At 37.9% G+C, this 144,179-nt stretch overlaps 1 protein-coding gene across 1 annotated transcript; it reads right to left on the bottom strand.

Annotated features, from left to right (window-relative positions):
* Positions 1 to 39,941: 39,941 nt before the first annotated feature.
* On the bottom strand, positions 39,942 to 128,709 carry LOC101868936 (contactin-6). The gene is given in 24 exon segments (XM_034066202.1): positions 39,942 to 39,976; positions 39,979 to 40,074; positions 40,755 to 40,928; positions 42,576 to 42,692; positions 46,165 to 46,351; positions 47,293 to 47,408; positions 48,142 to 48,227; positions 48,229 to 48,371; positions 51,064 to 51,134; positions 54,680 to 54,829; positions 54,939 to 55,094; positions 55,945 to 56,062; positions 56,404 to 56,579; positions 63,793 to 63,920; positions 80,222 to 80,340; positions 80,343 to 80,377; positions 81,413 to 81,534; positions 84,765 to 84,906; positions 87,431 to 87,615; positions 95,346 to 95,448; positions 97,235 to 97,438; positions 105,271 to 105,366; positions 122,338 to 122,513; positions 128,585 to 128,709. Coding segments are annotated over 23 exon segments (2,901 nt in total). The 5' UTR covers positions 122,480 to 122,513; positions 128,585 to 128,709.
* Positions 128,710 to 144,179: the final 15,470 nt, after the last annotated feature.

Genomic DNA, 144,179 nt, shown 5'->3' with positions numbered 1-144,179 from the left:
CAGGATTGGTTGCTTGCTGGGAGTGTCAGGTTGAAACTTCAGCAGTAATGCTGAAGTATCCATGGCGGTATGAGTAGTCATCTTGGTATGACCAAAACCCAAGCAGGCAGTAACCCTGCTAGTGACTGAACATGGCTTTGAGAACTAATATTCCCCTATTTAATCTTGCTGGCAATTAACATTGCAAACCTTCATTGATACATCAGATCTTAAGGAATCACCTTATTTGGTGAGATGAGAAGTTGTTGGCAGCCATTGTGGGATGCTAAAATTAATAAGGAAAATGGAGGGAATGCCATAAACCATGTTTTCTTCACTGCTGACAATTGTTAGGGCAGTAGTATTGTGCAGAGCTTGTGGGACTACTTGCTTCTCTGCTGTTGCGTGGTTTTAGGCATATAATCATGCTTCCACACGTCTTAGTTTCCCCTCCTTTCTCTCTCTTATAACCCTTTCGGTGTAAGATTGGTGGGTAAGTCAAAATTAGAGGCCCAGGATCTTGTATGGAGTGTTACCTTGCTGGTGAGGTGCCTCTGAAGGCTCCCAGGCAGCTGGTAGAAAGCCCTAAATACAGGGCTTGAGGTAGAGCTTAAACCATCTGTACATGCTACTAAGTATTTGTGTAATCTGCAAGCAGAACTGTAAACCTGCTAATACCTGCTTAGGAAAATTAATGTTATGACAGCAGTTATTGCAGGGAGATGTATTGCACTTTTAATGACAACAGCTGTAACTTTCCAAAGGGATGGCAGCAATAAAAGCCAATAGCGCCCTGTTTGTCATTACACAGTGTAAAATGACTTCAGATGGAAGGAAAGAAAAACAAAAATCCCAGTGTGACGTGTGGGATTAGAATCTCGTATGAAAGTATATTGCAATGCAACTGCTTTAATCAGTTAAATTATCATTTTGTACAAAAAAAAGGAAAGAGACAGATTTGCTTAATAACCTCAATACTCCAGGGAAGTAAGAAGAAATTGTCAGTAAAAGCAATTACAAGTTAAATTATAGAAGTGAGCACTGTACAGGGTGGGTCTTGCCTTTTAAAAACATTTTTTACTTGTAATTGCAAATAATTGTCCTCATACACAGCAACTTACCCTGTGTCATACAACACATCAATACTGGTGGATCCCCATTCACATAGATATTTCTTTTCTACCTAGCTGGTCCTGAACAGGACTCTTCCTTTATGCTACTAGGTAAGGTTTTATTTGGCAGAGATTGCCTGAATTGGCATAAAAAGTGATCTTTTTGATCACAGAGTTAAACATCTGTTTGCTCATCTGCCCCTCAGAATGAATATTCAAAAACAAGCTTTAAAAAAAAACTAGAGGCAAAAGTCTTGCAATATTTCAGGCCCTAATATGTACACAGACCCTAAAGAGCCCACTGTCATGTGGCCTGTAACCACACTTTGCCCTGTGAAGTTGTTTCTTCAGCAGGCTCCATCCTTCCACTGCTATGCAGGACTTCACAGGAGAGGCTAGGGGCTCCCTTCAGCCATGCATTTGGTCTGATTTACAGGACATCTGTAACTTGAGATATCATAGTGGAAAGCAGAACTACAAGAAACAGTCTAATCAATTATTGGTATTGTGTAATAGTATTTGGTGAGGAAGCAGTTCTGCTACAGCCTGTATGGAAGCTAAAATCTGTATGCTTGTATGAAAGCTGGGCTTCAGGATGATGGGATTCTTTTCCTTTTTCCTGAAATCTTCAGTTAGAGCTTATTTTGCTGACGAAATAACATGAGCTGCTAAGGAATACTGGGTTTCATTGATGGTTTGGGTGTGATTTTTTTTAATAAAGCTCCCATGCGGGAAAGTCACATCTCAATTGAGTAGCTTTTAAGGTAGTAAACTAACAATCCACACTCAAAATCACAACAGCAACTTATTTCTTTAGGAGAGGACTAAATCTTTCCCCTATTAACAAGTCACTGGGTTCAGGGTGAGAGTTTCTCTTCAGTTTCAAAAGCTCAGACTTACAAGTGAGCATTTGACACGAGTGTCTCAAAGTGCTGAGGAGTTTATATGCATAATGCACTGAAATGCAAATAATTGAGAATTGCACTGATCATAGGGCTCTAATGTAGCTTCAAAATTCAGGATGAAGCTTCACAGACACTTCTCTCCATCAGCAGAGCTGCTTTAAGCTTTTCTCGTTGGCTCCTTCCCTGTCTACATTTCTGTTGCAGCTTGCAGTCTCCATAGTGAAGATTGTACTTGTTTTGGGGGCTGTGCCGTAAGCAGGACAGATGTAATTATCCAGATTAAGACACTGAAAGCACAACAAACCTTCAGGTTATATTTTTTTAACTCAGATCATTTGCTGATCCGATTTACAGCACAGCCCTGGTAATATGATGAGAGTGAGGAACCAAGTGAAGGGAAGGGAGGAGGAAGGGCTAAAACATGTGATGCTTCAGCCTGAGAAAATGTTCTTCTACCTTCAGTTGCTGTGTATTGCCTCTCTAGATGTTACCCAAAACCTTTCTTTAACTTTAAGACACAGATATTAGACATAATAGTCTTTTTTTGTGCATGTAGGTTTAGACAACCTTGATAAAAGTAAAACTCAACATCCAGATTTCTGTTAAATGCAATGTGGGTCTTTTTGTTTCTAGCTTTGCCTTTCAGCACACCCGTGTCCCATGATGCTTAGTCAAACTTCTGCTACTGTGAATATAGTAGACTCTGGCAGGATGAGGGATTGAGTTGTGAGTGGGCTGGAGCAACCTTTCCCATTGCTACAGCAGCTAGAGAACTTGCAATGGCAAGCTGTGGCCACCGTTGCTGAGCCTCACAGCCTACATTAACCAGAATTGCACCTATGAAAATGTCCCTCTTTTCAGGCTATTCCTGTCATGCGGATCAGAGGAGATGAAAAGCAACTTTGGATATCTCAGATTCATCTGTTTCCAGTGCATTTAAAACCATTGGAGGATTGTTTCAAATAGCTCTGAATGAATAAATTACATTCCAGGTGTCTCTTATTGTTTTGATTACAGATGAGTCTGCAGTCCATCTGAAACAGATCAAACATTACTACTGGGAACTGTCAGCTGGATTTGGGCACTTCTGGAAATGCTACTGCTGTGTATATTATGAGAGCAAGGTAGCAGAACTGACCTGTGCACTGCAAATTCTGATTGACGTTGTTGAACAGAGAAGGGAAAAATAATTTTTTTTTAATAAAATTGGAACTGAAAGCTGAAATAATGTTGTATGTCTTTAGGACAGATGAAGAAAATACCCATTATGACAAAGTATTGAAAGTCCAGAATATTTGTTCTCAAAACTAGACATGAGCTGGCTCAAAGACCTGCCTGATCTGGGCACCCTGTTGATGGATTTGTCTGTCTCACTGCTTTATTTTCCTTTTAACATTTATTATCCCTTCCAATATTAGGAAGAGGAGATTCTTTTTCATTATCCTTTTTTAAATTGAAGCTTCAAAGTAAGTAGAATGATTGTACAGTTTTGAATCTACAGCTATAGAAGAACAAACATGCTTTTTCTCTGCTGTGGGATATGAAGATGGAGGAGTTAGGCAAAGAGAAGTGAATTTTCATCACCTCAGTTCCCAGCCAAAGCGATCTTCTCTTTTCAGCTTCCAGGGCTGCTGGGAGCCTCCCAAGTCCCAGTACTCAGACTATGTGTTGTGACACCAGCTTAACCAGGGAAGAGCTTGCCCTTGCTCCCCATCATCCCAAATGTCCATCACTGCCACTTCAGCAGAAGTTTCTGCCCCTCCAGATCTTCCATGCTGCAGCTGTAGTCATTCCTCAACCCAATTCTGTCAAAAAGATCCAGTTAATTTGAGCACTTTTAATAGTAGAGGGTTTTGGTTTCCTTTTTCAACCTGGATGATTTTGACAGACTGTGGAACTGAGTGGGCAGGGGAATGAATTACTCTTGGACAGATGGTCCTTTAATTCAAGGTGCTATTACTACTTCTATGGTGCTGTTGTGATACTGTAATAAAGCCGGCAGTGATTATAGTTCTATTGTAGGTGCTATACGAAGAGATGGAAATAAATCCTGTCCTGGAAAAACTTACGTTCCTTTAAGACAAAATATCAAAGTGTGTGTGTGTGTGTGAGGGAAACTGAGGCTACATAGGTGAAATTATGCAACCCCTCAGCACCACAGGCAAGAACAGGGTCAAGAATCTGTATGGAAACCCCAATAAGAGCAGGAGCTCATAGCTTTTCAGATGGGATCAAGGGGTTTATGACCATGCTGGCTTCTCTGAAAAGATAATTGCAAATTAGGACTCCAGCCATGCTTCTCTCCCAGGAGTAATCAATGCAAACTCATCTTTAGAGGTAAAATCAGACCAGTCCCTGCCACCACTCATCTTCCCTTTTTGTGCATTGCCAAAACCATATATATCTCCACAGGACTGGGTTCAGTTTCACAGCTTTGGCATAAGTGACAGGAGTGGGAACATGGGTTTCACCCACAAACTGGTGGGGGTTTGTGAGGATGTAGTGGTATCCTACTGATACAGAGTACAGAGCATCATTTGGCTGCAGTGGAGGTGTCCCCCCACGTTTGTCTCCAAGGGAAGAGCTTACCATTACTCACTGCAGAGTCTTCAGAGTCCAGCAGAGACCCAGTCCTTTGTTCTGTGTGCTGTACAAGCACACAGCATGATGAATTACATGGCATGAAGCGTGTGCAATCCAAACAAACAACACAGGGTTGGAGGAAACATTGTTTTCCCACTTTTACAAAGAGGACAAAAACCACAGGGCAATAACAAGTTAGATTCTCTGAGGTGAGTGGAAGAGTTTGCCAGTTTTTCTTATCTAATAATTAGGCCACTGCTGCTGTATGAGAAATATTTGACAGAATATTAAATTGACAGAATAAATGCTTTGCAATGCAGTATGCATGACATTTCCCTGAAAACTCTTGAGGTCATGTTAGTTTTCCTATTATTGTGAAGTATGACAAGGTGCTTTCCAGGTAATGCCAGGTGACAAGTCTTTTATAGGCTCTTTACATGATGAACCCAGAAAATGCTGAAGTTTAGCAGAGAACCGTCTATCAGCATGGGGATATGTTAGAAGAGAGGTGCTGGGCAATAAAAGTAGTAGACTGCAGCCTCTGGGTTTTGGAGCCTGCCTCACCCAAAGGCCTGGATTTCCCACAAATTGCCCACAGATTTATCAGACTACAGAGATTGCTGTAACGAATCATTAGCAATAATAGCACATTTGGAAAGAGGTAGAAACCAAGCACAGGATTCAGGTAACTTTATGGACCAGCAACATTAAATTGTAGCCTGTCTACTTTTTATAGTAAGAACATGGGGAGCCATGGAAAGAAGGTTGTTTTGGAATAATTCCTTCTGCTTCTCCTCATGGCAGCTGCGTGGTAGTCAAAGATGATGGGATCTAGCATGAAGAGATTAGTCCAGGCTCACAAAGTGACCCTCTAACAAGGCAAACAACTGGACTCATTCCTATATCTGCTGACTTGATCACAAAGCCATCACTTCCTACAGCCAGCAAAACTCTTCCAAACCCATCTAAGTTAATCTGATGGTATTAAATGGATGCAAAAATACTAATACCATAGATAATAATCTAATTATCTTCACTGTACCACAGTTTGTTGGTTGGCTTATTTGTTTGGTTTTTAACTTTTCATTTTCATTATGCTATGTTTTCCACTATATAGAATCACCAGAATGTCTAATTTTGCCCTAATTGCTGATTGACCATTTCTTTATTCACAAATTGTCTGACCTGAGGAAAAGACTGCTACCAGAGGCAAGGCTGAAACCTTGTTAGATTGACAAGTACGTGTACCTGGAATACCAATCCAGACACATCAATGACTAAAAGGGGAATGGGAATAATCACAACAAAAAAATCATATCCCAACAGCTTCCTCTCTGTGGTTTCAGCTGTGTTTTTCCCCTTGCATTTATGTTTAATTAAACTAATACTATATGATGCTGTTAGCAGGGTTTCTTATTCTTCCTTTGATCGTCTCAAAGCCAGTAAAATAGGCTGTGGGTGTTGAACAATTATGCAATTAATGGCTCAATGTGGTTGGCAAGTGTGTTGCTAGGGAGATAGTCAAAATGATATTTTTAATAGTGCTGTAATTCAAGGTGGGTCCCAAAGAGTATTGTAGTTTCTGCCTTGTTTGCTGTCATCTCGCTCTAGATGTCAAAGTTGGAGAAGCTTGTTCGTGTTTTTTTAAGAGCGTAAAGGAAGTGGAACGAAGACATTTTAGTCTATTGATTTTTCACTTGTTTTTTCCATCTTCCTAAAGCATTTTCTGGCCTTTTAAATCTTCTCTATCAATCATGTTATTTTTCTTATTGTTGGAATAGTAATAAGATGTTCTATATAAACATCTTTTCATTATTATATAATGCCCTTAGTCAAGCTGTAGTCTATAATTATTTCTTGCCCTTGCTTTTGTCTGTAAACACCAGCATGAGATTTTTTTCTTAACTGTTTCTCAGTAACACGACCGTAGTTCTGTTTCCAAGGGGTATCATCTGGCAGATTTAAACACTCCTGCCTAGTATGACATAACACGTCTGTCCGTGACTTGGGAGTTGCTGACTATAACTATGCCTAGCCTAGGAGAGGGTTAAACTCTTGGTGGTTCATGCTTCAGTGCCTAGTAAAACCAGCAATACCCAGGACAGCTTTGCTGGTCATTATCTCTGGGGTTACAATGTCTCTGGGCCAAAAAGGCAAATAGACATGCCCTGTCTATGGAGATCTCTGTACCACAGCCATGGCCAAATGCCTCTGCTTTAGGCAAAAGTTCCACTGACCTTTTACACGTTTGAACTGAACAAGTTCAGAGTGTGAATGAAATAAGGTAGGCAAAGATGTGTCTAGGGGAATACAGGTGATGCAATACTTAAAGGTATTTTTAAACATGTTCCTACAGTATTGTCCAGTCCCATCTTTGTCCAAATGTATATTGAGGAAGCCATATCACAATGCATCTTAAAGATTAAGATGTATGCGATTTGCATGCCTTTTTCTAGTGACTGCTTGTATAATAAAAATAGCTAATCCCAATGGATATAAGGAAAGGTAATAGATATCCTACAACAGTAAGTAATGCTTCTTACATGCCACCCCATCCCAATTAGCATACCATACTTCACAGCATGCAGCCTCATAAAAATAACCTTCCATATCACTATTAATAAGCCATTTTCATCTGCAGTGAAATGAAGAAAACAGACCTGTGGTCCCATGAAAAGATGCCTGCTTGCTTGGGTGTCCAGGAAATCTCTGAAAACTTTGGAGGAATCAGCTTCCAAGCAAACTCCCTTTCTGCTGACCTGCACCACATTTGCAATTCCAGCCTGTCAATTAGCAGCGAGCCTCCAGGTGAATGGCACTTAGCATACAGGCTTAGAGGGACTTGTTTGCTAGATGCTGAGGCTACTGTGCAAGGCATGCTGTGATTCTGTGTTTTAATGACATGTCAGAGCGATAGCCTCGAGCAACAGAAATTCATGGACATGAGGATTCTGTGCATTTAATGTTTTTGCCGGTTTTAGGTTATTCACAAAGATTTTCTGAAAAAATATGTCATATTTTCCAGCATATAACTTCTCACCTTTGGGAAATGAAATTTTTGTTCTCCCTCTAGTCCTGGGAGACAGACTAGAAAGTGAAAATGGATGTGTTTGGACCCAATGACTTGGCAGTATTGAAAAACCAGGCTCATTCGTCGGGAACAATAAAGAAAAATAATAAAAATCAAGCCAAAATAACTACTGTTGATGTGACCCTGTGGTTTTGTCTCATTCTCAATTCCACAGGTATGGAGGACAACTAGAATAGTTTTGCCAAGACGCCATATGAAATCTGTGGCTTCACTGCCATGCATCCCAACAAATGAATTTGTTCTGATTTCAGAGATTGTACGGGTGCTAGAAAAGCAGCCTGATTCTGCTCTTGCTTTTAGTCTGCTTCATTAGTAGAAGTTTAAATCTCATCTTTTGGCAAAATCTGTGTGGATGCTGCTGGCTGAAGCACCTCGAGTCCCAAATTTAGGGCAGTGCCTGTGTCACAGATCAGATGCTTGAGCAGATCTCATGTGAGTAAATAAATATTCAGATGATGAGTAAACCCCTTGTGTGGATGAACGTCTCTGCAGGGTTGTGATAACGTCATGATTTAACCCCAGTTGGCAAGTAAGCCCCACGCAGCAGCTCGCTCACCGTGCCCCTGGTGGGATGGGGAAGAGAACGAGAAGGTTAAAAGCGAGAAAACTTGTGGGTTGAGATAAAGACAGTTTAATAAGTACAGCAAAAGCAAAGCAAAACAAGGAATTCACTTACCACTTCCCATCGGCAGGTAGGTGTTCAGCCATCTCCAGGGCTATGTCCCCTCCCAAAAACTTGTGCCTCCTAGCCTGCTCATTGGTGGGGTGAGGTGGGGTGAGGAGCAGAAAAGGCCTTGACTCTGTGCAGGCACTGCTTAGCAATAAGGAGAACATCCCTTTATTATCAGCACTGTTTCCAGCACAAGTCCAAAATACATCATTATATTAGCTTCTGTGAAGAAAATTAACTCTATCCTAGCCAACACCAGCATACAGTTTGTATCATTCAAGACTAACTGATCATGCCTTGTGTATCTGTTTATTAACCTAAACAGATTGCTTCTGCTCGTATTCTGTGCTGAAATGAAGTTACAGGAGCCAAAGTAACCTAGCTCAGTGGAAGAGTACTGTGGGATAACTCTAAAGGACAAGTCTGGAGGAGGTGGACTGCACTGTGGTTATGGGAGCAGTAATATTGTCTTTAGGCATTATGGCACCTGCTTTTTCTGCATGTATTAGAAAGACAATCTGAAGAGAGATTTTGCTAATTGACATAGATTAATTAGACCAGACTGTACTGGATCATAACATTGAGGATGCAGTTTAGTTTAATGCAGTTTAGTTTAGACACTTGAATATCCACTGTTGTTCACCCTTCACTTCAGGTTTTTTGTTTTCGTTGCTTTTCTTCTTCTAAAGGTATCAGAGAGATCAGAAAGAGAACACTAGAGGATAATCTGGTGTTTCACTCACAGGGATCTGTACAATGTGAAGATGACTAATGCAGCTATTTCAGATATAAGAAAACCCATCCAGCAGACAGTGAGCAAGCGTGCTCTTGATTCTTTCTAACAGGGCTTAGCGGATGCATAGATCATTGAGTTGTTTGATTTTAAACATATCTTTTCAAGAGCTGTGAGAGAACAAGGCCGAATCCTTGGATGATGAACAGAACTCACATGGATGAGTTTCTCTGCAGTGCTCTGTAAATGACAAATGAGTCACATCATTTTGACTAATTGATCTTGTCTTGTGTATTTGTTTATTAACATGAAACCACTTACTGCTGTTCCCATTTTGCGTATTTATATAGAAATGCAGGTTGCAAGTAGTGAGCAGGTAGGTTTCTGTTACGCTGTAATGGTAGGGGCTAACCAGGCATTTTCAGGTGGTTTTGTACTCATGTGATAAAAGCAGAGATCTTTATTTTTTTTTTTTTATGAAAAGCTGTATTGTGACTTGTTCCTAGCAGTCACTGCTTGGGGTTACCAGAGAAAGTAAAGCTGCGGACATGTTAGTGTTTCCAAGTTTTTGGACTAGGCTTAGTGCCACTTCCTTCAGGCATCATAAGTACAGCACAGCACCTAACTTATGAGCTGGTTGTTGTAAACTCTTTTTTCAATTTCTAACTTCTGACACCTAGGAATACAATTTTTTCTGAATTAAAATTGGTGTATCTATCTCCACTGGCCAAGGTTAGGCATGGTGATTCTGTTTTTTTTGTCTCTATCCGGAGACTTGTCAATAGTGCACAAGTATCTATTGCCAAGCAAAGACACAAGATAGGAAGACATGCTAAGTTGGAAAAGAAATTGAAATCCTCTTTCCTTGCATGCCATTTGGTGGGACTGTGTTGTGCTTGACAAGCACCATAATGACCTGCCAAAGAGGTTCATAGAAAAGCAATGAGTATTAAATCATAATTTTGCAGTTTTGAATGTTTTCCTCCCTCCCCCATTAAAGAGGAAAAATGAACCAAAGCACTGTGAAGAATTTATCATCCAATTCCAAAATCAAGACACAGCAAACAAAACTTTGTGGAATAAAAAGGAACCATGTCAATCCTCTCTGTATCTTCTTTCAATTCTTCCTTTTAAGTGGCTGATATACTTCAAAGCTTCCACAACTATTTTTGTTTTGTTTCATTTCCTGGGTGGCTCCAGAGTAGAACTAAATCTTTTAGAAAATATAATTGCTTTTCATGATGGGACATCTGTGACTAAAGAGGTTTTAACACCTTCACAACATGTATCTTTCCCAGTATATGATATGTTTTAAAAAATGTCCTCTAGACAAAAGTAAAATGAAAACTGAGGTGTTCAGAGATAACTGTACTCCTGTGTGGAGCTCAAGAAGCAGACATAAGCAATTATATTTAACCGCAGAAGAAGAATTAATCTCAGTATATTCAAGCATATGTTGACAGCTGAATTAGCTATCTGGAAAAGAAGTTGAGATCAGGTTTTTCCCATGAATTTGTTGACTTTTCTCACCAATTAATAAGTCTAGAGACTTAAAGCATTCCTGTAGTTTTTGAAGCTCACTGCATTAAAAGGAGGTGAACAGTTTGCAAAGAATAAGCAGTACATACTTGTTTTCAAATTCTTTTTTCTTCCACAGATTATGGAAAAATGAAGAAGTATAATGGACTGTGATGCCAGGTTTATAATAGGGCCAGAGAAAAACCAGTTGGGCTGGTTTGTAAGTAGAAAAGGCCTAAAAAGAATTCAAAGTAGGTACATGTTGACTGCCATGGTATTGCTGTAGCATTTGGATGGGATCATGCTGCATAAACCAGTATCCAACATGAAAGGAAGTAGCACAAAAATATGAAAGAGAAGTCAGAAAGACTCAGTTTGAGCAGTTAAAAATTTTAAACAAGATCAACATTGAAGAGAACTAGTAGGAACAGAATGTGTCGTGTTGCTGATGTAGGCTGTAAGAAATGTTTTCCCATTGCTGCTCCTACCTGAATGCAGCTGTGTTCATTGCCAAGAACCAAATCAGTTTAAACGTGGGCTCTTGAACACTAATCTTGATTCCTCTATCGTGAAAATGGCTGAAGATATTTAACTGGAAAAGTCCAGAGGAATTATTTACATCTCGGTACATGGGACCACAGGGAACCTTCAACACTAAATGCATTTAAACAGCCTGAGGGGAGGAGTACAACAGGAGGCAACTGTACTCCACAGCTGATGGTGCTCTGAGTGACACGCACTAATAACTGAAAGATGCAGAAAGCTTTTGGTGAAAAACCAAAGTGACACACAGCATTTTTGTACCTTGATGGCCTACATTGTAACTGGATGGACTGCTTACATGAATCTTCTTTCACCAGTTTTCAGTAGTTTGATGGAGAATCCTGACGAGTAGTTTCCATCCTGACTCAATATTGGGTTTAGCAACAGGAGTAACTTTACTGTCTAAAATATTAAACAAGTCCTCAAATATTAAACAGCTAACCTTTTTGTGGTTAAATTTGCCTTGGAAGCACCTAGAAGCCATGGTGCAGGCTGTATGTCTGGAACGGGTATCACCACTGTGACTGTGCTCTATGGAACACGCTCAGGAGCAGAGCACGCCTCCTCCCCACCCCTTGCCTCTTACAGCCTCCAGATCTGCACAAAGCGAAGAGCTTTCTGAAAAGAAAGAATAGGTGACTTTGCTATTGATCTTCTAGGAGACAAATCTATGTGAATGAGCCTAAAGGGCCAGGCTGATCAAAAGAATAATAGGTTGATGTTGAGGGTTTCATTTTCCCCCTTTCTGTTTTGTTTCTTTTTTTTTCCCTGAAGTTTTAACTAATGTGATTCATTAAAACTGAAAGGTAGATAAGTGACAAAATCTAGTTTCAGTAATAACTTTTATGGGACAAATGCTATCCCAGTTTGTCCCCTGTGCTGAAAACAAAGGAACAAAGAAAACAACATTATGAAAGTATTGTTAAAAAGATCTAAGGGTGTTCAGAGGTGAGGTGTCCTCACCCTCCCCCTGTCCCCTTAGCATTGCCTGTGCAGATGTGCAACTGCAATCATTATCACCAGTGAACTGCATAAGCAGCTGGTCATCTTCCTTCCAGCAAGTGATGGAAATGAATGTGTGATGTGTGCTTGCAAAGGTAGCTATGGAAATCACATGGTTTTTCTGAGCCCAGCTGCAGACCCCAGTTTCTTTGCTGCAGTGCAGTGGTGGTACAGTATGGAAAAGCCCCAAAGCTTTGTTTTCCGAAGGCTACTGGGCCACTGAGTACTTCTGCTCAGTTCTGCTGTACTTGGTGTCAAATCCATCCTCTGAAATGGGATAAGAAAGTAAACATTCAGCTCCAAGTCTCTGTATTTCTAAGGGGAAACGACATTTCATAAATACCCAACTATGCTATTCTCAGCATCCAGTTTTCTATATTTGATTCATTTCTCAAATCTACTTACTCAGTTCAGAAGACTGAAATGTTAATCTAACAAGTTCTGCAGTTTTATAAGCAGCATGTAGCTGTTCATTTAATCTGACAGTTGCATTTAAATGACCCTACAGCTTTAGGGCATTGAGGCAACTATTATTTCATTACAACACTTCTATACAATAATAAATAATTCTATGTGTGATAACTCTTGAAAGGAAATAACGTGCATATGGTATGGCTAGTATCAACTACTGAAAGAATGTGTGCTGTAATGAAAATTTGCCTATGAGCACCACAGGAAACCTCTACATCCAGAGGCCAGATATCAACTGTGCAGTAAAGCTGAGCTGTTCCTAACAACAGTTTACTATTTCCCTCTTCTGCAGAGAGCAGACTTTTGACCTCTGCACTGGGACTGCCAGCAAAAAATTCTAGTTAATAATATCGGTAGATTTTAGCATTTGCAATTTTGGAGCCAGCTAAGATATTCAGTGCACCACTGAGCAGTTGTGCAGTTGTTAATCAGCCAAAGTCAATTAGTGTTCTTGCTATAGATTTGTTCAGTGTATGACAACACTGGATGGCTCAGTGGGACTAGAAAGGAGCTGAAAAATGGGAAAGAAACATTTATAGAAATTCTCTGGTTCTGTGCTTCAAATTCAAGACTTTTCTGCAAATTTTCACCACAGTTTGTAAACTGAAAGTTTCAACCAGTCCCAATCAGCCATTTTATGGAGTCTTACAAAACTACTGGCCAAAAGTACAGGGCAGTTCATACTCAGACCACTAAAGGTGTCACCTTTAATTTTGCACTTAGGGTAACCTGTTGGGTAAGGAATTGCCCAATAGATGAGCAGGAAACCACCATGGCGCTTGCTAAACACATTTGACTCAGCATGCTTTTGATTTGGTCATCTGTTGTCACGGCATGGACTAGTCCTGGGTGCTACTGGGGAACATGAAGGGACTCCAGTATATGAATAATGGGCAATAAGGGAAAAATGCCTTCTCTTTGGGGAAAAAAAAAAGTGCTGTGCAGGGAAGTTGTGGGGTAACCTTGTCTGAGCTCTTAGCTGGCCTTCCTGGAGCCCAAGGTTGGACTAGAGACCTTCTGCGATCCCATTCAGCTCAGCTATTGTATGCTACTAAGAAGGCAGGAGGAGAAAGATGAGCTGAGACACGTGACGAGACCCAAGACTTTTCACCTTGATCCAAGACTTTCAACTTTGAAATGCAATGAAAGTCTACTGTTAATGGACTTTGGAATAATGAAGATGGCAAAACAGGTCAGCATGGAGGCAAGGTATTTACATGGCATCATGTCTCTTGGTGTTCCCTGCCTACAAAACACATTTAGTCATGGCTCATCAGAGAAACCCAGCTTGAGTCTGGTGCAGACCAACACTATCTCATTTTCTGTATGTGCTCCCCATCTGCACCTGTCCGATCTGGTCTAGTGCTTGACTTGTTGAAACTCTAAGAAGAAACATTGTTTTGAAGCTTAAACAAGATACAAGTAGTTGTGTTTCTTCATCTCAACTCTCCCCTTCCAGAGCAGCACACTACTCAAATCAATTAACTTAATCCCTTCATATTTCTAAGAAATGCGCTTTCATGTTTATAAAAGTTGAAATTTTGGTTTAAAAAGTTTAATCTTCTTTTAAAGTTCATTCATTTATCTCAGGAGATGTATTCCACAGAGCACTGAATATATGCATGTACACAGACAATGGCGATTCATTAACTGGATGAAGCATGGGGATTTTTGTTTGTTGTGTTGACACTTCCTTTCATATGGAAAATCCAGTGCCAAGTTTTCATCTATTCATGTTGTGTCACCTCTTGTAAAAGTCAGTATGTCACTATTTTCTGTATGTCAGCTGAGACTGATGGGAGTGCTGACTTTAAAGACAGGTCAGAAAGGCATTGGGAAAAAAAAGCAACAACCTTTGCTAAAGCAGAGTGATGCTAAATGTCACAGAACAAAGATTTAGATGCAATTTAGAGAACTGACATGCAAAAAGTGTACACTGTGGAGTTCAAAGACTTGGTTAAAATGTAACAGTCTGTGATATTATACCCAAATACCTTATCATTTCCTTATTCTCTCCTCCAAAGCTCCAATATACCTTTTAAGGGACTGAGATCTCTTATAGCAGTACTGCAGGTCTGCATCATCTGGTGCAATATGCAGTGGAATTTTGTTCAGCCTTCCCCATCAGATGGAAGTGTATCTACTCATATCCATCTCAGGATATTCCCCTTATATTAGCCCATTACCCCTGAACAGATTCAGACTAAAAGTTTGGCTTAAAGCTTCTTTAGGCTACCCAGACCATCTCTAGAGTAGGCTAAGGAGGGAGCAGAAGCACTGACTGGTAGTGCTTCAGATCTGGGAATTCTGTGCTGGCATTGATTCCATTTTCATTCACTGTCTCCTATTTTTTCAAATTCATGTATCATTATAACGGTGCAAAGCACTACAGAAATCTATACTGTGGCTTGCCTTAACATGCAAAGTTTAGCCTGAGAGCTGAGCTGAAAGAGTCTTATTCATACAAGTAATTGGCATCACAAAGACCTATACTCCCTGCAGTGAATGGGATGGTGGAATTAGGATGCAGATATCTCTGCCTGACACTCTCTGGAGGTCACTGTTTTGGGTTGATGAATTCTGAACCAAGGTATCTGCCTGTGTACAGTTTAAGACCTGATTTTTGTCTGTTCTTTCCTGTGACCTCAATTGTTATGCTCATATTGTTACTTCAGTGCTGGAAATCAAAGGCAAGCATGCGCTAAAAATACTGTGAGGAAAAAAAAAAGGAAAAAAGAGCTTTAATAATCTTTGCATTTCAAAGAATCTGTCACATCATTCGAAGAGCCACACATTTTTAAAGATAATGCCACCTATACCACAGACACTATTTTATTCATACCAGAAATTATTGATTTTTTAACTGAATTTGAGTGAAAATACAAGTAGACTAGCGATACTCTCCAGTCCAGTAAAGTGCTGTTGAATTCTTCGGTTCTAGGTCACCTGATTTTATTTATATATGTACATATGAGCATATGCATAAAATGTATACAGCCAAGCCTGGAAGTGACAGAGAAGCATTGCCACCTTGGTGTTCAGTGCCCAATGTGAAATAAGTTGTCTGCTTTCCTCTGTGCTTGATAGAGACCTGTTCCCATCACAAGTATCATGAACTGACACATCTCTGCAGAGAGGCTTGCAGGTCAAGGACATGCTGGAGCCTCTTGCTTCTCTCAGATGCTTCTCCTCTGGTTTGACTCACATGGAGGTGACAAAGCTAGACTTCCTCCTGGAAACACACAAGTGGAAGTCTTTATTGCAGGCCCCAAGGGAGCTGGAACAGCTTTCTGGTCAGATATGTCCACATTTCTCATGTTGAGATATCTGACAGATTTCCTTCAGTAACCAATATCTAGGGCATCTGTTTCTTTGAGTACTCACAACTTTTCTCAGATTTACACACAGGTCTTTGTGTTCATAGAAAAATGTCATTATTTCAGAAAGGTTTACTGGGTATTAATGTATGATTTTATGTGATCTTATTTATAGGAGGATGAAATGAAATGAAAGCAATATTCTGTCATTTCTAGTTCCATGCTGCACCTCTTTTGGAAAGTATGAAAATCAAGTAAACCTGCCAAGACCATTTTAAACTAAAAGATTCTACTTTTAGCTGTTTCTGATATTCTGAACTACTCCTGGGGAATTTTGAGGGTCTTATATGCAAGATTTAAGAACTTTGATCAGTACAACAGTTTGAATAATTGTGAGTGACAGACAATTATATAAACTATTGCACTGTGTAGCCCCACCTTCCCTTTGATGGTTCAGGAAAGAATATATGTATCATATTAACATAAATTTAATTTACTGCCTCATATAAAATGCAAATCAATAAGGCTAAACTTCAAGTAGCATTCATTTAGTTTTTCATGGAGGGCAAGGATTCTTACCAAGGGTGAGGGATAAACAAATCAACATAAATCTACAAGTAATTTGAGCTCATCTATGAAGATGACAGAGAACAATCCTTTTAATCATCCCCTTTAGAGGTCTGGCCAATGCTAGTTTGGGAATTCTAAATTGCTTACTTGCTATGCACTAGTTTTCTCATATGTGATGTGATGCGGCCCCCTCAAATTCTTTGCTAGAAACCCTTATTTGAACAAGTTGGAAGTTCAGCTTTTCAGCAATGCTAGTGAACACTAACCAAGGGTGTGAATTTCCAAAATATTTTCAAACTAAGATCAACTCCTAGCTTCTGCTTTAAGGCTGACTGTTAACTCATCAGCGGATGAGCAATTTACTTCCTTGGGATAGTTAACTCAACAGCGATTACCATGGCTATGGGTGTCAACAGTCAGAACCATATCAACATCTCAGAAGTTTGCAGCCTTCACCACTCAAACCATCCCTGTAAAATGCTGCTCACCTGTACACAAAAGCTCCTCTCAGAACCTTGTTTTCTGGCAAGTCTGGGAAAATAAACAGGCTTTGAAGTATGCCCTGAAAGTCTTTCCAAACTCTTAAGTCAAGTGTGACTTTCTACAGCATGACAAGAGTTTAACATGATTCTATGTTTATATATATAGATATATTTTAAGTCAGAGTTCTTTATTTATCATAGGATTTGAGAAACAAAAGTCTCTTGCCTTTGATTGCCTGGGATAAAGCATTTTACAGATGCCTCTAAAGAGTTCTAAGGGTTGTTTAAAGTAATCTGCTTTTGTAAAGATGGAAGTTGAAGGGAAATGATTTCAAAGAACCTTAGACGAGAGAAACTGAAGTTGGCATATCTTCTCATTTGTATATTTTTTAGCTTTTATTTGAAAGAAGAAAAAGTCATCTTGTTTTGTATAGACAGAAGAACTGAGATGGAAATTGCCAAAAAATTAAATAAACTCTGAAAGAATGAAGACTTATTCTATTGCATGCTGAAATAAAGGCAATATTGCCTTTGTTTCATTTCAGGACTGAACCAGGATGTAGATAACACAAATGGAATTGTAAGCAGGGGTTAAAGGCAGAGGTTAATGGTTAAACCTTTTCAACCTCATAAATTCTTTATTGAGGATGATATTCAAGGCAAGGCATTTGAATAAAATCTCATGGGGAGACTTCAGCAAGAGTGAAATGTTAATAAAAAATGGTGGAAAAGTGTTCTTTCACTCATTTTCTTACCAGTTTTAACTATATATTACCATATACCATTACCGTATCCTGGGCTGCATCAAAAGGAGCGTGACCAGCAGGTCGAAGGAGGTGATCCTGCCCCTCTACTCTGCTCTTGTGAGACCTCACCTGGAGTATTGTGTGCAGTTCTGGTGTCCTCAACATAAAAAAGGACATGGAACTGTTGGAACAAGTCCAGAGGAGGCCACGAGGATGATCAGGGGACTGGAGCACCTCCGGTATAAAGACAGACTGAGAGTTGGGGCTGTTCAGCCTGGAGAAGAGAAGGCTGCGTGGAGACCTCGTAGCAGCCTTCTAAGTGACTGAAGGGGGCTTACAAGGATGCTGGGGAGGGACTATTCATTAGGGACTGTAGTGACAGGACAAGGGGTAATGGGTTAAAACTTAAGCAGGGGAGGTTTAGATTGGATATAAGGAAGAAATTCTTTACTATAAGGGTGGTGAGGCACTGGAATGGGTTGCCCAGGGAGGCTGTGAATGCTCCATCCCTGGCGATGTTCCAGACCAGGTTGGATGAAGCCTTGAATGGCATGGTTTAGTGTGAGGTGTCTCTGGCTATGGCAGGGGGGTTGGAACTAGATGATCTTAAGATCTTTTCTAACCCTAACTATTCTATGATTCTATGATTCTGTATGTATTCAAAGTACTGTTCTGTCACTATTTGCCTTTTTTTGAAGGTGATGGAAATGCCTAATGACATCTAGGAGATTTTCTAGAATTGGAGGATAATTTCTAGTTGCAACTTGCTTTCCTAATGTACAAATAACATTTCTGCAACACAAAAAGTCAGAAAGAGCATTTTGCAATCCCCTTCACCAGGAATCACTCAGCCTTTGAAACAGACACTTTGGGAGTGTGCTGCTTCTCTTCAGACCTCAATTTAGAAATATACACTGCTAAAAAGGCTACACTTCTATTGAAAATTGCTTATTTATTCATCCACTGAAAAACATAACCTGCAACAGCCACAAGAGACTTTGTGAACAGTAGGCAAGAGGTCTCTCTGGTCATTTCTGCTTAGAACTTCGTCTTAGCTTTTTGTATCATATTCGATACACAAAAATAGAAAAAGGATTAATTAATTAAAATAAATAGATTGATAACCTTTGATTTTCTTCGGGCATGCTTATGCTTCCCTGGTCTGTGCCATCTCCTGAACTGTGCACAGCAATAGGACACAATAATTTCAAACAGGTTGAAATGATTATGTAATCTAATTTAGAATACAGTTGCATCATGGGAAAGCAGATTATCAGCCAAAATGGTGTGTCAGCTTTATTCAGGAGAAAGGGGAACCATCTAGATTATTTTTCCTTCAGATCTAATATCTGCTGTTCACAGTAAGTGACTGTATTTTCTGCTTAGTCATAGCTAATTTTCTTTCTGTTTTTGACACATTTTTCTGATTCTCATAAAAATATCCTATTTTGTAATATCATCTGTAAAGACAAGCTCTATTTTAAGGCAGTCTCTCAATTTCATTTGTCTTCATTTTTTTCCCACTGTATTTAAGGTGCAATGACTTAAAAATCCTCTCCAGAATGCTTAAATGAAAGCATTTGACAGCTCATTTTAGTCCTTTTTAACCTAATCTTCTCCAGCCTGCATGTAAGATCTATGCCTTTATGTTCCTCTTCTCTTAACAGCCTGGATCAAGCCAGACCTTCTTCTGGATTTAAGTGGTTGAAAGGTAACAGTGGTATGAATGCCTTTGACAAACATGAAATAATTTCTTATTGTGATCAAAATGGAAATTTAAGAATGTTTCCAAAGATCATTAATTAGTTCACTGAGTTGTATCACCAGGGCAATATCCAAAGAGCCTGTTTCTGCTTAGTGTCCTCACTGCTTACTGTCTTTCTGACTCCGATACTTAACATCTTGCTCTCTTGCATTTGATGTTCGATCAATATTATCAGAAACCTGATCTGGTTGCCATTGAAATGACTGCAAAACATTCTTTGTTTTGACTAGAAGCATGACCAGGCTCAGATTTTTGTCTTTTAATTAACCAGAGGTTTTAAAGATGAGTTTTGTTATATCTGGCTTCATTTGATCTGCATACTGACCTTTTCTGGTGCACTCAAGACTGCATTTCAGAGCCTTGCTGATGCAGAGGGCAGCCCTTACCATGGAGGCAAAGGGAGCAAAGCAGCAAAAGAATAAAACAGCCAGCTCTGAAGATGTCCCAAGAAGAGCAAAGGATACAACTAATTAGATTACCTTATTGCAGTGTTTAATCTTTTCAAATGAATTAAGATCTGTTTTCCATCTCCTTTCCCTGGTGGTTTCTCTGAGCTATATAACATCAGTGTATTCTTTGTAGATGTTGTTCCCAAGAATGAACAAAACCCTTGTGAAAGCGTCTAACCATCTGACTTTGTTAATCCACTTTTGCAGATTAATGTCTAAACTGAACTGTAGTATCTGTTCACCACACGTACCTAGCATTCTCTCCACTGTTTTTCATATACTTTCATATAATCACTGGTCCCAAAGAAAGGATTAGTCTGTCATTTTGTAACATTAATTCATTTTTTTTAAATCCCTTTTAAATAAATCTTTGAACTTAAGACAAATGTTATAAATAAAAAATTTCATTAACAATGTAGTTTTAGTGTTCATTTTCTTTTAGGCTGGGTTTGGTCTCTATGCTTTCTAAAGTCTGTGGAGATTATTCAGTTTCTCTTGCAATCTTCCCATCTCATCTATATGAAATATTTAAACTTTCAACATTCAATAACAATGAATAAGATCAAGGTTGGAGCTTACAGCAACTTAAGGAAAATTCATTAATTTCAGCTGGTGATGGCCTGAGAACATTGAAATTACAAAATCAACATTCTCCTGTTTCCTTTAAGGTGATATTGTTGCTGCTCCTTTTTATTGAAACTTATCCTTTTTATATGTTACCATATTACAGACTTGCTGACTAAAAGATCCAAATTTTGCCTGGTCCATTTGCCTATAAAACATTGGTCTTTAAGATGGGGTTTTTTCTTCCTGTGATCTGAGTTTACAAGTGACCTCAGGTCTTCTGGTTTCTTAGGTGACTCAGGGATAACAGCTGTGTCCTGTTTGTGAGCACCATGCAGGCTTCAGCAATGAAATCATTAAAAAGACTACTTACTGTATGAAAGGAAGGGTTCAACAGCACTGCTCAGAGGAAGAACAGAAATATCTACCATAAGTGCTTCTCAAGTCCTAACCTTTTAAACATATTTTAACGTGCCAAAATCCGAAAGATTTCTACTGTCACTACTATTAATTTTACTTTCACCCTTTTCTCTTTGAGACCATGGACTTCCATGAGACATATATTTATGAAACTGTAAGAACTGGTAATTCTCCCCTTGTGATTCTTGCATTCAGATGTATTGTGGATGTTAATAATATATCTTTTAGTTATGAAAGGCTAATTCAAGGTACATACTTTTCCAAATTAGGTATGCAACTTGAGGAATTCATGTTTGCTTTCTCCAATACTCCATACTGAGAATAATATACCACATCACCACCAGATGTTTCTGCCTCTTAAGTATTAACTCATTATCATTTTAATTTTTTGTGTTTCTTTGGCTAAGTACATATTTTTGTATGGGTTTATAAGTTAATGATTTCTCTTTATTCAAAAATTTGTTCAAGGTACTGACAAAAATCCTTTTCCCTTTCTTGCTTTGAGTTAATTTCTCAACTCAATTACCCTTTATACATGTGTTTATTTACGCTCTTCATTTTTTTTTGGGTTTCATTAATAAAACATCATTGTTAAAACTGCTATATAAACAAAGCTGGAACAAAAATGTTCAGTGATTTGAGAAAGATGGTCTCCTCTTTCCTCATCTCCCACACACTCCCATTTCTAATTCCCATGTTGCTCTATTCTTCACTTATCCTCAGGGGAATGAAGACATTTTGGAGGTGGAATCCCAACCCTTTCAATGGTCAGACATTGTTCCTCCTGCCCATCAGGGAGTGAAACTGGCACAGGGCTTGGAAGAAAGTGGTGGAATAAGGTGGTATTTCTTATGGTCCCAACAGTACTCTCAGCCTATGGTGCTGTTGTGCCTGGGCCAATGTAGACAGCAGCATGAAACCTGCATTTCTGAAAACCCAAGTCTAAATGGATTGTCAAAAAGCACAGTTAATTCTGTTGCAGATCTGAAAATATAATTGAGTTTGACAAAATCCCAGTGCACCCCTCAAGGCAGGCCATGGACATGGGAGTGTTAGGTCAATGGTTGGACTTGGTGATTTTAAGAGTCTTCTTCAACCTAAATGATTCCGTAATTTTATGTCTCTAATTTGAAATGGACTAATGGTTGTGCTTAACATGAATGAGTTTAATCTCTTTTCTTGCTTCTTTTTCCCCTCTTCCTTTCTCCTTTTGTCCTGTTTCAGTTGTTCTAGTTCTTCATAAAATCCCTGAAAGTAGATCATTATGCCAAGATAAGGCTCCTCTGATTCTCCTTTTTATCACCTCAAAACTTTTTAATGATAAAACATATGTAGGTACTGATGGTTGTTCCTTTAGAAGAAGCTTTCATTATTACAGCTCTAAGGCAGAAACACATCATAGACTTTACATATAGTTTTAGTTTCTTGTTTGTTCTGCTTTACCTTCATCTGAAATTGGGAATGTAAAAATAGCAAATGTCTTCATTTTGTTTATGCTAATTTCATCATTATGTAGGGCAAACTTTTCCTGGTTTCATGGTTTCATTTTATAATTTATTTAACATTTTTCTGTTTGACCTTTTTTGGTCAATAACAAAAGCAGCATTGGTCACAACCTATCTGTTCTTACTGTATGCTGTTTAATAATTGTCATTATGTAGCTTTACTGCAGTTGTTTCAGAAAATGTGTGATTGCCAGCGTACGTGTCAGAACACCATTGCTAAAATGATGCAATGGTAAACTCCTGTAAGACATTCCCTGTTCTGGTGTGGTCTCTTCTTTCTCTCCACTCAAAGGATCACAGGCAGAAAAAAAAATAAATGTCTAAAAGTTTCTTTTTTTCTATTTTTTTTTTGGTAAACTTTGTTTCTCCCTGCCTGGCAGGAGGGAGAAGTGGCTAATGTCTCCCCGCTGAAAGCATTAACTGATTGCATTGTTGCTTGAGCACAGCAGCTGTCCTTATACATTTAGACTCCCAGTGACAACCAAATTAAGGCAGCCTCCCCTTCTGTCAGGCAATAAAATGATTTTCTCAACTTCTTTATTTCTTCTGAGAACTTCTTAGTGCCTGCCTTTCTTTGACTGCAGTGAGATGCTACATTTGAACTGATCATAATGAAGGGAACCTCTTACGCAGTGTTTTCTGGAAAGGCAAAAGAAAAAAACAAAAATAACCCAGATTCCAGTGTGCCCTGAGGACTGATTTCCCTCACTTTTCTATTTGCTTTACATTTGTTGATGTGAGTGGGTGTTTAATGTCATTTATGCCACCAGTGCTATGCTCAGTAATTGCCAATTGCTTTCTGGTATCTGATTAAAAAGATCTTGCTATGACACCCATGGCAAAGCACAACACGCTGGCAAGCAGGAAGAAGGGTGCTCCTACATGGTCTTAACTCTTTACCTTTTGAGTCTGGAAGGATCCCAAAGCTTTCTGCTAGATGGTGAAAGTAAATCCATGCATTTCTGTCAAGCTTTCTGTGTGCCAGAGTCTTCAGTGTATGTTGGCAGACTAAGGCCCCAGCTGAGAGTTGGAGCCAAATGCCATCTGCTCTTGCAGTCCTACAGGGCTGTGTAACATGAAGCAGGTAACCAGGCCCTTGGGTGTCCTACAATGACTATGTGGGTCTTCTAATACTGCTCTGGCTCTGTCAAATTCGAGCTAATCAGGAAATTCAGGGTTTTCTGTTCAGACCTAGAGAAGGCACTCCCTGACGGCTGCAGTGATGGTGGTCTCAGGGTGGTAAACCAGGACAATGCACATGAGGAACAGCAGCAGTGTGGGCTTGGACTCATAAGGAAGCTCAACCAGCTCCATGTTGCTTTTCAATAAATTTATAACTGTGATTTTCAGGCCAAGGCTTACTCTGACTCACCCAAAGATTTGGGGAATTATTTTGTTTTTTGCTTTGTACCTGACAGCAATGTGACAATGAGGTCATCTTTGACAGATGTAACAGAAGTCCCACATAATATCCCTGACAGGATGCTGGGGTAACATAGAAGCAAGCATAACTTACTAATAAAATACTTTTAAACTCGATCCTTTCCTTTTCCAGTGACCTATTTTGTATAATTCTATTTAAGTAGGCACCCTACCTGCAATTAAAGAGCAATGAGATTTGAAGTTGTATCACTGCTGCTGAACATCTGAAGTGTATTTCCATTGTGAATTTATATCTATATTCTCAGCTTTTGATTTTATATATATCTTTAAACATGCATTGTTTTTAACAGGAAAATAACCCTTCAATATTTTAATAACTGTTTTGTCCAGTTCTAATTTTGTCTCTACGTGCAGTTGCTAGTTCCAGCTTCAAACTCTAAAAGCACCAACTCTACTATAACTTACAGATTACAGGGAAAAAAACAACAGCACTAGGCTAAATCACCCAAATTTGCCACAGCAGGATTCTTCACCTATTTTCTGAAACATTTAGTTTCATTTTTTCCTCTCGATCTGACCCTTGCAGCTCAGTATTGGTAATTAGCCCCCTGCTTCTTCTGTAGCTATGAAAAGCTGGAGAAAACTAAATGTTTCCATTTTAAACCATTATTACAAAGGCAGAGCCATGGAACACTGGAGACTCAGTCATGATATAAGGGCAATTTTCATAAAATGACACTCTGGCATTTGGGTTCTGGCCTTCAGAATTAAGAACAGTATTTTTTTTGTTTTGTTAAATTAAAGCTTGAGGCAGTGCTACTTCTGAGTATGAAGTCAGCTGTTGAAATCTCAGCTTGAGATGTTATCATCCTAAAATCCCTTCTAGAAACCCCTTCAATTTGAGATAATAAAAATTAGTATTAGTGTAAGCAAAGTAAAAGCCTTTGGGAACATGATGTCTTCTTCAGTAATACCCCAAAGGAAATAATGTCTAGATGGACGTGGTCAGGCAATGACCTTTTTCAAAAAAATTGTTATTGCAGGAGATCTGCAAAATTATTTACTACCACACATAGTCCTACCAGTACTTGAGAGCTTTCGGTAGCAGCTCCCTTGACAAAATATCCTTCCAATTACTGCATCTATGCCACTCAAATAAAAATTAAAGAATCCATCAAAAGGTTACATCACCTGCTACATGGTTGTTCAGCTTTCAGCTTTCTATAGATGGATACAATTAAGGAGGTATTTTACTAAACCATAAATATCAAAATCAGGCAAGAATTCACAAAACCCTCGAAGGAAATATTGCATTTTGCCAGCTATGAATCTGTTGCTCTGTTTCTTGTTCAATCTGTGGATTTAAATTTAAATCCTATTTTCTTCTTTCAACAAGGGACGTCTTAGAACAGATGTTATCGACTGAGAACCTAATCCTACAATGACACCATGTCCAGCTCACCCAATTTCCTTATGAAATTCGGTGGTTTTCTTTAAGCTTCAGCTGCTTGTATCAACTAGTTGTATAAGGAGCTTAGCCTTTCATTCGGTTCAAGAAGTGTATTTCTGACAGGCAGGACTGAAGGCTTGGGTACATACTGAAAGCTCAAAAAGTCCCATACTTATATACGTTAAAATTATTCCCCACTTTGGGTAGAAATTGTGATAACTGGGGGCATTGGGCAAAGACATCAATTGCATGGAGATGCAGAGGAAGACAGTAGAGGCGAGGAAGTGCAGCACATGCCACCCCACAGCTGGAGGTATGGAGTGACTGTGAGAGGAGATTGGAATAAATACCAGAGAGTCAGGAAGGATCTTAAGGTGTCCCCTGGCTTAGGTGACGACTTCAGCTCTGGTTCCCTCTTCTCTTTTTTTTGTCCTATTCATGATTCTTAGAGATTAATATGGAAATAACATTGCCTTTTTGTGTGGTTTATTGAGTTCCTCTTTTTCTATAAACGTTTTATCTACTCCACTGTTGACTTGATGCCATTCTGCTTCAGAAATCCTACTCCAACTTTTCTTATAGCACAAAGGCAACCTCAGAGCCCTTACAGACATTATTAAAAATTCTATTTCTATGCATTTCAAAGCCCATGGAAATACATATTGTATTACATGCCACTGTTGTAAATAGCATTTCTTCTAATGCAGTGCTCCCAGTCTAATCTTCCAGTGGTATGAATATGCTAAAAGGAAGGCTTAAGAGATAGATGCTAAATAAATTAAAATGGGCTAAGGGAAGATGCTTTATAACCCTAGAAATATTGCAAGCATTATTTAAAGTAGTTAATATTTTTACAGCCTCGTGAATGCTAATCTCTGGGAAATCTCAGGTACCATATATAGTTTTAATTCTCAGTTTTAGTTATCACAAACTGGAATTGTAAATTAATTTCAACACTATAAAAAGTAATAGAGACGTTTATTTTCTTAAGTAATCTGGCTTATTCAGATGCAGACAAAATCTGAATTAATGATCCTGGTATGCTGAATATGAAATTAGCAATAATGTGAAATGCATGTAATGATAATATCTGCTGGAAGAATTATAATGCTGGGGTCCAAATTTTTCTCATTAACATACTCCACTGCTATTAAAAAAATGATACTGAGCTTTCTATCTGGCACTTGAGTGCTCTTCTAGTACTTCTCTATAAAACATTGCACCTTGTGCAGTATCGGTATAGCCTAAGTGTACTTCAGTCTCTTGGGGATGCATTAAATGTAGAATTATGGTGCCTGTTTTATTTCTATTATCAAAAATCAGACTAAGGTAAAACCATAGAAAAGTCACTGCATATGACATACAGTCTTCAGTCTGGATAAATGAAAGGAGCTTCTAAGTCCTTCTTTTGTCCATAAAAAAAATGGAAGCAATAGGGAGCAGTGATGAAACCCCAATGCTGTTCAGTGAAATCCTGCTGTTCCAGAGCCACTGGCATTGCCCTGTTGCAGAGGAAAAGTTTCTTTGATTACAGATTGAGGGCTTGTGTGGATATGCATATATGTTTGCAGAAGTGCCCAGACAAGAGACAAAAAGCAGTCCAGAAAAGTGCATGAGAAGACTGAAAATATCAGGAAAGAAAGTGAAGAGAATTAAAGGTTATTGGAGGTACATACACAGCTGTGAGAAAAAGTAGTTTCTGATGTTCGATCTTGTGCATCAGAAACCAGCCAGAAACCTTTTTACTTTCCCCGTAAGTGATAGCGTACTGCCAAAGAGATATATTTCTTGGTTCCTCTCCCTAACAGAAGCATCCTACAGGATTTTGACTGTCCCTTGACTCAAACTAAGGTTATTAATGAAAGAGTTTTCCCACAATAGCCAGGCAATAATGATGTTCTTCTAAACATAGCTACGTGTCCACGTGCAGTGAAGCTGTGTTGGACCTTTGCAATCCTGGCAAAGGAGGCAGGATCGACAGCCCAGTTCCCCACACCAAGCCTCACAGCAAGCTCAGCCCACCCATACCTCCACTGGGCCCTTTGTTCTCAAAGGTTATTCAAAAGCCCTTTCAAGCTGGACACAAATCACTCTGTACTTGTGGCATTAAACAGAAGTCAAAGCAAATAGCAAAGCAAGAATGAACTTATTCTTCAGCATTAAAGAAGAACATCTTTAACGTGACAGCTTGCAGTGAAATCTTTCCCATCTGGATGGATGTTCAAGGACTGTTGTCCTTCCTGAGGCAGACCCCTAATGGAGGGCCATGTGCATTTGCTCTGGGAGCAGCTGATGCTCCAGAGCAGAGCCAGGGTGCTACAGGAGGCTGGTGGGAAGGATGGCTTCTTCTGCAGAGAACACAGCCGCCTCCAAACAGTGTTGTACCTCAGGGTGTTTCTGTGGTTACAGTAAAAGGTTTCATGCTCACCAGCATTTATTTTGTTTTCTTTACTCTGGGCTAATGAGCCTGAGTTAGGAAACCACGCAGGGAAAAATCAGTGTGCTTTCCAAATAGTGTGAGTATCAATTTAACTCTGCAAAGTTGCAGTGGGCTATACAAAAAATTATTAATCAAAACATTTGCAAAATATTGACTGCGTGAGTACGCTGTTAGGCCTGAGAGATCATCTGCGAAGTAAAGCCTGAGTTAATCACTTCTCATACATTAATCTTTGCAGAAGAGAAAATATGTAGGAGATATTTGTGCGTATTTTTCTAACTGTGTTTTGGTAATTTCATTCTCTAATTTAAAATTATTTCCACTCAACAGTTGTCATGTAGAGGACAGAAAAAAAACCTCAGAGTAAGAAGCCGAAGTGTGGCTCACAGAACAAATGTTGTTTTTAGGGGGCTTGCTGCCACCTCCTTCTGATCCCCTGAGAGGGTGAACCCGTAGCCCAGAGATTCCACAGGGGCCAAGCACAAGAACAGAATAACATTGATGACATTTTGATGCCTCTTTTGGCTTTAACAGCTCTGGTGAATGAAAATCTAGGAAAATCTAGTTAGGAGGATTTGCCAGTGCCTGTTCTCAGCAAAAATAGAGTTGTATCACAATAAACCAGGAGAAAATGTGTTACTGATGGGAAAAAAAACCCCAAAACCAACTAAACCCAAACATATTTTAGTATCCAATCAAAGAATGTTGCCATTTTAATTTTTAAAAACATGTTTTGTTTAAAATGTGTTTTGCATTATCTAAATGCAAAATATTATGCCAAAGTGTTAAGTAAATGTTAAAACATGAAAGCACTCTTTGATAGTAAAATAGAAATTTTTAGGTTTTATTCCCAACCAGAAACAAAATAAGCAAACAAAAAATCCCCCCTGGGAAGCACTAAATCTCCATTTCTTTTCAGTCCCAATGGGCACTTACATTTTTGACAGCTCTTTAAAAACATGAAGTCATCCACATTACTGTGTGAGTGCCTCTGTAAACTACTTGCAGTATTCAGTTACCAGCACATTACTTTAATGAAGACTTTGCCTGGAATAATATGTAGGTGGCTCAGTGTACTTAGACCTCAAAAGAAATGCCATAAAAATCAAGTATCTCTGATAAAGCAGGATATGGTATGTTTCTCAAACTGAAATTTCCCATACACAGAGGGCAGATATCTTTCTGTCAGCTCCTGCATGGCTGGGAGAAGCCCATGGATACATGGGCAGCATCCTGGCCACCTCGAATGATGATAAAAGCCTTATTAAACACTGGATATTGCACTGATTAAAAAGCGATGGCATAATTTAGCCTGGGATATTTAATTTTATTAAATGCCAAGGTATGTACCAGCATAGCCTGGAGTGCTTATGAATCAATAAGTGCTGGCAGGCTTATTATACTTAAAGTTGTGAACTGCCACAAAGTGGCTGTACTGTAGATGATGCCTTTAATCTTAAAAAAAGAATCAATTTGTAGAGCTGGCATGATGGTAAGCAATGGCCGTGATTTTATTTCATATGTGCCTTTTAGTAGTTTTATGAAGATGTTCTATAAACAAAGTTTTAAAGTGCAAGGCATGTTATCATTTTATTTCCTCAGAACAACTAACAAATGAGACAGCCAGCGATTTATTTATAGCAGGATGTATTTATAAAAGAAATCTTTCAGTGACTGGGAGTGTAATGAGGAAGGAACACATATCTCCTAATGCAGAGAAATGATTGGGAGCTCATACTTATGAATGTAGTGCCATAGCTAAATTAGACAAATTATTATAGGCTGTAGATACCAATGTTCACTGCTGTACACTGCCTACTATCGCAGAATCACTCTTACGATTTTCCTTCTAGGAGAGAGAGGGAAAGTAAAAAATGTATTAGTCTTTTCACTGCACAGCACTCTATTTTCTCTTTCATATATACACACACATGTATGTTTGTATAAAGCTCATTTAGCTTCTAACTTTTATTTTTAGTTTTATTTTTGCTAACTGCACTCAACTCCTCTGTGGGTGCCAGGGTGGGTACATGTAGCTGTGGGGAAAGGCTTGTGCCCCACATGCTGCAGCCACCACCTGGTACCACTGGGGCAGCCCCAGGGAACTGTCTAGTTTGGAGCTGTCTATTCATTCTTTGGAGACCAAAATTCATTCTGAGGGAAAGAATGAAACCTGATGTAAATCCATAAAGCCAAGCTATTCTCTGCATTAAGTCAATTACCTAATAGAATAAACTTCATCTTTTGCCAACTGATACAATAGGCACAGAAGACAGTATCTCTCTTCTAGGAGATAATGGTGATACTTGGATATGGAGAGAGAGGTGTGTGTATGCTAAACAGGAGCAAAGGATTATTTTCTGATTTAGACTTTAAGAGAGATTTTCTAAAGCCTTGTGAAACTCAGTAGCCTGGGAGGATTTCTCTGTTAGCAATATCTTTGAACTGGAACAGTATGGGTGTTCATAGACATTCTCCAAATGAACTATTTCCTGTCTATAATAATTTTGCTTTAAATACATACTATATATTGTATATATAGAAATACATAAATATACATGTATAAAAAGATAAATACAGCAATGCTGACTTGTAGACTCATAGAATCATAGCAGTTAGGGTTGGAAAGGACCTTAAGATCATATAAGTCCAACCCGCCTGCCATGGGCAGGGACACCTCACACTAAACCATGACACCCAAGGCTATGTCCAACCCAGCCTCGAACACTGCCAGGGATGGAGCATTCACAGCTTCCCTGGGCAACCCATTCCAGTGCCTCACCACCCTAACAGTAAAGAACTTCTTCCTTATATCCAGTCTAAACTTCCTCTGTTTAAGTCTGAACCTGCTACCCCTTGTCCTACCACTACAGTCCTCACTGAAGAGTCTCTCTCCAGCATGCTTCAGATACTGGAAGGCTGCTATGAGGTCTCCATGCAGCCTTCTCTTCATGCTGAACAGCCCCAACTTTCTCAGCCTGTCTTCATACGGGAGGTGCTCCAGTCCCCTGATCATCCTCGTGGCCTCCTCTGGACTTGTTCCCACAGTTCCATGTCCTTTTTTATGTTGATGGCACCAGAACTGTACACAATACTCCCAGTGCCAGCGTCCCGCAGCTCAGCCCCTGCTTGCAGGGGGCCCCCCACCAGGGCACACCGACTGCAGCCCTGCCCGTCCTGCACCCTCCCCTCACCAGACCAGTGCAGACACTCTCTGCACTCCGAGCTCTGCGCTGCAGCCTCCCCTCTCATCGGCTCTGTCTGGTGCCGCCGCTGCCACCGCGGGGGCAGCCAGAGCAGAGCCCCCAGAGCGTGCCCTGGTCCTGAGGCGAGTGCTCGCCATCCCTCTGGCTGCCGGCCCCGGCTGCCGCTCTGACTGACGTACCGCGCCATGTTCGCCCGCCCTGTTCGCCGCCGTCCGAGTCTGTCGCGCTGCCTGAGGCGGGCTTTTACCCAGTCAGTGCACGCTGAAGAGAGGATATGAAATAAGAGTAAAAATAGTTAATTTTCAAGACAACTCTGCAATTCCTTACTGCTGTAAATGGGAATGTAAACTGGAATGGTTCTGAAATTTAGTCTGAACTATTATTCCTGAGAGCATTAGAATGTCCTCTTCCAGTCATGTTGGAGAAATGCTGTTTTCTAACGTAACATAAAACTGGAGCACGCTGGAGTGGGAGGGGTGTAGTAAACAAGAGACATCACTCATCGTAAACCTAACAAAACTACTAAGGGAAATGTTTATATGAAGCAAAACAGTGCATGCATCATAAGAAAAAAAGAATCAGTGACATTGAAAAAAAAATAGTGAAATTCTGAGTCAGTGGAAAATGCATCTCCTGAAAACATCAAAAATCATCATGTTCCTGTTAAATGTTTTGCTCTGAAGAAGCAGTGTTTTCTAACGGGAAACTGTTTTACAAAGCATTTTCCAACCAGCTTTAACACAAATACTGCCAATTGTCATTGTGTAGGGAAGTGAAAAATATGTTTTATTTTAGCTTCGATTCTAGCAGCATGTGGGGAAATGGCTTCTTTAATAGAAGTCTTTGAGTTAGAGATGTGGCTGCGAGGAGCATCCTGTTACTGGGACAATAGCCCTAACGTTCCTCTGCCCCTCTCCTGACCTTGAGTAAGCAAAAGCACTGTCATGAATCCCGCTCAGTACAATGGTGTTTCTTCTGACAAACTCATAAAATCAAATAATAATCAAACTGCCAAATTCCTGGATGCTCAGAGCTGATCCTTGCTTCCCCGTTTTATTCTACTCCTTTTTTAAAACAGGCAGGAAAGTCTGCCAGCTAGAGCAGAACTTTTCTGCAGCTTCCCACCTTACTCTTTTTCTCTTTTCCTAGGGCTTTAACAATTGATCTGTCCTACTGATGTTACTGTATATTTGCTGTATTTTAGCTATATCCTTATCTGAAGCAGCTTTTGGCTTTTAGGGCTCATTTAAAATCAGAGGAACTGCCTTCAGCACTCAGAGTGGCTGCAATGGGGGGAGAAGGGCTGACAAAGTTCATGCTGTGTCTTTCACTGCAGAATTTGAAACAATATATTCTTTCTTTTTTTCTTCTTTGTTTCCATGTATCTTCACCTGGCCTTTTGTGGTCCTTCCCCTCCCCCCACCCCCAGGTTCTCCAGGAGTGTTAATTCTATTTGAAATTTATCATGGTAAGAGAAGCCTTGAATCCTCAGGTTGTGGGGGAAAGAGTTTCAGTATCCGATGTACAGCTTTGCTTGCTTTCTTTTTTGCTTTTAAGTGTTTAGAAACTGTGCAGGATAGATTTGAAGCCTGGGTTGACTGAGAGCCTCAAAATGGAGAGAATTTACCCCTGAGAATATCTGCCTTTGAAGTGAATTCAGTTTTCCAAGCTCCTAATCAAATGGAGAAGTTGCAGGAAGTCAAGATATTCTGCATAGGCGGTGGCGTGGGCCTGGTATCATGACACGGGTACTCATTTGAAGGTGGACTTTGCTTGGCCATGAGAGAACAGCTCCAGTGGGAGAACAGCTGAAAGCTGATGTCATGTAAACAGCCACATGTTTCATGGGAACAGGATCCTTTCCTCAAGTGGGAAAACTTCAGACCACTCATTATAATTGCCAGTTATATCCACTTTATGGCACTCTAAAGCAACATCTGTGTGCCACAGCCTGCTGGCACAGGTATTTGGAATAGCTCTAACTTTGCTCCAGATAGTGCATTTCCTAATACAGCAGGAAAAAGAACAGCATTTGATCCTTTGGGATAAATGACCTTGATCAATTTAACCTTGGGGTGCTTTGAGCCCTTCCCCAACGGAAGCCCACCCAAAGCTCCCAGTCTTTTCCTGGATGAAGTGGACAGAAATATAGGCATTACAAACAGCAACAAGCTCTGAAAAACATGTTCACCAGCTGAAGTTGGCAGAATGAACCAGCAATTTAATTTAAGGTCTTCAAAATTCAAATGGCTGCCTGTCTTTTTACCGTCCAAGCCTTCCGGCTTAATACCTCAGTAAGATCGTGGGCTGGATTTAACCCAGCCAGGGAAATATCGTAGAGTTTCAGCCTTGTAACTTCTTTCCTCTGCACTGCATCAGAGTTTGTTTCCTACTTTTCTCTGCTAAAAGCACGAATACAAAAAAAGTACTTCTAGCTCAGCCAGTGGATGATTTTTATCAGCTCATTTTAGTCAATAAAGAAAGAAGTCAATCACTCCTGGAAAATAGCACTTTCCACTACTGTATATACCCAGCCAGTACAATTGCAGAGTAAATCAATAACTGCATTAATCAATACGATGTAAACTGCTGATCTCTGTGGATAAATTGTACCAGTGTAAGAAGGCTTTCAAATAAATTCTAAACCCACTCAAACTGCATAGGCTTTAAATCTACTAAGGGCAGTGGGACACTTGAAAGATTTGTGGCTTCTCTTTAAAATCTCTGGGATAGCAGGGCTGCCAAATAATGTAATTAAATCATGTTAGCAGTGCTCACACACAAAGTCCACTTCAATGAGGGCCACAGAAAATATCCCTCAACTGAAATCTGCCAGCAACAGGGGATTTCTGGCACTGTGCAGTACCTCAAGAGGAAAGGCCAGGCTAAATAGGAAAGGAAGGCTGAGCTGCAATCTGGTTATTTTACAGCCCCAACAGCAGTAGGTTTTTTTCCTTTAAGCAACCTCATTTTTTTTACAGAACCATGCACCTAAGTGTCTCTTTTCTTTGTTTTACCTGTTGCCATAGCAGTCCCATTCAAGACCTCTGGCAGAGCCTACAGATACATTGCTTGTAAGGAAAAACAAAAGGTTATGCCTAAGGAGACTAGGCTCATGGCAGCAGCATGGCTTGAAGCACCCTGTCCCTCTACTCCAGCTGCATTGTGTTCCTTGTGTGGCTGGCAAAGAAGCAGGAGTCAAACACGAATATAATTTGTGAACATTTGTGTTGAGCTTTTCACCATGGGTCTGAATGTGTCATGGAAAAAGTTGCTAGGAGATGATGATAACCATGAAGTTGTTCATAGCATTAGTAGGAATACAGTAGGAATGTGCACAGGTGGTGGGTATGGACTGAAGGGAGATTGCAGACTTTGGCATAACCATTAATAGAGCTACACTGAGCAGGTTAGGGTCGTACAACCCATTTCTTGCAGACCAGGAACCAGAGCCATGCACAGCAGTGTCCAAGCCAGGCCCTTAATTAAACTGGCCCTTCTCTCATGCCCTTTATGAAATATTCTATAGATTTAGATTTATCTTGTGAAAAACTTCCATGTTGTAAGGGGTCTTCTTGTATCCTTTTGTGTTTCAGAATTTTTCCAGTTCATTCTCTAGGGTTGGAAAATATTTGTAGCCTTTTTTTCAGTACTGAAATATATTGGGGTATAAAGAATAGGTTAAGTAAAGAAATACATAACAGTATTATTAATATGACATTTTAATTGCTACATCAGACATATTTTCAAGTACTAAGTGCTAGCAACTGATAAAAAGAGGTTCACATTAAAAAAACCCTGAATGATTGAAGCTATTTAGAGACCTTTATTGTATCATGCTGTCAAAATGCCCAGCTGACCTTTTCTACATGGTAAATTTCTCCAAGAAAGATTTTATACAAATTATTTTAATAGCTCTTATCCTCCTCCAATGCCCCCCCCCCCCCCCCCATTTTTAGTTTTTAGATTAGATAATGGTCAGAGCAAGAGAAATGCCAAATCCTTGCAAACACTCAAGATGGCCAGTTGATCAGGGACATTATATATGAAATCCCTGCAACCTTATTTAAATTTTTCACACAGGCAGGTGATTCTGAATATACCATTTACCATTCTTTTACACTTTCAGTCCATAATAATCATGTAAGTGGCAGCTCTCTGCTAATTCACACTCAGTAGCAGAAGATAGCATATAGACATGATCTCTGAGTTAGGCTGGACCACTTCTTGGCATAAATAATGCACAGACTGTGAGGCGGTATGCATTCCTGCATATGCTTTGAAGAGCTCATCGTCCTTGTAGCAATAGCTCAATAGTCTGCTGTTAGGATTACCATACTTCAGTCCATGTTCACCCAAAGGCAATATTGTGGCTGCATCTACATAGCACTTGAAACCTAATATTCAGGAGCACCAAGATGCAGGAACTCTCTGGCACTTTGAGGGAAATTAGAAGTGACAGTGCCTTGGAAATACCACTGCCGGAGGGGACCAAAGTCATTGGTTTATTCAGAGTAGGACAAGTTTCTACCCTAGGTTTTGCCCAGGGAAAGGCAAAGAGTTGAACATGTGCTCCCTGAAAAGACAAAAAATCAGTGGAGGTGTGGAGAGTGGGAGGCAGCCCAGTGTATCCCAAAACCACTCTTAGCAGAGTAATTGTCTCTTCCACACAGGCTCTGAAAGTCATTGGGGGAAATTCCCTGTGACTGCAGTACAGTCAGATATTAATAAAATCTTTTTCTGCTTTTACAACAAATTTATACATAAGTATGATTTAGAGTTCTGTGTCAAGTCGTCACCAGGGCTGCAATCCAACGACCTGCAGAAACACAAAGTGTTTCTGCACTTCAGGATAATGTTGATTTAAGGGCTGGTACAATAGCACACATGGGCTATTTTATTTAGTTTCTTGGCATTTGTATTCAAAAATTGCCCTATAAAGAAGGGAGAAGGCATTAAATAAAGTCTAAATGCTCTTAAATCACAAAGAAACATTGTGTTTAAAGTGAACTGAAACATTTGGGTAGGCCCAAAATTGCTTTTTTCATGGAGAAATATTTTGTTGATGTGTTAAATTTAAACTGAAAATCTCTGACTGTGACTTTTTCATTTTTTGGTACTTTTCTTAGGTTATCAAAATAAAATAGGTATTATTCTGCCAGCTCTTTGAAAACTTAGGCTGTTCTGTGATTTGATCTCATGCATCTAAAATCTGTTAGGACTGGGCCCAAGGTTCCCTGCATTGGGACACCTTTAAGTGAGTTTTTCAATTCAGTTTCCTAGTTGCAAAAAAAAAAAAAAAAAAAAAAAAAAAATCAGGAGCATTTAATTGGTTTTAGTTTTACTTTTTCCCTAGTTTTCATTCTGACTTCTGGTTTTAGAGGATTTGCAGTGTTCCTTTTTTCAAAGTTTTTTCTGCAACCATGAGTGACAAAGCTATTTTTTGACAATTTTTTCTTGTAATGAAAGCTGCCATCCATCTGAAATCTTTCTGTTTCAGCATCAGGTGCTTTAATAACACTTTCACGTAAAAAGGAGATCTGGACTTTCACTGCTTTGGGCAGCTCAAGCATCAGCTCATCTTAAGGAAATACCAATAAAGTATTGGGGAGGCAAAAAGAAGAAAATGAACCTGCAGAAGTTAGAGGGCTTTGCTGCTTTAGGGAGGATGGGGGAGCTAGCCTGACATCTATATTTAAAGGTGTCCTCCTTGAGACTGCTTAGAAGTTCTTCTCCAAAGGTGTAATAGTCACTTGGCAACCCGCTTGTGCTCCAGCTCTGAGGGAGGTCAGCAAGGGAGTAGATGTATCCAGGTTAGTTGTCCTCCTAGGTTGTTCCTCTACTTTTAAAAGGGTTACTCCCATGGGACTTTCAAAACAGGACTAATGCAGAAATTATGAGGTTAAGCACTGGAGACATTAAGAGCTCAATTTTGAAAAGCATCTTGTACAGTGAGAAAAGTACCTTGCAGAGAACATCAGTAATGCATGCAGAAATGAAAACACATCTGAAAAAGTGATTCATTGTTTATCTTGCCTGCAAAGAAAAATGTTTTTACTTCATTAGGGTATTATCAAGGTTTTTAATACCATATCCACTTCTTTCTAACTTCTCTTCTTTTGATATCTATGTTAAATCTCTTCCTTACAACTCCTGTGATTAGCATCTTTGTAGCAATCCCAGATGACAGGCTTCTAAAAGTGGCATTATATTTCTAGAGCCTCCCTGTAATTAAGTATCTATCAGGCCTTCTATTCAGTTGTATATAACTGCTCTGCAGAAAATCTCTCTTTGCTTGAATAAAAAGCCATGTTTTGTTTAACCTTATCAGAAGGATTGCATTTATGTCATGAAATATAAGAATCTTTGATTCAGTCTTTATTAAATGCAATGAGCTGATAAAAAATCGTCCACTGAAGAAAAAAAAAGGTACCCATTTCTTAATGGCCGCAAGATGGTCTGCAAGCAAGGCAGAGGGCAGTTCCAGTTCCTACTGGAGACCTGTTGGGAAAGGATTATGCTGTCATGGTTTAAGCCCAGACAGCAACTAAGTACTGTGCAGCTTGTTCACCTGGTGGGAGCAAGGAGGAGAATCTGAAAAAGTAAAACCTGCAGGCTGAGATATGTTTAATAATTGAAGTAAAGTAAAACATAAAATAATAATAACAGTAACATCAATGCTAATAATGATAATGAGAAGGAAGATAACAAAAACAAGAGAAAAATAAAACCCCAGAAACATAAGTGATGCACAATACAATCGCTCACCACTGCTGACCAATACCAGCCTGACCCAAGCAGTGATCAGCTGCTTCCAGGCAACTCACCCCAGTTTCTGTACTGAGCATGATGTTCTGTGGTATGGAATGTCCCTTTGGCTAGTTCAAATCAGGTGTCCTGTCCCTGCTTCCTCCTGGCTTCTTTTGCCCCTTCTCACAGACAGCATGAGAGACTGAGAAGTCCTTGATAAGGGTAAGTGCTACTTAGGAACAACTTAAACACTGATGTGTTATCAGCACTGCTCTCAGACTAAAGCCAAAACACAGCACTGCACCAGCTACTGGGAAGAAAATTGACCCTATCCCAGCCAAAATAGGACAGATACAAAGAGCTCCACCAAACAACCAATTCTGTGAAAAGTTTTATTGAATTTGGTATGGGGATTGTTAAACATCATGAGGTGTAAGTGATATTTCCTTATCCACAGTAAAGAAAAACTCCCAAAGTTTCACAGTCACTTCAGTGAGACTGCAGCTGCCCAGCCATGAGAACATGAAACATGCTTTTTTGGCTTCCATAGTGTCAACACAAGATGCAAATGTTTAATGGTGAGTGCAACTCCAAGTGTAACACCTTGTGCTAGGCACTTAATGATGTTTTCACCCTGTAGAGTCTAGATCAAAATTGGACTTTGTTCTGTAGCATGTGCTTTTGCAGTGTTGTCATTATTTTGTGTGGAGTTGTCCCTGAAGTCCAGCTCATGGGCTCTGGGAGTAATCATAGTTACAAAAGTTTTGGTAGCTTTCTATATGAATTCAGATTTTAGACTCTTTTGCTTCCAATTTGGCCTCTTACATCCATGGATAAGAATGGATAAGATGTTGTTTGAAGGATTATCATGCACAGATGAACCTCTAGCCTTTTGCCCAATCATGTGCTTAGATACCACCATCCCCATTTGAACATTTTTCTTTTAAAAAATATTGGGGGATATTTGATTCACTTGTAGTTATAAATGGTTACAAAGATGAAACAACATATATTTGACAGTGGTGAAAAGAAAATATACTTCAGAGTAAAATGGGAAGGAAGACAGATAGGAGACAAAAAAGTGCCTTTTATCAGATGTTAAAGCTGACATGAGTGTGACTTCATGTTTTGAGCTGTATCTACTGACATGAAAGCCATGCTCACTCTGATGTTTAATTTGTCATTCTAGTAACTCAATAGGCTGAAATGCTTAATTTGATGCTTTTATTTATATTTCAAGATGATGAGAATCAATGTTCTCATTTAGCTTCATACGCAGCCCAAAGATGAATATACACTTTCAAACTCACATAACAGGATTATGTGAGCAAGCAACTTAACCTGCTTGAAGACAGATATATTTCAATCTCCCTTCAGAAAAGGTATTCAGCATCTCTGCTAGTGTTGTTGGTCAGAATAGTCTGTGTATGAAAAAAACCTTTAAATTATATTTGAGAATATGTAAGGTATCTCATATTGTAAAAAGTATGGTTTCATTCAGACCTAGCTCAAGGCTTGCTAGTGCCGTTGAAAGGCCTTCTATGGAATTCAAAGGCCTTTGGGCTAGCACGTATAATTTCTTTTATTTAAGTTTTCATTTTCAGAAGAAAATGGTACAGTACACTTTATATAAAGTATTGTATGGCACTCTCTGTAATAAAACAAGTGCAAAAAGAAACAAATAGCTTTAATTTAATTTAAAATGGTTTGGTTTGGTTTGTTTCTTTTTACAGGTTACATTGAAGAAAGTAAGATAAATAATATCCACATCACAAGCAATTGCAAATCTCTTCTCAGTTACAACTGCTGGGCAAATGTCTTTCATTGCCTAGGGAGGTTGTGAATGCTCCATCCCTGGCAGTGTTCAAGACCAGGTTGGATGAAGCCTCGGGTGATATGATTTAGTGTGAGGTGTCCCTGCCCATGGCAGGGGGGTTGGAACTAGATGATCTTAAGGTCCTTTCCAACCCTAACCTATGATTCTATGATTCTATATGTTTGACATACCATTATACTGGAGTTTCAATTAGAAATACTGCTTGTAAAATATTTGAGATCACTCTCCTTACAATCCTAAGTTACTTTTGGCATCACTCCATTAAATTAATGCATATACATTTATCCATTAATTTCAAAGCTTATTTTAAAAAATTAATATAATATTGATACATAATGTTTTCTTAATAACAGACCACTTCTTTCTCCCTCTACCATCCCCACTGTTTTTCTTTATCAGGAATGTTGGTCACAGTTAAGTATTAAGATAAAATCTACACCTGGTTTATTTTTAAAAGTCCATGGCTGAGCATTTTTTAATCATCAAGGAAACAACTATATAAGAATAGAACTCAATAGCAGGATCCCAGATGTCAATATATGGTTTACCCTTTGGGACAGTTTTATTGCTTCAGAGATTAAACCTGTAAAAATATAAGCACACAAAATTTTCTGACAAAAGTAAATTTGTCTCAAATAAAGGTTATTTTTATGCATCCTAGCATAATAGTAATCTTAGTTCTATTTCCAAAATCAAACATTATCCACAAATGTTACTTCTGTTTATCTTTTAAATCGTAGCAGCAGTTCTATGGAGTCTGGTTTTGAATCATCCTCCTACCCTCCCTGGAATATTGCTTTTAGGGAGGTTTTGGCTAGTCAGTTGCAAAACTGTGCCTTGTTTTGCAGAAAAATTAAGGTACTTATGAGAGCAGGGGCTGGACCCTGGGATACCCACCCCAGCATGGAGCAGGACTGAGGTTCTCTGTCTCAGGATCTTCAACAGCTCCAGAGCAGATTAAGAGCTGCATTATATATGAGAGCTGCAGCCTTATCAAGAAAGCGTATTTCTCTGTTCTTCCCTGAGTGTTACAGGCCACTACTCTAAAACTAAGGTTACATCTAGGTGTTGTGCTAAATTTCTCTGGTAATGAATCTGAGAGTACCAGAGATTAACTAATGGTGATGTACCCAGCATCACAATGCAAAAGAAAGGAGGCCAGCTATGGTAATGGAAAATCTGTTAATCTATTGTATTTAGAGGAACATAGATTTCTTATTACACAATAACATTCAGAGGAGAGAAAAAAAACTTCTCACGTACTTGATATTTTTGGAATCCTAATTTCTTCACTGCTGCTGCCATCTCCACTGTCACTGACTGTTCTTATTTCTATGAGGTAATCTTCTTCAAATGGTACCAGAAGTTCAGCTGAAGTGTTGTTTGTCTCCAGTATATGTGTTTTGCTATGTCTGTTTTGTTTATACAAAATTTAAGCTAAAAGGGATTAGAAAGCAGGAGTTATTTAGTATATTTTGCGGTTTTTATGGATTTTTGGAAAGTTAAGAGTATCTTCTGTCATGTCCCAGACTTTTCAGAGCACTATCAGCCTCCTGCATATAGAAATATATTCTGCAGATTTTTCTGATGGAGACCACAGTGGGCATTTACTCCAACTTTCAGGAGAGCCTCTATTTGCTAGAATAAGATTATGAATCCCTATCCAAAACATTTATACTGTTCTATAAATATGCACCTTTAAACAAGACTTCAACCTGTAAGAATTTTTATACCCAGAACTCATCAGACGCTTTAGGAACTAAGGGTTTAGTGGTTTCAGTTTGTTTTTTGTTTGTTTTGCTTTGTTTGTTTGTTTGTTTTATTTTCCCTGGTTATAGTGAGCATTTGTAGTTAAACAGAAATACATTGATTTTTGTGTAAAATTACCACCTGTTAATGAAAACCTGGGATGTTGCATAGCAGTATGTTTTTAAAAGCTTCAAGAAAGGACAGAAATTTGGCTAGTAGCATCTAGGAAACACATTTGTACAACTAAACATAATGGATGCAGAGCCTGCTTGCATGTAGATCTTTTTGCTAATGAATCACTGGACCAAGGTGCAGAGCAGCAGAGCAGCTTGGGCTGTCTAGACAAGGATCCTACAGACTATGAACAGCTTTTTTCCTCCAAGAAGTCTTTCTTCCTTGCTAGCACATCAATGACAGTGTTTGACTCCTTTCCTTTGGCAATCTTTTGACATATTTATGCTAAGAAGAGCAACTGACGAGCAAAGCAGAAGGAGATACAAGGATCATACAATAAATACCATACCAAGTACATAAGAACTCTTTCCACACCAAAATGTTTTAAGTAAGTGTAGCCTAGAAGCAGGTAGATTAGACACAAAGGAAAAAAGCTTAATTGCCTAGTTTTAACTTTCTTCCCAGTGTGTGGAGCTACTCAAACACATTCACTAGAGTGCAAAAGAATATGCAAGAAAGATTGCAAGCTGGAAGGCTTTGTGTCCTTTTCCACCCTAGATATAAATAACTCTGTGTAGACACTAAAATCCCTAGCAACATGAGGATTTTGATCTTGAGGACCTTTTCTCCTCTAAGCACTCTCCACTTCCATTTGTATAGTCCTTCAGGAGTAAAAAAGTCTTGGCACGAGTCTTTTGGGGTCAGAGCCATTGCAAACAAACTTTTAACTATTTTTTTCCCCCATTTAAATATAGATTTGTGGGAGTGCTTTTACTTCATTCATGTTGAACTTTACATATCTTCCTTCTCATTTTTAAAGGTACATTTGTGAATTTCCAGAGAGTGGGGACTTTTAAATGTGTCCTGTGCCTGTTCTTATCTTAGATAAGTAAGATTATAAGGGAAAAAGGTACAAGAGAGATGTAGTTTTGGGACAAGAGAGATCTAGTGTCAGAAACAGAAACATTCTGTGTCAGAATAAATAGGTCTTACTCTGAACAAACACAGCCATTCTTCCAGTTTTATAAATTTCAGCAAACCTTTACAATATATCCATGAAAGTCAGTTTTCTAGGTAATATACAGTCACCTTTCAACAAGTGACTGCTTGTACCTCTATTACAGAAACCATGTCTGATGAATGAGATAAAGAAATAATTACTTACTTTGTAGCCTAGCACCTCTGATTCGTTCTCCATTGTTTTTACACGTTCCCAGTTCAAACAGATTTTGGAATTTGTCAGTTTCCAGGCGATGTTTGCTGGAGGTTGACTTGGTGCTTTAAAAAAGGATGATGATAATCAGAAGATACAACTGAATATTAATTTGCATCATGTAATTGAATGAGCTGCTGACACAGAAGCAGCAAACGCATGGGTGATTCAAATCTAAGAGTAAAAAATTGTTTCCAGTCCATCATTGCTCCCACATTAGTCAGAATAAAGCTCTATTCATAGCACAGAACCACTTACTGTGAGAGTTCATTTTGAAAATTAGGGAAATCCTGACAGTGTCTGACAGCTCAAGTTATATTTGATAGATTTTAAGTACTGTCTTCCTATCTGTATTTTAATGTATTAGAGAATGTTTTGCTGTATGAATTTCAAAAAAAAGGTAAAACTAAGAGCAAAATACAAAAGGTAAGATTTTCATCAGCCATGAGGACAGGTTACAAAGAGCTACACATTAAAGTCTCCATGTGATCCATCATGAAACACTGTAGATTTTATAAATTCTCAGCACAATAGGCTGAGAGTAGCTTTTCAAAGGCTTTTTATGCCTAAGTGCCAGGACTTTGAAAATTTGCCTACAAGTGACTGAAAGCGAATCCTGTGTGAACATGTAAAGCTGAAACTGTGTCTTTGAACTCTATCTCAGATTTAGAACAACACATTATCTCCTTCTCCATCATGCATCCTCCTAGACCCTGCCTGAGAGGACAGCACTGGGGATGTTAGAAGAAATAAGGACTTGAACAGAATTTAGAAAAAAGAGAGACTTGGAGGAACACATTGTAAGTATCCCAGGTTTTACTTTAAAATATTTAACTTCCAGGATCCTTGTTTTCTCCCTACAGTTCCTATAAATTGATGACAAATGTAACTTGGAAGATACTGTTGATTTGGTAACACTCCACAATTTCTTTAATTCCCCATGGAGATAGAATAAATTGATGGTGCCTGTTGTTTCATATCTGTCTGCTTCTTGACTGTGGAGAAGTTTAATCCATCCCACCAGTAGGGAAAAGAAGTGTTAGTGGATTACCCACGTGAATATAAGCAGATGTCCTTCCATGTGCCATACTGTCACTGCTGAAAAGAGGTTGGTTTTGAGGATATTTATATTTAAGTTAATTAAACTGCAAATTAACTTAAATGTTGTTTGAAACCTCTTTGTTGCTTTCAGCAAATATTTTGTATAAGGAATTTGGTAACAAAAAAACCTCACAACAGGCAATGGATGTCAAATTGACTGTGTATCCTGAAAAGTCTTGGAAGCACTCAAAAAGGGGTGATTGCTGCCCTATTCAAAGCTTTTTAGTATAGCAATTAAAACCATCTCAATTCATAGTCTTTGGACTGAAAAACTACCATTAGATGAGTTTCAAGACAAATTAATTGGTTTTGCTATGCAGCCAGGGACCAGAATAGAAGGTAATGTAGCACTTCCCTAAATCCATAGCAATATCTGCAAGCAACACGACTGCAAAGTGTTCTTCAGATCTAACATTAGGAGATCATTTCCTCAACTAATTTATTGTAATGAACATTGTCAAGAATATATATATGCTTCAGTTTGTAAAGTTAATGATGTTATTCTTGTGTTTTAGGTAACACTTATCTTTGTTGATGCACTGAATTGAGGTTTATTCTTGCAAAGTATTTCTAATATCTATATCTGTTGATAAATATATCTTTAAGTAAAAAGAAAAAACAAAGCAATTGCTGAAATCCGTCATCTAAGTAAAGAAGCAGGAACTGAGCTTCACAGCAGCTCCTGATGAAGCAATACTTTCATGGAAGGAGGACATAATTTCCCCTTTCCTGAGTAGTTTAAACTTAAATGAGGATATGAACTTAGATCTTAAGTTGATCCCAGATAAGTATGTTTCAATCAGAATTGCACCTTTTTGGCAGTAGGACCATTTTACTTTTGCTTAGTCTCTACAATAATGGCATTCACAGAACACTGTAGGAATCCTGGACGATGAGTAGGAAGACAGTGCTACTGCACTGAAGCTAAAGCTCCAGCTGTAGATGCACATTGTTTATATTCTCTTGACATATTGTCTCTATTCGTATTGAAAGTGCTTGCATTTTTCAGAGGCTAGCTTAAAAAATTAATATATGTTTTTAAATATTAAAAGGGTTGTTTTGACTTTAATTTTTAAGTGACCCATTAGCACAATCCTGGATTTGACAGAAGATGAAGTCGATGTAAAACAAAACCAAATTTATTCCTTATACATCTTGTCTCTTGACTGCCATGTCTTTAACTTGTCTTTCATACATATGCACATAGGAATTTCGAGAATAATTTACAGAGATTAGTCCATTTTCCATTAAGAAATTGCCTGTGAGAAAAGTCCTCTTTGAATCCTTAAGAAATACCTTCTCTGGCTTTATTTTGGTTTATGTTATTTACACTAAATAGTAACTTTAGTTGGAAGCTCATTTTATAAGTTGGTTTCTGTCTTGCACTTTGAGAAATAGCATGGAACAGCACATAGACAAGAGGAAAATTGGTGAAAGCAGTAGAAATATTTCCCCTTTGTGCCTTTTCTGCAAAAGCTCTGATCAACTATTTACTGGGAAAACATAGTCCAAGGAAAGTATAAAAACAATGGAGTGCTTAAACAGCAATGAGTTTGAGGGACTCTGGTACATAGCAGATCACCCAGATTTACTGCTTTATGATTATTTTGCTCTTAGTGAACATTTACTTCATAGGTACAATCCTGCAGGATGGAGCTCAGTGATTCCTTGTTACCTTGGAGGATGGCCACTTGAAAGTACTGGTTTCATGAAGGTGCTTCTCACAAACAGAATATCATATTTCTTTGCTTCTACAATTCCAGACTAAATAGTATTTATATGAATGTATCCATACATATATATACCCCTTATATATATGAATACCCCCCTTTGTATTTCACAGTTTAAAGGTCTCAAAAAAAACCCCACTTTATTTGGACCATTCAACAGTTTTCTTTAAAGAAACAAACCCATACTCCCAATAGCCAAACCTGTTGTTTCACCCATGGAACATCTTTCTTTTATTGACTTTACATATCTTTTGAAATTTCCTGAAATCTAGTGGTATGCTGTTGCAGTGCGAAAGGAAATTCTTCCTAATGGTTGCTACATTGCATGAACACAGACACTGGTGTTATCTAATTTTGTAGGTGTACTGAATTATTTTAGCATATAAATAGAATAAGGTAAATGAAATAACCTGCTTTAAGTTGATGACAATTTTAGCTTCCATTGAAACAGACCTGAAGCTAAATACTTATTAATGTCTTAAATACCAGAGTCTGAGTAAACTTGACAGTTACCACAAAAATATTATCAGGTAAGACTTAGAGAAGTTTCTTAGTCACAGATTCCGTTGCTTAATTTTATGAAGAGATTTGGGATACAATTTTCTTTGATATTGCAACATTTAGCAGAGATGGGTCACAGTAAGCTGAAATGTCACTATCACATTTGGGATTTGGCAACATTTATTGTACTAAATTGAATACTCACGTGACTTTTTAATGGTGACATTTACCTGGGTGCTAGAGGGCTCAGTCCCTGCAGTGTTATAAGCTTGAACTGTTGCAAAATAGACTGTGTTAGCTTTTAGTCCTGTGATATTTTTGGCTGTTACATTCCCCCTGACTCTGACTTTACCAGCTGTGCTTTCCTTGGGATCATCAGTCCAATATAAAACCTGAAAGGCAAGAACAAAGAACAGGCAGCTCATTGCTTTCCATCAGTTACAGGTTTGGCTGGGAAGCAGACATGCTGACAATGAAGATTTCAAGGAATTCAGTTGTTTTTTTTTTTTTTTTTTTTTTTGTATTCAAATCTAGCAGGAAGTAAAACCAAGTGTGAATATTTATAGAGAAGAAATAAAATTTCAGAGACTGAATACCAATTAAGGAAATAAATGAAATCCTTAACTTTATAGATGTCTAAAAAGAAACCTTTGATAAGGTGAGATATTTTAAAAGCTCATTTGGTTTTATGGTTTGAATGCATTTGAAGAAAACTTTAAAAGATACAAAGAAACATTAATCTCAGTCATCTAAGAGATCCTTTAATTATTTTGTGTCCTGCCTCTGGTTTTGATTTAGGGACTGCTCTTTATACCTGGTGGGTTTTTTTACCTCTGAGTAATTGATTTAACAATGTTTGTGTATAGTACATGACTCCTATTACCTTCACTTATACATTTATAATTATAGGACAGAATTTAAAGTATTTCTGACTTGGTTTAGTATTGATTTATCTTATCTACAAAAAACCCTACTGTGTAACTAAAACACACAGGAATTATATCTGAGGTTACTTTGAAGTACCCCTGTTATTAATACAAAACCATGCTCCCTTCTTTGTCTGCTGGAGGCACCTCTGGAATCAAGCAAGTGTCCTTTTTTAGTAGCCATCACACATGATTGATCTTGAGGTTTTACTATACATCACAAAAAGTCCAGAGCTGCAGTCCTGGTCTGTAAATGTTTGTGAACATCTAAGGTGCAATGTTGCTAATAAGAGTCATGTGAAGAGCTCCACTGTCTGTTGACTTGAAAGCAAGGGATGAAGTACCAGAATACCAATATGGCCATGAAAGGGATGTCTGTAAGGTGTCAGGCACCAGCACTGGCACACCTCATAGCCCAGCACCCTGCTTGTGTGCCTGTTCCATGCAATGGGCTGCCAGGAGATCTCCACCTCTGCTCCTGAAATACCCAGTGCAAAAGCCCCCACTGGTGCTATCTGTGGCTCTGGGTGATGAGAGAAAACACAGCTGGTGGAACATTTGTGTTATGTCAGGAACTGTAGGAGATTCAAGAAAAAAGGAAGAGATTCTGGGGGGAAGCAGCTCCCAGAGGCTCAGGAAGCCTGGTGTGAGCTGCTAGCTTTACCACTCATTTATTGTGGAACATCAGCAAAACCTGTTTTTGAAATTGGTCATTACCCATAAGCTGGGAAATATTTTCAGACTACTCAGCTACACTGAGAAGTCTGAAAACTTAGACCCTCTGAAGGCTAGACTTTGGATGTCTCCTGATTTTCCCAGCTTACTCAGTGGGAGCTTCCTGAGGACAAGAATGTTGAAATATGGTGTATACATAAAGCAATTCTGAAAACCTGTGCCTTGCTTTATTGTTTACTTCCATTTTCCATCTTCTGTCATGTGCCTTGAGCAGCCTGCTTAATATTCCTGTGAAGATCTGTCTGATCACACCTGGGACCTGGATATAAGGAAGAAATTCTTTACTGTTAGGGTGGTGAGGTACTGGAATGGGTTGCTCAGGGAGGCTGTGAATGCTCCATCCCTGGCAGTGTTCAAAACCAGGTTGGATGAAGCCTTGAGTGATATGGTTTAGGGTGAGGTGTCCCTGCCCATGGCAGGGGGATTGGAACTAGATGATCTTGAGGTCCTTTCCAACCCTAACCTATGATTCTATGATTCTATGATACATAACCATCACTAATAAAAGTAACAAGCATTACCATCTTTTCCTGAGTAGACGATGGAAATGGAGCTCAGAGTCCCTTCTCCTTCATTGGTGTAGATGCCAACTTTCACTTCAAAAGGAGGGTTTAATACTTTAATTCCTATAAACATATTTGCTTGCTTCCACTGAAGCCACCACTGCTTTTGTCCAGGTTGCTGAGCCAAGAGGACGAAACATAACGATGTAGCCAGAACCTTCCCCATTTTGTAGCTCTTCTGGAACTGGCTGTAGTGACAAGGCAGTCAGTCAATGAGCATTTGCAAGTATACACTGTTTTAATTGAATCTTCATTCTCTAACTGTATTTTAGCAGTATTGATTTAGTTGACTGTGCCTTAGAGAAGATAATAATGTTTGCTCCATCAGTCAATGTAATATTGAAATAAAAATCAAAATAATAAATCTATTGAGGCAATCAATTTAGAAACAAAAAAGCTGATCAGCTCCATTAAAGTTATTCTCTTTCAGGCATGAAGTTTTCAAAATTAAAAGCATTTTAATCAGTACAGGTTGTAGCCGACTTTTTTTCCCCAAGGGGTGTAGGAATGGTAATTTTAAATAAATGATTCTTAAAGAAAAAATAAGAGTTGGCAAGGGAGCAAATAGATACACACAAGTGTGGTCAGCTGTAGAACTGCCTGCATATGAGTGCAGTACTTACATATTTTTTTTTAGTCTCAAGTGCATGAGGTTTGTTTAGAATGGAACTGTTATTTCAAGTCAACATGGCAAAATTAATGTTTCTATTAATAAAATCTTATGTCAAGATATGTATTAATGACTCATACTGAACAGGCAATTACATCAATACTGTATCCAGCATGAAATTTTGTTTTCATGGGATAAAAATACTTCTCTATTGGCTTCTCAAAGCAAGGGAACATTTATGAAACAAGAAAAGATCAGTAGTACATGGAGGAAGGAAGCATTTATTAAGAAAACTTCATTTATTTCAGATCCTTGCATCAGAGTGAGGTTCATGGAAAATCAGATACGGCAAACAGTGCAGAAAGAGGGAGAAAAACACAGGGGCAGAAGCGCAGACCTTGTGATCCCTCCTTGCTCCAATCTCCTCTCCTGCTGTTATTCCTGGGAGCGAGGAGCACTGATGGTGTGAGATGATGGGAGAAAAAAAAAGTCAGGAAGTACACCAGAATATTTCAGGGCACTTATTTCATTATTTTCCTCAGAAATTCCTTCTAATAATAAGCCTGGCCTGGCATAAATAACATAAGTGTCTTTCTTTAGCTGTTTTGCAAACATTAATTCCCCAATATACCCTCTTCTATCTCTTTTCCAGTCCTGAGAGAGTTAAACGTGAGGTATGATAGTTCACTGGGGATTTATAAGAGTTCAGGCTACTTTCTAGATCATTTAATTTGTTTTTCAGGCTTCTGTGACCTCAGATTTAATCAAGATGTTTAGTGAGTTCATCACAGAAAGATAGAGAGCTGTGTTCAGTGTTGTTAGCTTGGCATAATTAGTATTTCTTCTGTCTATTTTTCATGACACACTATGGAGTCCAACAGGATAATTTGATTGAAATGTCTCAGGTTGTTTTCAATTTTCATGTTCTTCTGCTCCCAAACAGTAGATCAGTAAAGGAGAAAATGAAACAAAAGAGTGAAAGATACTATAGAGTACAACAGGTCAGTAAAAGTGAAGTTTCATTCTGGAGCATGGAGAGTGGGAACCATTTGCAATAGTATTTATCTAATGGGGATTTTTTTTATTCTCTCTGATTTTTCCTCGTACTTCCCTTCCTCCCCCAAAAGGCTAGTTAAATGTCACAGGTTTTTAGCATACAGGAGAACACAAGTAACTCACTCAGCTGATGAATAACATCACTTTTAGTTTCATTTAATTCATTTTCCTTTCCTTCAATCCATAAGCTTGGTTGTTTCTTTGGAAAAACAATGAATTTGAGGGAGAGAAACTGCTTTTCTTGCTTAAGCTGAGCTAGAAGTCTTTTTTCTTTTCTTTTTTTTTCATGAAGAAATGTTTTTTATGACTTACAAAGGAAGCCCTGTCCCAAATTAGGAATTGAAGAGAGGGCATCTTGTTCATCCTCTGAGACAGATCTGATAGTGAGATATGTGGCCAGGCTCCCTGGCCCCTGCCCTCCAGTTTGAGTGCTGCTAATGGCATGGAGTATCTCCTACTTTAGTTATATACCCTCAGACCATCAGGGGAGGGATTTAATTAGGTGAGTCACATTAACTTCATGTATACTTTTCAGGGGTAATAAAAAAACAGAGGCGAGGAGATGTGTTTAGGGGAGTCTTTCCATAGGGTCTCAAGTTCTGATTAAGTGCTTGCCCCATCCCTGCATGGGCTTTGCAAGAGGCTGCCTGCCTTCATCAGGATGCCTTCAGGGAGGCTGGTGAAGGGGAGCTCCTTCCCACAATGCTTGCTTTCTGCTCTCTGAACTGACCTGTGCTCATCCATTGCAACTTATAATATAGTATTAACTGTTCTAAAAATGTATATTCTCTCCTCTCACTGGAGTGCTGGAGAATTAAAGGGCTCATCTCCTTTAACGCATAATAGGATATGTTTTGTCAGCACAGCATTCCAGAATGAAAAACATGTAAACAAAAGTATGAAAAATGTTAATGCAGAAAATGGCCAAGCAGATTAGTGTGTTAAGCACCTCCTGTACAATGAAGATAAGAGGTTTATATAGACTTCTAAACATCTTTATAACATGCTTCTTAAACTGTTTATTTTTATAAATTGTTCACTATAACACAGAAAACTTGCTGTATATCTTACAGGCTGTTTTCTCTCCAGATGCAGGATGAAATCCAGGCTCAGTTCAAGCCAATGACCCAAAACCTCTGGATTTCAGAGGGCTGTGATTTCACCCATGGACCCTTCCCCATTAGATGGCTTAGGTTAATTTTGCTAACAGTTACCTCCCATGTGATCACAAGCTCAGAATGGCTTCCTCCTCCTCCACTGATATTTGTTGGTGCCACAGCAGGAACTGGAAAACAAAAGACATTGGTTCTTGCAACTACCCACAACTACTGCCATGGGTCTTGTCAACTGGATGCTTAGAGCTTTTCCAAGCTTACATGCAGCCATTCTGCCTTTCAACACATCGAACAGGTACTATATTGTATAACAGTACATTTTAAATGAACTGAAATTATGTTTACACATTTTCAAGTTTATAAGGCTGAAGCCACAGATGTATGTGATACATGAGTACCCTGGTTCAAAAAATTAATTAAAGAAGCTACTAGCATCAAGTATCTGACATTATTATGCCTCATCAACTAATTGGCAAAATGATGTTCTATTCAGACTGTAGCTGCAACACTACTGATTTACTAATTATGCATTTGTTCAGTAAACATGTTGTTGGAACAATATATTAATTTTTTTGTAATTGGCTGTATGCTTTTCTTAGGAAATTCAAAACTTGCAATTTGCTTTTCTCCTTCTCCAAGACTGTAAGTGTCCAGAAGTTCATTAATTAGAGCTTGAATTCCCCAGTATTGTCCCAGGTGAGGTCAGGCAATATACTAGTGTCCCAGACTGAAGGGGTCTTGTCACTCAAATGACTCTTGGTGGCAAGGCAAAGAAAATATCAGCATTTTTTTCCTGTTGCTTTATATTTCCATAAAAGTACCCACCCCATTAGCCTATAAATATTGACAAATTTGGGGAACTAAAGTGTGATATAATGGATGGAATTTAGGCAGACCAACCTTGTTCTAATGGTAAAGTTCACTATGGAACTGCTTGAAAGAATAATATCATGTTCCTTTTCAGCTGCTGAGGAAGTATAAACAAGAGGGCAACTCTGGAACTGACTGAGCAGGAACCACCAATAAGAGGGCATTTATACTCTTTTCCATCTCCAAATCCTTGGTACTATTTTTAGAAATTTCAAGATTGATTTGCTCTCGCTGTCTGAAACTGGATGTTGAGACAGGGCTGAAGGCAGGGTAGAAATTGGTAGGATGGTTTCATCTCAAGCTTGTTCAAAGATTTCACAAGTTTTACGATGTCTGCCTGTCCTTCCCCATTCATCCACCCAGCGTTAGGCCAGCTGCAGGAGTGACAATAAAGGCAATAGCCCTTTCAGTTCATGCTCACTATCACTGCTAGATTCTGGTACACATATAAATCTTCATCCTATTTCACCCTCTCTAGAAATGTAGAAATTTCACAATAATTTTGTTGTGTAGTCATAAACGTAAGTGCAAGTGGACTAAGCTATTTTTAGAGTTCTGCATAAGTATTCTGTTTTGTCACTCACAATTAGTTTCTTACACACATCAGAGGTAAATAATCTAAGACGGAAAAGAATCATGTTAAAGGAAAAAAAATGCTAAAACAGACCTTCAATCTAGTGTTTCACTTCTTCACGAGCCAGTTGATGCTCAATTAGTTCATGTGTTAAATGTGTTTCGTACTTACTACATTTGCATTGGGAAAAAAATTGTACTACTGCTCAGCAGAGCCTCAACTGGGTCATAGTTGAGAAACAGATGAAAGTTTACAGCTGAGTGCACTAGCAGAGGCTCAATTAATTCTCAGCTCCATTTTAATGAAATGAACAGTGGCTCATTTGCATCCACAAATCTACTAATGCTCAGATTGCAGCTGGCAAAATAGCTATTATAACAGCAAAGTTCAAATTCACCCTCTCATGGCCAGACTTTTTCTGTCCACACTATCATATCACACTGCTTTCAGATCCCTAGTCTGATTAAAACAACAACCAAAGAAAAGGTAAATCGTTACTTCTGCCACTGCAGAACAATGTTTTGAGGCAGAATGATTTAGAGCAGTGAAGGGGTTAAGCAACTAAAAGCTGGAATCTTTCTATTCCTTCTGTTAAGCTTCAGACAGTGCTACACTTGTGCTATTGCTATGATAAATAATACTAATTTTATTGCTTCCTTCTCTTTCTAGCTCCAGCTTTGTGAAGCCCTCTAATAATAATAAAAAAACCCAAAACCAAACCACCCCCACCTTGAAAGATAAAAGCTTTTACTGACTATATAAGTGGGTTTGAACATCACTTTACAAAGCCCAATTGTAGCAACAGCAAGAAAGACCTTCTCAAGAGTAATTTTGACTTCATGATCAGTCATGAAATGGAGAACATGTATGTGTGATACTCGGGTGGGAAATTTAGAAAATCTGTACTCTTCTTCTCTGCAGCTTTTCTTTAGCCTTGCTTGCATGTGAATGTTTCCTAGTGTTTTCCTGCTGGAGGAAGGGATCATGTACCACTCAGACATACATCCCACAGACACCCAATCCCAGGCAAGATCAGTGCATCTTTCCATACTAGAGGCTCTCAAGCTCTTTACTTGAGAGCAGCCTGCAATCTGCTTTACTACCACACAGGCCAGGCAGTTCTGACTGCTGATAAGATTCATTTGGTGCCTCTCTGCACATGGAAAACTGACAAAAATCTAAAGGTTGGTGTTCCAATAATCAAATAGTTTTTTTCTGGCATCAGTACTAAGTATAAAGTTTTGCTTCAACAACAGGAAAGAGAACTTGTTAAATTTAAATCAACTGATTTAATACATTTTGAAGTAATTCTGCCTTGGGACAAATATTGTAGGTATTCTGATAAACAAATGGATCCCCCTTTCTAAGGATATATGTGTTTCTACTGTATAATGTGCAATACTGTATTTTGAGTTCTGTCTTGAAATGCAGCTTGCCAAACTTCAGAGCTTGGCAATTGAGATAAACAGAGAAGAGAAAGTGGATTGTAAAAGCTGCTTCCATTTTACTGTTTTCCATCCCATAAGTACTGATTTTATAGGTAAGAGAGAGTTGATAAGCAGAGGGCTGGGAGAAACATAAAACAAACCAAAGGTTTAGACTTCAAATAAATTGTACCAAATTGAGTGGATCAAAGGACTGACAGTGTCGGTCATCTAAGAATGAGCCTTCTTCCTATGAGGTTCCGAGTCCCAGAGATAGATGTATAAAGGTTAGACAGACAGATAGTAAGGATCCTGCCCTGGAATCAGTGGAAACTATTAGTTTCATTAGGCTTTGGATGCTATCATTTTTTTCTTCCAGTTAAAACCAATATCCTGTCCCTACTCATGCTCAGGTATCAAACATCCTCTGCAGCAAAGGGTTTATGTGCTTGTGCTAGGATATACCAGAAAGCTGGCTTTATAATTTCTTATGCAAGTGCCTGATCAGGGTATAAAAGCAATGAAATGTTGTATTCAGGCATGTGGATTAGATATATTTTGGGACATAATGAAGGGAGGAAGCAAAGGCCAGCTCAGCCTTTATTCATAGCCCAAAAGATCTTCAAACCAGAGAGCAAAGCATGTGGTACCTCAATCATTTCCAAGCATCTTTTTCATTGGTAATGCAGGTATGCTGTCATGAAGCCATATCAGTCACAGACTAAAATGCCAGACAGATATGTAAGTAACCCTGTAGGTTGAGGGGCTCTGCTGCAGTGAAATTCTCATACCGTGGAGGAGCCAACGTGTCTTCATGGAAAAAAAATTACAGAAGCTGAGGACTTACCTGCTGCTTTAGTTTTCTGTGGGGCTGATGGTCTGCTTGGCTCCCCAGTTCCAACACTGTTGCTGGCAACCACACAAATATTATGTTCAATCCAAGGGCTTAATTCAACCACTGTTGCCTTGTGAGTCCTACCACTAATGACTTCAGGAACTAAAGGCAAAATAAATATGTCAGTGACAATGTATTTTTGAAATAATTAATGGTATATGCAAATTAATGTTATATATATAAAAAAGAAAACAACTCTCAAATTGCTCACCTGTTGAAACTACCTGCCCTCCAACTGAGAAAGGAGTCCTTGTTTGAACACTGTAGATCTGGACTGGACTATTATCTATTCCAGACTTCCAGGATAACACAGCAGTAGTGCTAGAAATATGTTCAACTTTAACATCTTCTGGTGGACCTGGGGGGCCTAATATGATTAGCATTTTAAGATGAAGAGGAGATTTGCAGTTGGAATGTGTTGGGCAATTCTTACTTTCTCAAGTCAGTGAAATTATTAATAAAACTGCAGTTTCATAACAGCAGCACAATCTCTAAATGATGGCTTCATGCCTGTTTTACATTTTTCATATTAATGAGGGGTTTTGAGTCAGGAAAATTAATGTCCTCAGGTTACTAATATGAGAACTACAAACAAGGGAATGATTTCTTTTTTTGTATGACAAAGAAAGTTACCCAATGTGTCTTTTGTTGAGCCATCCAATGTTTCCAGAATTCCTATTGCATCTAAGCAAAACTGAGGTTTACAAAGATTTCTGAGTTCTGCTAGGATTCAGGGGATCTACCTCCATCACAGCATTTCTCTTGCTGCTGGCAGTGAAAAGATTAGTTAGTTGACCATAGAAAATTTTTCATATTACTTCCAAATAGTGGAAAGGAAGCAGATCTCTTGATTTTTGTTTTCTTTTTTTTTTTTGAGCCTGCACAGTGACCCAGACATGACCAGTAAGGAGCAGCAGGCAGCAGTCTGCTGAAAGTAGAGGACTTTCCTATGCCCTGCCATGTTGACCTGTGTGACCAGAAAAGTTTACCTTAGGAAGATGCCCAGGGAGAATTGCACAGATCTCCCTGGATTAGCTGCACACTAGGATCATGTTGACCAAAGTCTCAGTTCAATTCTGGAGCCAAGAGTACAAGATATATAGCATTTCACTTTTGAAATGTTGAATTGATACCCAAGGAATCATTTAAACAACAGCTGATGATAAGAATTTCTAATTCCTCCAGAAGATATATGTGTTTACATTTAACAGACGTACCTCTTACAATTATATCTACTGTTGCAGATTGACTGTCTAAAGTTGTTTGTACCATGCACACATATTTCCCAGAATGATGTAGCTGAATATTTCTTATCATCAAATCCCCAACAGATTCCTGGAAATACAAGAAAAGTAAACTAATCACTCACAACATGGTTTCCACGCTGGACATTTTTATAAATTGCTCCATATTTATAAAAAAAATCAGCTTTTAAATTAAAATATTCATAGCTATCATCAGTTTCTTTCATGTGGACATTTTTATTATGGCTTCACAAATAACTCAAGTGCCTTTATGAAATTTAAGAAAGAAAAATAAATAGCTGCAGCCTTTGTAAAGAAACAGTGATTCACCATGAATATAAATAGTGATGGAAGAATTATGATAAATATTTGTGTCATCTAAAGACTGTGGCAAATAGTTTCATTAAGCACTATGGAGTTTAAGAAACTTACTTTTCCAATTCTTTCAAAATGATGTATTCCTCTATTAAAATCAATTCTACTGCCATTGAATGACCATATGAACACCACTTTGACAGAGGGGTCATGAGACACCTGGCACGGAAGAACTATGCTTTCTCCAACTGTTACATCCATATTAGAAGGTGGAATAGTAATTACAGTTCTTGCTGTAGAGACAAAAAAAATATTTTTTATTAAAATAATAGTAGATCTTGAATGAGTTTTGTACCATTTGTGAAATTATTTAAAATTGGCCAAAATGTTCCATAATAAACAAAATTATCTCTAATGTGGTGATGATTTCAGAACACTTACCTGTGTGTAGCCTATTACTTTTGCAGTGTCAATGCAATGAGCACAGTGTGCCTCTGAGAGCGAGCAGATGTCAGAGGCAACCTGCTAAATTAGTCACGTGCTACTTTGTAAAGCCTATAGTCAATAGATATGATTTCAGCTGAAAAAGTGCAGACTTCATTACTAAGATTGTTAAAAATATGTCCGCAGTTCTTTAAACCTGAAAATCACTCCTTACAGGAAACTGCAGCAACAGCAAAATTGCTGCTCATCTGTTTACTTTATACATTGAGATCCTTAATCTATATCAATGTTAGTGCTAGTTTCCCTCACAATGCTGTTTACGTTACAGCTTCAGAGAAGATATCTTCACAGACAGAAAAACTGTTTATGTAATCTCTTTTAACCCCTTACATTGAGAAACAAATTTTCAACTCTTATTAAGGGAAGCAGTAGCTCCCTGAAGAGGAAAGAAATAGGTTTATATGGCTTCACTTTTCTTGAAATGACTGGCAGACAGATTATAGATAACAACCACTTTGTTGTAAGCAATTCCCTTGAATAAAGCTTTTGCACATGAACGTGTTATAAAACAGTGAGAATTTAGACACATCTATAAAATGAAAGTAGAATCTCTTCAACAATATTAATATGTTCTGAAAAAAATGAGAGAGGAGGAGAAGAAAATTTGCATGAGCTGTATTAGCTCAGTGTTCTAGCTAAACTCTGTGTTGGAGTGTACTTGAAAATTCAGGATTTTAGTTTTACCGAAGCCTTGGTTTCAAAAGAATGATGCATGATAGGGCATCCAACCCCTTAACTTCAAAAAACATCTTCATTCACACTGTCACCATTATTGCAGTAACTGATTAATATGTAGGTACAGATAAGCAATATGGACTGAAACCTGAAAAGCTTCTTTCCAGCATCTGAACTGCACTTAGTGAGTGACTGTTACGGTACTGGTGAAGTAGAAACAAGGTGGAACATTGTGTTTTCTCCTAACCTTTTAAAATAAAGCTGGATCTCACTGGTTTCAGTGGTACACTTTCTGTAGGCATCAAATAACATTTGGCAATGAAAACAAAGAAAGTACTTGTCTGTTTTTTTGTTTTTATGAACAAACTCAGTTTTTTTTTCTGGGTATCATTAAGTATCAGAAGTTCTCATTGAGTTAGAGCTCAGGCATGGAACATGCTTTCTCAGACTTCTCTGTGTACTCTCTTCTTCACAGCCACGTATAACTATTATTGTGGCAGCTCCACCAGTTTGTCTGAAGTCAAAGACCCCAAAAATGTGAAGACCTCATATGACTCTTAAAGATACTCGATTATTAGGTTAGAGAAATCTGTTCCTTTCCCTGGAAGCAGTGTGTCAGATGCAATAAATTCCAGATGATTCAAGGGCCAAATTCTTTGTTGGCACAACTCCACAGATTTCAGCAAACACTGTCAAAGAGCTTAGCTCCATAAATCTCAAATAAAGTAATTCCATTGTGAAATACAGGTAACTTTTATAGAATAATTTTGACAACTACAAAGAACTGCCGCAAAGTTTCCTTTTCTTGCTTTTTCTCCTGCTTTTCTTATTCTCACAGCTGAAATAGAACTGTATGAATAACACTTTGAGGACCAAAATTCTATTACATGCAATAATGCTGCATATGTTAGAAAAAAGAAAAAAGAAATAATACCCTGGTATATGTTAATAATTGGAAAATTGCTTTCATGATAACTGGAACTTCACTTTGCCACGAGCAGATGGAAAGGCATGATCTTCTGGTCTGATGTGACCCTCCGAACTCGGCATCTCTTCCTCCAAAGTCATCCTGCAAGACTCTCTGCTTCCTTAAACCTGTAAACTGTGTTCATCTCCACACTGAGCTTTTAAAGCCAACAGAACATGGCATAGGAGAAGCAAAAGTCTTTCCCTAAATACCAAGATTGACTTCAAAGTGAAAATTCTACATTGCTTGGAATGTTAATGACACACTTTCTCCCAGGGTTTTGTCTGCTCTGTCCTTAGCTGTGCAGGAGAGATGTCTCCATACATGTTCTTTCATAACTGATGCAAAAGGTTATGCCTGATTCACTAGAGGGTGTCAAAGGCTCTGTCTGGAAAGTTAGCCTGGACTGTCCCCAACCTGTTGTAGACCCTGGGTCTGATCTCTACAGTGGAGCTGGGAGAACCAGGAGGTGGGAACTGGTCCTCTGAAATTACTGCAAGGGTCACCTCCGCAGTTTCTCTCTCATGTACAGTGTAACTGCCCTGGGAATGGACAGGGCTGGCCCTAACGAGGCTTGTTTACGGTGTCAATCAATTAGATAGACAGCAGCATGTTTCCTGAGCCTCCCACTGGTAAGCTCAGTATTTGGGTATGAGTACACAGTGGTCAGAGGGTTCATATTCTCAGCCTTCTCAGACAGACTGCACAGCCTGACATGAGCTCCTTGCTGCCAGGCATAAACTGCTGCTGGTATTTTGTCTTACTGAAAGCTGATTTGTATCTGTTTTGCATTGTTCTGATGACAGCCCTTTGAATTGGGTATTCTCCTAAAATTCAAATAGAGGCACATATACTAAGGGTGAAATTCACTTTTTCTGCTTTAGTTCATACAGTACCAACAAAACTTTCTGGTACTACTGAATTGTCCATGCCTCAAGATTTCCTTGTCCTTCAAATTTCTCTGTAAAATATTTACCCTTCATAAGACCCACATCACCTCTACTGCCACAAGACATAATGTCCCCTAATTTTGTAACTCCTGCTTCTCTGTATTGGATGGTTGATCACCAGGATCGGTGCATTTTGACTCTTCTACAATACACTGTGTACAATTACAGTATTCTATAAATAAGTAAAATACTATAAATAAAATCAATTTATTTCCATGGAAAAGTCGAAATAAGACTAAACAAGAATGATACAAACAGTATTGCATGGAATTTGTAATCAGATTCCATGGTTACATTCAAAAATCCATAGAATACAAATAGGACATTATGTCCTAGTCTTTGCAAAATCTTTAAGCCTCCACCAAAGCCAGCTGCCAAAGGATAATAGGTTTAAACTTAAACAGGGGAAGTTCAGGTTAGATAAGGAAGAAGTTCTTTACTGTGAGAGTGGTGTGGCACTGGAACAGGTTGCCCAAAGAAGTGGTAAATGCTCCATCCCTTTCCCTTGAACACAAGGCCAGGTTGAACAGAGCCTTGGGCAACATTGTCTGGGGTGAGGTGTCAGTCAGGGAGGTGGAACTAGATGATCTTAAGGTCCTTTCCAACCCAAACCATTCTATGATTCTATGATTCTATGTTTTTATTGTACAGGAAGGGACAATTAGCTCCAGCTGGCTATTATAAAACTGGGAATATTTTGAAACTTTTCTTCATGACAAGGTTCCATTAACAATATGATTGCCTCATTAAGTCTGTCATGTAATTTCTTGCGTCCTTGTTTGATCACACATGCAAAAAGATCAGAAATGAGACATCTGCAATCCTGTTCTAAGAGGTTATTGGAAGGAATGAAAATTATAGAAATCATTTATGTATTAAATCCTATTGAATGCCTCCTTAGGGAAAAAATAAATATTTGGGGAAAAAAACATGCATTCTGTGGAACCCTCTAGTGAACTGGCATTTTTGAATATCAGAATAAGCCTTGGGTGATACCATTTAGTGTGAGGTGTCCCTGCCCATGACAGGGGGGTTGGAACTAGATGATCTTAAGGTCCTTTCCAACCCTAACTATTCTATGATTCTTATATGAAGGTTTCTTATAACACAACAAATCCCAGTATCTATATCCCATTATTATTCTAAGAAGTCTGCTTGCATATTGGCATGAACCTGTCTGCCTCCACCAAATAAATATTGAAAACTGTCTTTTAGTGAATTATACTGGGTTTGTGTGTGAGTTGTTTGAGGTTTTTTTTTAGCAGTGTTAGCAAAAAATACATTTTATTATGGTTTTATTATCCTTTTCTGTTTCTTGTTCTAGCCTTCTCATATCCAGTGATAACACTGACATAGAGTGGTTCACTTCTGCAATATTTTCTGCTTCTTTTATGGGCTTGTCTTTAAGACTTCCACCTCAAATACTTTTAAAAGCTTTTAAAAGCTCTTGGTTCTACATTATCTATCTATCTTGCTTAGCAAGTGCAGACATATGGAATACATGGCAAATCCTATTCCAGAGGAGAAAACAGATAAGATGTGAGCGCTGGAGATATAATAAAGACTTCTCACACAAAGAATAAACAACTCAATGAGCAGCAATAAACTTAATTTGCACATTAGATATGCTTTTCCAAGTTCTGACATTTCAGTTGAAAATAATGCTGAAGCAATGAGGCCTATAATTGAACAGCCAAAACTTCTCCAGAGGGGAAACAAAAACAAATGTTCCCTGCAAACAAGATCATTTTTATACCATGTTGTTACTCGGTGTTTTAATAAACTTCATAAATGCCAAACAAAATATTTTTTCATGTTTTAATGCAATTTTCCCATATTGCTCCATTAGGATGCACGTATGTGATATGTGAAGTGGTATACAACCTTAATGAAGTCAGAGCTGCCTAAACCCTAAACCACTTGGTTTATTCATTGCTATCTGTGCTGTAACATCATCTCAGATTGCACGTTGCACTGCATCAAAGCTAATTGTTCTTTCATACTATCAGTATGAAAAATACTTTTGCCAGATGCAGTAGGTTAGGGACGAGGTCATGCCTGTGGGCTACAGCAACCATTCTGAAGTCAGTGAAAAGAAGAAAATTAAGAAAAAAGAGATAGTTACAAATTACATTTAATAATGTACTCTTCTTGTAACTACAGACATTATTATTGTTAGGTGTTTTGCAAAACTGATAAATATGATTACTATAAGCTCAGAAGTTCCACTTTTTGACTTGTTCTTCTCACTTAAAATCAACAAATTTGAGTACTTTTATAAGTAAATGTCCATACTGAAAAGACCACGTGGGATCAAATAGAAAAAAACATAGTAAGTGTGCCTCAGTGATCAAATATCAGATCATAGTCATTTCATATGCTGCTCATAGGAATTTCTATGCAAAAAGTGATCTCTTCTCATGTCCTCCAGCTCGGGACTACTCCACCTGAGCAATAAGCTTCTACAAATTCTTTTCACTCCTGGAACTAGACCATCCATCAGCACAGCAAAAATTTGAAGCAAAAGATTGCTTTGGACATAATGTACTCCAACGTGTTCCACAATGTATTTAAGTGTGTTTCAAAGAAGGGTGAAAAATACTGCAGGGAAGACACTGCGCTGCTGATCATCACTGGACTGGGACCAGAGCCAGAGTGTGCCGTCACACCACAAGCTCAAACCCAGCACAGACAAGCTGCAGCTTTGGAGGGAAGGAGGATTACAGCAGATGTGACCCTTTAAATGTGATGTGCCTCCTAACCCATAACTTGATTTTCTGGATGTTTAAACTGATAACCACAGGATGGCTGTTAGGGAAGTTATTTATACATTTCCAACAAAAGCATCACAACATCTCCAAAGACAATTCTTCACCTCACCAAGTTGGTCTGAAAAACTTAGTTGATGAACTTGCCTGTGCCTCGCAGTTCTCTCAGCCATGACTTTGTACAAGTCCAGTCCAGCTGGGGAAGATCTGTGACCAGTGAGAGCATGCAAGGAGGATAGAGGGGGGAAAGGACAGAAGCAGGTAGCTTGGCTTTCCAGTCCTAAGACTTTTTTCTGGTTTATATGGAAGTGCAACAAAATGTGACTGACAGACAATTACATGCCCTTAATCAAAACCTTAATCAAAACCAAGAGGAAAAAAAAAAGGAAAAATAGAAGAAGAAAACATGACTGGCATTTGAGCTGGAAGTGTTGTGCAGCCAAGCCACTCTTTGCTGACATCCATATAAAGTTTGGGAAACATCATGGGTAGCTATGTGGTCTCACTTTGGCACATCTCATCAGATTCCATCAGTCATTTTGTCTTAGAGGACATAGCATTTGGATTCTTACAACGAACTTGATGGGACAAGTTCATAGTGATGACTCTCAAAGAGGCAACTTTCTTTTTAAGGAAACAATTAAAATTTTATCTCATATGCATAATGGAGAAGAAAATAAAGGTAATGTGAGAGGGCAATGTTCCTCATTCCCCCTTCAGAAAAACCCCTGTCTAGCTACATTAACCTGTAGTTAACAGTTGAAATGGTTTAATTAAACCAAAAACGTAAGAAAGGATAAGCAAAAAGTCAAATGCTTACAGATAAAGGGGTGTCCTATGAAATGAGGTGCCTTAGTACTAGCATCCAGGAAAACAAACTAGTCTGAAAGTGTAGAAGATACCCTAACAGAACCCTTGTTTTATTATTAATGCAGCAATATGACTGGAGTTGTGCTGTGGAAGATGGCCATTTAAATATGCAGAATTAAAAAGCCCTGAAAAGGGCCAAAGAGGTTTTGCTTAGCTCTGATTTGTTTTGGAGTTATTTACCAAAGTAGTGTACAGCAGATGGGGTGCAAGGAAGGAGTGGGTGGCTTCAGGATCTGCAGGAATGCATCTTGTGCAACATGTATCTGTCCTATGCTGAAGCCCACCTGTTTTTCAGATTACTTCATAACATCTTATTTCTTTTTGGCACCCCAGCTTTAAAGACTCTTGTGTAGTCTCAGATGTGATATAAATGGTAAATGAGCTGAATAAACTTATCCAAGCACACTGCATAGGGTACACTGAACCTCCAAACTGCCTCAGTGTCGTATCAAACGCTGGCCCTGCAACTGTTCAGCCCATACCTGCAATATCTAGACAGTACTGCAGTGAAAATATCGTTATTAATGTTACCTCCTGTTCCTGTAGATATCTTGGGAGACCTCCCTGATAAACAAATTGATCATCGGAATGGTGTGCTCATGAGGCTTTCTTTGCTGCAGGCAGTGGTGAGTTCAGTTTCAGCTTTAAACTGCAAGCAGAAACCTGTCAATACTAGCACTGACTGGCACAGACTTGGGCATCCTAATGAAAAAAGGCATTTACCTTTTAATATTCATAAAGCACAAAAATAAAAGCCCAAACCCTAAAGTACCTTTCACAGTCAGGTTCCCTGAACTTCTGGCAACTCCAAACTGATTTGTTGCTATACAGATGTACACCCCGGCATCTGATTTGGTAATGTTATAGAGCCTGAGACTGCTGTCCACTAGTAAGATGACCCTGGGGAACAAAATAAAAAAGAAGAAAAAAATACTTGTATTACAGGAACTATAATAGAAATGCAATGCTATTTTTAATATTTAAATTCTTCTATTATACTTTTTCTCTTCTACAGCAAGCTGAATATGTATCAACCGATTTTCACCTCTGCTTATTATTGATTTCTATATTAGGAATGTTATATTGACATACTGGAGCTGACTGTTAACTTGTCTAGATGACTTTCTTGCAGCAAAGTTTGGAGTCTGAAGAGAAAGAAAGAAGACCCAAGTTGTTACCTACTGTGCTATATTTTACCATAGGGGTTTTTTTTATTTCAAATCCCAATGCTCCCATGCCATACTAATATTGTGTCTGAGCCCAGCTGCTTCTCCAATTTTGTCAGGGTTATTAAAAGATATTAGCAGACTAGCTGAGGTGCTGAAATGCCATCTCACAAGCCAAGAAGCCAAATCAAATACATCGCTGTCTCACAGGGCCCTCAAATCACCTTATTAGTCACCATGTTGTATACATCAATTTGCAGAGTATTGGGTAAATTGCATTTAATGGTAATTTCAGGACCACTCCTGGGTTTTAAGGACAAAATTAATTTCTAAGCTTGTTCATATGCTTCTTCATGTCAATGAGATACTTTAGGATGTAAATCAGTACATAGTTCAATTTCCCTTAGGTAAGCTTTCATTGCATGCTCTTTGCTTTTACATACAAGGAGAGCAGTTCAGGGTTTGGGGATTTTCTTCACAAATATAGAGAACGCATATATAACAAAGGTAGGGAATTGAAAACTGAAAGCTGAATTGGGTAAGCAATGAAGTTTAAGACAGAAAATAATGTTTCATTAATTTTGTGTCAGTTCTTCCATGCACCTGGTGGTGATGAAGTTCTTGACCAAATTTTTGTGAGTATAGTAAGACAGTGGGCTGAAAGACATTAAGTTCTTGGAAGTTTCATGGAAATGGGATCAGGGTCTCTCTATACAGGCCGTCTTGCCAGTAAGGACACTGCATGAGCACACTCCTTTGTAAGGCATCAAATAATTTGCACCCAAACGAGAAGAGCTGCGCTCAGATGTCATACTTTCTTACATCTGACAAAATACAGCTGAAAGTCACAAATTCACAGGAAACCAGGCTTCATTCATTCCAGTGCTCACATAAGCACTGCATTATTTTTTTATATTCCTCTTTTAATTGACATTTAAATCTAATACAAGAATCCTTTCATAAAGAGAAAATATCTAATTCATGCATCACATCTTGGGCATTTAATATTTATTACTAACAACATAAGATTGGATGATGTAATGAATTATTAAAAGAAATGAATAACAACAAGAGCAGAAGTTGAAGCTGGCAGTAATATCATAGCCATTAAACACACAAAAAACATCATAGTGTCTTGCTGCATTCCAATCTAGTATTTATATGCTTGTAGCTATATATGTAACACATATTAGATCTTGCTCTGTTTCCCGTAATATGCTCCCAGCTTCTCAAATGATGAAGAGAAGCTAGACTTGGATTTCAGGGGGTCTTCTCACATCCCCCTGGTTTCATGTCTCCAACTCTTGTCTGACCTTACCCTAACAAAAGATTTAGGAAAAAGAAAAACTGAGACATCCTTGTGGTGCTGGGCACTCTGTCACTGGGGTGTAGAGCTGAGAGGGGAGGGGATTTAGGCTTGAATGAAAAATCTTTGTTTCCTTGGCAATAATCACCAGGTACTGCAGCAGTTGTTTGCATGCAATTTGATATATGATGAGAAAAGACATTCAGGTTTAATAATCCATCATATATCCATATTAAACTGGAGAGGAGCAAAATATGAAGCAACAAAGTATGCTCTTCCCTATAATGCTGTATCAACTAAATGACATTTTTCAGATAAGGAAGGATGAATAATCATGACAGAACTGAGACTCTGCTGATCCATGATGCTGTGCATTAAAACAAGAAACTATAGGTGCCTCTCCCTCTCAGTATAGGGACACATCTGATAACAGTGTTTCAAAGGCAGGTTTAAGTATTTAACATTTGCAAGTATTCCGCCTATGCCTCTGCAATTTTCTTTGCACTAATGATGCATTTGTCCACATTCATTTGCACCAGCCACAAGAAAAAAAACCTCATTAGAAACTGCTGGTGATAATATAGTTGAATCAATTGACTGGTTAGCTAACATACGGTGGCTTCATCAAACGGTATCGAAAGAGATTCAAGTGTGAGTCAGCAAATGTTCATAAATTGGGTACCTGAGTAATACTTTATAACAAGCTGCTGTAGTGTCTTTCTCAACATCATCATCTCAACATCATAAGCCGTGTTATTTTTACTGCAGTTGCACCTAAAAGATCTAGGTACAAATTGGAATCCAAAAGTGGACATGAGGCAAAAAGAAGACAGTCCCAGTCCCTGAAAGCTTCCAGTGTTGGTAAATATACAGAAAAAGCACAGTTTATGAAAATCAAGGGGAGAATCATAGAATGCACATGCTCTCTGCTTAGTGCCCCATGGGTTTCTGGCTAGGGCTTTTTCACTAAAGTTTAGTCATGTCTTGCTCAGACGTTCTTTCATCTACTCTTCATTAGGAACTGAAACCTGAATAATTCCCAGGTTCCTCATCTATTCACTAAGAGGAGTTTGTACCCACTCAAGAGCTGATGAGGTGATGTTTGATCTGAAGAAATGCTGTTCCAAAACAATGGCTGGGCAGGAATGTCTCTTTCGGTAGATCAAAACGGAGCTTAGCAAAAAGATACCATGAGCTAATAAAAGCTTCAGAGTTGTTTGAAACAGAGGTCATGCTACCTAAAGACAATTAGAGAGTTAGCAGTAAATAAGACACTCAGGCTGAATTTATGTAAAAGCACAAAGGACTCCAGAGTAATTAGTTAACAGGAAAGGTTATAAAAGGGAAAAAAAAAAGTTAGTAATTTCCAGCTGTACTGAAGTCTGTGTTAGGAGAGGGATGAGAAAGCAGAGCACAGCAGAAAATCAAGATGATGCCTTTCAAATGCAAGAAAAAAAAACACCCAGCTGCCACAAAAGAAGTTGCCATAAGCTTCCCTAGAGTCAAGACTTTATACCATGGGTGAGTTCAGAGGGGCTGCACTTTATCCTCATCCATTTGTCTTTCAAATCATGGAACTGTGATTCTGAAGACAATGGAAATATTTCCTTTAATGGGCTTTGGATCAAGCTCTAACAAACGTTTTAAAAAGAAGCTGTGAAACACATCTCACCTGCTGAAAGTCTTGCTGAAAACTGCTACTTTCCACAACATTTTAGACTGCATGAAGGCTACAGATAATAATTCCTAGCATTTGCATCAGAAGACACGATAATTCCACATACTGAGACAAGACAGGAAAGTTTATCTTGTCCAATATAAAGTAGGTAGAATATTTTGTCTGCCAGGAAAACTGGACTTCTCTCAATAAGTAAGTGCCTGTCGAGGGACAAAAATCAAAAAGATCTGAGGCAGATCTGATAAATGCATCCCTGCAAAAGAAAGAGGGGAAGGAAGGATGAAATATGCTACTTGGGACACAGCTGTTCGTAAATCCCTGTTGCAGCAAGGGATTGCTTAAGCATAAGTCTAACTCTAAACTGGCTTCTCTGACTTACAAAATCCTTAAATTCTTATCAGACTAGTGCTAGCACCTGTGTTCCTGCCTGAATTACCCATGTACTACCTCTGGGTAAACAGCTCAATTAGGCAAAGTCACTATGACAAAAGGAAGAAATGAAAATCCAGTTACATAAATCCATACAAAGTTAGTACACACAAGAGCTAATTAGAAATTCCCAGGATCACTAGATCCTGGGAATTTACCCTGCAGAAAGATGGATACGTTGGGTGCAGTTCATTCATGTGGCTCTGTTGTGGTTTAAGCCCAGCTGCCACACAGCCCACTCACTCACTCTGCTCCTTCCTGCCTCCCCAACTCCCGGAGGGATGGGGAGGAGAATCAAAAGAATGTAACTCCCACGGGTTGAGGTAAGAACAGTCCAGTAATTAAGGTATAACACAAACCACTGCTGCTACCACCAATAATAATAATGATAAGGGAAATAACAAGGGAAGAGAATACAACCACTTACCACCTGCCGACTGATACCCAGCCCAGCTGAGCAGTGATCTAACCCTTCTGGATAACTGCCGCCAGTTCTACATCCTAAACATGACATGCTGTGGTATGGAATACCTGTTTAGCTAGTTTGGGTCAGGTGTCCTGTCTCTGCTTCCTCCCTGCTTCCCCTGCTCCCTGGCAGAGCATGAGATTCTTAGAATCATAGAATCATAGAAGAGTTAGGGTTGGAAAGAACCTTAAGATCATCAAGTTCCAACCCCCTGCCATGGGCAGAGACACTTCACACTAAACAATTTCACCCAAGGCTTTGTCCACCCTGGCCTTGAGCACTGCCAGGGATGGAGCATTCACAACCTCCCTGGGCAACCCATTCCAGTGCCTCACCACCCTAACAGAACTCAGAAAGTCCTTGGTCAGATTAAACATTACTTAGCAACAACTAAACTCATCGGTGTTATCAGTGCTGTTCCCAGGCTGAAAGTCAAAACTACAGCACTGCACCAGCTACTAAGAAGGAGAAAAATTACTGCTACTGCTGAACCCAAGACAGGATCATAGGAGTGTAAGGCAGCACTTAAAGCCCAGTTCAGAAGGGTGTCTAGTCAGTTTTCCAACCACAGGATATCCCTGATGGGGTAAACATGCAGCAGCAGATACCACAGCCCTTTCACAGCACCAAGTGACCCAGTGTTTGAATCTAGATATAATGCCTTTCTATATTAGATGAAATCTGTCTTCAGGAATTACTCCAAAGCCCTTTGAGTCTCTCCCAACCTTTAGTCTCACAACAGTTTGTGAGAGGTTTTTCCCTGTTTTATTTAAAAGACATCTTTTTGTTTGTTTTTAATCTGTTCATTCCATTGGATTGATCCACATCCTTGTCCTCTCTGAGTGACTCCATTATTACACAACATAAGCATTATATGAAGAAAGGGAAAACAAGCAACCTATCCAAGGTCTGCTAGAGTCAAAACTGCTTAATGTTCAAAAAAGAATACTTTGTAATGTTTCTGTAAAAGACATTAGACTGGGAAGAAGTGAGAGCTCATTAAAATTGTCACACATACTTTTTAAGTAAAGAACTTGAGAAATCAAGAAGGGTTGATAGGTACAGCTTTTAATTAACCAGGCCAAACAAACCATCTCTGAAAGTGTTGTCTCATGTGAGTGAAAGAGTGTTGATGGCTATTTGCTTTGATCTTAAGAGTATGAAGGAATAATATGTATTTAACAAGGCTGATAGAAAAATAAAATCTGAGAAAAGACAGAGGTGTCAACTCATTAGATTTTAATGTGTAGCAGAGGTAAATTTTGTGCATTGCTATACTGTTCAGGCAATCTGTTTTAGAGGTGTGATTTTAATTCATAGATGTGTATTACATTAGCTCAATACAACAAATGTCTTTGAAATCCCCATCAAAATTGGTTGACCTGTACTGGTGTAAAACTGGGCGCATATCAAACTTACTTCTGCAGGTTTCAGCACTGCCAGTAGGGTAGCTATCTCTTCAAGAGTGTAAAGTAATTCCTTTCAAAATAAAGTAGCCCTGATACTTAATGTAAAGATTCACTCTTCTGTCTGCCTCTAACATCAAGTGTCTGACACCTCGCAATGTTATTGAAGTCATGATCATAGCACTGTGCAGATAAAAAGGGAGTATACTGGATCTGATGAAATCAGAGGCAAAGTAATTTTTATTATCTGAGAAATCCTATTTGAAACCGTGTCTTCTCTGTCTCACTTTACTGCTCAAGAGCAAAACTACTCTTGCTTTCATAGGCAATGAAAAGATATATATTCAGATATGCTAGCAGACATTGAGACAATAACCGACTTTTTTAATTTTACAAAGATTGAGAAGAAAGAGAGAGGCTGAATTAAAAAGTACAAGGGGAAGTAAGTGAGGAGCAGAAGCATGAGCACAGCTCTCAAGTGAGTCAGAATTACTAGTGATTTATGCATATGTAAATGTGAGTAAAGTTTGACTGAGTGAATGAATTGTGCCTACTGATGACAGCTCTGGTATTTTTGAAAAGGTCCCACTGAGTCCCATCTGAGATCCGACTGTCTGTATTATATGGTAATGATCTTTGTACCTGTTTATCCTATTCTGAGTGTAATTTGTATGCTAATAGTATTGCCATTTAATAAGCTATGCTTAAAGAAAGACTTCCCCTATCTGCATTCAGCTAGATATAAAAGAGCTTCAGAGCTGATTGACAATGAACTGGAAATAAAATAAATGCCATTAAACTATGTGTTAACTATTTGGATCAAAACAAAATTACACAATCTAGCTGAATACTCTTATTAAAGTATTTTAGAAATGAATACTATTAGTAGTGATAGAAGGTGACACTGTAACTCTGTTCATTACTATTCCCTAAATTTCCCTTCTGTTCCTGTTAATGAACTTATTTTTTGCATTGAATCTCTGTAGTTTAGGAACACAAATATTTATGTCACTATATACAGACTTCTGAACTGAGTTATACTCCATCATAAAGCTTTCAGATAAAATACATTCTTTTCAGGAGATGGTTCTCCCTTTAGCATAAAATAGCAAAACTGGTTTTGCCCTGTTTTTAACATACTCAAATATTAAATGTGGGACAGATGTTCTCCTGTGATGACCAAAGAAAAAAGTTGCAAAAATGGTATGTGTCTAGACATGTCTAAATATATTGTAGTAATATGTCTCAAAACTTGCAGCTGGGGAATACTGGACAACAGCACCTCTATGTGTATGGGAAAGAAAGAGTTGTCAAACAACTAGTTTAGTGATGAAACAAAATAAACCCAAAAAAAGCAACACCAGAACATGTTTCTTGCTGTGTTTTAATCCTTTCAGCTTTCTAAATCTTTGTGACAGTTTCAAGATGCTTGTGAGCCTGGTCATCCTCATTCTGCTGTTTTAAAAAAACACATTTGTGGTCTTTTCCCACATAGAGAACTTGGTCTTGTGTCATATTTACAAGATATGGCCACTTTGTGGCTCTTCTCTTCCATATGTCTGTCCTTGCCCTATTTCAAATGTGCATCTAAACAGTGGATATCGTGATAGGAGAGATGCAGTAGAACTTGAACTGAGATAAGAGCTAATCTTAGCATGTCCTGCCTGTCAAAAGGAAAGATTCCTTGGTTATTAGTTTACCTTGTGGGCAGGACATAACAAAACACTGAATTTATGTAGCCATACATTGATTAGTCTGAACATTCATAACATAAAAAGATGGTGATGTATTAGAACATGAAAAGGAAAGGATCAGGAACCAGACTTTGCAAAATTTTGTTATGGTAATCCCGGTAGAAAATGGACTGAATTGCCAAAGAAAAAGGTTGCCAATTTTTCTATTTGTCAACAAATTCTGCTAGTTTTATGAAATCTTTGTAACTCCGGTGCATCAGGGAAAAAATCTTTCAGCACAGGATGGTATGCCCCCATTACTAATATTCAATATAATCCCACCATTAATGATTATTTTTATGATTCAGACATTCCTAGGAGTTCAGACAGCCATTTGTACAACCAAATTCACTCCAGATGTAAAACTAAGCTCTTAATATGGGACTTAAGTAGAATTTAAACAGTACATAAAGCCCTGAATTACCTCTGTGTGGGAGTTTAATTCACTTACAGGAATCTTCTTCCCTATCTTCTTGTCAGAACATATTTCAAAAATAAAAAGTACAATAAAACCTTCTATAATTCTATATATACAACAAGCAACTGACACCAGGTACACAGTGTGGTACTGGCTTCTTTTCAGAAGCCCTGTGTGGCATGTTCATGTGCACATACATCCATTAGAGATATTGGATGAACAGTGTTCATTTTCAGTGATTTCAACTTCCATACTGATGACTCATCCTTCAGCTACACATGCCCTTGCTCTCATGTCTTTAGCTCTCATCAATTCTAATTTCTTGTGCCCTTGGCTGGGCTACCTGCAGGCTGGTAGGAAACCCTGGAGCAATCCTCACTGGGTTACCTAATTTGTGCTTAATTTGAGTGATAATGATAGGGATTGTATGTAGTTCACTGAAGCTTTAGACCCACATCCTTGTGCAAAATATCACAGAGCACAGAAATCTTATGCCTTTTTAATGTGTGAGTCATATTCTACCACTTGTATGTGTCCCTTAAGCAGCTCCTCTTTTCACTGAAAATGTGAAAATATTTTTAATTCTGATAGAAAAGTAGCAATGAAATTGCAAGATTTCTTTGTAATAAAACCCCATGGTTAAACCAGAGATCATAGTATCTTCCTACAAACCCTGCATGTTGGCCAGGCATTAGACACAGTTTAAAGGTTCTGTTGCTATGCTTTTGCTCACATAACCTTTTACACTCATGATCCTAGAAACTCCTCCTTAGAAGATTGTTCATCATGCATACAGTATGATTGGCAGCAGCCCATGTGCCTATCATGTTAATCAATAACTTACTGTGTCTTTTTGCATCGCCTTCCCAACAGATCCTGGTCTGTTACCTCTAACATTACACTTACTTTGAAAAATTTGGGGATCAGGAGCTCTCTTTTATTTAGTATTTGTACAGTGTGTTTTTCATCCAGTAATATTGTTTTTGTATGCTATGGCAATATACACCAGAGTAGTACAACCATAATGATGCACATAGCAGTACAATTTGGACTAGAAAAGAAGCACAGAAGGTTGCATTCTCTCATTATTTTTTGTATAAACTCCTAATTAGGGATCTTGATTCACAGCCTAGTGAAGTCAATGGAAAAACTCCAATGAGATTAGCTGGCTTTAGATCAAATCCTGAACATCAATCAGAATATGTGCATGAAGCAGGGATAGAACATGAACTGAAAGGGAGAGAAGGCACAACTGGGGTTTAGTTTTTTGCAACTCCATATGACATGGAAGAGTGACAGATTGCTTGGGACATCTCAGTGTGTAGGAAAGCCCCTCAGAAAGGCTCACCTTAACAAGGTTCCCAGGAGTTGAGTAGGAACAACTTAAAATTGTATTAGAGAGGTGTCACAGGAAAGGAAATTGTAATAAATACACATCATGGAGGTTGTCATTCTTCTACATGAGAACATATGGTTCATTTGCTTATTTGATGCTCATGCTATCTGATATGCTAAACACTATTGCATTAAGTAGTCAGTAATACATAATGAAATTAGGTTTATTGGCTTGTTCCATTATGAAACTCTCTAAGGAGAGAGAATAGAAATGAAAAGCCCTTTTCTTATATCTTCCACTGCAGTAATATTCTCTACCTGGTGCGTGCCAGCTTTTCATTGGGTCAAGTAGCAAAGGATGTCCCTTTCTCCTTCTCATTACTCTGCAATGGATTGACTTCAAATGGAAAGAGATGAGAGAAAGAAGAAAGTGAAAAAACAAAGCAGAATAAGATTAAGAAGAAAAAATAAAATATTGTATTTTTCTTTCCCTCATCTGTGCTCATTCTTTCTTTTCCTTGTATCTCCATCCTCATCGTTCACTTATATGCTTTCCATACCAGTGTCTTCACCCTCAGCCTGGGGGAGAAGATAGACATAACTGGAAACATGGAGGACACAAAGAAGAAAAGACTGAAGGTACTTCAGGTCAGACTGAGCAATCCTTTGGTTGTAAAACTTTTTTAATGACAATATTGTTAGTTGTGCAGGATTACCAAATATTTCTGCCCATGTGTACTCGCTCTTCAGTGAGTGCTGCCATGTTTTATATTCCTCCTAGATTCAATGACATTATTGAGAGGAATGCATGGACCAATGCTTGCACACTTATGTCTACAGCCAATGCTGAAACCAGAAAAATACCACTGCTGGTAGCAAACAAATATTCAAGGAATATATTATAGCTGTCTCCTTTAGTCTTTTGCAGCACCCTCTCTTCCGCTACCTTTATATAGAAACTATAATTATGAGCATAAGCTATTTTACCTAGAACATAGAATATACCTTGCAGCTCTCAGCATTCCCTCAGGAAGGGTATAATGATGACTTTGTCTGGTTAGCACCAAATATACAATGGCAATGTGGCCTGAGGGTTGAAAAACCAAGGCAATTCTATACAGCAATCTCAGCTTTTGTAGAAGTTCCCATATCTTAATATGTAAGTTCAGACCAAACACTGGAAGCAGGCAGGTGAATCCATGCCTTTGATTTCTGTCAATTTGTCAGCAAGGAATAGAACTGAAGTGATTAATCAGATTTAGCAGATGTGGAATCAATTCTGTTGGTTCCCTAAGCAAAAGTAGAATTTCATCAGCAGATAAGCTTAATTTGTATTCATGTTGACTTACAATGATGGCGTCCAAGATATCTGAAATTGCTGTGATCACCAATGCTCACTTTTCAAGTGCTCTATTGAAAAACTAAAACAGGAAATGAACTTCTTTACAAGCATACAGACACTGATAAGATAGAAGGGTTAAGGCATATCAAAGCTATGCAAAGCTCCTTTTTGTAGAAAAGCAAGAAGGATAAAAAATAGGGATACACTTAATCCAGGCTTCAAATACCTGATTTAAAAAATAAAATAATAGTAATATTAATATCCCATTGCTATTCACATAGCCACATTGCTGAGAAAGCTGGAATAGCATGAGAAAATATATTTTATATGAAACTTGCTACCAGCATACAAATGTCTACACCACCTTCATCTCCAAATAGGGGGTGCGTAAAGCAGGGTGGTTTAAGCATTAAGCAGCATGACAAGCAAAGCTCTTTGCCTGTGCTAGTCATCTGGTCTGACTTCAATATAGATAGGGTTTTTTTTCAGGCATTGTATATAGGTTTCATCTCCCCAGCTTTGCTCATCTAGAACTTAGGTATCTCATGTAAGACAGAGTTGAAGAAATGTAAATAACTACTGCAGACCAAATATTGACTTCAGCTAAATTAAAGTTAAGTGACATCAATCTTCTCCTTTGTTAGTAGACTAGTTCAAATTTTGGAATTTTCAATCCATTCTGTGTTGATTCCTCCCCAAGCAGATGTGGTTTTGATGTTTGTTGGGCTTTTTTAAAGATAACGGATATTCTGTAAGGTTTCAGTACAAGCTAAACAAACAGTGTTGACATTCTCTTAATTGAAATGTTTCATTGAAGTTTGTTGAACTGCCCTGACACATTTCTTCTCAAATTGTTTCAAGCTGAAATGCTATTTCACACTGCAATGTGCACTGTATGTTGTATTTGATCAGTTGATTGAGGACTCCTCCTGTTTACCAATTAATTCCCTTTATTTTTTAACTCGTTATCTCTCTAATTACAGCAGCAATTGCAAGAGAGGATTCTTTTCTCAAATAACAAAAAAGTTTAAAATGTGTTAAGAGGTACATGGTTTTGGAAGCAGTGGAGCAGCAGAAGATATGCAGAAACAGATGGTGACCACAAGTGCTCTGAAGGCTGTAGTAGAAGGGTCCTGCCCAGGAGACTGATAAAGCAATTCAGATGCAGCACACAGCTGTGGGCAGACCTCACTTTGCAAGTAATGAAACCTGTTGGGTCGTTGCATTTCATATGAGAGCAGGAAAATCCCCTTGATTTTGACATTCCAAGGGGCAGCTGTAAGACTTCAGCAATTACCAGATAATTGCCCCCACCCATAGAGTTAGATGTCTTCAGGTCCACTGTTGAAAGACAGGTTTTCATTTTGGTACTTAATTGTTCTCCCATGTTTTCTTTGAATAATGGCAAGAAATTGAGTGCAAAACACCAAAATTAAGTGTAGAATGGGAGGGATGATTTTATCACACAGAGCAGCTTTATTTATGGCAGAGAATCAATTATCATCATTCACAGAGATGGGACTAAACTGAATCCTGAACGCAAGGCTAGGAGCCAACAAGCATTGAGCATATGTTATTGACCCCTAAACATACTTCTTGTCCAGTCCCAGAAAACTATTTAAATTATGAATATTTGCTTATTACTGATTATTAATGCATGGAAAGTATGAGTAATGCATTCTTTCAGCCTACGTAATTTCTTAGCTATCCTAATTTAGATTCTGAGTGGAGTGAATCACATATGTTTGTATGCATTCACTAGAGTGTTTGGTGATCCTCAACTCACGGTGAGGGAATAGCACCTCTCTCTGGTAAAGCAAAAGGGGCTGCAATTCCCATTTATTAAATGATTAAGTCAAAAAGGATTTTTATAAGTTTCCCTTGAGGGATCTCATCCTGAATCCACTGAAGGCACTAACAAGACATATTTTTATGATGAGATCAGTGTCTAGACTTGCAAATTTGCTTTATTGAATATATGAACTGTTCCCTTCTACTCTTCCTCAATGGACATGTGGGGTGATAGCAGGGAGAAGTGAGATGAAGAAAAGCCCTGTTGCACTTGCTGAGAATATATGACCATATATGAAAATAGCTCTTATCTATGTCAAAATCTACAGGGCTGGAGTTCAAAACATTAAGCTTGTTCTTCGTCACATTTCATTTCTACATTGAGCTAAAATCCACAGCACATGCCAGAAAGAAGTCACACCTTTGACAAAGGGCAACCAATCTTTTCAAACAGTTGTCCACCAGACAAGTGATGTTGCTCCTGAAAGCCAGTTTCTCAAGACTTTGATCCAAAGAAGAGGGTTAATTGTCCAAACGAAAACCTGCAGCTGTACTGCTACATGATCCAAAGAAGCTGACCACAGGATCACACGAAGAGAGAGCACGTAAAAGTAGCTAGGATTAGCCAAGCAATGTGGAATTTCTTTTTGATTCCTGCTGCTGATAACCTTGAATTCCCTCTCTAAGGAGGCAAGTAGCAAGAACCAAAGATAAATCCCATAACTAAGGGTGTGAGCCATATGAATGAAGCTGGAATTTAGCTATTTCTGAAATTTTTAAAATAGAATACTGTTGTGGTTTAAGCCCAGCCATGCAGCCACTCTCTCACTGCCCCCTCCCTTCCTTCCCCCCACTCCCGGAGGGATGGGGAGGAGAATCAAAAGAATGTAGCCCCCACGGGTTGAGATAAGAACAGTCCAGTAACTAAGGTATAACACAAACCACTACTGCTACCACCAATCATAATAATGATAAGGGAATTAACAAGGGAAGAGAATACAACTGCTCACCACCCACCAACCGATATCCAGCCCAGTGATCTCACCCTTCCAGGTAACTGCCCCCAGTTTATATACTGGGGTATGAAATACCTCTGGCTAGTTTGGGTCAGGTGTCCTGTCTCTGCTTCCTCCTAGCTTCCCCTCCTCTCTGGCAGAGCATGAGACTCAGAAACTCTTTGGTCAGACTAAACACTACTGAGCAGCAACTAAAAACATTGGTGTTATCAGTGCTGTTCCCAGGCTGAAAGTCAAAAACACAGCACTGCACCAGCTACTAAGAAGGAGAAAAAAGACCGCTACTGTTGAACCCAGGACAAATACTCAAAGGAGAGGGGACATGAAGACTGGGAGTAGTAAGCAGACCTCGTACAGGTATGTTTAGGTTTTGTTTTGCCATCTAATATAAAACCTCATTTATCTGTTTTTTTTTTTTTTAGGATATACATATATGCATCAATTTCAATAAAATATTTTACATAAATCAGAGCATACAGTCTATTGACGATCTGGGCAATGATGCATCCAAGCTGCAGAGAAAATGAGAGAGACAAGCAAGACTGGCATAAACTGTCTGTGCCCTGTAAAGGGGATCAAGGGCTAAGGACCTCCAGTTCTGGCCCACTGCAAAAGATTCAGACTCAGGAAATGTTAACATATTTTTCAACTATCAGGAGCCCAAATACTGCAACTTCATAAACCTAAAAATGCTTGTTAAATAAATCCTCAGAGGAAATAAAAAATATTTCATGGTGCTTTAATTAATATCGTCTATTAATTAGCCTTTCCGAGTTAACACACTTCTCTATGCATACTTACAAATTAACATTAATATAAAGCAGTGTTATCTTGTCATACTGTGAAACTCATATGATCAGGGAGAGCAGTGATCATGTATGCATGACTATTACAAATAAACTATTATCATGACTGAAAGGAAGAATGTGGAAAAGAAAGAATATTCTTATCCTTAAGGTAGAATAGGTCTAGTTGCACTATTTCTGTAACAAAAGACTGAATTTCTATAATATTCTGAAGAAGTTATGTGATCTGATTTATTTAGCAATGTGTCCATCACTGTTTTGGTTTACAACAGTAAAGGATTTGTATTTCCTTTTTTTTTTTTTTCAGCACTTCTAACTGCACCAGTTTTTTATTTTATATTTTTTTTAAAGCTAGTAGAGGAGTCCATAGAGATTATAGTTGCTGGGCAATAAAAAGGGAGCAGTAATAAATTCATAAAAACAGTTAATCTTCATGTGACATGTCAGGGATTAATGATATATATAGAGAAAGGCAGACCAGGTTCCTTCTATTTATTAGGAGCAAAGATACATGTGATTTTAGTACTTTAATTAGCTGTGTATTTTATTACAGCCATACAAATCCTTATTTCATTTTCTGCTTTCTCTCACAAGGATCTCTAGAAAAATACTATATAGATGATTTAAAACTGTGACATTAACTATTTTGTCATTTAACAATCAAAAAAACCTCAAATTCTACTTTGCATCAGTGGTAATATTTTGCACACAGAGTTTAAACAATTTCTCCCTTTGCCTCAGTGTAAATTCAGCTCCTTTTGTTTACTCCTGCTAAACACCAGAAGGCCTTCTGGGATGCTCAAAAATTACAATGTGCTTATAATTATTGCTAGTAAATTAATACAGAAGCACATGTAAATACTGTATGCTATATGTAAGTATTTTTATAAGCAAATTAGATGGGGGAATATCAGGCTACCAGAATCTCAAGATCTAGGCTTAATTCAACTGTTTAAATTCTAAGTCTTAAACAGTGCTCTCCTCACTCCTTTTTTCAATGTCAGAAAAATCCAGGGACTGCCTGTAGCAAACTGTATACTGAGCATACTGTAGGGATAGGCTGTGTCTGATAGGATGAGCAGCTCTTTGTTGAATAGACAGTACAATCAAAATGCAAATAAAGATTTGACTGAACACTAAAAAGGAAATTATTTTTCATCATCAGCCGGGCAGTTAAAAATGTAACTGCTATTGGTGAAAGTGGGGAAAATTGGAAAGGTCTCTATGACGTGTGGCATGGGTTGTTTACCCAAATATTGCTGTTTCATTGCAAGCATGTATGTGAAATACTTCTCAGATTTGTACTTTCTTTCACAAATACTTCTCTGATTTACTTTTAGCTGCATTGTATGTTACTTCTTTGTGTCAGTTTTAGATAATGTTGTTTTTAATGTATTATGTCTTATGTCACCCAAACTAACCTCTGTGAAGTCCTATGCACAAAATCTGGTGTTCAATTTCCAGGGTGTTTTGAATTACTAATTCTGGGTTTGGACTTTTAAAATTATAATAGGCTAACACAATGTCGCTATTATATTTGTGAACTAAAAGGGTTGCTAATAGAGATTACAATTCTTTCTTAGACAGTGTTGCCCATTTTTCTGTCTACATTTGAATATGGAAATATCATCACAGTTATATATTGTACATACTGTTCACAGCCTAAGTTGCTTTTGATTTTAATGCTTTACTATTTAATTGACCTTAGCATGTAATAATGTAGATGGTTTGTATTAACTCACAGATGAGCTATTGGCCATCACAGACAAAATGTCAATAAAGCCCTACAAAGACCATGCAACCCCATTCCAGTTGCTGGGGGAGTATACCAGTATGCTGGTCCAGTGGCTAAATCCTCCCTAAACAGAAGAGACAGAATATGGAGGCTGATGTAGTTATGGCTTATTATACAACCTGTACAGCTGTGAAGCAATTACGCCATAGCCTGGGGGTATAGTCCGTTTCCCTGAAGCCTCCATTGATGTTTCCTACATGAAGCTGATTCACTCCGGCTTTGTGTGCGGTAAACAGTCAGCTCTGATAGCATTGCAGTGAATTAACTGCTGATGAACACAAACATATGTATCATACAATTACCCGCATGCATTCAGTTTGGCTTTGTTCTCAACCAGGTTTATATCCACAGAACCGTATGGCCACCACTAAAGACAAAGAGGTCTCTGGCATCAAAGTTTTGCATTAATGAGCTGCCAAAAGCAATGCTAAGCTAGCTGTGCTTCAGCTGTGTTTAAATTATGCTATTAAAACAGAGAACTCCCACCAATCCAGCAACTGGTTTATGAGGATACCTTTTGTTCTGGGGCAGAACCTCTGGGCCCTTTCTCCAGTTAATAACTGCTCTAGGAGGAGCGCTTGGTTTACACCCAATTGTAACTTCACCTCCAATTTGAACAACAGATATTTTTTTTCCACACGATTTTTGGAAAAATCAGGTGCTGCAGCTGAAAACAGAACAAGAAAGAGCAGAGCAGTATGCAGCTCACATGTTACTAAAAGAACTTGCTAAACTCTTCCGAGTTACATAGTAGGTGTATCCAATAATTTCTTTGTGTTTGAGGTTTTGGTGAAAGTACATGTATTTAACAGAAAAGATGTATTTAAGTACCAAAGAATGAAATTCATTGTGTCTTATTTAATGTCTATGCTGTTCTGTCTACTTAGAAACTGTCTGCTCTGACAATCTTTCCTTAGGGTTATCTGCAGGCTGGGAGAATAGCTCTATCTATGACGAAGAACCCTGAGCAGAGCTATGTCAGCAGGATAAACATCAAACTCCTGATACCAGTCACATGTACTCATCTGCAGAGAGTATTCAGTTATAATCACAGATTTTCAATGGCTTTCTGTTCAAAACCTGTCACTGTTTGCTGAAAATATTTATTTTTTCAGTAGTTTATGTGAAAATTCACTCTTGAAGGAAAAAACTATATAACAAGAACTATACAACAGTTAGGTGCTCTTAAAGTCTTTTACTAGTTTCATTAGTATTTGGCTATTGAACAAACTTTATATTTTAATATCTATAACAGACTACATATATGTGCAAATTCCATTTTATGTGCATCATTAGTAATCATTAATGAGATTACTTGCTACATGTTATTTGTTTTTGTATATGTATTTGCCATATGCTCTTTATTTATAGTTAAAACTATTTTTCTTGCTTTCTCAAATGACTTAAAAACTGCAGAATAACTATTAATAACCCAAAATACTAAGTGTGAAACAGCATTCATTAAACTTGTGTGTATGTGTTAAAAAAAAGACCATAGACGGATTAGATTCTTCCCCCAGGCCAGTCATGAAATAAAATTAAAAGAACATTTGTATGTGGGTGAAAAGCAAGCAGCAAAGAAATATCAACAGACTTGAACTGCCAGGTGGAATGTAATCTACTAATTCCTTAATTTCAATTTTTATCCAATGAGTATCATTTCATACTCAGCAGCTGCTCATTTTAGTGACATTTACTCACCTATCCACCCACAACTCATCATTGGCATAAATAGTACTGTACTTGTTTTCTGCCACACACTGATAGGGGCCAGAGTCTGACATATTCAGCATAGGTATGATAAGAGTTCCATTTTCTATGTGAATTCTTTCTGATAAAGAAAAATAAGTAAAAACACTGACGGAGACAATGAATGTACAATCCCAAAGTTTTTGGTATCACACTGGTGTTACTGATCATAAGTCAGAAGCAGAAATGTTAATTTATCTGGAAGCAGTGTGGATGAATATGTCAGAAATATAAAATGTGATGTATACCTTACTATATGATGATGGTAATGTTTTCAGACCTCTTAGCTTCGTCAAACTTTCCAACAACATGAGGCACATGTCGCAATGTCATTGCCTTAGGCAGGTTTGCCCAGATGTTCCAGCTGTGGCATGCATTTCTGTGCCTTGCTGAATTGTGAATCTGTGGGTATGCTTCACTGTGAAGCAGACGCTGAAGTGGTTACCATAGAGCAGGTATGGCTGCTCCATGCTGGGAGCCTGGAGCATGTTCCATATGGCTCCGAAGAAGCTGCACTAGCAGCCTTGTCTGAGGCCATGGTGAAACATGGCCTACTCCCTCATCCGATTAGATAAATCAGATGATGATGATCTAAGATGATCAGAGAAGCTCTACAGGAGACAGAGGTGCTCAGATAATGGAAACATTTCAAATGTCATCAGATCAGAAGCCATAGAAAAATGATCTACTGAAAAAGCTCTACTGAAAACCAACTCTTATATTCCTATTGGAAACCCACAGGCAGCAGTTCAGATTGGAGGGAGAGCATACCCCTCATAGCTTGAATTTTATACACACTAAATTTCTTCAGTGCAATTCTGCCAAAATAGAGAAAACTACACAGTAGGTAAATTTGGACCAGAGCTTAGGTTTAGGTGTACTTAAAGGAGTTTCATCTGCTCTATTTTGGCAAATAGAAAAAAGCCTGTTTCATGCTAGAGACATAACTTCAAGATAATAACATTGTGATTTTACAATTGCTAACCTCTAGAGACAGTAATAGCTCCATTGAGGAGGAGAGGAGAACCTGACCCCCAAAACTGGTGAGTTTGGAAGAAACCCACAACAGGGATTATAAACACCATCACCAAGTGCAAGTCTGAAATAACTGATACTGCTATTACACTGCTCCTTTAATCTGGCTTTACTGCCTCTGAACCAGTAATAGGAGCATACATTGAGTATACAGTACAGTCTTTGCTGAACAGTTGCAAACATCTAAAACCTATTTGTGACCTGGTAAACTTATAAAACATGACTTTTTGTGTGGCCACAGATAAGCCAGTTGAACAACCTGTTGGGGGGATTTCTCCTGCCCCACTTGCAGAGGGGAGAGTGCCACCTATTGAGCCATGGAGCTCTATTTCTCTATACTCTGGCTTTTCCTTGGAGGTCTCCCAACCAAGAACTGATCCAGCCCAACCTTGTTTAGCTTGGAAATTTGATGAGAGCACAGCCTGCGGTTGGTATGGCTGGTGTGTTGCAAACTAATTAACAACATTACATTACTTATCCACTGTTAAATTTTCTGGTTTTTTGAGGCTCTCACTACAGATATTTTTTGCATACTTAATTTTACCTTCAGGCTGTTTGCTATCCTCTCGTCGCATTCTACTTTTACAATCATCCTTTGAATGTTTAACCCCTTCCTGAAGCAACTCTCATGTTTCATACACATGCTGAATTCCCCACCATTCTCTGCTAGCTCTTTTGAGCTATGCAGACAAAAAGAAGAATAAAGCATGCTGTGTACACAAGCAGCAATAATGCAGGGATGACCAACTAGGTGGTCAGAAATACAGGTTTGACAAAGAGTAGACAACATCTTCAGAGCCATCCCCAAGGTGTAAAGTGCCTGGAAGGTAATCTTCCTATGATCCTTCCATTGAGCAGGGTGCTGTGAAAGACTGAATATTTTATTACACCTTCCTTGTACTTTCACCTCTAACCTATCCATTTTGTCCATTGAGCAACAGCATTCCACATTTTTGTTGCCTGAAGTATTCCATTTACAATATACTGTAAGTACTGTGAAAATGTTGGTTGAAAATGTCTGTAGAGTGTTTTATTCTTTTTTATTGAAATGATATGATCTAAGTGACAGATTTTAAATATCACTGTCTTCAAAGAGAAAAACTAGATATTATTACTTAGGAAGAGGTGACAATAAGATCAGGTTTAGGAAAATTGCAATCCAAGTAAATTCTGCCTAGCCTTCTCAGATGCTAGTTGGATTCCATTTAGGACTAATCCAGCAGAAAATCATAAGGAAGATTGGAGTCCACTCCAATTGTTTCAAAGAAATAGTATTAAGCCAAACAAGTCCTAGTTCTGCAACCCAGCAGGTGCTAATTCCCCCCATATGTTTTGGAAATTATTCTGTATCTGTTATTGCTAGACAGAAATTAATCACAGGATTATTTTTTTCCAACAAAGTAAAAATACATTGCAGATGAGCCATGCCATTTTATGCCTGATGCTGAATAGGTGTTTAATAAAAGAGGAAAACTTGGCCTCAGCAGAATGCAAACGCAGCAAAGAGCCTCTTGCCACAGAAGTCATTCTCCATGAGGCTGCCAACAACTGAAGATTAGAAGACAAATGTGCCAAAGCATAGCCATCACAGAAGTATAATTATACTGCCTGGAAAAAGACAAAGGGTTTCGAAGACCTGTCTGCATAAGTATCTGATCAGGTTCAAGTGAGCTTCAATCAATTGCCTCTCTCCTCCTGCAATCCTTTCACTTCACTACTTCCCTTTCCACTTGATCCTTCTTTTTCCTTTAAGAAAGTTCTTTCACTTATTCACCTTCTCCTTACAAAGTTTTCTTTAGTCTATTATTTCACTGTATAGTGCCAGAAAAGTATTAATCTCAATATTACCTGATTTTCATAGCTAATTCAGTTAAAGGATTAAGATAGCATAAGAATTGCCGTACTGCATGAGACCAAAGATTATCCAGCCTACAGACTAAGAACACAAACAGAATTAAAACACAAGTTAAAGGCAATTTTATAATGCCAGCTCTGAAATATACTTCCACAAACAGACATTTGGCATTTTACTGATTCCCCAAATTACAGATTATGTCTACAAATGTGTTTAGTGTTTCTGGATAGTGTGAGGTGTCCTTGCCCATGGCAGGCGGGTTGGAACTAGATGATCTTAAGATCCTTTCTAACCCTAAATATTCTATGATTCTAAAAGATAATGCACTGTAGAATGAATGTCATTACTAAATCATGAAAAAAAACCCAAACTAACTAACCCAAAAGATGAGCAAGAAAGCAAACAAAACAACAGGAACCTTACCTCTGGTGTGAATGGCTGGCCATTTTTTAACCAACTGTAGGAAGGGCTTGGTTTTCCCTTAGCCTTACATTCCCCAAATAAACTGTCATAGAGAGACAGAAAGGCATTTTGGATTTTTTTATCCCATTCAGGGAGTGCTGAAATGAATATGAAAATCATTTTAAACAGGAGAAAAGCGAAGTCACTGGAAGTATGTTGCCATTAATTAATGAACTGAGCAAGGCTAATTAGTATTTGTCCAACACATTCTTTCCATATCTTAAGTAAATTTTGCAAAACAATTCCTTAGCATTAAGCATCAGGACAAACTTGGGAAAAAATGTTAGAGATCAAGTGGCTGGTAGGCAGGCAGTTGGTTTAGTTATTATTCATTTTTATAGGCAAAGTTTGCAGAAGCAGTGATTTTATATGTCTGAAATTCTGGTCATGCTCTCTGAAAGCACTGTGACTACTTCTTTTTGAGAAACAGTCTTCCTCTAAAGGTACTTGAATCTGTGCACCAAAACCAGAAATTTCAGTCATTTGTCAGTTAATAAAAAACATGGATTACAAATATTACCCCTCTATTTTACTCACATATCTGAGACCATGGGTTGTTTGGTTGTAATTTACCACACAAATAATACACAAAAGAAACAGCACTACTCAGATTAGGGTAACACTTTCTGAATACTTGTGGCACATTGGCTTAAATTAATTTCTGTGTAGTAGCAGAACTTTCAGGAATCACATATGAGCTCTGTAAATATCCAACTAAGTACTATTATTCAACTAAGCAGGAATTATCTTGAGCAGGCTGACATTTAGAATAGTTGTCAAGATGTAGGTGAATAAGACCTACAGAAAACAACTGACATCCAGTTAACTTTGGGACAGACCAAAGCCACATGCAAGTGAGATAACCTCTACCATGAGCAGCTGGTGTCCTAACATCCTGTGAAAAATGTTTGGCTGGGTTATTAAATTATAATGCTGTAGTCTCCATATATATATACATATATATACATATATGCAGTTCTTACATAAAACAATTCAATTTTAAGAAGATAATCATTATCCTTTGAGACCAGCAGAATAAGCCTCCCTCTACAGCATGGCCCTGCAGGTAGCTCATGACTCTGTCCCAACAAAGGACTTCAACATTGTCCAACAATACCATGCCAACAAGCTGCTTCCCAGAATGGGAAAGTATCTGGGATACAGCTCCCCATGCTTAGAAGTGATTCTAATTACACGTAATTTTTATTGTTCTGAGTGCCTATGGCACGGGATCTAAGTATCAAACAGAGAGCAACAGACAATGTCCAGGAAATAAACCCTACTTCCTCGAGACAAGCTGCCTACTGAGCAAGAGCAGCGCAGCACAGAAATTAAGCAAGAGGAAGTCAATTATACAGACAATATACCAGCCCACTCCTAATATGATAAAAACCAAACTTGTACAAAAGCTTCATGACTGCTGTTTATATATTTCACTATGAACAGCTATTAATTAATTTACAAAACACATTTAATAAGCTCATTGTTTTAGATTGCATTAACTGATCATAATTTTGTAATTGCTTATTCTGTTATCAATCATGTCCAGGTAATCTACTCAACTTAATTTTAATGGAACTGCTTGATTGATGTTCTGCAAAAATTAGTGAGCAATGAGAATAAAAATAACCCCCCAAAAGCAAAGAAGCAATTAAATATTCAAAAGAGCAGCAGACTGCTGTATTCCTGGCATGTATCTTGATATTAGTCATGGCTGCAGGAGACTGGTGGTTTATCAGCAAAGCCTGCAACTCTTCATTAGAGGAGATTTACTTGTAAAGAAAAAAAATACTTTCCAAGGTCTCAACAGATGCTAGTCAGTTGTAGGCTCAGTCTAGCTTTCTGTAATTTTTTCCTCACTGTTACTTTTATCGTACTTTTGAGTTGTGTTAGTTTTTATTCCCACCCTTTTGAAAGATGTATGAGATAAAGAAGTTATCTCCCTTCTTATTCATGTTGAAATATGTTACTTTCCCTAAGTATTAACGATAGGGCTAAAGAGCATATCGTTTGCTGTGGCTATGAGGGACCATCATGTGTGACTTGCATCACAAGAAATGTATGCATGAGGGAAGGGAAAAGGAAAAGGAGAACAGTTTCACAGATATATTATTCTCCACTTACAGACAAGGAGGAGGGAAGCAGTGGAATGAGTTTCCCCTGCTTTGCTCTCATCTGTTTATGGAGCAATACAGTTCAGTTAGAATAAGAGGTGAAATAATCTTACAGCCACATGAACCAAAACCTCATGAATCCTTCCCTGATCTGCATCTGGGACAGCATAGCTTTATGCTGCTGTGAGCTACAGAGAGTAAATCTTTCTGCCTGACCTTAATGTTTCATGCAAATGTATTAGGGATTCCTTTCTGCTTCATATTAACCTTTACAACTTCATCATGTCACAGCCCACATTTTCAATCTGAGTTTTAAATGCAAAATATCTTTATTTGCTGAGGATGTAATTCAGTGAAGGTCACTGCAGACCTACAATCATTATTTAATCAGCTTAACCTGAACTACATTTCTTATCTGCAGTAAGTGGCTAATAGGCTTCATCTACAAAATACATCTGAACACCATCATACTAAAAAAACCCCCAAAAGCATTAATCAATCTACTTACCATAGACAAATAATTGACCTCTTGAAATGTTTATTCCTCTAATGTTTCCTGTGATGCACTCATAAAAGCCTTCATCTTCTTGCTGAACATTTGGGATTTCAAGAACTCCTTTGGTTTTGCTGTGCTGAATTTTTTTTGTCAATGAGTTTCCATCGGACCTCTTCCAGCTAATACTAGGGACAGGACTAAATAATTATATTTTATTAGAGAAAAAAAGAGAGAGCATTTGTTATAGCAGGGAGAACATAATGTTAAATCCTTTCATAAGAGTAATAATATTTTTAAAAATGAATAATTTACATTTCTGACACACAGAGGTACATAAGGCAGGTTTTATAACCCATCTAATTTATTTAGAAGCAAAAGTCAAACAGTGGCTTGAAGTCCTCAGTCAATTCTATGATTTCTTCTTAGGCCGATGTGGATTTTTTTCCACAGTAACTCTTAGCTAGGGCTGAAGCCTGCCTGTAAACACTGTGACACTGAAGGAGTGACTTTGGAAGCCCAAATAAGCACAAATAAGCACCATAGAAGCACTGAATTATGGACTGGTTTTCAGAGCAAACAAATTCCCTGTAGCATTAGAAGTATTTCACACTTTAAAATAGGAAATATTGGAGAAGAATCCAAAGGACCTAAAAATACCAATAAATCTAGGTATAAAAAATGGGGGCCAGGGTAAAGGAGGGCAGACAGATAGCTGAGTGAAGAAGTGGAAAGCATGAGACACTGAAGCTAAAAGGAGACAGAAACAAAAGAGAATATTTGTTATTTCATGTTCTCATAGCTTTCTGTCATTTTCATTTATGTTTGGATCAATGTATTCAATACAATAAAAATATAGCCAAGTGTGAAGGCAGCTATAAATACTTCTTGGATTTCTGGTAATATCACAAACCATACAAGCCTTACTTTCATGATCTATTATGTCACCAAAACACTTTGAAATATTAATAGTCTTGGATTTCACAGTTACTTTCTGCATCTGCAGAACTTAAGTTTCTTTTTCTAAGCAGACGAACAATTGTATTTTGAACAGCTTTTTACAGAAGCTTTGGCTAAATGCTGACTTTTTGATTGGAAATAACATCAACAGCAAACACTCAGTGCTGAACTTGAAAACATAACTTCAATGGAAATTAGAAGGGCACATTGCCCTTGCCTGCCAGTCCCCAAGGCCTCAGTCCTGCAGTGCTGATGTACAAACCATTTATTCTTTTTTAGCAGGGGCTAGAACTGCTCGCACCTTATTCAGATCTCTGGTTCAAATCCATGTTTATTGATCAAAGAAAGTAACTTGTCTGTAGATGTGATTTGATTAATACAGGTAAGTTTAAGCCTAATTTCTGCATTTTGAGTCTATATGGTTACGATGTTAACAAGTTCACTTAGAGCCAGAACCACCAGGATGCAGGAAAAGTGTGAGCAGCCAGCCAATTACACAGATTGAACAGCTAGGCAGGTGTTAGCAGAGTAACTGCAAACAAAATCAACAGAAATAGACTATGTACAGGGCAATTTACAGCTCAACCACTCTAACATACAACAAAAAAAATCCCATAATAACCCTATGAGCTATTTAAGCAGCATAATTATTTCTCTAGCTACCTTATATTTTCCACCAGAACTGAGCTGCCAATGAAAACAATTTGGAACTATAAGCAATTTATTCCAGATTCTGGTATTAGCTCTGGACCGGTAAGTTCGTACATATACATGCATAACTTACACATACACTCACATATGCTGACTCTCACAAGGCCCCTCCAAAAGCTGAACAATTTACTACAAATGAAAGGGACTGGGACATGGCAGACATCATTAACTAGTGAAAACATGTAAAGAGCTAATGAGATTTTCTTATTCTATTTCCCATTTTGGTTCAAGGCCTATACAGACGCTTAAATTTCAAGTCTTTTTGGACAACAGTTCTCATCACCACCTGTATTAATTGTTCTTCGTTATGAGACCAAATACCTATTTTAGATGCAAACTGGTTTAATATTATTCCTTACAAAGAAAACCTTAAAAGGGTTTGTCTGTTTTGCTCAAATGCATTGGTTAGTCTGTTAAAAGGTACTGTCTCCTCCACAAATCTTGCATGACACTATTTGTGCAGACTTTCTGTAAACCAAGTTACTTTTAGTTGTTTAAAAGAAATGCAGCTCTAGTGCAGAATAGGTCTGTCCCACAGTTGCTTGCTTTAGTGAGGAAAACAGCCAGAGGTATTTTGCAGTCTTACAGTAGATTGATTCAGACAGTTGGTGACAGAAAGGAGAGTATGGCTGGCTTTTAAAATGCTACTGCATATTAAACAGTGGGTGAATAGCTACTGTGTAACAGAAGCATGCAGTGCATTGAATGCCAAAAACATTTAGCTACTTCTTTTAAAGGCATTTCTTTTGGATTGATTTTTTTTTTTTAACAAAGACATTAAAGAAAACTAAAGCCATATGGGAGAAGGAAAACAATTAGATACATTCATTCACACTGTGCTACCTGAAATTGTTTCATCTAAATATTTCCTGTTCTAGCAGCCATTTGTTTTCTCTTAGTACCAACTATTCATGAATAAGGAAAGTCTGCACTGACACCAAGGCCAGAGGCAGGGCTCTGTGGGAAAAGGCCCCTTCTGTCAACTTGTCAAGTCAAGTTTACTAGGGTTTAAACTGAAGATGCTGTTCTGTTTTCCTTACCTACACCACATACTAATGACATCCTTGGGGAGGTTTCAAACAAACTCATCTCATTTTTGGCCACATACAAGGGTGCTAGAAATGCACTCCCTCTATTGTTAGCTGTAGCAGGATGACAAAAACATCAGTTTGATTCATCAGTTTTGCTGTGTTTAAATGTGTAATTGTAATATATAGTTAACAACACTTTGCTCTCCTGCCAGGGAGTCTTGCATCAAGTGGCCTAGTTTTATCAGCAGAAGGAACTGATTTGTCAGGACAGCAGCTCCTCATCACCCTGAGCTATAGGTTAAACAAGCAGACTGCAGAAGGATACACAGCTCAGCCATGTACCATCATCCATAGGAAGGACCTTGGTTATCACCACAGCTTGAGAAGATCTGCATTTCTTCATTGTCTTTGCTGACACTCCATTATCACTGACTTTCCAGTATCTTCAGTCACTGTATTTTGCAGAAGGCATTTTTTTTTTGTTTTTTTTTTTTTTCTGTTTTCACTGTCTTCTGATATTAGTTTACATTTATATAACCAAACCTGTCAACAACACCTATTACCACAGTATGAAACCTTCAGGGTAACCCCCCCAAATTTAAATATAAAATCTAATTAAACTGCTTTTTGTAACAAATTATCTATTTTCCATGTCAATGCTCTAATAAGTGAAGCTGTCCTTCACACGTAGGTAAAATGTCTATTTATAAACCCAAGTTTAATAAGTAGATCCTTGTAAATTTTTGTAGGATATTATATAATCATATTCTATTGAAGGCCAGTATCCAACATTGCTACACAGACTAGTACCTTCCCATGGAGATTTGGGGTAGGCCTGCAACTGGTGGGTCTGTGCTCATTTAGTCACTACTAATAACCAGATTAAAGTAGACAACTGCTTGGGGCTAAAAAGTTTTGGAATACATAAAGAAACCATGAGTACACTTTTCAAATTTATTACACTTCACAGACCAAGTCTTACTTTCACTTTAGTAAATAAGAAGAGTGCATAAATATGAGAGTGTCTCTGTACATAAATCTACAGTTTATTTTAAATCTTCAAAGCATCTAGGTGTACTAATTTAATTTATATTCTACATACAGGCACTAGAATCACAAACTTGTAAGTTACTAACTCAGAAAGAAAACTCAATGGAAAATAATTTTTGGTCGGTGACAAGTCTTGTCACATCGAACATGAAATTAATTTGTCTGCAGCATTACAGCCCACACCGAGATGAAGGTTCCACCTTTTTGCGGCAAAGACTCAGCAGCCAGATGATGCATAGCATCTGTGCCTCATCTTTCGTCCTATGCATCTGAGGACATTTCACAATAAAATGAAATCTACAGCTTTGATAATAAAGGCGATGCCTAGTTAAACAAAAGAGACAAATCTGAGGTTTGAAAGCTGCTATCATGTCTGCATCAGCTGCTGACATAAGGAAGAATTAGGATTCAAGGGACATCATCATTAAACCACTCCGGCTTCTAATCATCCTGATATATTACTTAGGAAACTTTCCTGAAACCTGCCATTGTGTCCCATTCACCTCCTACATAAACTCCTTGAGAACATCCTAGAATAGCTATCTAATGAAGAAGAGAAGCCTGGTATTCTTGCATAAAGCAGAATACCAATTAATCATCTTCACTGAAGATGGTTATTTGGAACCCCCTTGTAGCTGTATGATTTCCTACTTATACTAACAACCTCTAGAAAAACCCTTCCTTGAATACATATACAGGATCATATCTATATCTCATCATACATCATACATATATAGGGTCTTCACACAAAAAATAATGCTCTGGGTTGAGAAAAATACTGGTTTATATTATTCACATGTGCTCTTTACAACATTGACTGGCAGTGGCCCATCTGCAGGGATTCTGGAGAGATTATTTTCCTATCTTCAAAAAGGGAATGAAGAAAAATATAAAACACATAAAAACCAGGCACAGTTTAATAAATGTGTGTTCCAGACATGAATCTACTTTATTTTCATTCAAGAAACTATTCTTACTTGTGCAACAGAAAAAAAAGTTATTTGGGAAGAAAGCTAGAGAAAGTAGCACAGTAACTCAACTGAACATAATTCTTTCCATGGTATTCAATCCCTCAAAGACATAGTGAACAATAATTTAGATGTATAGCATGATTAATATAGCTTGATCCAAAACATGACTTTTAATACTGGCATATTATTAAACACTGTCAACATAATGAATATTGGTGCAGAACACAAAGCCTCATCTCTCCTATTAAATTGCCAAAGGCTGCAGTATTTGAAATAGTCAAGCTATTTCATATTTTAGTTTTCTCTCTTTTAAAGAATTAATTATAAGGTGCTTTTTTTTCTTTCCCTTTTTAGATTCCCCCTGTCAGTCATCAGATAGTCACATACTGCACACATTCCCTTTTGCCAAATCGTAGTTCCCATAACAGTGAGGACCAATTTACTTTTCAAAGTCTTCTCTACTATTCATGTTCTCTGTTCTACAAAACAGGACTCAGAGCCAAGAGTTGGCCCAAGTGCTTTTGTCCATTTGGGATCTATCCCTCCAAACCCTCCCCCCAGAAATAAATACTGACTCTTTTGCCTTCTTATATTTATTTTCCTCAAAGCAAGCTAAAGTTTATGACTGGACTAGGTGACAGTTTTGGGATATTTTCATGTAAAATGCAAAAAAGAGAGCCTTGCAATAGACCTATGTAGAATATACCTGTCCCTGGGTGTCCCATGCCTAGCTGTAGGAGTATCTAGATGGTTTTGAATTCTCCCAGCTAAGAAGGCATCTTAAAACTCAGCCATAAGTCTGGCCTCTTGTACTTCTTTTAAATGCAGAAGTGTTTTTGAATAAGGTCCAATAGGTATGATTTGCTGTTCCATATAGAAAAAGAGATGCTATTTCTCTAAACACCATGAAAGTACTATCATTTAAGACTTTTGGAGACCAAAACCACAGCAGGTTGCTTATAATCTGTCTTAGATGTGAAAGATTTCTGTTATTCATAGCACAGAGGTAGTAGCAGCTAACAGCATTGTCTGAACCAGTGGACTAACAGTATGAATATAGAAAATTATGGATAATGGGAAAGCAGTTCTGAAATCCAAGAGAGATAATAACCTTTAGCGCTTGTGACAGATCAGAGGTATAGCTCAACAAATGTTAAGCTGAATTGATTTTAACATAAACAGACAATAGTAGGGGCTAGAGTTTTAGTGGAATTTAGGCATCTAAAGGTACAGATGGCTACACTGCTGCATTTATATGTGCCTAGCTACAGTTGCAAACAGCTGGAGGTAGGAAACTTAAAGCTTTTAAAGTTACCACTAATCACCTGCATACCTTTAGAAAACTAGCCTTACCTAATAAATTAAGAGTATTTCACCTGGAATTTGTTTCTCTTGCTTTATTCACATATAAATGCCAGCTGTGAAATAAAGCTATTTCACTGATTGACACATTAGTGAAAGTGTGGTTTAAGGCCTGTTCAGAGTGAAAAAGCAGACTGAAAAAGTACATTTGGGTATAAGACATCTGTAAATAAAAAACAACCCAGAGGAGAAATTCTCCAGTGACACCACTAAAGAGCCTTTACTCACAACAGCATCTCTCAAACACATACACTAGACTAGATGCACATTAACAATATTATATAATAAACGTGTGAAGAATGGATTTTCACCCCATGGATTACTGCTATTTATGCAGTAGAACTCCAGTGATATATGGCAGCACAGGTTTCAGCTGTAGTCCTATATATGAAGAAAAATGTATATTCAAGCTGCATTAACCCTCTCAGTCATTTCATTTTCTAAGCACAGCACAGAAGGATCTGTGCTCACTGAGGGATTTCATTATCTGTCTTTTCAATCCACCCTTTTTTTTCCTCCTCAATATGTTCTTGAAATGGCAAAACCTGTGTTCAACATTAACATGACCCATCTTTACCCCTTCAGTAAGAAGGCACTGTTTTGTAGATATCATTTGCTCCATTTTGAAATGCTCTTCTGTAGTCAGTGTATCATTGTTAAATGCTTTCCATGCAACAGATGGAAATGTAAAATGACAACTTGAAAAGCAAAGCCTGCACTGACTCACACACAATTAAGGAGGTATTTAAAGAGAAGTAGCTTGACAGTATTTGGAAAGGAAGAATCAGCTTTAGCAGGAATGTTCCAGTCTGGTACTTGTTTGGGGCCAAAAAAAAATGCATATGCCTTAAATAAAGACTAGCCCTAAGGTTAGTTTATATAAAAATCTCATCTGAAAGGGAAGGCCATTTCCTGTCTTATTAACTTTTTATTTCTTCATTTTTCTACTTCCCAGCATAGGTTCCAGAGGAACATTTGATTAATTTGTGCTGTCTGCAAGTCAGGCTTTTAACCTCTGGGAAAGCTCTAAACACTTTAAAAGCTTATAGCCTTAAAACGGATTGTTGAAGTAAACTTAAACTAAATAGAGGTCAACAATGTGAGGTTATTTTAGCTTTTCTAGGGAAAACAGTTGCTCATTGGAAAGACTAGTTTCTGTAGGCTGGTTGCATTTATTCAGTTAACCATCTGCTGTTTGAATACAGAGCACCCCTTACTGTTTGAATGCACTACTACTTCTGTAAATGAATACAACAAAAAAAACTAGGAAAAACATAGGCTACTGCAAGCCTAATAGATCTGTAGACTTTAGCAAGAAGGGCTGCTGCTAGAGCTTCATGGGGTTTCTCAAAATGACTGTGTAGGTGCTGGGAGCCACATGTTAGATCCATTCTACACAGTCTACATGCTTTTGAAACACAGCCTGTTTCTCCAAGTTTCATTCTTAACAATGCCACACAGGAAAGCATTTGTTTTGATAAGGATAAGATGTGAATGTGCAGTTACACTAAATGCTGCAACCAGAAGATCTCATCTCAGAGTAAAAACTACTTTTAAGGAATATAATATCTGTTCCAGTTTTCCCTCCCTATCTTTCCTCCACCCAGCTTTATGCTGTAGCCAGGTGAGCTTCAGTTATGATGTAGTTGTGTTTCATATCCCTGGGAATACATAGGGCAGAAACAATCAAACCAAGATAAAGTTACAAGAAAAAAAAGTAAGTTTCACAAATTCACATTCTGACCAAATGAGTTCTACTGTGCAAATTAGAAAGAACCATTGCTTCTCACAGTAGAACAGCATTAGAACCTTAGAACCCACATTTTTATAAGACAAAAATCTTACTTTCCAAGGGCAAAGCATTCCAATTTAACAGATGAGCCCTTCACTGCATATGTTGTTTCTGGAAAACGTACTTCAATCTTTGGTTCATACTCCCCCATCACACCTGTTGAACATCAAAACAGCTCACTCCAGTTGAACCTCAGACCTGTCTAGTGCAACAGAATGTCAGTGTAAAGAAAGGATGGTATTAATAACATTAGAGCCTTATGCTCCATCCATGGCAATCAACACATTATGTCTATGGAACAGACTTAGCCTTTTGGGTGAAGTTCAACTCTATGTTGAAAGCTTATGGGAAATCTGTGAGTTCTGAGCATTTGAATGTTTGAATGGTGGCGAGAGTGGCTTATATGTACAAGTATGCTGTGCATTAAGGTTTTAGATATAAATTAGGATTTATATCTCAAGGTGTGAACAAGCAATGCCTTTAACATTGGTCATTTCTTAGGATACTGGTTATATTCTGGATACAAGAGAATTACGGAATTCTGTGTCCAAAATACTAAAGATTTAAGATGTCTTTAAAACATCCAAATATGAGCCCCAGACTTGAGAAAGGCTGATTACATGTAATTATCACATTTGAACATGTAGTTTAACATCTGATAAACCATAGTATCAGCTTAGGGTATTTAAATTTGCAACTGTTTTTGGATTGTTTTAGCAAACTAAATTTTCAGCTGAGCGTGTTAAATGTAAGTAATTTCAACAGTAATGATTCATATGAATCAGATATTTTCTTCACTATGAGGGTTCTGAGGCGCTGGCACAGGATGACCAGAGAAGCTGTGGCTGCCACATCCCTGGCAGTGTTCAAGGCCAGGTTGGACAGGGCTTGGAGCAGCACAGTCTAGTGGAAGGTATCCCTGCCTGTGACAGGGGGCTTGGAACTAGATGATCCCTAAGGTCTCTTCTAAACCACACTATTCTACCATGTTCCTGCACAGTGTTTGTCCAGAAAATTAACCAGTTCTTATTTTATATTTAAGATGGATCTGACTAATGCACATAAAATTCACTCCTAGAGGCTGCCTATCTAGCACACAGTCCAGAGGCCACCAAAGTGAACAGGAGAAGAGGAAAAGACTGATAGCACAAGTCTGAGAAAAAGAATGAAGTAGAGTGATTGAAAGGAAAAAAATATTCAGAAAGGATCTTAAGCATTTACAATTGCAGCTATATCAAATTACTAACTTTTGAACTGTGGAACTATAACTTTGTTTTGGGTGATCCAATTCTATTATAAAGCAGCATTCTCATAGTGGAAGTATTATTCTACAATGCATGGTTGAGTTTTATTTACCTTAGAAATCTAACTCTATACAGACTTCTGTTACTGATTGTCGACACTGTTTTGCAAACAGTACAAGTATATTGAAATTTAGATGAACAAACTTACAAAACAAATTTTGTGTAAAGATTTCCTAGGTATATATTTCTGACTGTGAGCATTTAATTAGAAGTATTGCCAGAAAGTTATTTGCGCATAGGCAGGTGGATTTCTCACCTCAATGACTCACTTTGAAACACCTTTCTAGATCTGATAGTTGAACTAAACTTAGATTACAAATTTAGAAATCTTTGGGCAGATTTATACCTCAACACAGGCATTCATAAGATGAAAAATATTAGTGTATCATTTGATATTCTCTTATTATTTTTTAATGATATTGACCACTGCTTTCTTTGCATGCATTTAACTCATCATGCCTGTGCTGACAGTTCAAATGTCATTTCAATCCAGCAGAAACTGTACAATCATGTCCTTGCATAACTTTTTACCAGAAGCCTTTCACCTCCACGAAGAGGTATAGCAGTATCAATAACTGGAGGTGAACCAGTTAGGATTGTACTGCACATTTGTAGCCAAGGTTACCCAGAGAACTTACCATCGCTGCGGAGAGTGAGAGGAGTGGGTAGCCCCTGCACACTTTGATTTGCTTTGGAGTTAGTCATAACACAAGTGTAGTTACCCACATCTGATGGCTCTACTTTGGCAAGGTACAGATTTCCAGTTTCTTGAGAAACAAAGCGGTGACTATCTTCCTGAACATATAAGGTATTATTGTTGAAGATCCATGTACAGGACAAGCCTAGAAAACACCAGATACGTATCATGCACCCTTTCCAGTATAATCTGCTTCCCATTAGTGCTTAAGTGCAATATGGCCAGTTGAAACAAGTCAGCTATAGGCCAAACCACTGAAGATGCACAAATTAGTAAAGACAAGGTAGACATTGCTTTAGTTTTAAACTCATTTCAAGCCACTTCAGAAGGTCAAAAAAGTTTTTGCCCCCTGTTACTTTTCATTTTTCTGCTTAGCCTATTTTTAAGTAGGAATGGCAGTGCTGAAGTGCCATGAGAGCACTGTTTTAGTAAATAATTTCTGCTTGTAACACTTTCCCTATGAACATCCAGACAGTAAATTGCTGGTCAGTGTTACAGCTCCTTTCTTCACTCCAAATGTGGAAAAAGGAAACTGGTAACATGAAGCTTTATCATGAGATTATTGTGACAGGAGAGCTCAGCTGCATGCATATATTTTGGAAGCAATTTAAAACTATTTGACTTGCCCACCCTGGAAGTGCAGATCTCCCTGTGGGATTACTATCCAAGGGCTCTTCTTTTCAGATGGGCTTTTTGGACAAGTCTTCTTATTCCCCCAGCAACTAGATTTAGTGCTTGTAGCATAGCATATCACAGCGTGGGTACACCCGAGGTGCTCTGCCAGCCCCACACTGCAGCTGCTCTGCATTGGTGCCAGCATCCCGCAGTGGGAAACAGGACTGGAATTTTGTCTTTAATAAGACACAGTAAGTCAGAAGTTTCAAAACCTACCAGTTTAGCTGTCCTTAATTAAATGTATAATTCATAAGCTAACAGTGTTCTGCCAACAGCTTCATTTTTACATATTTTCCCTATCAACAATCCCATTTGAAAGATTATTTATGGTTTCCCTGCCCCCCCAACTCCCTCCAGCTACAACATGGGTACTGTATGGCAATAAGTCTGCAAACTCTAGTAGTTTTGTGGACTTTTATGTTATCATCTTCTAACATTTTAGGACTCTCATTAGAAATTATGCATCTCCAGGGAGCAATCAATGACACTTTCTATTCTTGGCTAAATCCTGCAAATAGGCTCTGGTTTGCTACAGATTAATGCTAAACTTATTTTCCCAATGTACAGTAAACCTAGAAGATATAAGACCTAAAATAATGTAATGTAACTCATGTGTGCATATACATATGTATACACATGAGATAAAGGCACCCTGTTTTCACATTTGCATGTACTTCTAGATACCTGTTTTAAGCATCCATTTACAGAAGAATATCTGAAGGAGGGTGGGTTTTCCCACAGGGAGGATCAGCCTATAGCTAGAATGATGGGGTGTAGCTATGACCTGATATATCTTCTGGAGACTGTGTACTCACTGTGCTCGTGTCTCATGCACAAAGTTTCAACAGCTACAGCCTGGCTGTACAAACAGACTGAAGTGATGGGTGGGCAAAGCTCTGGTTTCAACTAATTTTTTGAAGTTTTAATCTGCAAGTGAGGCACTGTAAGGAAAAAGTTGAGGATTGGCAGGGTAAATAATCTGTGTTCAATTAAACAGCAGGTTGTAAACTTGTGATTTTTGAAGAAGAAAGACATTAAATCTGCAACCTCTTCAGATTTCAGAATACCTGAGGGCTTATAGCCTGATGTCCCTTTCATGACAGCTGGAATCCTTGCTTTCCTCCTCCCTCCTCACGCAGAGGCACAGAAGAGCTTATGTGCAACAGGATTCCACTGAGCAGTTGGAACATATTTAGATGCCCAACCTTCTGTGACAGGATAGTGTGTCTAATGAGAAATTGGAGGTAAACTAAAAGATGAGTTAATAGGAAAAAGGAGTTTGTATATTCCCTTTCCAACATCTAGTTCTGGTGCAGAGAATTACACGGCTGAAGAAAGCACTGACTCACTCTAACAAGGTACCACCATATCTGCTAAGGCACCAAATAGATGTCCATGAAGGACCTTTAAACTGTTATGGTATGCAATCAAAAAACACATTCTTACTGTATGGCCTGATGATGCAGCTAGAATGTATGATTCTAGTAAAATTCTATTAAAACCAACTTTATGCTACACAGACACTCTTCATGAGGTCAGTCTGTGAATTAATTAATAAGTAAAACAGAAGCAGTCCTTGTCCGTTCTGATTTCAGTTCTCAGGGGGTTCCAGCTGATTTCATTTTCTGAAGTTTGTTACTCTCCCTGTCCTGTATTCCACCATTGCCTTAGGGCCTATTGATGAATTTTCCCATTAACTGGGAACAAGTGCAGTTTAAATCCTTTTCCTCTAAGAATAAGGGATATAAACATCACCACTCTTCTAAGTACAGGTTCATCACCACCAATCCACAGGCCATACTTGCCTAGAGCCTAATTCAGCTACACTAAATTGTAGAAACCTTGATTTTAATTGTCTTCAACAGAAGTTGGATGAAATCTCAAGAGAAAGGAACCAAACTTTGGAGATCAAACTTTTTTCTCTTCTAAGGCATAACACCAGCAAAACACTCCCTTACAAAATATCATTCCTTAGAAAATTGACAATGTCGAAAGATATAATAGGCTAGAAAAATCTAATGTTGTGTTATAAAAGCAGCTACTACTACTTAACCTCTTCCATTTTGGGTCACTTTGAGTAAATCAGGCATACAGCAGGCCCATTGAATGAACAAAAGGCCCACACTATCACTTTCAGGGTTACAGTCATTTGAATGAGTAAATCAGAAGCTGGGAAGAGTCTGGTGAAGATGATGCTGAACAGAAGGTAGTGGAGGCATAGAAGGGAAATTATAAAGAGATAGAAAACTCCTAATGAAGTCTAGCTTAAAAGAACTTGAAAATTGTGCTGCCAGCTATTTTATGGAAGAACAAATAAAGTTACAATCTTAAGGGGTTTGTTTTTGTTTCCCATTTAACCATAGGATTTCTTGACAATGATTGGGATCACACTTCAACATACCCATCACAGCATCAGTATTATTGGATTTCTTACAAAAGTCTTAGCCTTCATTAGAATCAAAGATTTTTGTGGGCTTTTTTTCTCCATTTCGTTTCTTCCTTTGTGCATAGGCCTATTTGGCTGTAACTTTCCTCCAAAGTATTCACTTTTCATATGATGTTGAAGACGAATCAACATGCCTGAAGCAAGGGAATAGAAGCTTTTCTACACCAGACAAATTAGCCCAATTTTCCTGTTGCTCTTTTCAGTATAGTTAATGTGCATTATTTTTGAACAATAAATATGAGGTAAAGCTACATGATGGGTCATAAGGGAGAGAAGCTGCTGAGGAAGAAAACCCTTCCAGAGGTCTGCACTGATCACAGGGTGTTGTGTGCATGATTTTCAGTGCTACAATCCTAGGGTGTGTATGGGTTTGTTTGGGGTTTTTTACTCCAAGGTAGGTGATTATATGGTGTCAGTCTCCTTTTTCATTCTGAAAGTCCCCAAAAGCAGGTCAACTCACCTTCCAGCCAGGAACTGCCTGGTGGGCAAGTCCTAAGCTTGGCCAGGCAGGACAACATCACCTATGCCCACCAGCTATGAACACTTTCAGAGCACAACTGGGAAAGAAGAGCAGCTGATGATCACTCCCTTTATACTAGTCTAGAGAATATAACATTTCATCAGTTTCCTCAGCCCAAGCAAATTCAAATCAATTCTGCTCATTCTGCCAGAGAACAGCTACAGGCTGGTCTCAAGGAGGAAACCCTCTTCTGACAGAGCTGACAAGAAAGGATTAAAGATTCATAGGAGCACTGAGAAATAAGAGCAGAGAGAAAAGGACTCTAAACCCATGACTAAGGTGTTCAGCTCTATAAACAGTGATACACTTCAAACCTTCACTTTAACATTACACATTTTATCAAGTAGGCTGTTCTATAAAATGCAGAAGCAACATGAAGCAGAAGTCAAAGATCCTTTTACATAAAGCAGCACTGCTTGTCTCATCCTGTCCTTTCTACACATCCAGTTTCCTGTACCCTGATTTCATGTGCATCTCCTTCCCCACCCTTCTGCTGGCTGACAATGTGGAATATTTACACAGTGAGCAGATCCACAGAGCTCTTCCTTGAAAGTCTTTTACTTTTATAATGTAGCCTTGGTGTACTAATGTCAGCACAGAGAAAAGCCTACAGACTCAGCATCCCAGCTTCAAATCCTGCCACCTCTTCCAGACAAGTAAATGCAAATGCATAAGGGACCCTGCTGCTCCTAACAAGATTAGCAACTTCCTTAAAGCTCTGCAGGGAGCTAGTATGAAGGAAACTTATATTAGACTTCACTTCTAAGAAAATAAATGAATAACAATCCATCCTAAAAACTTGTGTCAAGTATTACCATTTAAACAGCAACTTCTTAATCACAGTCAGGTCAAGTTTGTACACAGCTAGAGAAATGAAGGCTTCTTCAACCTTCCTGCCTTCTGTTTACAAGCATTAACTCCATGCAAAACACAACCTTTAGATAATAAAATAATGCTATATGTTGATTACATGTGGAAAAAAAAAATCAGCTGACCTAAAAAACTTAAGCTAGAGAAGAGACACTTCTCAGAAAAAGAAATACAGCTTACCTTCCAACCCCTGCAATCCAGAGCCTCACCAGCAAGCACAGGATACTTCCATGCTGAACTTTATAAGGTGTATTAATGAGCCTCATAAATAACAACTGGAGAGTGGTTGGTGCATAAATAGGCAAGGAGGGGCTAGAGGAAGAAAGGAGGGGAGTAGGTTGGGGTAATTAACATGGGGTAGCTTGGTTCTTACTTTCAAAAGCTCATTACAGGCTATAGTGTTTTGTTCATTAGCTATAACAGCTTTTTAATGGCTTGCTTGATCTAAGCTAAGCCTTTGAAAGGTAGGTTTGTGTTTTATTTTTGCTAAATGTGCTAATGTTTGTTCATAGCAATATAAAGTTAGTTCTTTGGTGTTAAGCTTTTTAGTAATGCAACATTTCCTTATATTAGTTTTTTTTTTTGTTCTCTGAGAGTTAATTTAAGGTATAAAGCTGATGTGAAAGCCATTGGAGCAACCTTTCTGTATGTTTTTTGTTATATTTTTATCAAAATGTTGCTTAATGTATTCCCTATTGCTGATGAGAGAGAAATACTTGTTTCTCTCATATAAGCAAAAAGCTACCATTGCAGTCTCAGTTAAGAGATGTGTATACATAAAAGCAGTAGTGGAGCTGTTCTTACTACCTGCATCAGAAAGCTAAGCTTTAAGTGTTTAAAATGTTTCTGAATGTGGAGAAGTACATAATAAACAGCCTAGTGATATCTTCAGTGCTTGCTTTCATGTGAATCTAGCAGAAAGTTTAACTTTAGACTGCTGGCCTGAAACCCCTTGCTAAAGGGCTAGGTAAAAATAACAATGTTTTGGTCTCTGTAGTGGTAGAAGGAAAGATGTGAAACACTTCTCTAGATGTTAAAGATGTCAGAAATACCTCTTAAGCTCTCATGCTGTCTATGTAGTTCTGCTTCTTGATGTTACAAGGGAATACACTTCAGCTAATAAAAATCTTCTGCTTTGTTAGGTTCTTGTTTTTCTGTCTTTTCTCTTGCTTGAAAAAAAGAGACCTGGACCTTTTAGGTTATCAGGAAGGCGGGAGGTTTTATTTGGTGCATCCTATTCCAGAATACTATACTTACAACTGCCGTACAGAGACACTGCCTTTAAGTCCAAGGAAAGTAAAGCTAGTAGCCATCAGAACCATGTTCCTTTTCCTCCTCTGTAATATGTGGGTAGGGCCAGGTCTGTTAAGTGATTTATCCTGAGGAAAGCAGCACCCGATCTATAATAAGGAGTGCCTGAAGGAATATATCCATCTGCTCTCGCTCCCTTGGGTGCCTTTTCAATGACATGGATAATTTCTTTTTAAGAGCACAGTTGGTGTTTTCCACCTGAACAGGTAACCTTGGTTTCCTTGTAAATGCTCATACTAACAAAAAGTTTGTGTTGGTTATAGGTTGTATCTTCTAAGTTGACTAGGAAATTCTAAGAACAATTTGCTTCCTGGTGTACAGGACACATTATACAGATGTGTTATCTTCTGTTTACATTATAAGGAAAGGTGACTCTTTTTCTGCTGATCTACGTTTAACTAATTCCTGTCACACATAAAATACTGTGCAGCATGCTTGTAATGGAAGCTGTATGCATGGTTAGTAATCCTTTCTCCTGTAAGTATTGTATGTTGGAGGCAAAGGTTTTAATTAAAACCTTATATATACAGTCCTAAGCATCCAGAGATGTTATACAACTTATCAAATTCACAACATGTAATTCATCTCCATAGCATGTAACTTTGCATCATAAATAAAGTATGTCTGGATGACAAAAAGAACTCAATTTCTGTTTTCTAGAGACTTGTTATTTCACATAATATATTTTTCAAGCCTGTTGGTCAATAGCTTGCATCTGCAGCTTAAGAAACACTGTGGCTAAGGCTTTGTTCATAGATACTGTTTTGTCAGTTCAATTAATCTGGGGGAACTGACTTGTTAACTATTTATTTGTTCTGAATGTTTTCTTCTACTCATTTTTATTTGTCAAATCATAATTTTACCCTACAGCAAGAGGAAAATATATAGCTTACTGACTCCAGGATGGATGTGTTGTCTTTCTGTCTGTCCCATTGATACATCAAGCCTTTTCTGCCCTTAAGGACCAGGTTTCACTTCATCTCCTTGATTATATACTTCTTTCATATGGCTGTAAACACTAAGTGAACTGACATTTCCTCTCTGTTCAAGACTTGCAGGCTTTAAATTGATTGATGGGTTTCTCTACATCTCTGATATACTACATCCTCTTTATAGATCACTATTCATGTTCTCATGGGAATTTGTCTTATAACTCTTTTTCTTTAAGAATTGAGAAAACATTGCTTAGAGCAAGATGTTGGTGCTAGCACATAAAGAGCAGCTCCTGTGGATGCATGGTCACTCCTGCTAAAAGCAGGGCATAAGTCATCTAAGAACTTCTGATTCTTTCAGTCCAGAGCAAGACAATTTGGTTACTATGCCACTGATATTTTCCCTTTATTAATATGCATTTGTTTTTCTGCAGTAAAAGTCCAGTTATCTTTACCTAGTTAGGTTAGGAAGCCATAGTTCTTAATCCAGGTTTCTAAAGTTCTGGAGCAATATTGATCTTGATTCCAACACTCCTGGAGAAGGTTAGTGAACGTGTATGACTCAAAGCATGTAAGAATCAATGATGGGGAGATAAGTCTCAAAAGGTCACTCAAGAGCTTCACTTCTGGTAGGTACAAAAAGTGTTAAGAATAAAAAAATCACAACGTAGTGTACATGTATGTTCAAGCCTTTGCATTGTTCTTTAGGTGCTGATGTTGGAAGTGGTAACACGTATAAAAAGGGGGAGAGGAAAAAGGAAAATTGCACCATATATGTAGGGTTTTCTTAGGTGAAAAGTATGAAATGTCATCCTAAATACATTACTGGTTCATTGCATGTCACCTGGACTTTTCCTCTGCAGAAAGGAAGACTTACAAAACAGCCTTATGGTTAAGAAGTGGTAGTAGGCAGTGACGACACATGCAAAGTGCCTCCAAATCAATTCGCCTTTAATTCTTTACCTGAAGGATTGAAAATTATCAGGCAACCTGATCTAATCAAATCCCCTTTAATCAGTGAGCTTGCTTCTGCAGAATTCCCTTCCTATCTACATCTTTCTACTACTTTCATGATTATTGGGAAGGACAGAATCGGGTATTCAAGAATAGAAGACAAATTTTCATGACAAATCTAATCTGTAAAATGCAGAATTCAATTTATAGCATGGAAGTAGCAAGCAAGTTGATGCTGAGGGTGCACAGTTTGTAGTTATTCACCATACCTCTGTAATGTGGTGAAGGACCACAGAGCAAAACCAGTCCTTGTCCTTCTCTGACTGACACTGTGCTACTTGTTTTTGTTTCAAAATTTTCAAGATCTTGAGAGAGAAGGAGAAAGCAAGACCCAGTTATTATCTATCAGATCTGTTCCTAACTGCACCCCAGGCTACGAAGCTCTGTAACGCTAGAACATATTCACGTTTAATAGCATCATATAATCCTAGTATGTGAAATTACATACTACATGAAAAAATAGCTTGTCCAACCCAGTATCTCATCTTTAGGCGATCATGAGATACCTGTTCATAAAGCAGTTCTGCTCTAACCCTGTAAGGTTTGTATTTACATATCCTTATCACAAAGCTAGTGTATTATTCCATGACTTTCTATCATCATTTTTTTGGGGGGAGCTTATTAAATTCTTAATCTACATGAGAAAGAAAAGCATTTTGCATTGTTTCTCTTTTTTTTTATAGAAATAAAAGCATGTGTGCTTGTCTATATATACAAGTGATAATTGAACTTCATCAGGTCTCCCACAGAGTGTGTGCTTAAATCATGATAAAAGTATGTTGTGTTCTTGAGTCTGTTCTGTCCTAAAGCTGGCTTCAGTAAGTGGATATGTTTTAGTTGACTTAAACTTTATCACTGGCTTTAAAGGTGAGAAAGAGAATATTTTCAGAAGAAAATTATGTGATGGTTTAGGGACATCTCCTTTCTAAACATGCCCATGCCCATCTCCCTGTGTGATTTTTCATAGCTTTTTTTTTTTTTTTTTACTGAATCTAACACCATATTCTCTCTTTTGCTTGCATTTTACTGAAATGTGTTAGTATTGGCAGTCTCATTACATCTAAATAATTCAGTTACAAAGCATGACACAACAGATGTACTTTTAAACTTTTGGGTTCACTTCTCATCCTAATGAGAAGACTTTCTACTTCTGTCAGAGAACTTTGCAAAATGATTGCTTGAAATACTTTGAAAATATATTTTAATGTATTAGATATCATTTTCCCATTATAGTGCATAGTACTTGCTTTTTAGCTTGTTTTATTTACCTTGCTGCAGCTTCTTGTCTCAAACAATTGTTCCATTTTTCATCAACTGAACAACTACCTGATCCAGAGTTCAATAGAGAGAGAACAGTTCTCTTTGGTCAAAGCAATAATGATTGCTACCTGTACAGGCTCAGCTATTTATGTCAATATATCAATTTTCTACCCCTTAGTTGAACTTTACACAGTTAATTTTTCTTTCCTCCTCTTCGTCACCTGTATATTGCTCTCCTATGAAGACATTGTCTACCCAGAGGTGGCTGAATTGAATTAGCCAGCTGTAGCACTTCCCTGCTCTGCCACAGCCACAATAGATAGTACCTGTCAATACACTGGGAAAGTGTTTTAAACTCTGATGTTCTTTTAATTGCCTGCTGGCTAGATCTCTGCCTTGCAGTCTGCAGGAGGGGGGAGGAGGTGGAGGGGAGAGCTGTGGGAACAGATGAAAAAAAAAAAGACAAAATCCAGAAAAAAAACCCCTGTTTTATTTCATCCTGTAATACTAATTGCAAAAGAAAAGAGTGGATGGATGCAATATGACTAACTGGAGCTTGGGTTCATATTTAGAAGACACTTATTGGTCCAATCTTTTAATGAGTGGATTATTTACCTGTACTGAAAATTCAATCTGAGAAAATTTATTATCTGTCTTTTGTTCTCTGTGGGTTAAGTGTTTTCTGAGAAGGAAAAAAGCAGCAGAAAACATTTGTGTGGGAAAGTGATAGAGGGATAATTGTTAATGCATTAGATGGGGATTTGCTTGGGTTGGCTGGCATGAGGCTTTGCCCTCTGGGAGAAGAGGCTAGCTTTGGAAAAATAAAGACCCTCAAATTTTAATGTTTACGTTAAATAGAAGACTGGAAAGGTGCAAAAAATGATAACTTGTTGGATTCAGGCACTAGCAACAGAAATGTTTACATTTCCCTTTGCTGTTGCTTTATATAGCTGCTAATACAAAGCAGGCTATGCAGTTTCTCCATAAAAATGGAGTTTTAAAACCTTATACTCTTGAGGAATAAAGAAAATACACATAGTCTAACTAGTGGTTTCCAGTGCTTTCTGCTTATGGTAAATCAGGCCTGTGGTTGTTTTTTTTTGTTGTTGTTTTTGGGGGGTTTTTTGTTTGTTTGTTTGTTTGCTTGTTTTTCCTGAGAGCAAAATTTCACTTGCTATGAGACACCTAAAAAATGGGTTGGAAAAGATCTTACGATCATTTAGTTCCAGCCTCTCTGCTATTGTCAGGGATACCTCACACTAGACCATGTTGCCCAAGGCTCCATCCAACCTGGCCTTGAACACCGCTAGGGATGGTGCATTTACTGCTCCTTTGGGCAGCATGTTCTAGTGCCTCACCACCCTCACAGTGCAATGGAAGCAAAAGGGTTTCATGACAACTGTGAATTAAGTATGTAATACTCTGAAATTTTAATAGACTTTGGAAAAAAATTTGTAACCAATAAGTTGCTAATAGTAATCATTAATCTAATGACAAGATATCATGGTATTGTTTTTACTCTCATCTTGGAAACTATCACCTGTCTGTTTCTCCATTAAAACCACAACAAGTATCCCTGACTTAACAAAAAAGCAGTAGTACCATACCTCTTGTGGAATTCACTGTTATAATTAGCAAGATTATACAGTATATGTGGGGGGAAAACTTGACTTTGTATTTCTAATCTACACTTTCACCTTTGAGTATCATTCTGTACGCAGAGATCTGAGCTTCTTCTTAGCAATTTTATAGTTTAGTTATACAAACCAGCTCCTCTATTCTGTTGCTGGAGAGATTTTCATCCCATTATCCTTACTAGTGAATTGCAAGTATAAAGTAGATATGAAGGCACATATGTGGTCATTTAATCCTTACTTTTGTTTGTTTTTTTTGTGGCTTATGATGAATAACAGCATGCAATGTCCTTCCAAGCAGATAATCATTTAACCTAGCTTAAAAAATCTCTAGGTAGAAGTTTTCTTTCAAGACTTCTTTCCAATATTTGACTCTTATCTTCATCACACTGCATCTTTCAAAAACTGCCACCTCCAAAAGGTTAGTAGCCCTAAACAGGAACGCTTTTTTCTATTGGAAGTTGATTTTGAGAGATAATTATAAAAATTAATTTTTTCAATGTCTTTCTAAGGATTTACAAAAACATCAAAGAGCAAAACAAAGCAAAATAAATTAAAATAACTCATTAACGGAGTCAGTCTTAATTCTGTTGTCATCTTTACTGGACCCTTTCTCAGGCTGGCAACATCTCCTATGAAATATTATGACACCTCATTCAGGTGAGAATAATAAGAGTTAAATGTTTCTTATGTAGTCCAGGGTAATAAAGAAGAGATGAACCATCAGAAATAATGTTTCTTTTTACCCAAAATATTTTTGTAGCCATTTTCCCATCTACGGGGTAGTGTGTATTTTCAGTGACTAATTGCAATCTAAAAATCTTAAATGTGTAATAACTGTGAAGATTAATATAAATTTAGACATACTTATTTGCTCTTCTGCAAGTTTGGCCACTTCTCAAAACCACTTCTCTTTGCTCTGAGCAGACATTTGCACTGACAGGGCAGAGCCACTCTGTTCCCCCAGTTACCCAGCCCAGCTTTATAATATAATGTGACATAATCTAATAAAGCATGATGTTGCTTGTCAAAAAGAGTATTAGATAAGATTGCTAAGATCAGGTGTTTGGCACACATTTGGAATGATAATATGCACTTAGGAATAGTATGACTATTTAACAGATGGTAAATTTGTTAACTTCAGTGTTTCTGCAGAGATCTATAAATAAATTATCACCTAGTTCCTATATAATTCCTTCCATTCTTTGTATTTATCTCACTTTTTAACAGCGAGTTCCTTCAGACTGCATTGCTTTCTCAGCTGTGAGCTCTAAGAAAAAACAACTTTCTTCCAGCATTGTGCGTGTTGGCAGATTGCTATAGCACAATTAATCACTTGGATGTGATAATGAGGTCATGTAGGCTAAGCAAAATATTCAGATGAACAAGTGATTCTTCACAGTGAAGAGTGGAAATATATGGACTCAGCTGTGTGTGGCAAGAAGTCATCATTTTCAGTTTGGAACATTTGCAGACCTAAGCAAGAAAGGTGTGTGCTCAGAACAAGCAAAACATACGGCATTTTGTGGAAACTGAATCAGAACTACAGGGCTTTCTATGATGTAAGTGGGAATACTTGAGGTGAATGTGGTTTATGGCTCATTACCAGCTACAAAGAGGAACAGGGAGAAAGAATGGGCCAGATCTTTTTGTTGCTGTTGTAAGTCAATAGTACCCCTACTGGGGTAAAGGAAGTTACACTGATTTACAACAGGGAAGAATATGGCCTGCAAGCCTTCCATGTATATATCTGATTACTATAAAAACAGAAGTTGAGATGTATAGTGGTTTCAGATGAGGATGACTGTCAGTGTAGCTTTACTGAGTACAGAGGTGCCATTGATATGTGAAGTGATAGAAATTAATTGTAACTGATATACACAACTATTTCCTGCTAAAGTGCTTGTGTTAATCAGCTAATTATTAGGTTCAGTCACACAGAATTTCCTTAGTGTTTTAAGGCTCAGCACTGACATAATTGCTGATTGTATCATGAATATATCTCTTCTAATTTCCCATCACCGCTATTACCCACACATCTGGGTTGGTATTTTAATATAAAGCTGCTTTACAAGGGTTAGAGTGGTACATTTAACTCGCACAATACTGTGTGAAGACAAGGTCAGTTTCCCTGGATTGATTAACTACTTAAATATGTCTGATAGGAACAAAAACCTAATCACAAGTAGTAACTTATTCACTTCAACCTCTGAATCATATGCTTGAATTCCTTTAACTGCTCAGGGCTAGGTGTAGCACTTCCAAACCAGTCCATTTTAAGAACGAGTATAAGATGGCTCTGTGTTATCAAATAGCAAACAAGGAAACTGGGGTGTTTTAATATATGGAATTGTTAGTTACAGACAATTAAAGAGTCCAATTTGTCATCTTGTGTAATTATGAACAGTTCATATGAATTGATGCAATTTCATGCTTTCTTGAACGTCTGATTTTTAAATGTTTTATCATTACATAATCCCAAATATTATAGTTGTAATTACTTGTTATTGAAATGTGCAATGAATGTTAAGGCATTAGTAGCAAGAGCACTTTACAAATTAGTTATGCTCCTGAGGACAAATCAATGTAATTTTTCACATTTCCGTGTGGCTGTGACACACTGTGATATATCACATCTGTTCTGATGTTTTGTTTTTCTTATTGGCTATGATATATCACAATATGACCAGTGCTACTGGATGTGTTGTATCACAATAGAAATTATCACACAGAAAATGGGCTAAAAATTACACCCTCAGCAGTTCTTAAAAGTAGCTCATTGTTACGATTTGCTATAAACATTTCTAACAGCTGTGTTATGAGCTGAAAATTAGTTACCTTCACTTTCCTGTGATTGTGGTGAATTAGGGGCCCATTGGTAAGTGTAAGTCTGAATTAAATGCCTGATGCAGAAGAACCAAGTTTGTTATAGCTGTGAATAGAAAAACTAGAACTTACTGGATGATTTGAATTATCCCAGATTCTGGGAGATCCCATACTTGGCCATATATTGGATTTGTTTTTCCTTTTCACATCAAGTCCCAGACTTTTGTTAGTCTAAAACACTTTTAGAAACTGACTATGCCTGTTATCAAATGCTTGTGATCATCTGTTTGGACCACTCCGGACATGTGCATCTAGCTATGTCTCTTGCTTTTCCTAATTATTACTGTACGGAATCATATTGTACGAGATGAGTACCAGCCTCTTGCAACTTGGCTACCAATATGTGAAATGGAAATATCTTTTTCTTCAAATATCTCCTAAAGGAATGGCTAATCTCATTTCCTACAACTCTGAAAAAAGTTCACTTTTCAGTGAGCTTTCAAAACTGTAGTAAACTTACTAAACAAATACTCTGACAGTTCCTTTGTCTTGATAATAGCATCAATACATTAATCTTTTCCTGTTAGCATCTAATCTCAATTTTTTGAATGTTCTAATTGATTTACTATAAATTCAATTCTGAGATTAAGAGCAGTGTTATCTCTAATTAAGGTGTCTGAAAGCTGCTTAGCATTTTCCATTTCCTGATTTCTAAATACTTACATTTTCCACTAAACACCTACTGAGTTCTTCTGCTCCTTCCCCATATGAAGTACATGTGAGCCTCTGCTTTGTTGGTGTCATAACATCACAGGGTCTGTAAGAGTTGAAGCTGCCTCAGCCAGAACAAGCCTTGGCAGCACCTGAATGTCTCTTTTCACCAGGGAATGTTAAAAATCAACTGTAATTCAGACCTTTCTTCTAGTTCTCCACCTGAGGTGAACACTGAATCCCACCCTGGTTAAAAAACAATGTTTTACTCTTTCCCCTTGAAGAAGGCCATCAGGAGAGCCCTGATGCTGCTCTCTGCCCTGATGGAGCAGTCTGCAAAACAGAGGGAAAAGCATAATTGCTGGGTCTTGTCCTTTGTCCAAAGATGCATAATCAACCAAGGACCTTGGTCAGTGGTCCTTTATTTAGTTACACTGCTTTGGAGCTTCTAAGGTGAGAGGATTTGTAATTTACACATTAGGATGTACACAGGCCCCAGGTCTTCAATTCAGTTTAAATGGTATGAATAGCCAATCCAGGCACTAATTTTCAAGGTGGAGAACAATAATTTCTGCCACAGCCTGATTCATTTTCAATTAAAGAGTGAAAATGCCCTTTACAAAGTAATATCAAGCTTTTCCAGAGGAAAAATGGAAGGTCACAATTAAACATGCAGGAGGGTGAGAATCCTTAGCTGACTTGATTTTTTGCTCGTGCACTAAGAAATCCAGTGCAAAGAAACATATGCTGTGAAGATCTACTGCTTGTCTACAGCTGGTGGTTTGTTTTTTTTTTCCTTCTGTTTTACAGTTAGCAGCATCAAATATTAAAGCTCTCTTCTGAACCAGACACAGGACTTGCACCGAGCAGTAAGTGTTGGTGCAGCCCTAGGGCTCTTATGCTAAACCCCATCTGCAGGCCGGAGGCATGTCTGAGGATCTGACCTTCTCAAAGGGAGTGGGATGCAAGAAATATATTTTTAATATTTTATATTCCTGAACAGTTTTCTCACTTGTCACAGCAGAGTTCATTTGTCACCTGTCATCAGAGTCACTTTGCCGTCTGCATGTGTTTTCTCCAGATTGGAGTGCTCTTAAAAACAGATTTCTCTCCCAAGTGTAAATCTCATGGGCCAGATTTATCCCTGTCAGAACTACACTGATTTGACTGACTTGCACTAGAGATGCCCCTGGTCCCCAGTGTCAAAATACCTCTTGGCAGGGATGTTAACTCTTATCCAAAGGTGGCTTCTTTTATTTCTATTTTCCCCCTGCTTCTGCAGTAACCTGTTTTTGCAGGATGTGTGGAGATAGCTCATGAACTTGCTCTTTTACATTCAATCTTTGCCACATTGTTGGCAGTAATCAACTGTATTCCTAGTCCTGTGAAGAGCTGCTTGTCCTCTGTGTCCAGGGTCCTGCTGGGTTCCTCCTGTTAAGCACCCTACAATCTCACTTCAGGTTATTAATTTCCTATTATAATGTTTCTACCAGTAGGATAATCTATGATCAAATATGTACAATTAAAAAATGGCAAGGAAGACCAGGCTTTCATGCACTGCTGAAAATGTAACAAGTATATCCATGCATATTTCAGCCCTTCCAAAATTCCTGCCCTTTCAAGATCTTGGTCTAGTACTTCTTGCAGAATTACCTTGGGTTATCCCTAGACACCACTGCTTTATCTTGCTCATTCCAGCTGCAAAGCCAGCAAATACTTCCTTCCAATGGGAATTTCAAGATTTATGAGTGATGTATTTTTGAATGTGCATTTTGTAAGTGGGATTTTGTGTGTAGTATATGTTTACTTTTTTCTTTCAGTAACATTTAGAAATGAATGTTTGCAGCTCAGGGCATTCTCTGTACCAGAAGTGGTTTGCCTATTGAGAAAAGCTGTGCCTGTGGCCTCATTCCTTTACCCTGTGGAAACTACCAATGACACAGTTCCTCCTTCAACATAAACTACAGAAAATAAAAGTTTAACTTGTACCTTAAACCTTTGTATTAGGATCAAACTTCACTGCAAAACTAACTGATAAATGTCATTATTTCTATTTTAAAAGGGCAATAATTTTTTTCAAATAATGTAATTCAATATTTTTTTTTAACTTGCAAGCCTCTACCTGTAACTTTGTTTTGTCACACCAAAGAATGAAGAAGTTCATGTAGATGTTATGGATATTCAATAATTTATTGGAATCTGTCATATTGTCTGCAATGAAAGAAGAGAAGATAAAGAATATCACCCAGACTGCAAATATAGACTGGTTTTATCCTTAAAAAAATATTAAGTTTTATCAGAATCCAGTGGCTTTGGGACCTGTAGATTCTTGTTACAGACCATATCTCAATCACATATATTGCTTTTCCAATAAAACTTGCAATGGGTTGATTTAGGATAAACACTTGCAGGAACTGCAGAATAGCAATATATAAATAAAAGGTAATTTTTGAATACTTGCATGTTCTCTATTACTACTTTATCTGACCATATTACTGACTGTAATGCTCCTTACAACCTCTGTAATGTATGTGTTTCACAGATAAAGAATTGGTGTATAAGAAGAAGAGCTTCCTTTTATAATAACACTTTAAGCAACTAGCCTAATGGAATAAAACATGTTTAACAAAGTATTCTGATACAACATAGCCTCGAACATGGTGATTAAGTAGTCTGAGAGATGTCTAAAATCATTTGAGACAGAAAAATGGGGTTTGGGTTTCTGATGCTGTTTGGTCTACTACAGCATTAAGAAGGGGAATGTTACTACCTAATAATCACCAGTTTGTGTGTTTAACAAGATGTCATGACTGCATTTGGGCTCTGAGAACAGGGTGGGCTCAGACCTTTAAGGGATTATGGAGAAAATGAAACCCCTTCATTATGTAGACATATCCATTGCTTCTGTTTTTAAGATTCCAGGCTGTTCTTTTTGTCTTCAGGAATGCCTGGATATTTGCATAATCCTGTTCTTGTAGTATCTGAGTTTTAAAATAGCAGTGCTATTATCAACCTGCCTTGTCCTGTCACTGTTGAATGGTGGTTGATGGTTCCTGCTTTCCCTTAAGCCTGTAATAACCTGCATATGCACAGACTTATGCAAAGAAATAAATACTGGAAAGCTTAACAGAGGTACAGAAAGATGAGCTGAATGGAGTGAGGTCTTGCAGCACTTTTGTTCTTTGATTAAGTTGCTTATAGGTGGTTCTTTTCAGATATTGTGCTCAAAGTAGCCTTGAAGGAGACAGTGCCCCAAATCAGAATGGCTAGAGCAGTGTACAGACCCCTTACAACAATGTGTATTGGTTATCAGCAGGTTTTTCCTAATTTTGTTGGGAAACATTAGGGGGGATAGGGGGAAGAAAACATGGCTGAGGCTCCTCCATGGAGAGCATCCATTAAGCAAAGATCTTGATGCAGACTCCTACCATGGAGAACTGTTTCTAAGAGTGCTGGAGCATAGGCACAGAGTGTCCATAGCTATGACAACTGATCAATAAAAATTGTTTCTTTTTTTTTTGACAAAATATGGGCTTTATTTCCAAGTAATAAACTGAATTCTTGGTAAATTTACAGCAACTCATCCCATTCAACCTATACACAGGGAGAGGTCAGTGCTGCTGCTGTAGTTATATTGGGTTATTTAACTGTAGTTAAAAGACCAAAGGGGAATTTTGAGCTGTAAGCCTATTTAGTGACATAAGAAGCGATGACAGTAGTATTTCCCTCCTTCAAGCAAGATTGATCTGCAGGGAGTATTACTGCTGCAGGTTGCATATTTTTTGTCACCTGCTCAGAGGAAGATGCAGGTGGTGAGGCATTGCCAGGATCATCAGGAAGGCTGTGCATGGCCTCAAAATGACACTGGTTTTACATGATTCTCCACATATCTACAAGATGAGATGTGATTCTGCATTATATATAAGGAAGCCCTTTCCAAACAGAGAAGTAGATTTAATGCATTGCTTAGCATTTGTAGGTTACAGAATGATGTGACTAGGTGCAAGCCTATGACTTTACCTGAAGTGTCCCTATAGAGGATAAGTAAACTTAGTAAATTAAGTGAAACTTTGTGGGATATAACTTTGACCTGTTTCTTCACTAGAAAGCTGAGCTCTTCCTCCTGTTTGCTCTTCAGTTATCATTTGGCCATCTCTGAGTGTTACTGAGCTGTAAGTTGAGAACTATATACCCCTTTTTGAAAATGAAAAGTTACAGTGTTCACTCTTGCAATATAAGCTGCTAGACAGCCTGATCAGTATGCAAGCCCTCGCATGCAGTGAAGAATTAACAACCGGTTTAAAGACCCAGCAAGCTTTACTCAAGGTGGTAGTTACAACATCTAGTACACCTTTTAATCAAATACAATTGCTACAGAGGGATTTCTGGACACACAGTACCACAATACAACCAATCCAACACCGTATATGTCACTTAGACTAAAATTCATGCATGCTCAGACTTTGCAAATTCAGACTATCTGATCTAAGTGTATTGATTTTTCCATTTTCTGTTTCAAAGCATATACTATGAGTGAAAAGGGTTATGACATTTTGAGGCATGCTATATTGCTTTGTGATGTTTCTGTAATTTGTGTGCAGTCAAAGGTAAATAACATGATGAAGTAATCAGATGAATAGTGGGCTTTCATGCTGGCTGAGCATCTCATAGACAATCACTCTAACAGGGCTTTACTAATGCCCAGACTGTCATGATTTAGTGAAGACTAAAAGGACTTGATTGCTTTTGTTATTTCCCCTGAAACAGTTAAATGCTAATGATGAGCTATTACTTTATGTTTTGGAATGGGAAAACTGTCCAGGAGAGATTATTGTCTTTTTAATCTACTTCAGCAAAACTGTGTCTTCTGTCTATCTGACAGAAAGCATGTTTGAGTGCTTGAGAGCTGCAGATTTCATTCCAAGTGCTCCAGAACTATTGCTGTCATTCATACTGCTGCATGTTGTCACTGCCTGAGAGGAGGCAGGATGTGCATATCTAGGAAAATGCTGTTGACAAAAAGCACCAAGCAAAGGGATGCCCCCTGAACACCCCTTTGAAATATGTGAGAATATGGTTGCAGCCCAAAAATGCCAAGAAAAATCGTTTTTTGGTCTGTAGCACTAGGGGAACTTTTAAGTATGTGGTCTAACACCTCCACTGTGTGCCCTCCTGTGTAGTTCAGGACAAAATGACTAAGCTTATTCATGAATTTAAATTGTCATTGTTACTCAGAATTCATGATAATTAATGGGGGCCTGAGGTGTGAGAGAACCACAATCAAGACTGTCTATCATCAGCCATGGTAGAACAATTTGAGAATCTAATTTAAGATCCCTAGGCAACTAGATGTTTTCAATTAATACTGAATTTTCTGGGTTTATGCCCTGAATAGTTATGAATTAGTTTCACACATGATTCTTTTTCGTGGTGGAGTACTTTTTTTCTAGTTTAATTGCACTTTTTGTTTCTTTTATGCATCTGTTAATGCCTCTGTTATAGACATATATGAGCACTAAAAGAATTTGTAACATGCATGGACAGACTGTTTTACTGTTGCTGGTTGTGAGGATTTCCCTCAAGACTAGTCATTTTCACACAGTTGCTTTTACTTAAAACTGATGAAATAATTAAAACAAATCCCTGTGTGCCTTGGGATTGAGTTCTGGTTGAAGTCATGTGTAAGCAGTTCTCTATAACAGGCTTTTTTGTTTGTCCTTTTTTAAGGCATGAAATTCAATTTAGATGCTCTTTGTTAATAAAAATAGATTTTTGCAGAATACCTCATTGATATGCATATAAATGCATCTTAGCACCACAGAACAGGCGAAACTCCAGTTTTACTGATCAAAAATACTCTTTAAACCTGGATGCTTCTTTCTTTCATGAGTTTTGAATGCATCTGTGATCTTAGTATCTTTGGCTCAAAACTGATAGCTGTTGTGTTTGTGCCTGGTCAGACCTTGTCAGGCTTTGGGAAGTGACTGTTGATGGCAGGGCTCAGGGCGGCTGCTTCACCAGTGTCTGCTCCAATGTGCATGCAGGAGGAACAAAACCTGTGACATCTGGGAACCTTGTGCATGAGCATCTTCATTTTGTCTTGAAAACTGTAAAACCTGAAGGAAAACCTTCCATGTCCCCAGCTCTTCAAGCTGACTCTTGCATACTTCATAAAGACAAGCTCCTCATGCAGTTGTCTTTGACCTTCCCTTTATGTACAGCTGAAGCATTACAGGTGACTTTCTGCTGGATGTTAATACTGAACTTGAGGGGGAAGCATTGTGTGGATAGCAGGTTGTGTCTTGGGAGCAAAGCTCAGATCTGTGTAAGGACCCTTGTGCCTATGATGGGCTTTGGCTACCCAAGCTGTGATCTTGACAGCAATGCTTTTTTTAAGCAGACTGAAGATCCAGATCAACAGCTCCAGCTCTTGGAAAACACATTAGTTTTTCAGCATGTACTGCTTGCTGGGCAGCAACAGACATACAGGATTTATAAGGAGCTTTCAACTTTATTTATGACAAAACAAACCTTTGCCAGGAAGTACGAGTAATACAGGACTGCCATCCTATGCAGGCTGCTAATGCATTTAATGTGCTCTCGCTCTGCTCTCTCACTGATGCTGTCTCTCATTTTCAGCTTGTAGCTTTAATAATCTATGCTGCTTCCTTCTGTACAATGTTCCTCCTGCAGCTTTCATTTGACAGCTCTGTTTTTAATAGAGGATAAGCATGAAACTCCACCTGAATCTGAAGACATATTTCTAATCTCATACCACATTTATTTTGCTACTTAGAGAGCTCACTATCTTGAACAGAGGAAAAAGTATTTTTCACATATTAAGTTGACAGTACAGTAGGTTTCCAGAGTTGTCATTAATTCAAACTCATATTCAGTTAGTTATCTTGTAGTAAAAGACAAAGACACATAAACCCCATTATTTGGATAATAGTCTTTGTTCAATTATTTATCATGATGATTGCAATAATATGCAAGGCAGCCCAGTTCAGGGAAGAGTCCCATTTTTGTTAGGCATTGAATGAAAGTGCCATAATATCAACATGCCTGCTTGGATTTTAAGATACAGCCTGAAGTATTGGTTAAAACAAAGAAGTAAATTAGATGGCAACATGAGAATAAGAAAGAAAATGTTAACTGTGAAATAATTGTTTCAAGGTAATTTGTTCCACTATTCTCATCAGGTCATTATAACATTTTCCATGTAGTGTGGTTTGTTTGTTTTTTTTTCTTTTTTTTTTTTATTGTAAGACAAGATAAAACTCAGTTTCACAGTGATGCTGCTAAATTGAAGCATTTTCCGATATGCTTGTGTTTGTCAATGTAAATGACAACCTTCAATTTATCTGTGTTCTTTTTTTATATGGGAAAGGATGCAAATGTCTGTCACTGCTAAAGAAAAAGTAGTCTGCTTCTTGAATATGGGATGTATTTACATGGTTGCTCTTAAGAACTGGAGGATTAAGACAGGATGGGAGCTGTGTGTTTGACTGCTGCTGTGGACAACTATGTTGTGATCAGTTCCCCATAGTAACTCTGGGATGTATCTTGGTGGGGGTATGAAACCTAAGTAAAGAAACTGTTTGATACTTAGCCTGTTTTGATTGTTGTGTATTGGCATTGGACTTCAAACTATTAGTGAACTAAGTGCTCTTCAGAGGGCATGATTCACCAGCACAGAGTGTTAACTGAAAATACTTAATGCCATTGACAAATTCTATTTTCTGGCAAACAGGGCCTCCAGCTGCTAAGTGAGGTCAACTGCATTGTATTGAGATGTGTATTGCCTAAGGCAGGTGAGAAATCACATGTGATTTATTTCAGGTTTGCATGTCTGACAGCAGACCTCTGGCTGTGCTGCACCAGAAGAAGGGGAGTTGCAAGAGGTCTCTGCAGAGCCACCTTGCTCTCTGCAGGAAGGTGCAAACCCATGCTGAGGTTCTTAGTAAACTCAGCTTCATAAGGAAAGCTGTCCATTGAGAAAGGACTCTTCTCTGTCTTCCTTATTAGTAAGGTTTTTGCCTTCTTTCCCTTCTTTCAATTTCAGCTTTCCCCAAGCCCTTTGCCGTGCAAAGACTTAAAACTAGTTTTCAGGAGCTAACTTTGGACCTACCCATGGTTATGAAATGATGATAGATAAAAGCAAACATAGAAAGCCATAGGAAGGAAGTGCTATTAATCATTGTGCAAAGAAGCACTGTCCAGAAGAGCTGTTTGTGTACCCCAAGAGATGGTGCACCAAGCCAGTGTGATTCCCTATGGGCTGGGAGAAAACAGTGATGGCAAACCAAAGTGCTTCCAGGAACTTGAACTGGGGATAAAATTTTCCAGAAAAAAAGATAAAATCACTGAATAATATGATATGCTGAACAACCACCAGAGCCTTCTTTCTTCCAGAGATATTTCTGGTTTTCCTCACCTCCTCTATCTCCTCCCTCTTTTAATTTTTAATATCTCTTCTGTGCCTTTGAGGGTATTAATTTTCTTTGGGTCTTTTTCCAGCTCCATTTCTGGTCTACCCTGGTACCTTAGGGACTGTAGATTCCATGGACCTTTCCTTGTGGCCATCTATTCTTTCTTCTTTCTAAAGTTTCTAGTTTCTAAAAACTAAGCAATTTAATCTCCAGATCTTGAAATAATTTTCTATGCAGGAAGATTGGCTTGCAAAGATGTTTCAGAAAAAGTGGGAAAATAATGAATCAAAACTTTTCTTCCCATTTGATCACCTCTTGGGAAGCAAGCTTTTAGAGAAATTTAAGGTAAAACATTATTAAATGAGATACTAGAGATATACCATTTGATCAGCTTTACTAAAAGAGAGTCTGTGAACTGCTCTGACCTCTAATATCTCCTTTGTATAACCCCTGCAACATGAGATTTGCTATGAGAAATGGAACAAGATTAATAAGTAATACATTTGCTGGTGTCTGAAATAGCGACACAAGGCTGGCTTTAGACACATGTTTTATTAATGAGGTTTGAAAACAATTGCTTCCTCCCAGCAACAGACAACTCAGACCTTTCCACTGAAAGGAAAGGATTGGAGGCAATATTTAGAGTTTTTTGGCTGTTGCTGCTGTTCCCCTACCCTGAGGCATTAACAGAATGCGGTCACCACATGTAACACTGGGAAAAAGATTTTGAAATTAAATGGAGGGCAAGCCTAAAATATATTTTCCCTCATGACATCCTTGTCTCTAAATTGGAGAGACATCAGTTTGATAGATGGACCACTCAGTGGGTTAAGAACTGGCTGGATGGCTGCATGCAATGACTTGTGGTCAATGGCTCAATGTCCAGCTGGAGACCAGTAATGACCCTCAGGGATCTGTGTTGGGACTGGTCTTGCTCAACATCTATGTCAGTGACATGGACAGTGGGATTGAATGCACCCTCAGCAAGTTTGCTGATGACAGCAAGCTGTGTTGATACACTGGTAGGAAGGAATGTCATCCAGAGGGACCTTAACACGCTTGTGAGGTGGGCTGATGTTTAACCTCATGAAGTTTAACCATGCCAAGTGCAAGGTCCTGCACCTGGGTCGGAGCAATCCCAGGCACAGCTACAGGTTGGGCAGAGAAGAGATTCAGAACAGCCCTGTGGAGAAGGACTTGGGGGTGTTGGTTGATGAGAAAATGAACATGAGCTGGGTTCAGTGTGTGCTTGCAGCCCAGAAAGCCGACCGTATCCTCGGCTGCATCAAAAGAAGTGTGACCAGCAGGTCAAAGGAGGTGATCCTGCCCCTGATCTGCTCTTCTGAGACCTCACCTGGTATATTGTGTTCAGTTCTGGTGTCCACAACATAAAAAGGACATGGAACTGTTAGAATAAGTCCAGAGGAGGCCACGAGGATGATCAGGGGACTGGAGCACCTCCCATATGAAGACAGGCTGAGAAAGTTGGGGCTGTTGAGCCTGGAGAAGAGAAGGATGCGTGGAGACCTCATAGCAGCCTTCCAGTATTTGAAGGGGTCCTATAGGGATGCTGGGGAGGGACTATTCATTAGGGACTGTAGTGATAGGACAAGAGGTAACGGGTTCAAATTTAGACAGGGAAAGTTTAGACTGGGTATAAGGAGGAAGTTCTTTACTCTGAGGGTGGTGAGGTACTGGAATGGGTTGCCCATGGGAGTTGTGAATGCTCCATCCTTGGCAGTGTTCAAGGCCAGGCTGGATGAAGCCTTGGGTGACCTGGATTAGTGTGCGGTGTCCCTGCCCATGGCAGGGGGGTTGGAACTTGATTATCTTAAGGTCCTTTCCAACCCTAACTGTTCTATGATTCTAAATTTTAAGTAGTCTTAAGACAGCATTCATACTATGTGACATGGACCTGAAATATGTAACATTTGAAGTACAGCTCACCATTTTGCACACTGTACAAGGAAAAGAGTGTTGTTACCCTGTTAGAGTAACTAAATATCAGTGTGGCAATTAGGACTACAATGTTTTTAGGATTCAGATGCTATAGACAATAGAAAGCCTAGCATTTCACATTTCTTCTACTCCAATTGTAACTACTTGCAATGCAGCAAAGAAAGCACTGTCTTAAAAAATGGGAACACCTTTATTAAGTTAAAATTGTACTTATCTTCCTTGACCTTTAATTTTCTGAATGTTATTCTTGTTCCTGAGAGCTAGCAGCCATCATATGTCTGGTTTTGTTATTAATATTTACCAGGAAAGGCTTTTTAAGAGTAAGCGCTGCTGAAGCAAGCCAAACCTTTTGAAAAGAATCACCGATGATACTTTAATTACCCAATAAATTACATTTCATGTGCAGAATTAATCAGAAAATAATGTTCTAATAAATATGATCTTCCCAACTTACATGCAAATTGAAGCTTTGCCATCCTGCTCAGAATTGTTCCAAATGAATTTGTGGCCAAACACTGGTATGTTCCAATATCCCGTTTTTTATGTGGGTTATTGATTGCCAAGCTGCCTCCAACCAACCTGTAGTGATAACTCATGGTAAGATCAATATCTGTGCCATTTTGCTTCCACCTTTGAGGGGAAAAAAATCAAATTAAGCTTATAATTTACAGAGCCTATTCATATTTATCTTATATAGTGTGCTGTAGCATAACTGTAATGATAAAAATGTAGTTAAATATCACAAAATTACATCATTTTTCACACAAGACTGCTTCTTATATCAATCTTAATAATACCAATAGTTCTGTTCTTTGAAAAAATCTTTACTGCCTTTATGCTAGTCACCAGTGTTCATACAAATGTCTACAAAAAGTAATTATAACTTATTCATACAAACTAAGTTGTCCATCTGTTTGAGAGCGTTGTATATGCCTCAACTACAGCTACCTTATTTTTTTATAATATAAGTGGTACCTGAATGTACTTTATGGTGCTTGCAATGATGCCATAAATTTGGTTACAAAAATGATTTGGAGATACAGATCATGAAAGATTACACTTCAGAGAACAGACGAGAGAAGTTTTTGTGCAGCAAGCTTGAAACTGATAATTTAATAAGTGCTACTAGTTTAAAACATGATTTGTCCCTGTTAGTACAGTATGTAGGAAATGGATTGTCTGAAACATTACAAATCTATTTACAAATGTCAAAATAAAGCTTATATTTCAAAGAAAAAATATTAAGCTTTAAGAAGGGAAATTTTATGGCTTTACTGTTAGTCACTCAATTTTTGTTTTCCATAGAAAGTCCAATGGAACAATAAAGTACCTCACTGATGTCTGCAAGTTTTTTGTTTGTTAATGCCACATTCAAGGTTGCCAGCATCCAAAAACTATATAACCACATATTTTCTTTTCCTAATTTTATACCACAACTATCTCTTCTGCCTGTATCACTTCTGTTGGCTTATGTAGGTGTGCTGTCTATCCCTCTGTAGGATGCAAAGACCACACAGGAACTGCTAATGTCTTACTTTGAGTTTGCAGAATGTTTTATGGCAGTTCTTGAAATGAGGGCAATTGTATCCTTGTTAATTACCTGAAATCACAGCACAAAAAAAACCCTATTTCTTGTTATTTGCAGAGTTGAACTTAGTGATAGTGATGGTAGTTTCCACAGTTAACAAATTGAAGTAAACTTCCATCATAACTTTATTCCTGAAAGACCTGACCTGGAAGCACAGCACAGTTCTTCACCTTGGTTGCCTGCAGACCTTTCTCTACAAGATCAGACTGCACAGGCAGCTGTTCTTTTGGAGAAAGGTTTTTAATCTGTGCTGTGAAATACATTTGTGTTCCAAAGTAAATCTTGACGAGTATGTACAGAAGAAGCAAAGATACTGACTTTTCATGACTTTTCAAGGGTGCATTTGTTGTTTTTAAAGATAAGTAATGACTGATTAAAATACAACATCAATTTAATCCTGTGAACAAATTCTGGCACTGTTAAATAATTTATATGGGTCTGCCTATCATGGCCTTCTTTATTAATGCATTAAAAAATTTAGATGCAACACTGGAAGATCAGTAATCGCAGATGATTTTTGACCTTTATGTACCTCTGCTCTCTTTTTTGTTTTTGCTTTAGTTGATCTAGGTTTATGTGCTGTTCTAGGGGTTTTTGGCTTTCTTCCTTTTCAAACATGAACAAAATCTTAGCTGGTGCCCATCTATGAGCTTGTTCTATGAAGCAGTTATCTGTATCAGTGTTAGGATTTTGCCTTATTTTGTGATTTGCATATGGTATATGCTGTCTAAAACTTTCAGTTTTCTAATATAGGATATTCTGGTATTTAGTTTGCCAGTTCTGTTTAATTTATGAATCAATCACTGAAATAACTGCTGTCATCATTACATGGCTCCCAATTAAGGTCTATAATTGTTTTTCAAAACAAATGCAAAGATGTTGGCTTAGTTGCTGCAAATGAATTCTTCACAGTATCCCCATAATCATTCTAATCACTGTGGTACAGTGATTATTAAACTTTGCATATAGATCAGAGGTTCATCTCCTGGTGTGGGCTTTTTCCTAATTAATATGTTTACATCACTGAAGGATGTGAATTAACAAATTCATGTGGCAGACAATGATTTAACCACTTTGTGTTCTGCAGTACACTAATACACAGAAATCTTTGAAAAATTATGTTAAAAAAAGTTAACTTAAGCCTGTTAAGGCAGGCATCATCTACATTTTTTGTGAACTTCATGCAGAGATTGGCAAATGCTTTTCCTCCATTACAGAAAATGCTTCCTGGGCCAATTGTTTCAGAACTTTTTAAAACATGCTATATTCTGGTTCTGAATTCATTAGTTCCTTAGGAATGTAATACAGAGATGTCCAAACTTAAAACTGTGGTTTATGAATTCATTGACCAAATTCTCATATACTATTATCTTCCTAATCTGACATTTTGTAAAACACCAGTTATAAGCTATTGTCAGTAAATTCTTCATTAAGTTAAAGACTTTCAGAACACATATATGTGGGACCCTCCCCTGCTTCCCACCATGACTTGAAGTTCTCAAGTAAGAGGTAGCCTACATTCTCTTGTTCTCTTAAGCTGTTACCAGTTTCTGCTAACATTGGAGTACACCAATATACCAGCATCTTTCCAAGCCATTTGATTATGTTAAATCTTTTATGCTAGACTTACTGGGAGCTTCCTTCTAAAGTACCCTGAAGTCGCATCACTGATGTAAATAAATGTGTAAGATATGTTGATTTCCCCTTATTTGTACTACTTAATCAATACTTGTGATTTACTATTCAAATAGTCTCCACTTCCAAGCAAATAAAAACAAGGGCAAGTAGTGTTTATTAATGGACATGAATATGTGACCAGTGTGAATTTATAATGCAACTGCAAATTATGCAATTTGTCTATAGGGAATTGTCAAAACAAAAAAAAAAAATATTTTCACCATGAAAAAATATTTAACTAAAGACCTTAGAACACAGAAACACGTCAAACTTATAAAAACACTGAAATATCAGAGATTTTTGCATTATACAGGATTTCTTAGGACCTGTTTAAGAAATGTCACTATGTTTCATTATATAGAAGTTGATAGCTAAGATGCAAACCCACAGATTTCTCTGGTGTTCAGACTTCCCTTTTCCTCTCTGAGTAGAACTTCTTCTGGGCAATGTATGTACTGACAACGTTATCTTGACATCTCTCATTATACCCTGCCCCACGTTCAGGCAAATCCAGCAGAGGTGAGAATGCAGAATCCTCAGGCTGGAGCCACCTCTTTAAAGAAAAAATACAGGCATAAGGCATTTGGCTTGGAATCCATCACTTAACACAGGCTGAAAACAAGCTTCAGAGCAAGTTTGTTTCAGGGAGATAAAACTGCTGCTTGGTCACCTATGATCTTTGATATTTTGGTAGGAAAAGGATGTAAACAAGATAAATATATTTGGAGGGTTACTGGGAATCATTCTATGATTTTATTCAATGATTATAAACATATTTTGTCATTTGCAATCATCTCAGACTTTGTGGTCCTGTACTTCTCACTTTTATTTGTCCATTGCAGTTATTTTCTGAGGTAGTTTGATACAGAATGAATTTGAATTTATTTTACTGCATAATTCTAAGTTATGCTGAAATATTAAAATACTGTTATAGTGCAAAATGCTCATGCTGTCCTCAGATTTCTTATTTATTTGTTCAATTGACTACTTCTGTGAAGATTGACGGGGAAAAAAACTCCTCAATTTCAAACATGCCTGAAAATGCTAGATTGTGTGATTATTCTGGATACTGAATGTAAGTTCAGGAAAAGTTGGAACTAAGCACTTGAGACCAAACAGGAAAAGTGAAAATAGTGTAGAAAAGATTTGCTTGGCTCTAGGTGAATTTGTTTGTTTGTTTTCCAGTGTGATGGAAGGTTAGCTGTCCTTAGCTGAGTGACTTAATGAAATAAAACTATGGAACTGTGATATGTTCAAGGGTAGGTTGTAAGCAGAAAGAGAACTAAAATTCGTTACTTTAGTTAGTTGATGATAATCCCTCAATCAAGTATAAGAGAAAAGCTTAAGTACAAAAAATTGCAAATATAATTTGAAATGTTGTGTTTATTTACCACCATCACCACACAGAGAAACTGATGAAAAAATGTGGCTGATACTATAAAAAAAAATTGACTTTGTAGGAAAAGATATGATAAAATGATCTTCAGCAAGACATTTAGATAATTTTCCCAACACATGTGCTGATTTTAGAGATACATATCCATATTTTTGTTTCCATTATTATCTGATCTATGTTCTCTACTTCCAACAGTGTCCAACAGGAAATCAGTGTCCCTTGGTTTTTATTACTTAGCCCTTATGTCTGCTTCAATTCTATACAGATCTTGCATTGTGATTATTAGACACCCAGGATTTTGAATGAAGTTGCAAAAAGCTACTATTATTTGAATCTCTAAGACTAATACAATATAGAATAAAATTTTCAGAAAATCTGAAGCATTTTTTTTCTTTAAAGAAATGTATTAATCAGCTTATTTATATAAGAAATGCTAAATAACAAATTAGCTTGTGTATAATTTTATTCCTGTTGTAGTGGTTCTGTATTTCTGGAGGGAAGAGGAACCTTGCAGTAGTCTTTGCTGTTCTTTTCCATCACTCAACAAAGCATATGATTAATATTTCATATTGCTCTTCACTTATAGCAAATAGTCGGAATTTTAAATGTATGGGTTCAATCTGTATATGACAAAACTGGCATTAGCTCTAGTGAAATCAAAGTGCTAAAGACTCCTTTTGCTTTTCAAGTAGTGGTGAAAAGCTCCCAGGTTGTAATAGCAGTGAAAATCTGATAACTTCTAATTGACCTAAATGGTTCAGGATCTATCCCCAGCTGTTGATCTCAAATTACCAGAGTAATTGAAGCTTTGCACAGTATCCTTATAGTGCAAAGAAAATAATCTAATTAATGGATAGGTAGGCAAAAAGTGGAAAAGCAAGTATGAATATTAGCTATATGATGGGAAAAGACTTCAGAGGTCTAGTGCCTGATGAAACCTTGTTGATTCTATCATCTGTGCATGTGAGGAGTCCATTGGTGCAATACAAGAGCTAATAATTTTGAGAGGTCTCTGAGGATGCTGCCTGTATATGTGTGTATGGAGCAGGTGGAATTGGAAAAGGCTTGAAATTCATGACATGAAACAGTAGGTGTTCATGTTAAAAATAAGATGAACAAATAAGATAAGAAATAGATGAAAACTTCTATTCCTAGGAAGAAAAGTTGCACTGTGAAAAAGAGATAAAACATTCCTTTACTAACACAATATTTGAAAGCAATTTAATACATGAAGTATAAAAGCCAAGTTGCTAACTAGTAGTGGTACTTTACAAAGGAAAACTTTTGTGTGAGCAATTAAAAGCTATTGAATAAGTACTAAGTATTTGATAAGATGAATTTCATGACTTGCATGAATGATTCTATTATTGTTGTTGCTGTTATTATTATAATTACTATTATTATTTTCCTAGGCAATTATTTTCCCCGTTCTTTTCTGAAGAAAGCACGCTGTCATTTTTTCCCAGATTTCCAGCTTTTCCTTCTATTAGACTCAGGTTTCCACATCCTTGATGCAGCAATCTGTTTTAAATGAGTCAATAGTGATTGAATAACCATGCGGTCCTATGTACCAAGGTTTCAAGTGCATCCAAAGAGTATTTTAAACTAGATATCAGAATTTTGCCTTGCTGTTTCTCTAAATAAACACTATAAATATATATCTGAAATGTTAGAAAGAAAAATGGGTGAGGATGTTGCTCCTTCTTTTGCTTTTCAAGCATTTATTGATGTATGGAAAGCTTTATCAAATAGAGATGCACAGCATTTCCATTTTCTCACAGCTGTTTTGTGGAATCAGAAGTAATTTTGTATGTTTTAAAATAATCTGAGGGCAATTTTCAATGATGTACTTCCTTCTCCTGTGTTAACTCTCTTAACAGTAGACTAGCAAAAATATTTTTCTTTCATTCCTCAACTTTACTCTGCCTATTTGTACTCTAGCTGTAAGTGTTCCACACATTTTGAGATATGCATGATGGTGTTCTACTGATTAAAACACAGATTTATAGTGAGATACTGTTTTTCCAAAGTTGACTTCACCTGTAGTATGGGAGTAGGCATCCTTTAGCTGTACAGTTCAGTAGGATTTCTGGATTTGCTGAGGCCGTGGAGTAAGTGATATTATATGGCTCTTGGATAAAAATAGGACCATGAATGGTTTCTTCCTCTGTGAAAGAAAAACAATAATTTAAGATTAGACAACTTTAGCATGTCCTTACACATAAAAGTATCCTTTGCTTTTGGTCAAAAGTTAAGGTCTGCTGTTACTTTCAGCAGAGAATGCATCTCCAGACTTTTGGCTATTAAGGAGGAAATATTTCAAGCCTGATTGATAATAAAATTGCATATCTCAGGTGGTGATTTATTTTGCATGTGCCAGTGATGACTAGCTTCTTTGCATATTTCCTATAGAAGCTATAAGACCATCTATTAAATCTCCCTCATCTACCTCATATCTGTGCTCTAGATGGCAACTTGAAACAGGAAAGGATAAAGTTGTGTGTTCCTGTGTTTGGCACTCCTACCTCCCTGCTTGCCTGGTGGATGTGTCTGCCTCATATTACCCTTCAAAAGACAGGCAGCTCATTGACTGCAGTCAAACTCCAGCAGCACAGTTTTTGCTGCAGTCCGTGATGGTGCATACCATGGGAGATGCATAGGAGGACTGCAGCAGACCAGCAGATGGTTTCTGGATTGCAAGGTACATTATGGTTTCAGGGTTAGGTTTGGGTTTTTCTTGTTTGGTTGTTTGTTTTCCCTTGTTTGGTCACTTTTAAAACAAAACTAACATTAAACAAAGGCTGATTATTTATAATTTTCAGAAGTATCCTCCTGTTGACTCACAGAGGCTAAATGTAGCATGTAAATACAGGGGAACAAGAGACATATGGACTGGGGTGACGCACATTTGCTTTCTCAAAATCTCAGAGGTTCCTGCAAGGAAAACTTTCATGGAGATTAAGTGACCTTTTTCACAGCTATAACTGTGAACTTTGTCCTAGTGACAGGACAAATAAATGATCCCAGATCCTTGAATAAAGCTTTTCTCTACTTCTGGGATACCTTACATCAATCCAAGAAATGCAGAGTCTGCAGTGAAGTTACATAGCTGGGAAGAAGAAATATTAACCCAAAAAACTAACTGCTCTACAGTTGTATTCTGGAAGCAACATAAATGTTGGCAGTGATTTTATCCACCTATTTTGTCTGCTGGTAATGAGAGAGGGAAGGTACCATCTAGTTCCCAAAGGCCACTGCTTCACCACACTTTGTGTTATCCCTTCTGTCCCCAGGTTGCCAAGTGTAGTTCTCCAAGTGCTCTGTAGTGCTGTAACTCTCAAAAATTTTCTTAGCTGTTACAAATAGGTCTTGCTCTACTGACACCAGCAGAGTCTCCTGCATCCCCAAAGATCATAAGCTGTCCTGATGCATTAACTCAGTGTGAACCCCCAGGCAGTTCCCCAAGCTTTACCCCAGCCAGGTCAGCTCTAGCCACTGGCACCCTGTCAACCCAAATGCCTTCTGCAGGACTATAAGCAACTGCAGAGTGCATGTCAAAAATCAGATCTGTATCTGCTACCAGCTGTATGCATATTCATCTCTCTTTGTACTTTTCTGCTACTCCAGTCTATGATGTCCTCTACACTTTAAGAAAGCCAGATCAGCGCTGTTATCAGCTTGCATCATTTTGTGACACTTGCTGTTATTCTAAGAGCCCTAATCCTGGAATTGTATGAATAATTTTGTTCTGAAGCAATAAGAATGTAATATTTAATTATATATTTTTATTTACTTTGTTTAATTATTTTTTATTTATTTCATATCTGAAATATTTTTTCACTAAACCAGAAAAGTTGACAACCCCATCTTTCTAGGAGTAAAATTGCTTTTTACTTGTGTATATAGTCTTTCCTGCTTCAGTGGAGCTAAAGCAAAGAACATCTGGCAAAACTAGAGAGTGATGAACAAAGGAAAATGCTTTGTATTTCAGCTTTTTGACCAGAAGCCTTTTTAAGGATGGCATCTGATAATTACAATGTTTTTCACATATCTTAGTCAAGGTGTCCATTCCTATGTGTTTGTTAGCCCAGTTTACACTGTATATCCTTTGAAAACTCATAACGTCAGCCCAGCTGTGAGTGTGTTTTCATGAGCAGTACCTGTGAGAAATAGCTTTCAAGAGAACTGGAATAAAATTCAAAGTGGCACTCAAAAAAGATTGATTTGTTTTATACTACAATAGCTGTTTGGGTAGACACATCTCATTTTAAGGATATCTCGTTATAAAGGAGATAGCATGGGCACACTAGGAAGCAAAAATACATCCTCTCAATTTAGGATATCAAGTCAGGCCACTAAAACAGCTGAGATGAGCTAGTGGTCTGAAGACAAAATATTAAACTTGGCTGAATGTTATATGTGGTGTTATAAGTGGCACAACAGACTATAAAATGCAGTAAATCACAGTTTCCACAACTTCTTCATTCTGTTAAACTCTATAGACTATATGTGTTGCTCAACTACATTCAAAACATGATATGGCCTTGCTGTTTGATTTTGGTGGGGTTACTCAAGACCCTAAAGATAAGTGTGTGTTTTGATCCTTACATCTGCCTAGAGCTTCAATTCATATTTTTCCAGACTTTATATTGTGGTTCTTCCAAGGGTCTCTAGCCATAGAGCAAGATGCTCTAGTAAAAATAACTTGGATCTTGCAGTTCTTTCTATCAGAAAATTTGCACCTCTCCCAAAACCGACTTAAAACGCCATGTTATTTTTCTTTTATTTCATGCTTTCAGAATCAAATGGCTGTAAAGTAAACCAGTTCTATTTCTCACAGTAGTCTATCTTCTTGTGGAGAGTAAGGAAGAAGACAATTTGCTGAGCAGACCATATGGGGACCTCAGAGAGGGTGGCTGGCTATAGTTAAATAATTTTTATTACTTTTCCTGTTACACTTCTATTTTTAATCCCTTGACAGATTTTAAGACTTTTTATTTTGCTGTTTCTACAATTGATCGTTTGACTTGTCTTTTCTTTGGCAGATTTTTTTTCCCCTTCTGGGTTAATTTACTTAGCCTGTTAGTCATTTTTGCTACCTTCCCAGAGCCACCAGTGAAAAGCTTTTCTAAAGCACCCAAATGCCTTAGGGATCATTTTTTAAATCAGTGTAGCTGGGTGGGCCTGAAATTAACAATGGCAAGCTGTCTGATGTACATAAAAATCCCTGCTTTAGCTGAGAAAAATGCAAATATTTTGGTAAATCTGGAATTAAATTCCCATAATGAGTTCTAAATGGAATTTAGACTCATTTGCAGACTTTTGAACATCTTACTTCTTGCATCCCTTTTCAATGTCCTTAATACAGCAGACCATTATTGTGTCAGACAAGGACACAATGGTTTATATGTACCCTAACAGTTCCTTAACAGCAGACACATCATAGTCCCTATCAAATAAATATTATCCATGAATTTTAGTACAGGTGGCTTTGTGCAATCATTTGGCTTTCTCTTTAATATCCTTTTCTTGCTGCCTGATCTGCAGTAGAGAATAACACGAAACTTGTGAGAAATGATGTGCACTTTCAGAACCAACCGCATACTATGAGTCCATCTCTTATTTATAGAGAAGGTCAGACTGGTCATTTCTAATTTCCTGATGCATCCTTTTGCATTTTGTATAGCAAATGGCCATATATTTCTCCCCCTTTCTCCAGATTCAATACCAGTCACCATGATTTCTCCAGAGATATATATGACAAATGAATCTTTGTAGGACTGTTTACTTTTGCTAAGATTCAAATAAGTAAAATTTCTTAAATCTATTGTAATACAAATATTTTATTAAATTTATAATTTTGTTCATAAAACTTGTGTGGAAATCCTCAGCATGGTGCTAGGAAGCAAACATAAACTCTTGTTATGAAATGTTTTGTAAGAAGTTAAAAAGTATTTCTTTATGATATTAAATGATCTCCATAAAGACCATAATTATCCTTGTCTGAATTCAGATCTAAAGTATGAAAATGAACCAACATTTGTTTATTCGTTATTTCATATTGTCTTCAGCCAATACAGAGATTAACACAGTGCCAATGGAAGAGCAGGGAGCCTGTTTTTTTCATGATTATGTATAAGCAGAGGATATCACAGTGCTTTGTGAGCATCAGTTAGTTATTTTGGGCTGTGATATTCATATCAAATATAGTCAGAGGTTTTGGTTAGTCACAATAAATATTTAAATGCTTATGCACTGTCTCATCCAGACAAGGAGAATAAATCACAAATCTGGAGCCTACTCTTGATCATCTTAATTTCCAGCCAAATCCTGCTCCCTGTTCTTTTCTGTTGCCTGACTCTGGCTGGCTTCATGTTTAGCTCCTTTTTCTGTTGCCTGACTCTGGCTGGCTTCTTGTTTAGCTCCTTACCAGGTATCTGTTCAACTGGAAATGATAGGCAATACAGCGTGAGAGCAATTTAGACTGTCCAAGACGCAATCTGTAGCATATGTATAAATAACTTAGTAGACCAGTTTTGCAAACAAACTGATTATCTTTTTATCCCTTCCCTACCACAGCTTTTCCTTTCTATTATGTTTTTTTTTTTTTTTTTGCAAAGTGGAGTTGTAATTATTATTAATTAAAACTGATCAGTAATGTCAGATAAATTCTGTTTAAAGGAACTGTCCTAGAAATGTCATGCTTTGCTGGCAGAGAAAGACTACATACAGCTTTGGGTTTGCCTATATGAATCATCTCCAAGTAGACAGACTCAAGAGTATTAATTGCTCAAGGGCCAGAAATGTACAGTTCTGTTCTGAGAACTCCGAAGTCAACAGTATTTGTGACTACTGTGATTATTGCTGTTGCAACCATGTTTCGTGGAGGTGCTCAAAGACTATAGAGTCCTGTGTGCTTGAAGAATCCCAAATAAGTGATGGATGAGGGGTGCTCTTTCCTCACTTGGACTCATGCAGCAGGCACAGAGGGGTCATGCAGGTTTACATGTAGCCTATTAGTGTACCCTTACTGAAGATAGTAAGAATAAAGAAGCCAAAATAATGGCAAAATCTGCACTCTGAAAAGCTTCTAAATGCAAAACTGCTATAATTCACTTAAGCAAACCAGATAAGGAGGAATTTATCCAGACTATTAAGCTCCAAGGAAGGCTGTAAATTCCAGGTGTAGTGAGTTTCTAATGAATCTTTCTTAATGTGCCTTAGATAGAGCCTCATATCTGATCCAAAACATTAATATGACTTTATGGGCCAAAGCTGACACCTGATTAAGAGGCCTCTTTTAAATCAGCTTGATAGTAAAACACCTGTCAGTTCAAGCTAAAAAGATGAGACAGGTGAGTTAGGGACTCCCTCCTTTTAATAACAGCATGGGTAGAAAAAAGTATGAAAAGTACAAATGAATTCAAAATCTGTCTAATATTCGTCAAAGCTGAAGACACTGGTAAGCTTTAATTGGAAGATAAGGAATTTATAGGGCCTACAAATGTTGAGTCTTTTCCTGCAAGTAACATTCAGGTTTTTGATTTAACTTGTCAAAAGCAGAACAGAATGATTATTTTCCTCATCAAAAGCCTGGACCGGGCAGCTCAAGGACTTTAAAAAGAGCATGACAAATGCAAAAGAAGAGGTAATGGAGGAGATGCTGTTTGCTATCAGGAAAGTGTAAAGTAATGCACATCAGTTCAAGAAATCAGATATTAACACTGGAAAAGAAGGTGGGAAAAGAAGAAAAGGGCCATTAAAGCATTCTGTAAAAGGAAAACCAACCTGCCAGAACTACAGGAAATGGGAGGGAGGTTTTCCTCTTCTCTCTTTCGACTGATTGAATGTCAATTGAGAACAACATTCAGTTCTCAGAGAATGAAGCAGTAGACATACACAAAGAAAGGGAGATTAGATGTTACAGGTTTGAGCAGGCAGAAGCAATCTAAAACCTGTAGGATTTTCCCAAAAGGGCTTTCAACTTTTGTGTGTTTTCTCCCTTCAGGCACTGATACACAGAGCTCCAGAGATACAGGGCTCCTTTCAAGTCTTAATTCCTATTGAAAAAGTCAAATTTGGAGTAGTGGTCCCTGGCTCACTCAGAGAATCATGGTCTGTATTTGAGTTTGGAGACATAAATGTCAAGACCAAAGTAGTGTTACTTCTGCTTCTCCAGCCCTGGTAAATGGCACATAAATGCTACATGTCTTCACTGAAAACAAATCTGTAGACCCTAAATTTATTCCTTTAAAAATTATTCAAATATTCTAATATTTTTCCTAATATTTAAATGTAACCTGTATTGTGGTGTAGGTGGGGTGATCTGAGGTTAATGTGCCAAGCAATGCACTCAGGTTATACAATAACTGCACATTTTCCTGTAGTACTTGGGTGTGAAAATGAACAATGAAAGTATAAAATATGACTTTAATTACTAATATTACCAGCTGTCAGGACTGCCAGAATCTAGCATATAAAAATATGTGATATATCACAGGTTATAATTATTATGCAAAACTGACCATATTGAATTATAAGTCTTGTTCAATTAAATATTTATTGACAAAAGAATTTGTCAAAATCTGATGCTTCAAACATTTTTAACAGTTCTGTTATGATAGCCAGTATTGCCACAACACTTTGAGATAACTTTCTGTGATTATAATTGGGTATCAGTGAATTTATTACCCATTTGCATTCTGGTCTGACATATACATACGTTCTAATTCCAAATTAATTAAGGATGGATCTCTAAATGCCAAAATGTGATGTTTCTCATCATTTCATACTGAGTATAGCAATCAAACTCTTACTTCTGATTTATATGATACTGACTGCATTCAATACAAAACCAAAATATTCCCTAAAGATTCCAGACCACAAGTTTAAGCTACAGTAAGGAAACTTGCTGATAATGGGTGTATTCTGGATAGCATTCAATGGAGCTTCACTAATTTACACCTTTGGCTACAGATGAACACAGATTTATGAACAGTTCTTTGTGGACATACGTGTAAAGGTGCAATAGCCTGAATAGGTATAGGGGTTATGAACACACTAGTCTGTGAACTGAATTAAAAAAGTAGTATTTTATTCAAAAATATATAATGTGTGAGTAACAATGGTAGAATTACTACCTGTGCATGACTTCCTTGGATTTATGGAAATTTATGAAGACTTTTGTGCTGTTAGGCAAGAGGTAGGCAAGATAAAGGAAGCCTTTTCATCTGTGTAGATGATTTGTTTTGTGTCACGAACTTGGTCATGTCCTTCAGGTACATAACTATTGTGGAGCAAACATCTAATTAGAGAGACAAATATCCACAATGAAGTTAGAGGGATGTGTCTTTATGATGTATAGTAATCCTGATGTACACTCTTCTCAATGAAATTTCATTAGTTTTTGTGTTACTAGGCAAGATGAATAAATAATAATGAACCTTTTCCAATCTACTGCACAAGCATTTTGTTCACTGTAATTTCAGTTATAAGTGAGACCTAGATTCAATGACAGATACTGCTTGCTGCATGGTACTGTTGTAATATTCATTTGGCACTGTTGCCAAACTGACTGAAGACTTAATTCAATAATTTATAATACAGGAAAAGGTAACAGCTATATCATTTAATATCTTACCAGTTAAATAAACCCAGAACTTTGTTTCTCTGTAACTTTTTTATTGTGCAAAATAGAACTGTGCTTTACTGTCTTAGAAGGATGGTGATTAATTAAGCTCAGACAATTTATCTCACTGCTAGTGTTGGTCAGCTCTGGGGTTTTGTGTAATGACTCCAAAACTCCATTGCAACTACTGATCAATGCTCTGTAAAGAGGAGCTACTAACTTGACTAAGCATGTAACACTATGGCAAGCTACAGTTCTGTTTATATTCAAAAGAGGGAGGAGAGGTAAGAAAGATAAAAATTTCTTCCAGCCTTTAAGCTTCATTTCAGACACATTTCAGTCTTTTCATTAAGCATCTTGCTTTGCAGCCCTACACTCCCATCCAGTGATTCTGGAGACAGAGAGAGACAAAGGGAATTGCTCAATTGCCTCCATCCTCCAGATCCTGCACAAGCCGAGGAGGAGGAATAGCTCTGTCTCTCTTTTCTCCCTTTTTCTACGTTAGGACAAATCATCTGAGTGGTTTCAAGAAGTTAGACTGAAATGCATTATTCCTCTGCCCCCCTGGTTTTGGCTAGCCTGAGGTATGTGGGACATCCAAGTCGTTTAATCTTCAAGCTCATTTACACAAATCTTTGCCATTTTTCATAGCACCCTTCTTACTACCCTATGGCAAAAAGACCTGGGGAATCTGCTGGGAAAATACTGATCAAATATGACTGAATGTATGAGGACATTTTTTTTTTTTTTTAATTTCCCCAGTGTGACTGTAATTTCAGTACAGAAATGTGCAGCAGCCTGATGAATGCTATGTCTGGCTAGCATTCTTATAGCTGGCGGTAGATAAAATTTCATGCTTCATCCATTTTTTTTCTATGTAAAGACTACAAGCCAAAGTGCTTTGAAGTCAGGGAAAGCCATTCATACTCTTCAATGGGCAATGGATCAACCCCTGTAAAACAAAATATAAGCAACTGATGCTCCATTTTTTCTTAATTATCTTCTCTCTGTGTGTGAAACACTACTGTGTAACATATTTATCCTATATTGATGTGTGCATATAGTTATATAGAACATATACGTCCTTACAAACAATTATATGTGCACACATTATAGGGAAAGAAGAAAGAGATCTGCTAAGAATGTCTCTTTGCTCTTTCTGTTGGCTGCAAACCATTTAATAACCTATAATTGATGCACTAATAATATGGAGTTTGAGAACTGTACCAATTTGGTGTTCAATAGCTACTGGATATTGATGACAGCTGCATTATGTTCAGGCAGCTACTTAGCAGTAAAGATCCAGTCACAATGGAAGGCAAAAGAAATGAAAAAGGTTAGTTTGCAAATAGCTTGAATATAGAAAAGTAAACAACAATTCCTCTTTTGTTTCCAGAGGGCACACTTCATAATTCCCATTTATGTTAAATAAGAAGAAACATGTTGTAATGTTTTGGGGTTTGTAGTATTATGAGTCCCAGACCTTGTAGAAAGCTAGATACAATCACCATTATGGGGAACTTAAATTGCAGGTGGATGTTTAAACCCTGTGTACGTTATTTAAATTTTGCTTATTTACTTTGAATAACTGGAACAAAAGGGCTGATTCAGAGATGCTTGCTTTTCCCACTAGGGCTTAAATAACAGGCATGAATAAAGCTAGTCAGCAACTAGCTGCAAGAACTTGACATCAGAAAAGAGTCTGCATGTAGTTAGGAAGGTTTATATTCTGGAATAATGCTTAGAAGTTACAGAGATAATGAAAATCATTTAGTAACATGTGAAGAGAATTTTTGGAGTCCCAATTACTACCATGGCAAAAATCTTTAGGACACAAGAAGCTCTGATATAGAAATTTCAGGCTGCCACCTACTTCTTGATTTCAGATGATTGATAACTTGGAAATAAAACCTTGAGAAATAAATCATCTTAAGCAATGATCCAGGCAAGATTAAAAGGGTCTTTATTTTCTTACATATAATTGAAGAGGAATGCAAGAAGTATTTATAACATTTTAAACCTAAGGCTGCTAGTGATTTAAATTAGATTAATCAGGCAGGATATTATAGAAATATTTATCATTTTGACTGATTTACATATGCTTGCTATCACAGTATTGACATCTATTTGGTAGATTAAAACTAAATTTAGAATTTATGCAAAAAAAATGGTCTTTCTTGACCAAAAATCAGTCTTTCGCAAAATTGACTACTGGCCAGGGAAGAAACTCAAGGTTCAGGCAGAAATATCTGTTCACTTTCCCTCTTAGCCCTTTGTGTTGCCATACAAATAGAGACCCTCTACCTGGTTTGTGGTGTACAGCACACTTCTCTGGTCCCAGGGGATTTTGCGTTATTGTATCCACTGTCCAGACCAGAAAAGTCAACCAAAAGTTCTGCTTTGGTCATTGCATGCAATGTAAAAGTAGTATGTGCAACGTAGTATTCAAGCTATATGCCATCTCAGCTCTTATGTTCTTCTTCAGGTGTCTGCTTTTGATTGGCTGTCATATAATCAGTTGGGTGCCTCTGTAGTCTGAGCCAGGATGGCTGTTTTGATGAGATATACTTTCTCAAGCAGCATCACCTGCAGATCAGCCTCACCCTTAGAATATTTATGTTTAATTAACATTTTGGCACCCTGGCAAAAAAATATAAATAAAAAAATAAATCACAGCTATCATAGGCAGCCGAAGGGAAATAGTGATTTAAACAGCCTGTATCTCAGAAAAATCTGGTTGAGATTTCATGGAAAATAGCTCTACCATTAGACACCTAGTGTATTTCAGAAACCTGCTGAAAACACTGAGGTGCAATGGCTCCCATGAAAGGGCATCATGATCCTCTATCATGGAAAATATTAGGCAACCAAAATATAATTAGCATTGTATATTTTGTTACTGTGTCAGGCACAGAAAGCTCCCAGGCACTTTTAGAATAAATAGAATAAATGGAGATAAATGAAACTGAACTCTGTTAAATATCATCAACTAAGATCTGCTTTATTACTGGCAATTAAACAATGAAAGTCAAAACACAAGCTATCATTATCACTCATTGATTAAAAACCAGTTAGAACATTGCATTTCAAACTAGCCTACCGCTTTGCTCGTTACGCTTTTCAGCATGGGCAACAGCACAATATTTCAGAAATAATTAGGAACACAGCATAAGCGATCAGTGCTAATGTTCTCAAATAAAATTGCCCAAGCAATGGTTATAGATCAGCCAAAAGACACCATCTGAAGCCATCATCTTTTGTGACTATTCAATATCTTCATGATGATCTTTTTCTGAGCAAACACAAATGAAGTTAAAGTCATTTTAAGTAAAAACATCCTAAAATTTAGCAGGAGGTACAAACATAACTTTGTAAATGCTCTATTTTTAAAAAATAACTGCTAGAAATTGAATTGCTCAGGCAATTTTTGTCTCTGGTCCCTCTTTTAAAGGAGCTAATATCAACATTTCTGATGTACTGCAAGCTGGCAATGTCTTACTGTCAAATTACTGTTCTTTTCCATTCAAGTAAAAAATGACCTTTATCTGATCTATTCTCAAATAAATGACAGCATAAATAGCAAAACAATACCCAGCTGAAAGGAGGAAGAAAAAATGCAGGTTGATAGGGTTGCACTGTAGTTCTGCTTTGGAGCAGAGATAGAATGGTAAGGGTTCACTTGACAGGGCTAACCTGTCCATGACAGGGTTTGGATCCAGGTATGCATGAAAGGGAAAACTTGTCCATGTTAGAAAAGCCTTGGGAAAATTGGAGAGATCTACCATTATGCTTTTAAGGCACTCTCCCCTTCTCATGTTGATTCCTGACATTATTTCAGTGCTATACTGTAACCAGCAGCAGTAGTCTAAAGTACAATTTTCTAGGTGTCCCTGTTAATTCTTCCTGCAGCATTCACTACAGAGAAAAGCCTTCAGAGCATGGGATGATATGCCACCTGGGGAGGTTTTGTGTGATATGTTTTCTTGTGTGCATGTTTCCAGAGGAGAACCAGAAATGTTTTTAATAAGCAGATACAAAAAAGTGCTGTATCTCAGGTACCTGCTCAATTGCCAGGTCTAGTTTAGCTGGCTGATATCTCATTACCCTCTTAGCTGCTCAGTTTTATCTCTACTTTTATTATTTGTTGTAATCTAGCAATTTTAAGAAACAGGAATGCTTTATTGATAAAAAAGTTATTTTGATTAAAAAAATATTTCTATTTTAATCCAGATCTTAAATTTCAAATCAAGCCTTTGCCTATGTTATCATCAAAATTATTCTGCAAAACTATTTTTCCAGCTGGGATTTACATTGATCCCTCTATGCTAGTGTAGATAATGATTAGGGTAGGCTTTGGATTCTATCCTTGCCCAGTATTTCACTTAAACTTGCAAAGCTTACAAAAACTAATCTAAGCCTTATGCCTTTTCACCACTTGAAAACACTGCAGAAAGGACAGCATGAGTGCAGGCAGAACTGAGCCCAGGGTCCAAGTTTAGGGCCTCCCTGCGCTGATTTCAGTCCATTAAGTTCTCTGCTATTTTGTAAAATTTCACTGTTTGGGCTGGAAACAGAAATAGAGATCAGATAATCTACATTCTGAATAGCCTGATGGGAGCTTTAGTGCAGGGACAATAATGAAATGCAGGGAAAACATTTCCTGTGTATTACTTTTCAGTAATTTTTCTCTAATCCAAAAATCACAAAAATGCTGTAATTCTGCAGAAATCTTACATACTTGGATTGCATATTTTTCCCAGCTACAGTAGGAACTGATAACAGGCTGCTAAATTACTGCTTAATAAACCACTAAATGAGTGCCATCTAAGATAACAGGGCATTAAATGACAACTATTCAGGGAAAAAGTAGAAGTGCAGAAAGAAATGCAAGAGAGCTCTCTGCATAGAGGGAAATTGGATTAGTCATCTCATCTGTGCCAGTGGTGAAATTCAAACTGAAGTAGATTTGAAAAAAAAAAGAAAGTGGCTTGATGCCATAATGTGCAAAAGGAAGAAGTGCGCTCAATGCAGGAGCTGCTTCTCATCATAGCAAACTTGATCTGGGGCAGAGAGTATTTCAATTATGGGGCTAATATGAGCAGTAAAACGTAATAAATGCAACTTCACTCCCCACAACAAAATAAAGTACAGAGTAAAAGTCCAAGAAGCTTTAACTAATATAAAGGTATTATAAATAAATCGAAAGAGGGAGAGGTGGTAGAGAATTTCAGGTTGTAAAGGCAAAAGTCCAGGTGTTACTTGAACTTGTGCTCTTGATCCCTTGATTTCAGTGGGGTTTAGGTGTTTAAGTGCCTGTCTTCTCATAAGGTTAGGTCTCTGATCAAAACCAGTGGAAAGGCACCATAAAGGTCTATGAGGGACTGACTGCTCTGTTTCAGTCCATACATCACAGCCTGGTGTCATCCATCTGCAGGAAAGGTTGTCCCAGAAGACTGAGAACATATTTGCTTGACTTGTAGTAGCTGGAAAATTGTATCATCTTGACTGATACTTAATGTGTCTGCTGTGTAGTATCACCACTAGAGTTATGACAAACAGCCTGAAGGCCATATTTCTGGGGAATGACATAATCAATGATAGATACTTCTCTAATTTAGGTAGGTTTAGAGTCCAGAGTTCTAAAGAAAGTAGGGTATTATGTGTTTTTCTCTCTTCAACAATTGTATCCAACCGAATTTATAATGTGTCTTTGTTTAAACAAATTTATTTTCTGTGTGCTAGTATTTCCACTTATGTATTCTCTTGAAAACTGTATTAATATTTTGGTAAAACATCAATGCAATATAGCATTGTTGGTTTATTTTTTTGACTTGCAGTGAATGTCTGGCTTTGGCCTGAAAAAATTGCTCTTTTCTCAACTTCTCCCTAAAAATTAGCAATGTATATGCACAGTGCAGTGTTTTACACACATCAGACTGTGACATAAAATCTTGAAACAGGTTAGGTTTATTTTAAATATATGTGAATTTCAATTGACTTTTCAAATCATGTGGTTTACATTTTTAGCCAAAACTGTAAACCCAAGTTACGTTAAAGCATGAAGGATAAAATAGGCTGGATTCTGTTCATGGGGTTTCATTCTTTTCCATACAAATATCAGGTGTTTACCTTTCGTGTCATTCTGGGTCTATAAAACACAATAACATGTAAAAATGTAAGAACCTGAGCATTTAATTTATGAAGGAATTAAATTCAAATCTTCAAAACTTTTGATAAACAGCTATCTGTCCCTAGAGGTGCTCAAAAATTGCAGATATGAAAGTTATTTATGTGAAAGCTTACCCAGCTCCTGAAGTTGTACTCCTCTACATCTCCAGAAATTATTACTTTAAACATGCCATAGAAAGTCTTGAAAACAGATATGGGAAGAAAAATTAACTTGGAATCCAGATAAAATTTGTGTGGCTTTGGATTTTACAGGGGGTGTTTATATATGATTTGTTATAAAAGGGTAATTCCAAGAGCAATAACAAAACTGGGTTTGCTTTCTGTACTTTGAAATGCGTTTTAATAATATGGAGGTATTCCTGGTCTCCAGATGTCACTGGACACTTTTAGTGGTATTGGATTATTCTTAGACTCTCTAAAGACAAGACATTATAGTTATTGGTCAGTAAGATTTGCAAATCAGTGGCATCATTGGGAATAAAAACTATTTCAATTTGGGATTAATATGATACTAAGGAGAAGTACCTTTCTTTAAGGCAAATGTGTGGAGTGCATATGCACCACCATTTTAATTGCAACACTGCACACAATTTGGTACTCTGTCAACTTATCTTCAGAAGAGGCTGGGGGTTAATTTAGTGAAAAAAAAAATGCAAACTAATTAGAAGATGACAAGTTACAGCTGATAAGGTCACTTGTCAGGTAAATATGAATCCAATATCTGTTGCGTAAATGACTAGATTGTCTCTGGCTTAGAGCAAACTATTTGTGTTTCACAAAACCACAAATGTTTACAACAAAGATGCAGAGAAAACTTTTTTCTTTCTACTATGTTCAGTGTAAAGCAGAATAAATCTAATTAGAATGAGGTATAATGTTATATTTCACTTTAAGTTGCATTATACCATCAGTGATTTTTGTAGATTTATACTAATATGACTGAAATATGAAACTGATTAATGCTTAACAAAACATTACTAGGGATTAACTAAACCCTGCAGGTATTTTTCACATTGCCTGCATTGGTATACATGTTTTTATAAGCTGTAGGAGAAGTAATCAATCATCAAAAACTATTTGGCATAAGTGTATGAAGTGAGACAATATTAGAGGATAAAGAAACTGCATTCCATAAATCACTTTCATATTGGTGGGAAGGCCATCTTAGCACATGAGTCAAAGTTTGGATAGGCTTTACTGTAAGCTACAAAGTTGTTTTCCAGGGTGCGTTCAGGCCACAGTCTATGAGATGGAGACTGTACTGCGATCTGAGTGGAGTGGAGACTGGGTATCTATTAAGATGGTGAAATAATATAAGCAAAACCTGTCCAAAAGCACACAGCAATTCTGCAAAGGGGAAGCCAGTGGGCAGGCACTGGCAGCAAAACAGGGGGCTCAGGGTAACATCCCCAGCAGGTGAAGTGTGACTTCAGTCCAGTCTGCATAGGCTTGTAACAGCACGGATAACTGCAGCTTTCTTGGTATTGAATGCCCAAATCAGAAATGCAAATGAACTAATGAAGATACAGAAATAAGATTTTGTGTAACTCTGGCACTGGTGTGCAAGTGTAAAGTACATGTGTGTGTAGAATAGCTCAGGCATAGGAGTTCCACTAGAAATATTTGCTACCTTGTCACCTCTTTTTACTCTCCACTAAAACGACTAGAGAATGAATCTCACAGAAATAAATGATGTTTCTGGTTTTCCTAGAATTGTATATAGTGTTTGCAATATGCAGAATACATCAGATGTCCTGTCACTTAAAGAGAATCATACTTACTCCAGGCACACATCTAAAAGACCCTAGCCATTAGCAT

This window comes from Melopsittacus undulatus, chromosome 9 (assembly GCF_012275295.1).
Source record: "Melopsittacus undulatus isolate bMelUnd1 chromosome 9, bMelUnd1.mat.Z, whole genome shotgun sequence".
NCBI classification, from domain to species: Eukaryota; Metazoa; Chordata; class Aves; order Psittaciformes; family Psittaculidae; genus Melopsittacus; species Melopsittacus undulatus.
This window is presented reverse-complemented; position numbering and strand designations above follow the sequence as displayed.